Source organism: Scyliorhinus canicula, chromosome 17 (assembly GCF_902713615.1).
Source record: "Scyliorhinus canicula chromosome 17, sScyCan1.1, whole genome shotgun sequence".
In the NCBI taxonomy this organism is placed as follows: domain Eukaryota; kingdom Metazoa; phylum Chordata; class Chondrichthyes; order Carcharhiniformes; family Scyliorhinidae; genus Scyliorhinus; species Scyliorhinus canicula.
In genome coordinates, this window is record NC_052162.1 from 63,451,747 (window position 1) to 63,565,307 (window position 113,561).

Genomic DNA, 113,561 nt, shown 5'->3' on the forward strand with positions numbered 1-113,561 from the left:
ACCTAACAGCACGTCTTTTAGGATTTGTGGGAGGAAACCAGAACACCCGGAGGAAACCCATGCAGACATAGGGAGAACGTGTAGACTCCACACAGACAGTGGCCCAAGCCAGGAATCGAACCTGGGACCCTGCCTCTGTGAAGCAACAGTGCTAGCTACTGCTGGTGCTGTATAGCCAGAGCAAATTACATGCTTGTAAAAAGTGGCCAACACTGAGGAGTTGAGGGGCTCTAGCCAAATATGGGCATAACAAGCTACAGGCTCAACAGGCAATATGTCACTGCAGGTGATTGCAACTGCATCAGAAGATAACCTAATAACTGAAGTAACGAGATGTTGTCTGTACAGCAAACACCAGGAGATAACCTGATTAACTGGAACAATGAGATTGTGGCTGCTGAAATTATAATATTTGGTGGCTTGTGACATGAAGGAATGCAGGTACCGAGTCACACATCAGCTTGAGAAATAAGGTAAGAGATATACTGACGAACAGAACATTGGCAGCAACAACCCTGGAATAACCATTGCGGGAAGAAGAAAGAAGAACCCTGAGCTTGTAGCCCCGGAGACCGTGAGCTGGAGCCCACAGACCGCAGTAATGGTAGTCGACTCTGTTAGCACCTGGCCAGCGTGACTCAGATTTGACTCACTGATCTTATTTGGGAAAATAAATATCGCTTATTTGGGTAATAGATCATTTGTGCTGTAAGATCAGGTAATAGTTTTGGGCTTGTTAAATAAAGATTGCATGGGACAACAAAATCAATAAGAAGAAATGTTATAGTTATATAAAGAGAAAACAGGTGGTCAAGAGCAATTTAGGCCCACGATAAGCTGAGAATGGAGATATTGTCACTGATATTGGGTAAATGGCAGACATGTTGAACAATTACTTTGCCTCAATATTTACAGGTGAAAAGGAGGATAACTTGCCTGACGTCCCGAAAAAAATTAATAGTCGATAGAAAACAGGGTCTCAATACAATTAACTTAAGTATAGCATCAGTATCTAGGAAATTAATGGAACCAAAGAGTGACAGATCCCCAGGATCTGACAGTTTCCATCTGAGGGTGTTAAAGGAAGCACAGGAGCATGTTGTTAATGCCCTAACTATAATCTTTCAGAGTTCCCTAGATTCAGGAATAGTCCCTCAGGATTGGAAAATTGCACATGTCACTCCAGATTTTAAGAAGGATAAACCAGGGAATTATAGATTGGTTATCCTAACATCTGTGGTTGGGAAATTGGTGGAGTCCAGAATCAAAGATGGGGGTAACTGAACACCTTGAAAGATTTTGGTTGATCAGGGAGAACCAGCATGGATTTGTGAAGGGAGTGTCATGCCTGACTAATCTTATAGAATTTTTTGAAAAGGTGACTAAGGTAGTGGACATGGGAATGTCTATAGATATTATTTATATGGACTTCCAGGTGGCATTTTATAAAGTCCCACAAAAGAGTGTTAACTAAGGTGGAAGCCCATGGAGTTGAGGGAAAATTATTGACATGGTTAGGAAATGGGTTGAGTGGCAGGTGACAGAGTGGGGATAATGGGTGCTTTATCAAATTGGCAAGAGGTGATGAGTGGTGTACCACAGGGATGTGTGTTGGGGCCTCAATTATTCACATTATTCATTAATAACTTGGATGATGATGCACACATGAGTGCGGCCTCAACCTGGGATTCATGTTGCATTACATTCACCCCCCCACCATCTGGCCTGGGCTTGCAAAATCCTACCAACTGTCCTGGCTTGAGACAATTCACACCTCTTTAACCTGGGGTTAGCCCTATCTCTGGATCTGTAAAGACCTGATTACCTGCAAATGCTCACATTCTAAGCATTGTCTGTCATCTTTGAATTTGTCCATATATATGTTTCTGGAACATACCTCTTCATTCACCTGAGGAAGGAGCAGTGCTCCAAAAGCTAGTGTTTGTAACAAACCTGTTGGACTTTAACCTGGTGTTGTAAGACTTACAGTGCTCACCCCAGTCCAACGCCGGCATCTCCATATCATGACTTGGATGATGACATAGAAAGTCATATATCCAAATTTGCTGATGATACAAAATTAGGTGGCATTGTAGACAGTCCAGATGACAACATAAAATTGCAGGGAGATATTGACAGACTAGGTGAATGTGTAAAATTATGGCAGATGGAATTCAACATAAGCAAGTGTGAGGTTATCCATTCTGGACCAAAAGAGGACAGAGCAGAGTGCTTTCTAAATGGAGAGAGGTTAGGTACAGTGGATGTCCAAAGAGGCTTGGGGGTTCCAGAGGTGCATAGATCCTTAAAATGCCATGAGCAAATGCAGAAAATAATTTAAAAGGGTAATGGAATGATAGCTCTGCAGCGGGATTCTCCGCAATCGACGCGATAACACGACACCGGCATCAAAAACGGCACGAGGCCGAAGGGACTGCGTGATCCCATGCATGTACGGAACCACCGACGTATTCTGGCGCATGCGCAGGGGGGTGTCTTCTCCGCGCCGGCCATGGCAGAGCCCTACAGGGGTCGGCGCAGAAGGAAGATTTCCCCCCATGGCACAGGCCCGCCCGCAGATCGGTGAGCCCTGATCGCGGACCAGGCTAGCATCGGATCCCCCCCCGCACCCCCCGAGGACCGCCCCAGCTGACTTTCCTGCCAGGTCCCACCATGTGGGACCATGTCTAATCCACGCCAGCGGGACTGGGCAGAAACCGACGGCCGCTCGGCCCATTGGGGCCCGGAGAATTGCCGGGGGTGGGGGGGGGCGCTGCCAACAGCCCCCGACCGGCGTGGTGTGAACCCCGCACCCACCCGAAAACCAGCACCGGATAATACGGCGCAGGGGCAGCGGGGCGGGATTCACGCCAACCCCCCTCCGGGATTCTCCGACCCCCCCAATCCAGCCCATTATATCTAGAGAATTGGAATATAAAGTCTCAGACGTTATGCTGCACTATGCAAAACCCTTATTAGACCCCTCTTGGAGTACTGTGAGCAGAACCTTAGGAAGTATATTTTGGTCTTGAGGGGGAGTGTAATATAGCTTTGCAAAAATTATACCTGGATTGAGCAGCACGGTGGTGCAGTGGTTAGCACTGCTGACTCACGGTGCAGAGGTCCCAGGTTCGATCCCAGCTCTGGGTCACTGTCTGTGTGGAGTTTGCACATTCTCCCCGTGTTTGTGTGGGTTTCACCCCCACAATCCAAAGATGTGCAGGATGGGTGGATTGGTCATGCTAAATTGCCCCTTAATGGGAAAAGTGGATTGGTACGCTAAATTTATTTTAAAAATGGAAATAAATTATATCTGGACTACAGGGGTTAAGTTACAAGAAGTGATTGCATAGATTAGGCCTGTTTTCGCTAGAATTTAGAAGGTTAAAGGGTGATCTGATTGAAGTATTCAAGATTTTAACAGGGAAAGACAGGGTACATAAAGATAAACTATTTCCACTCATTAGAGATTCAAAATCTAGGGGGCACAGTCTAAACGTAGGGCTAAACCGTTCAGGAGAGATGTTAGGAAACACTTCTTCATTCAACCAGTGGTGGAGGTTTGGAACTCTCTCCCCTAAACAGCAGTTGAAGCTAGAACAGTTGTTAATTTTAAATCTGAGATAGATTTTTCTTAAGCAAAGATATTAAGGGATATGAGCCAAAGACCGGTATATGGAGTTAGGCCACAGATTAGCCATTATCTTATTGGATGGCAGGACAGGCTGGAGGGGCTGAATGGCCTACTCCTGTACCTATGCCCCTATTGATTGAACAAATTCCAGAAATCTTGTGAGTTTGTGTTCATCAAATAGATAGAGCAGCAGAGCTTCGGTGAAGAGTTGCAATGAAAGTTGCAACATTGACCATCAGACGTTGCATCATGGATGCCTTACTAAGTCTGCGAACAGAGTTAGCCATATGTGGTCCAAATTCTGCGCTAAGCCCTGTATCAAGGTCGTGTTGGACTCCTCCATGCTTCTTGACATTTGACTGCAGGCTCTCTGGCAGGCTTTCGTTGTATAGATCCATAAGCCATATTTCATTAGCTGTTCCATCAGAGTGCTCATCTGAGTCCTCTGCAATGAAATATCTGTGGGACCTTGCCCTTTGGTGAGCTGGTACCGTCAGTATCCTTGTCCCATGCCACGGCTGTAGCCCATTTGCAGATACCACCTTTATACTTTCCTCTGAGATATCTCAATTGGTGACTGTGTGTGTGTCAAATAAAGTGATGGTGCAGCTACATCATCACTCCCCTCTTGGTGTTCCTCCATTGCCTGACCAGGCTTGCACCTGGATAGAAGGCACAAGGGTAAGGTTGTGATGTGGAAATGAAGAATATATGCTTACACCATTTGCAGCTGGTAAATCAGAAGAATGTATGAGACAAGAGAGAAGAGGGAAATAGGATGTGAAAAGGAGGAACAAGGGGATACCATCGTATTAAATGGTTTAAGCCCTGTTACTGCCCACAACCTCAGTAATGACCATTCCTCGTCTCCATGGGAGTTAGGACACACAGGGATACATGTCTCCCTTTGCTTACCTCCTGCCTCTAGTTATGTGCTACATTGTCCTGCAAGAAAGAGGGAGTGTGTCCTTGAATATGGCACAATGTGATTTGGTAATGTGGCTGTCATGGTTAATTAGTGTCAGTGTGTGCAAGTTTAAGATGTGGAAAGGACACTTTCAATAGCATTAAGTGTGTGGTGGTGAGGGGAAGCATATGAATGTTAGGTACAAGTCCTGACTGATGGAGATTATTGGTAGGTGACTGGTGGAGGTATGGTGATCTGAGTGGGCGATGCAGTTGGTGGGACATGGCATTTGAAAATGCATTCACTGACATTGACTACTCATGTGATGTCATCGAACATCTTGAGGTTCTTTCTCCAGCTCCTTAGGGCTCCACCCCTGGCATTAACTTCCGCAGCTCCCACTGCCTTTTAACCATGTGCCTAGATGGCCTCAAGTCCTCCTGCAGATTCAGGACAACTCTCTTCCTTTCCACCTCCTCCACGAGGACCTCCAGGGCAGCCTCCAAAAACTTGGAGTTTCTCCCTTCCACTATTCTGACATCTCTCACTTTCCCAAGTTAGATTTTCTTCAAACACAAATTCTAGCCCCTGTTTCGCCACAATGTACCTGGGCTAACGTTAAGTTAACTTTGGTGCTAGCCACTCATGATCTTGGTCCCCTTCTGATTTGTCTAACCAATGAACAGCATAATTAGCACTGGCTGTACATTGGAATCTCTCAAGTTAGCAGGCAGCACAAAGTTCTCCATTACTTTCAGCAATTTGGACTTCCTAGAATTACAATTGAACAGTTATAATAGACTGGAAACTCATAAAATAGAAAAATTCTTCTTTCCTTGCGATTTTGTAATTTGTTACTGATGACAAGTTGCATCCTGATTGTAAACTAGAAATGCAATCATTCTCCCTTTTGCATCACGATAAGAGTTCAGTCGGAGTTTTATGATGTGTAAGCAGTAGTGCATTTGCCACTTCCTGGTGGCTTCAGTCAATTTCTGGATACTTCTTGTTAGTTGCAAATTGTAATACATTTTGAGCTGATGCCAAAATGCTGACCCAATGTTCCTTAAGAGTTCCTGCCATTAGATTGCTTTCCTGGGGATGTTTTCCTTTCTTCAAAAAAATCAGTGTTATTTTCCGTAATCCATCCCTAATTGATTGTACTGTGACAGTCATACTTAGCGACCAGCTAGGAAACCATGGCATAGACGCGACCATTTTCCAAGTGTTAACGGCCAAACACAGAATGAGAGCCCTGGCTTTCTGTGTGTTTTTGGTCCTTCTCCTTATCAAAGATTCTTCACCGAGAGTGAGGAAGCATTACATTGCAGCAGTAGAGTTTAACTGGGACTACAGGAACAGCAATCTTCTATCAGGAGCTGGAAATCTGAGGTGAGAATTTAAGTTTGTTCTCAGCTGGTATCAAAATGAAATACCTGTTACACTACTCATGGACCTACTGATTTAAATGTTTGTTGTTGTATTTCCACATTTTTCCCTTGGGAATAGTGCCAATCTGCACACAGATTTGCCGTCCGATGGACTGTGAAACTAATCTGCTAATTCCTGTTTTACTTGTCCAAGGCAAAGCCTGGCAGCAGTGCAAAAACTGAAGTGTGTAATTCCCCAACTCTGGAATTCTCCTTCTGGCATATAAGAATTTGCTTTGAATTTTGCAACCGTATTTATCTAAATATTATTCATGTGTAGGGCAGTTTAATAGTGCTGCAGCACTACCTTGAGCTCTGATCTCAGTCATGCCACCCTGATGAGATACAGAACAGGAGGGGGAAAGTCTGTACGGAGCCAATATCCTTGCAGCCTTACAGGTTAGAACAGCGCTCCTGGGGTCACTAGCTAATCAGAGTGGATGAAGAATTCAGAAAACCCAACAAAATGATAAACTAAATAAATGTTTACAGATTGCGATATTCTCCCAAGACATTTCCGCAGTACAGGAAGGCGGTTTTTGTGGAATTCAAAGACTCTTCATTCCTCACTCCAGAACCAAAGCCCGAGTGGATGGGTAAGAATTCATCTGTTGCGAGCATCAATGTGACATTACTAAATTGACTCTGTCAGTGTTCCTCTTTCGCTACTCTGCTAACTTCTAGCTATTCACGGGTCTGTTGAATTTAGCTGTAACACTGGGCTCTCTTCCTTTGCTAACAATGAGAAATTGCTGTTTAACTGGCACTGGAGTGGAACACTTCATACCGATTGCTTAGCTGTGGAAATCCCAGACTCATTTTTATCTACCTTCTGGTTCAGATAGATTGCATCATGTATTTTAAAATAATCTAGGGAATAGATGGAAGATGCAATGCTGCAGGGTTTGTTGGAAAAAGGTGTGGTTCAAGAAGACTGGTATACAGCTACCCTTATACCTATATTTAAGAAGGGAAATAAAACATATCCAAGGAAGTATAGACCAGTCAGTTTGACATCGACACTAGGAAAGTAAAGGAGTAAAGGGAAAAACCTTTTGTGTGTGTGTGGGGGGGGGGGGGGGGGGGGGGACTTCTCAGACCTTGAGCTGCCTAATCAGTTAAATGATTACGTACAGCCCAGCACAAAACACGCTGTTCAGTGACTGCATGGAAGATCAGCTTGTTCTCACCGAAGCTCCACTCGCTGTCGCACAACCTCAAACTGCTGCCATCAGAGCTGAATATACTAAGGTGCATAGCAGGATGCCCCAGCAGTGCAACAACCTGTCCTGTAACACATTACGATGACACCCCATGGGATCGGCAATGGCACCATGCAGCACAAGCCAGCTGTCCTCTTTTACATGACAGCGTTCTACTTCATCTCCTGCCACACTGTTACCCATCAGCCAGCCAGCGCAGATCTCTGCTGCCCATGCTGATTTGCTACGGCTAGAAACCAGCCCCTTAAGGGCCAGAGCTTCTCAATATCATGCTGCAAGGCCATCAACAGTATATACACACACAGTCAGCAGCCACCCACCAGCCATGCTACAGCCACTGAATAGCACTCCTTGCAGCACAAGCACAGGCAAAGACACATGCAAGACAAACACTAAGGAAATGTGTAAAGTGATTCTTTGACCCTTTTATGGATTATTGAATGGTTTGATTTAAAGATTAGGTTTGAAATGCTTGCTTCACAGTAGCTTTTGTTTTTAAACTGTAGCAAAGAGGAGCATATGACGTTCAATACACAGGGAAGGTCTGGTGAATGCGGAACCTGGGTTGCGTTCACTGGTACCGCAGTCAGTCACAGACAGCTTGATCAGAAATGAGGTGTGTTGTTTGCCTCATGTCTTCCTTCTCCTTTTCCGCTTCAGTTATTCATTATGTATCTGGTGACAAGGGCCATGCCCTCATTATGAGAAGGTTGCACAGCGTGCAGCAGACCATGACAAATCTCGATCTGTGCTCTCGCAAGCACCGTGGCACTCCTCCAGAGCAGCAGAAGCTTGGTTTCAGCACCCCAATGGTGTGCTCGATTACTTTTCATGTGGCAGCATTACTTTCACCATATGCATGCTCACCACTTACATCTGAGTGGGTTGCAAACAGGAGTTCTAAGCAATATGTTCGTCAGATAATTCCTGTTGGCCACCCTCTGGTTTTCTCTAATGTCACCACAGGGTGACAGTAAAAAGTGTATCAATAAACAGAATGCAGAAATTGGGAATTTAGTGCAAGCCTGAATTAGCTGTAGGGGGGAGGAGATGTTGATTTTACCTTCAATATTTCCAGTGGTTTGTGTGATGGAACTATCAATTCACTACACACGTGCTTTAAGATATGAACAGTGGTTTTAATCTACTTACAACAGAGCCAGCCTGTTCTGCGTTGAACTCTCGATGAACTGAACGACTGGCTCTGAGCATTGGTATTTATACAGCAGTCCAGGGGGAGGAGTCATGGGTGGAGCCAAGGGTGGAGCCCTGTACAAACTCCTAAGCATTCCCAGCGCTACTCCCCCTAGTGGTCGGGCAACGCAACTGCGCCTACAAATGCATGGTCTCATGTATATACAATACAGTGTGAATTACGGAGTTACATTCACCACATTCACCCCCTACAAAAAAATCAAGTCCGGCGAGTGTGGTGGTTCATAAATTGAGTCTGTCCGGTGGTCGGACTGTCCGCTGCGATCTGCGGAGCACCGGGGTTGCAGCCTCTTGTGGTGGCTGGACGGGTGTTGTGGGTTGGGGTACAATGGCGGACTCCAGGGAAGATCTCGTCTGAGCTCCATACCCGTCTGGTTCGACTGGGGACTGAGGGCGCTGCGGGTTAGCCGATGCGGGCGCGCGGAACAGGTGGAGCGAGCTAGTGGGCTCGGGAGCCCGAGGGGGCGGCTGGGTTGCCCGGAACCAATGCAGCGAGCTAGTGGGCCCCGGGAGCCCGAGGGGGCGGCAGGATGAGGTGTAGGGTGAGGGGTGCATCTGTAGTGATAGAGGGGGTGCAAGGTCCCGGAGGGATACGGTGTCCTGACGGCCGTCAGGGAACTCGACAAAGGCGTACTGGGGGTTGGAGTGAAGCAGACGCATCTTCTCAACAAGGGGGTCGGTTTTGTGCGCCCTGATGTGCTTCCTGAGGAGTACAGGGCCCGGTGTCTTCAGCCATGCCGGGAGTGAGATCCCCGTGGTAGTGCCCCTGGAAAAACTGAAGAGCGTCTCGTGAGGGGTCTGATTGGTCGTTGTGCATAAGAGGGACCTAATAGCGTGGAGCGCGTCTGGGAGGACTTCCTGCCAATGGGAGACTTGGAGATTCCTGGACCGGAGGGTCAGTAGGATGGTTTTCCAGACCGTCGCATTCTCCCTCTCCAGTTGCCCGGTCCCCCTGGGGTTGTAGCTGGTAGTCCTGCTCGAGGCGATGCCCTTGTCGAGCAGGTACTGACGCAGCTCGTCGCTCATGAAGACGAACCTTGGTCGCTGTGCACGTAGCTGGGGAAACCAAACAGGGTGAAGATACTATGCAGGGCCCTAATGACTGTGTGGGAGGTCATATCGGGGCACGGGAGAGCAAATGGGAAGCGGGGGAACTCATCTATGACGTTTAAGAAGTAAACGTTCCTGTTAGTTGAGGGGAGTGGCCCTTCGAAATCGATCGCGAGGCGTTCAAAGGGCCTAGAAGCCTTGACCAGGTGGACCCTGTCTGGTCTATAGAAGTGCGGTTTGCACTCCGCACAGATGGGGCAGTCTCTGGTGCCGGCTTTTACCTCCTCAGTGGACAAAGGCAGATTTCGGGCTTTGATGTAGTGGGCGAGCCAGGTGGCAGAGGTCGTTGTGGATGACTTTCAGGCGGTCGATCTTCGCGCTGGCGCATGTCCCGCGGGATAGGGCATCTGGGGGCTCGTTGAGCTTCCCCGGTCGATACGTAATATCGTAGCTATAGGTGGAGAGTTCGATCCTCCACCGCAGGATTTTATCGTTTTTAATTTTGCCCTTTTGCGAGTTGTCAAACATAAAGGCAACCGATCGTTGGTCGGTGATGAGGGTGAACCTCCTACCTGCGAGGTAGTGCCTCCAGTGACGAATAGCCTCCACAATGGCTTGTGCTTCTTTTTCGACTGCCGAGTGTCAGAGTTCCGAAGCGGAGAGGGTACGGGAGAAAAATGCAACTGGCTTTCCTGCCTGATTTAAGGTGGCTGCTAGAGCTACCTCTGAGGCGTCGCTCTCAACCTGAAATGGTTTGGATTCATCCACTGCCCGCATGGCCGCCTTGGCGATGTCCTCCTTGATGCAGTTGAAGGCCTGGCGCGCCTCAGCTGACAGGGGAAATAGTGTGGCCTTAAAGAGTGGACGGGCTTTGTCCGCATATTGAGGGACCCACTGGGCGTAGTAGGAAAAGAAACCCAAGCACAGTTTGAGGGCCTTGGGACAATGAGGGAGGGGGAGTTCTAAGAGGGGGTCTGGGCCCAGGACACCGTTTTCCATGACAAAGCCGAGGATGGCAAGTCTGGTTGTACGGAAAATGCATTTCTCCTTGTTATAAGTGAGGTTTAATTTCTGAGCCATCTGGAGAAAACGGTAGAGGTTGGTGTCGTAGTCCTGCTGGTCATAGCCGCAGATGGTGACATTGTCCAAGTACGGAAACGTGGCCCGCAGCCCGTACTGGTCCACCATTCGGTCCATTGCTCGTTGGAACACCAAAACCCTGTTAGTGACGCCGAAGGGGACCCGGAGGAAATGGAAGAGGCGGCCATCGGCCTCGAATGCCGTGTAGTGGCGGTCCTCTGGGCAGATTGGGAGCTGGTGGTATGCAGACTTCAGATCCACCGTGGAAAAGAGCCGATACTGGGCGATCTGGTTTACCATGTCTGCAATCCTGGGGAGGGGATACGTGTCAAGGAGCGTAAATCTATTTATGGTCTGACTATAGTCGACAACCATACGGAATTTTTTCCCGGTCTTCACGACCACCACCTGAGCTCTCCATGAACTGTTGCTGGCCTCTATGATCCCCTCACTGAGAAGTCTTCGGACCTCCGATCTGATGAACACCCTATCCTGCAGGCTATACCGCCTGCTGCGAGTGGCTACGGGTCTACAGGCCTGTGTGAGAGTAGCAAAGAGGGGAGGGGGGGAGATTCGCAGCGTGGCTAGGCTGCAGATAGTGAGTGGGGGCAGGGGCCCGCCGAAGCTGAGGGTGAGGCTCTTAAGGTTACATTGAAAATCTAGGCCTAATAAGAGTGGCGCGCAGAGTTCGAGCAAGACATAGAGTTGAAATTTTGCATAGCTAGCGCCTCAGATTGTGATTGTCGTGGCGGTGCATCCCTGGATCTGGACAGAGTGGGAGCCTGAAGCGAGAGAGATAGTTTGCCGCACGGGGAAAACGAGGAGCGAACAGCATCTTACCAGGTCTGGGTGTATGAAGCTCTCAGTACTCCCGGAGTCGAAAAGGCATGGCGTGCTGTACCCGTTGATTTGGACCTCTGTCATCGAGTTTCGCAGATGCTTCGGGCGCGATTGGTCCAGAGTGACTGCGCTGAGTTGCGGGTAGTCGGCGGCTCGATCAGCTGTGCTGGAGTGGCCACGTGATGACTGCCCTCTGAGTTCGTAGTCGTCGAGGTGAGTTTCAGAGTTTGAAGGGGATGGATCCCAAGATGGCCGCCCCCATGAGTCGCACATGGCCGGCCGCATGGAGGAGGATTGCCAAGATGGCTGCCCCCATGAGTCGCACATGGCCGGCCGCATGGAAGAGGATTGCCAAGATGGCGACCCCCATGAGTCGACATGTGCGACTCATGGGGGTCGCCATCTTGGCAATCCTCCTCCATGCGGCCGGCCATGTGCGACTCATGGGGGCGGCCATCTTGGGATCGCGTACAGCAAGTTCTCTATGTTCTGCCGCGGTAACCGCCTGGTAATTACAGTCACTAGATAAAGTTTTAAGATCTCTCAGGAATTCTGCGAGCGATTCCGTAGGCCGCTGGCGGCGAGTAGTAAACACGTGTCGCGCGTAGACCTCATTTACAGGCCTTACATACATTTTGTCGAGTAGCGCTAGGGCTTCAGTATACGAACTGCCGCAGTTTTGTTGAGTAGAGATTCTGTGGCTCACCCTCACATGCAGTAGGCTCAGTTTCTGCTCCTCCATTGTTTCGGCTGTGCTTGCTTCCACCAAGAAGGTTTTAAAACACCGCAGCCAATGAGAAAAAATTTATTTTGCCTCTGCATCCTGCGGGTCGAGTTCCAGTCGCTCAAGCTTGAGGGCTGATTCCATGATTGATCCTGACTGTTTCTTAAGTAGATTAAATTGATGGAACCATCAATTCACTAGACACGTGCTTTAAGATATGAACAGTGGTTTTAATCTACTTACAACAGAGCTAGCCTTCTCCGCGTTGAACTCTCGATGAACTGAACAACTGGCTCTGAGCATTGGTATATATACAGCAGTCCAGGGGGAGGAGTCGTGGGCGGAGCCAAGGGTGGAGCCCTGTACAAACTCTTAAGCATTCCCAGTACTACTCCCCCTAGTGGTCGGACAACGCACCTGTGCTTACAAATACATGGTCTCATGTATATACAATACAGTGTGAATTACAGAGTTACATTCACCACATTGTGTAATCCTGAGACAGAAAATATTTTAAAACGTTATCCTGTGATTTAGTGTTCATGTAAAAATTAGTGTGAAAAATGGAAAGAAATCTACAACAAACTAAAATGTAGAATAAATAATCTATACTGAGATATGCTGGAGCAAGCCGTATGTCTGGGCTGCTTTATGCGTGAGTTCGTGGACAGAGACACTCCAAATTGAACGCATCTCCAGTAGATATCTCCAATTCAAATCTCTCAGGCTTAGAGCCATTGGCCAGAATTGTCTGCAGCCCCCCCCCCCCCCCCCTCCCAGCGGATTCGGGCAGCATGAAATTGCAGAAATGGGATTCCCTCTGGGATCCGGCTCACCCCGAACTGATTGCGATTTTACCCTGGGGCAGACAGGACCTCGGACGGGAAGCCCGTCCTTGCCCCCACTTAAGGCCCTTAAGTTGTTACTTAATAGTCGCTTAAGGGTCTTTCGCACATGGCCCCAAGTTTTAGGATGGCAAATCAGGGAGTCAAACGCACAAGGCAAATGAGTTTGATCTCAGGTGAGAAAAGCATGGGGGGGGGGGGCAACTTCTTCAAAATCCCCCTTCTGACTCAGGGCACCCTCTCCTTATGGCCCGGTGACCTCTGAACTGCCTCCTCTGGCCTATCCTTTCGGGTCCCCGATCGCCCCACTCACAACCCCCCAGGCAGTCCTCCAGTTCCCGGGACTTCGCTCCAGACAGCTTCCTGCAGTGCCTCTTCCAGCCATTTCAGCACCGTTCCTGGAGGGACAGATTGGCCAGCAGCTCTCCAACTCGGGACCTCTTACTGGTGACAGGCGCAAGTCCCGCTTTATGCCAATCAACACTCGTTTGAGCATGAAATGGCATCGGGCCTGCTGAAGCCGACAGGAGTGTGTTCTGAAAAGTCAGACCATTGAGCTAGAGTGGAAATTGGAGAGACCCCCACATCCAAGGGAGGGGAACAGAATCCGGCCAGCTTGGTTCCGACCTCGGTCACATCTGTTGGAGAGGTGCAGGTTCAGTACAGGGTGACGTAACTTATAATGTGCAACGTAAATGAAAAGTAAACGTAAAGTACTTGTTACTCATGAAAATGAAAAATGAAAAATCGCTTATTGTCACGAGTAGGCTTCAAATGAAGTTACTGTGAAAAGCCCCTAGTTGCCACATTCCGGCGCCTGTTCGGGGAGGCTGTTACGGGAATCGAACCGTGCTGCTGGCCTGCTTGGTCTGCTTTCAAAGCCAGCAATTTAGTGTTGTGCTAAACAGCCCCTGAGGTTAATGATCAACCAAAAAAACAGCCAGAATGTGGGCCATGGCACCTTGGAGCAGGAGGTTGTCCACAGCAGGGAGAAGGAGGAGGGGAAGCAAAATGTGTTAGTGGTAAGGGATTTAATAATTGGGACGATGGATCATTCACAAACAGGATTGAAAGTCGCATATGTATGTTGCCTCCGAAGTGCCAATGTGAGAACTACTCAACAGAAAGAACACTGGAGAGCGAGGGGGAAGGATCCAGTCATTGTAACACATGTTGGGACCCAGAAAACAGGGATGAATGGGCAAGAGGTTTGGAGAGTACTGTGAACAAGGAGTTAAATTAAAGCACAGATCCTCAAGGGTGATAATCTTTGAATTATTACCTCAGCAACATGAGGGGTGAACATGTGGCTAAAGGTGTGATGTGGGAAAGCAAAGTGGCTCTGGTTTTGAGAAAAGAAGGAAATCAGCCCCCAACCAGCTGGGACCAAGGTCCTAACGGAGGATAAATAAAGCAGTCACAAGGACTTTTAATGAGTAAATGGAGGGTGGGGTGAAAAGTCGCAATTCTCGTACTGAGCCCTGGGGAGTACCAAGCCACACCTTACTATAAGACTCCCCTGGGAAAAACAATAGCTGACCACAACTTTTTCTGCCACTCAGCCAACTTTGTATCCACTGTTCCTTTTATTCGTTGGCGCCGGTGATCATCTGCAGTCCCTCGAAACAAGGATGACCACCTGCCAGGTTTCATGATCTCTGTGTCCTCAGGTGACTCAGCAGACCATTCCTAGAGCCACAGATCATTGTGCAGAGAGGTGAAGAAGTGTGGGGGATTCTCGAGGCAGGATTCTACTCTCTTTCCTTCCACTTTTGTCTTTTCTCCACAGCTGAGTTTATGTCAGTTTCGGACTGTGTTGTAGCTTGTTAGTTGAGGCGCCTTTGCATGGAATGGTTTACGGCAAGTTCCTCCCAAGTACAAATGTCACATTTCAGTGAGACCTTAAGAGTGTTCATAAAATACTTCCTCTGTCCTCCTTGAGCCTCGTTGCCAGCCTTGAGTTGTGGGGATAGAATCTACTTTGGAAGTCAATTATTTGGCTTTTGGATGCAATGTCCCGACCAGCAGTGCTGATTGAGTGAGAGACCAACCATTTTGAAGAAACTGAGGGTGGCCCGAATGTCTCTTGAATCATGGGACACAACTGCAGTTATCAGCAAATTGTAAGTTGTGGATATGTTGGAGGTTTACTTTCGTCTTGACTATCAGCCTGTTGAGGATGAAAACTTCCCATTGAGTCGAAACTCAACCCTGTGGACGTTGGTCATGAATGAGTTCCATGAATTAGTGAATGTGTTCCATGAGCTGGCTGAGCAGGTAGTGAAGTGATGTGGTACAATCACACAGCCTTTCTGGATGTCTGTCTTTATACAAAAGGGTTTGGTCTCCAATCGATTGCAAAGGATGGTTGCTCTCATACCATTGAGCAGGAATTGTAAAATAGTAACAAATTCTGCTGGACACCCAAGTCTCTGGAGGACATTCCTAAGTGCTTTGCCAGACAGATCAATAAAGACCATGTAGAGCTCCTTACTTTGTTCTAGACAATGTTCTTGGGCTTGTTAGGTGACAAAGATCTGTTTGTGCTTCCACTGGATCGCCAGAAACCACACTGGGTCTCTGGAAGTATGTCTTTGTTGATGGGTAGGAGGATTCATGTGAGAATTTCCCTCAGAATAGACAGATGGGGGCCTCCATCTTTCCCACAAATTCATTGATTACAATTCTTGAAAAGTGAAACAATGGTGACATTGCAGAAGTCTATAAAACCTCTTCTTCTCCAATTTTTGTTAAAAGGTCTGAAAGTTTCAATGAGATTTCTGCAGGAATGGTGTCTGGACCACATGCTTTTTTATTTTCATCTGTTGGGGAGCCTTTTGTATCTCAGCAAGTGTTGGCAGTATATCCAAATTTAATCTCTCAAACTGTTGAGGGATTGTTTTGATGATTTTATGCCATACTGTTGACTCCTGACTGAAAAGGTTCCGATAATGCTTCATTCAATTGTCTAGGATAGCTGTGTCATCTAGTCCTTCAGCATGTGGCACACCACTCCCGATAGACTTGAGCAATTTTCCAAAACAAAAGTACTAAACACTTCATAAAGTGCAGAAGGAAATGAGAAGAATACTTACTTCTCAAACTCAGCATGAGCCAGCAGAAATCTGGCAGTAACTGAATTTGAAAGTAATTGATAATCCTTTTAAATAGTGCTGCTGTGAGGTGGTGGGTGGGGTTCCTTCCTGACTGCATGTTCAAATGTGCAAGGTTGAGAGAGAGCATTATTAGCTGGAGTATTGAGCCCTAATTTTAAAAAATGTATTTATTAATGTATTGGATGTGGGCATCGCTGGCTAGGCCAACATTTATTGCCCATCCCTAATTGCCCTTGAGAAGGTGGTGGTGAGCCAAATTCTTGAACTGCTGCAATCCATATAGGGTACACAGTGCTATTAAGGAAGGAGTTGCCAGGATTTTGACCAAGCTACAGTGAAGCAGTAGTGTCATCAAACCAGTGGTACACACTGTTTGAAATCGCAATCTACCCACTCTGTATTATAGAACATAGAACATAGAACGATACAGCGCAGTACAGGCCCTTCGGCCCTCGATGTTGCACCGACATGGGAAAAAAAAACTAAAGGCCATCTAACCTACACTATGCCCTTATCATCCATATGCTTATCCAATAAATTTTTAAATGCCCTCAATGTTGGCGAGTTCACTACTGTTGCAGGTAGGGCATTCCACGGCCTCACCACTCTTTGCGTAAAAAACCCACCTCTGACCTCTGTCCTATATCTATCACCCCTCAATTTAAGGCTATGTCCCCTCATGCTAGCCACCTCCATCCGCGGGAGAAGGCTCTCGCTGTCCACCCTATCTAACCCTCTGATCATTTTGTATGCCTCTATTAAGTCACCTCTTAACCTTCTTCTCTCTAACGAAAACAACCTCAAGTCCATCAGCCTTTCCTCATAAGATTTTCCCTCCATACCAGGCAACATCCTGGTAAATCTCCTCTGCACCCGTTCCAAAGCTTCCACGTCCTTCCTATAATGAGGCGACCAGAACTGTACGCAATACTCCAAATGCGGCCGTACCAGAGTTTGGTACAGCTGCATCATGACCCCATGGCTCCGGAACTCAATCCCTCTACCAATAAAGGCCAACACACCATAGGCCTTCTTCACAACCCTATCAACCTGGGTGGCAACTTTCAGGTATCTATGTACATGGACACCGAGATCCCTCTGCTCATCCACACTACCAAGAATTTTACCATTAGCCAAATATTCCGCATTCCTGTTATTCTTTCCAAAGTGAATCACCTCACACTTCTCCACATTAAACTCCATTTGCCACCTCTCAGCCCAGCTCTGCAGCTTATCTATGTCCCTCTGTAACCTGCAACATCCTTCCGCACTGTCTACAACTCCACCGACTTTAGTGTCGTCTGCAAATTTACTCACCCATCCTTCTGCGCCCTCCTCTAGGTCATTTATAAAAATGACAAACAGCAACGGCCCCAGAACAGATCCTTGTGGTACGCCACTCGTAACTGAACTCCATTCTGAACATTTCCCATCAACTACCACTCTCTGTCTTCTTTCAACTAGCCAATTTCTGATCCACATCTCTAAATCACCCTCAATCCCCAGCCTCCGTATTTTCTGCAATAGCCGACCGTGGGGAACCTTATCAAACGCTTTACTGAAATCCATATACACCACATCAACTGCTCTACCCTCGTCTACCTGTTCAGTCACCTTCTCAAAGAACTCGATAAGGTTTGTGAGGCATGACCTACCCTTCACAAAACCATGCTGACTATCCCTAATCATATTATTCCTATCTAGATGATTAGAAATCGTATCTTTTATAATCCTCTCCAAGACTTTACCCACCACAGACGTTAGGCTCACTGGCCTATAGTTACCGGGGTTATCTCTACTCCCCTTCTTGAACAAAGGGACCACATTTGCTATCCTCCAGTCCTCTGGCACTATTCCTGTAGCCAATGATGACCTAAAAATCAAAGCCAAAGGCTCAGCAATCTCTTCCCTGGCTTCCCAGAGAATCCTAGGATAAATCCCATCCGGCCCCGGGGACTTATCTATTTTCACCTTGTCCAGAATTGCCAACACTTCTTCCCTACTCACCTCAATGCCATCTATTCTGGGGCAGGCTTCCTGCACCCATACTAGTGCCCTACCCACAATGGCATCCAACACAACTCACACCAGAAGTGTGCTGCAGACACCATTTTAGAACAATAACGGCACGGCAAGTAGAAGCAATCTAATGTTGTGGCACTAGAAAGCAATAATCTAATAACGAACAATTAACATTGATTTAAAAAGGTAAAGTCTTGCTTGACCAACCTCATTGAATTATTTGAAGAGGTAACGGAAAAAGTAGAGAAGAGTAATCTAGCTGCTGTAATATGTCTAGAATTCCAAAAGATCTTTGAAAAGATATCAGGCTGGTTTCTCCCACCCCGCCCACTGCAAGAATACCACGGGCGAGCAGCTTGGAATAGAAAAATCCATTGCCCCCAGGCGGGATCCTCCGGTCGCCTGCCGAATGCGGCCGGAGAATCCCGTCCATCATTTAATATGGCGCAATAAACTTGCAGAATAGGCATATGATTGGCAAATTAATTTCAGCGCAGCTAAAAGTGGGGCTTTTTATTTAGGTCAGAAAAATCAGAAGGTCAAATCTTACGTGAATAAGGTCAGGGCATGCAGAGTTGTGGCAAGTAACAGAATGAATAATTAACTGGCTGCAAGACAGAGAGCAGATAGTTGAATTAAAGAGTAGCTTTCAGAGTGGTGCAGATATAATGCTGTGCTGGGATCACTGTTGATCATTATTTGTATTAACGATTTACACTTTGGAATCAGAAATTGAGGGAGGGATTTTCCAACCCCCCCCCCTCCGCCGCTGATGGGATCTTCCAGTCCCACCAATGTCTATGGAATTTTGTGTGGCTCATCTGTCCCACCGCCTGGAAACCCGCTTCTCGTGCCACCGGACGATCCCGCTGGTTGGAAGGGCTGTAAAATCCTGCCCTGAATTTCTAAATTTGCAGGTGACACCAAATTCGGAAGGATAGTCAGTGCTGAGGAGGACTACCGCAAATAGCAGCACAATATTAATAAATTTGCTGAATAAATAAAATAAAATAAATAAATAATCTTTATTGTCACAAGTAAGCTTACATTAACACTGCAATGAAGTTATATAATTGACATTTCATTTTGGTAAGAAAAATAAGAGTGTCATGGCTTGCTTAAAAAATAGAATCTAAATACTATAGCAAAAGAATCAGAGAATACAAATACACAAATCAATTAATATTGTGATATAGATCCAAAAAGACCATAATGAAAGTAAACCAAATACTGGAGCTTATTTCTAAAGGGATAGAATTGAAAAGTAGAGAAGTTCGGCTGAATTTGATTAAAACCTTGGTTAGAACACACGAGATGTATTGTGTATAATCCTGATCACCATATTAGAAAAAGAATAGAGTACATCAAAACGAACTCAGAGGCACAGGAGAGGGGTGCAAAAACGGTTGACAAGGATGACTAAGTTATGTTAGGAAACAATGGACCGTTTGGGTTGGTTTTCTCTTGAAAGAAGACTGACAGGTGACCTGATAGAAGCCTTTATTTTTGCTCTTACATAATTTATTTACATTTTTCTCTTTTTGGTCAGAGGTAAACTCCAATTCTTATTTTCCTCTAATTATTTCAGGCTGCACACTAACTGAAATAGAGTAACCTGCACTCAGGTTGCACAAAGGCAGCTCTTAACTATCCAGTAGAAGGTATGGACAGTAGGCAGAGTACAGCTTTCCCACTAGTATTTCTTACCCTCTCTTGTCAAAGGAAAAATGACTCCCCTGGAATTCTTTCAGTGATTTAACTGAGACCAGTAACTGAGCGGCAAAAGTCAGACTTCCAAATCTACATGGCAGCGTGTCGTCATCCCAATGTATTTGTCCGATGGCACTGCCCAGATTTTTCACTCATTGATTGTTTGGGTTCTCAATTCAATGTGAGGTTTCTTCAACAGAGGGTTTGTTTTCAGTTGTATTCCAGAGTTTGCTGTATATCTCGGTGTGAAAATGTGTAAGTTTGTGAAAAATCACTCCGAGCGAAGGGAAGCGTGAAATACTCTGATCATAGTATCATAGAATTTACAGTGCAGAAGGAGGCCATTGAGTCTGCACCAGCCCTTGGAAAGAGCACCACACACAATCCCACACCTCCACCAATCTCTGTAACCCAGTAACCCCACCTAACCTTTTTGGATACTAAGGGCAATTTAGCATGACCAATCCACCTAACCTACACATCTTTGGACTGTGGGAGGAAACCGAAGCACCCGGAGGAAACCCACGCAGACACGGGGATAACGTGCAGACTCTGCACAGACAGTGACCCAAGCCGAGAATCGAACCTGGGACCCTGGAGCTGTGAAGCAACTGTGCTAACAATTGTGCTGCCGTGATCCATCATACGCACTCGGAAATCGTCAAAGCACGTGGCCTGAGTGTAACCTTCTCCCTGCTCTCACACATTCTATTTTGAGTGACTCATCTCTTTATGGAAGCTTTTGCCAAGTAAAACAGCTTGGGTCCCATGCTACTCACAGTCAATTATCAGGCATATCCATCAACTGATAGCGTTTCCCCTCAGACCAGCCAGAAGAAACAAACAAAACAAATTAACTATGTACACAGTTTTTGCTGGAAGATGTCATCAAGGGTCATATTATGACCTTCCTTTCAGTGAATTTGATTTCTGTCTAAACAGTTTCTTCGATTTGATTTCAAGACTCTTTCTTTTCCCTTCAATTTTTGACCCTCATCTCCCAGGCTGTCCTGAATGTGCGGACCTTTACAGGGATCATGGGTTGGATTCTCCGCCCCCCCCCCCCCCCCCCCCCCCCCCGGCCGGGTCAGAGAATCGCCGGAGAGTGGCGTGAATCCCACCCCGTCGCTCCGACACAGGCTGCCGAATTCTCCGGCGCCGGTTTTTGAGCGGGGGTGGGGATCGCACCGCGCCGGTCAGGGGCCATTGGAAGTGCCCCCCCCCCCGGTGATTCTCGGGGTCCTGATGAGCCGAGCAGCCGCTCGTTTTCAGCCAGTCCCGCCGGCGTGGATTAGAGAAGGTCCGTACTGGCGGGACCTGGCTTTGAGGGCAGCTTGCGGAGTCCTCGGGGTGGCGCGGGGGGTATTCGGCTCTGGGGGGGGGGCCTGGCCCGCGATCGAGGCTCACCGATCTGCGGGCGGGTCTGTGTCATGAGGGCACTCTTTCCCTCCGCACCGGTCTGTGTAAGGCTCCGCAATGGTCGGCGCAGAGAAGAAACCCCCTGCGCATGCGCAGGAATCACGGCATGCTCTCCTGCGCATGCGCCAACACATGCCAGCCGGCGGAGGCCCTTCGGTGCCGGTTGGTATGGTGCCAACCGTTCGAGCGCTGGCCTAGCCCTCGGAAGTGCAGAGGATTCCGCACCTTCCGGGCGGCCCGACGCCAGAGTGGTTCACGCCACTCTTTGGCGCCAGTACTGCCCACTCCGCCGATTGCGGGAGAAACCCGCCGATGGTTCAAAATGCAAAGTGGGCCCTCCAACACCGTACCCAAGTGCTCATTTTTTAAACCTAGAAAATAACAGTCATTTTTTAAATCAGACATGAAGGGCATTATCGGTGAGCCCAAATCTGTTGAGACATATGCATTTCTAGCAGGTCCACTGGCTATTAATCAGGAGAGAGGGAGGCCGAAGCACATTTTAGGCTCCCTCACCCATGGGTGCTGAGATCAATTACAATATTCTTGCTATCCTGCTACCCTTAACTCAGCTAATTGTGTATCCAACCCTTGGAGAAAATGCCAAGTAATTCAACTTGAAAACAGCAGTACAATCAAATGTCAGACTCAAGCAGCCTTACAGGAATGTGACTGGATCGGGGCGGCACGTGGCACAATGGTTAGCATTGCTGCCTACGGCGCTGAGTACCCGAGGTTGAATCCCAGCCCTGGGTCGCTGTCCGTGTGGAGTTTGCACAGTCTCCTCGCGTCTGCGTGGGTTTCACCCCCACAACCCAAAGATGTGCTGGTTAGGTGGATTGGCCACGCTAAATTGCCCCTTAATTGGAAAAAAATAATTGGGTAATCTAAATTACAAAAAAAGAATGTGACTGGATCAACTAACAGTTTCATTGTAACGCTCACAGAAATATGGAGGTCTACTCTATGATGCAGAATCCTCTAAAGTTCATCTTGAATCTTAACCTGGAGTTCCTGACGTGATTGGTACCCGACAAGTTTAAGACAGATGGTTGTTATCCTTCTGAGGTTGTTTCCTCTTTGTTTTGGACATGGATAATGATTCCATGAATTCCTCTGGATTTATGACTCAGATTGGGAGGACAGCGCTGTCTCTTCCTGCAAGAGATGAGTGATCTGTTAGGTAGTTACTGGTTATTTTCAGAAGAGTTCAGGGAAAGTGACATGTCTGCAAGAATGACTGGAAAATTCTACTGCACAATGAGCAATAAGCTGTAAAACAAAGTCATTGATCCCCAATAATTGCTCTGTGTCTCACTCAACTTCTGATCTTTCATTGCTAATTCTTCTGGTTGTCTGCTACCCTCAACCTTTGTAATCTGTATCAGCACCTTTCTTACAGGTGCATCACGATATCAAGAATATATTTTATTTAACTGGAGTTCATAGGACAACCTTTGTATATTAAAAGCTTTATTCAGATAAAGGGACTGGGTGATGTGATGGAATAGTACCCGAGTCCTTTCTGCTTACTCTTTTGACCTAAGTGCAAGGGGAATATTGGACCTTATCCTGAGAATGAAAAGGAACTGTAAAATATATGGAAATTCTACTCTACCTTCTGTGATTGAGTAGGGCTTAATAACATATAACAATTTAAATATACATTTTGTCGTTCTACTTTACTAGAAGTAAGTGGCTCACAGATTATTGTATCTCCTAGGAATTCTTGGTCCCACAATTAGAGCAGAAGTCAATGACAAAGTAATAATCCACTTCAAGAACTTAGCCTCACGACCTTACAGCATTCACCCATTTGGGATCTCCTACTGGAAGATGTCTGAAGGTGAGTCCAACACTACTATTTATATGATAGGTTTTGTCATAACCTGCAGTATAATTTTTCCATTAAAAGGCATCAGCCATAATTGTATATTACTATATTGAACATCCATAGTATGAATATTTGTTATAAGTCTAACATAAGTCTAACATACTTAAATGTGAAAATCAACAAGAGACAATCCTGCAAAACCCATTTTGCACTTCCTTCAGTCTATGTAGCATTTGTAATGCATAGCGAATGATCTGAAATGTCAGTCCTGTAACAAGTTGGACTCACTACATTATCAAATAGCGCTGCTAAAAACATTCGCGCCTTCACCATCATGTACTGAAGTGCTAGTGCTCAAGTTCTGTAGTTGGGCTTGAACCCCTGATTCTCAACAAAACTGTGACTGAGAAGGAGTGCCAATGTGACTTTGTCCAGCTTGGTATATATGTTAACAGAACCAAGCACCGAGAAACTCTCTGCAATTACATATTAAGCCATTGTACATTAATCTCAAAACAGAGTGATTACTCAGGAATCACTCAGAACTTAACAGAGGAAGGACATGTGAGAAGTAGAGAATGCACAAGGCCAATGTTGTAGAATCTGTGGAGCCTGAAGCCAACATCATTACATTGATTGGAACAGAACACCCTTGAAATTGAGCACCTACTTCTGGAAAATCAGAAACACGGACACAGATCTTCATCACTGCATTGCTAAGAAAGATCTACCTGCTTTCAGGTTAAATGAATGGACAATACATGCAGAACCACAGCCCTTCTAAGTGTAGTATGAACTAATGCAGATGAATCCTCACCATGCAGTTAAGAAGTATAAATGCATTAACTCTACTGGACCACCAGCAAGCAAAATCATCACCTCACCCCCATATGACACAAAAATTCTAGTGCTACTTTCTTTTGGCTTCGCTCCAGGACCTTTTGGCTCAATTATGATGAAATTCAGTGACAAACAAGTGGCTGCAAACATATCTCTTCACAGTAAGATTGAAACAAAAGATAGATCACATGCTTATAATGGCTTAACATGTAATTAGCTTTTGTTTCAAGAAGATTAATTCATAAAGGTCAATTCAGATCATTACAATCAGATGGTTTAAACTAGTGCACAATTCTGAATATTTGTAAATATATCATTAACCATTGTGCATAGCAATTAATCAAATATTTTAAACATAATCTGATATGCGACAGTTGAATATATTTTGCTTAACATTATGAAGGGATCATTACAATTCCTTTGCTCTACACTTCTCTTACACCTTTTTGTGAGTTGTTACTAATTATGAACATTCTGTACTAAGGAGCTTCATATAATGACCACACATCCATGTCCGAAAAGAAAGATGACATTGTGGCACCCAAAGGTGAATACGTATATGTCTGGGAAATAACGGAGAATCTTGGCCCAATGAATGGTGATCCCAATTGTCTTACCTATGCCTATTCTTCGCAAGTGGATCCTGTGAGGGATTTTAACTCAGGGTTAATTGGAGCAATGCTCGTATGTAAAAAAGGTGAGTGTGAATTAAATGCAGGAATAAAGCTGGAATTGTTTAGATCACATGCAGTGGTGAAGGCAGTGGCACTGCTCCCTGGCTGAAGATTTGGGGTTGAACCCACCTTCTCCAGACTGGGAAGCAAGGACCAGATTTTACAGTTGCCTATCTGCTAACTGCCTGAGGTTGTACCTTCCAGCCCCATCTGGGAGATGTACCGCTTCTCCGAGCTCCCAGCCAAACAGATATCTGTCAGCTCGTCTGTCCAAGCAGCACCTTTAGAGTAGTCACCACTGCTAGGTCTGTAGTTAGTCCTTGATGAGGAGACATGGAAATGGCTGGACTGAATGATAAGTGTGTCAGCTTCATTGAGGCCAGTCTGGCAGAACCAGGCAAGGGAGATGGAGGTCGGTAATAGGGAAGGCAGGGAGAGCAGACAAGCAGGGATAGCGATTACCATCGGGGGGGGGGGGGGGTTCCCCCTTTCAGCAAAGGCACCAGAAGAAGAGGGTGCCATGCCCTCCAATGCCGCAGCCAGCTGGCCCAAGGGTGGGCAGATGGGCAGCCCACCCACCACCTACCAAGCCATTGGTAAAATTCCAGCCGAGGTGGGTCAGTGATGAGCATGGCCCCCAGTTATGGTACTCAATTTAACAGCAACCGACCCCAAAAAGTAAAATTCCTACCAATGTTTGCTTTCTAAATGGTTTTACCATTAAATGTTGTTGTGTCTTTGAGAGCTATATTGCAGTACTCTCCTTTCTCTTATACTACTGTGTGAAATTGTTACAACAAAGTTTAATTACAATAACAAGTTTCCAAATACATTTATAGCTTGTTTAATATTTTTCTGCAAGCATATGAATTCTGCATTTTTGATTGAAACATTTTTTATTTGAAAGAAAAAATAATTTCCAATTGTAAATATTTTCACTTCAGGGACTCTAACTGAATTTGGAAAGCAAGTGGATCGACAAGAGTTTGTTCTTTTGTTCTCAATCATTGATGAAAATAAAAGCATGTACCTTGAAACAGACAGGATCAGATACAAGATTCCTGGCCCTCAGAAAATCAATGGGCAGATGTACTCAATAAATGGCTATATCAATGTCTCCTTACCAGGTGGGTTCAAACACATTCCTGAAAGTTGTGTGCTTAGTTGCTCATGGTGTCAGTTTTTTATTAATGTGAGAAGTTACAATTAAATGGGAAGAAGTAATCAAAAAGGCATTTACCACAAGAGTGTTGGAATGCAAAGTAAAAGTAAAGTCGTCATATTCTCAGATGACCATAGGCTGCTTTCCCTTTGAGGGGGAGAGCTGACTGGTGGTGATTTAACCTGAGGATCACCACACCTCAGGCGAGGAGCAAGGTTGAGAAGAGGGGCCATCATGAATAACCTCAGAAGCAAAAGTGAATGTGGGCCAGGATTCTCCCCTACCCGGCGGGGCGGGGGGTCCCGGCGTGATGGAGTGGGGTGAACCACTCCGGTGTCGGGCCGCCCCAAAGGTGCGGAGGTCTCCGCACCTTTAGGGACCAAGCCCTTACATTGAGGGGCTAGGCCCGTGCCGGAGTGGTTGGCGCTCCGCCAGCTGGCGTGGAAGGCCTTTGGCACCACGCCAGCCGGGGCCTAAGGGACTTCGCCGGCCGGCGGAAGTCCGCGCATGCGCCGGAGTGTCAGCGGCTGCTGACGTCATCCCCACGCATGCGCAGGGGAGGGGGTCACTTCCGCCTCCGCCATGGTGAAGACTATGGGGAAGGCGGAAGGAAAGGAGTGCCCCCATGGCACAGGCCCGCCCGCCGATCGGTGGGCCCCGATCACGGGCCAGGCCACCGTGGGGGCACCCCGCGGGGCCAGATCGCCCGTGCCCCCCCAGGACCCCGGAGACCAGCCGCTCCGCCTGCTCCCGCTGGTAAGGTAGGTGGTTTGATCCATGACGGCGGGAGAAGCATGACAGCGGCAGGACTTCGGCCCATCGCGGGCCGGAGAATTGCCCGGGGGGGGGGGACACGCCGACCGGCGCGGAGCGATTCCCGCCCCCGCCGAATCTCCGATGGCAGAGAATACGGGACACGGCGGGGACAGGATTGACGCCGGCCCCCGGTGATTCTCCGACCCGGCGGGGGGTCGGAGAATCCCGCCCGTGATATCAGTTGTACAGAGCTTTGGTCAGGCCCCTTTTTGGATTCCTGCATTCGGTTTTGGACACTGTTTCTTATGGAACGTTATATTGAGCTTGGGGAAGTCTAGTGCTCATTCATCAGAGCGATGCTGGTGTTTAGTGGGTTAAATTAAGATAACAGGTTGTGCAAATCTGGCTTGAATTTGTTTATTATGGCTTTATTGTGATCTGATTGAGGTGCTGAGAAGAGTAATATATTTGATAGAATAGATAAGTTATGTCTCACAAGGGAATCGTCAAAAAGGAGTCCCAATCTTAAAATTAGGTCTAGACTACTCAGGAGCAAATTCAGCACTTTTCCACACACTTGGATATCTGTGGAAATCCGAAATTCCTCTCCCAAAGGCTACAGATACTGGAACAATTTAAATTTTCAACAGCAAGGTTGAAGGATTTTTGTTAAATACGGGCACCAAGGGATATGGATCTAAGATGGGCACATGGAACTGAGATACTGATCAGCTCTGATTGGACTGTCATGAATCTGCCTAGCAACAGCATTAATCTAATTTAACAAAACATTATAGGATGTGAGATGTCCAGCAATAAGTAGAAATATGCCTAGAGACCACAGTAGGCAGTATTCAAAAGGTTCCATTGATTATGCGTCTCTCCCAATAACAAGATTACAAGGTCATTGAGATAATAATCAGGTGAGAAGAAATAGCTTATAGACAATTTGGAAGGAAAATGAGGTATACATATGCTACTGACAGTTGGGGAAATTGATGGGAGCAGACAGCCAAATATGAGGAAGGCATAATCAGAGAGGAACAAAGGTTTAATTGGCCCGACGATCATCTGGCAGTCTCAGAAGGCAGTCAAGCCAGTTTCCAGCCACCAAGTTAGAAGGCCAAAGTTTTTCAGCTAGTAGATTAGAGGTCAAGTATACATGAAACAAACCTCTAAGTCTCAGAGTCAAGCAGTGCAGAAAACCTTTGTTACGGCAGTTTTAAATAGCTTCACTGGACCAGGAGAGGATGTTTTCCAGACTCGAGTCTCATCCCTGTATTTGTGCGGTAACTATAAGCTGATTGTTTCATTTGGATGTTGTTTGGGAAACCGATATGTCATACAAAGTTCAAGTATCTGAGATATATTTTGGAATAAGGGGTACATTCTAAATAGACTGTGTTGTGTGCTTAGTAATTAATACATCTTAAATGCATGAGAGTAGATTAGCCCCATTCATGTGTATTTGTGTTTTCTTTACTTTAATAAATAGTCTTTAATAATTGTCACATGACAACTGGACTGTTGATTCTCACTGGGAGTTCACCTGTCTCCTCACACCAAAACAAAACAAGACTATTCACCCCCACAAACTGGTGTTCCAAGTTGGCGTGCTTCATGACGGGAGTGAATGGTGGAACAGGCTCATTGGACTACATTGACTCCTGATTCGATGTTCTAATTGTGTTAACATTTCTTATTCACCGATTTTCTCTGCCTGAATTCCATATATCTGCAGCTGTGTTCTTATCACTGATACTTCATTCTAAATGTGAACATCAAGATCTATTAGTTTTGTAAACTGGACATAGCATGTAAATTACTGGGAACATGGGGCTGGATTCTCCCCACCCCGACGCCGAAATCGCATTCGGCGACGGGGCGGAGAATCCGTTTACGTGCACGAGATTGGGACCGGCAGCAATTTCACAATTCTCCACCCCCCCCCGAAAATCTGTGTATTCATGGAGTACACCGTGCCGAGTATCCACCGCCTCAGGCCATTGCCTGAAGCCTGCCCGCGACGCTCCGTTGCCGATCTGCCGAATTCCCGATGGCGTGGTTTTAACGTGGTCACACCGTCCGTGATTCTCGCGTGGTGGCTGCTGACTCAGTCCGGGGCTGCCACAGTCGAGGGAGGGCCCATCGGCGGGCAGGCGGGGCTACATTCGGGGCTGGGGGCAATGTGTTCGGGCAGTCCAGGGCACACGAGCGGCCGATGCGGGCATATTTTGCCCATCAGTTCCGCAGGCTGTGTCCGCCATGAGCACGGTGCAGCCGCTGCCATGCGTGACCTCTGACCCGGACGTGCGGGGGGGGGCGTATCGGCAGCTGGAGTTGCGAGCTCTATGATGGCCGCCTGCTACCCCCAGCAAAACGGGGAATCTGTGGCCTTTTGACTCCAGTTTTCCTGGCGTAAAAGACCACAGTTTCCCATAAAGGCGTGGGGACATGTCCCAAAAGCGGAGAATCCAGCCCATGGATTAATCCTGTTTATTCTTGGTTCATGCTGCTCCGAAGCAGCCCATAAACACATAAAACTTTGGCATACCTAATCAATATAGTCCTGAAAAGGAGGTGGAGGATAGTGAAAGTTACAGGGGGAAAGTGCCAGCTTGGCATTCAAAACTATTTAGACTTTGATAGTTTACTAATTAGTTTATGCCATGACGTAATAATTCTTAGTTTCTTGGAGTAACGTTGTCAGGATTGGTCACTTTCTGAAAAAATAATTAAGCTGATTTTTACCCCGAGATTACATCAGTGATTTAGTGAGCTCACTAAAATAATTCTACCTGAAAAAAGAGCGGGTCTGTCGTGAAATAGGAGCACTGTTAAGTAGCATCATCTCAGGAAGGAAAGAGAGGAGAGAAAATCTATTATTAGCCAGTATTTCACAAACAATTTAAAATTAAATAGGGATCATCAATTAATGAAGATGTAATGGATTGTGTTTGGCCTTTTGGCTGGAAATAGATGATTGAAAAATTTGAACTTCAGTCTCATTTTCGGTGTGTTTTGGTTTATTCGATATGGACCGAACTCAGCGCCTTTGGTGTGGAGTTCCTCTCTTCTTCAGCAACTATGATGCATAAGACTTGGCTCCATTAATGCCTTTCAAAAGATATTTATTACTTCTTGTCAGATCTGAATATTTGCAAAACCGAAGTCGTCAGCTGGCATTTAATAGCCATGGGCTCCACCCCAGAGCTGTACTCCATTTACTTCAATGGATATGGGCTCCTACTACGTAACCACAGAGTTGTCTCAGTTGAATTGGCTCCAACAGCATTCGTGACTGCAGAAATGATCCCAAATCATGAGGGCAAATGGTTACTGAGCTGTCAGAACCCTAACCACCAACAAGGTAAGATGAGAGCAAGATTTTACTGTGATGACAATGTCAGGATGTGAAACCAGTATGTAAAACACACACTATTATGACTTCTTGTAAAGGAATTATAAAGTTGAATATTACTGGGTGAGATTCTCCGTCGGCATACACCAGAATCAGGAAATGCAATTGGGTGGAGAATTGTAGGTTAGGGGAAAGTCTAGGCTGGCGCCGGGCGCCCGACAGAGTGCCATGCTCTGGTGCCTCGACAGCAACGTCATGAGCTCTACTCGCATGTACAGTAAACGCCATTGGCATATCATTAGAGGGCCTGATCTGGTATTGTCCGGGTCTTCTGCGATGCTCCACCTCCGCAAGGAGAAATTACTGATGCCAAGTTTCACTTGTGGTTTTAAAAGTCGGAAAACAAGCACCACGGCTTCTGAGGGAGAGAGAGCGGGTACGAAAAGTGTCCAACATCGCTATAGTATGCTGACAGTTGTGCTGCAGGCCGGGGGGCTGCTGCCAGGGCCGCAGGGAGCAGTAAAGGGCGGCCAGGAGGTGGGCCATGTGGTCGAGGTGGATGGGCAGGGAACACCATTGCCGCAGCCTGCAATGCAGCCATACAGCTGCACACGTCGCTGACTGTCCACTGTGAACTTAGTGCCATGGGTTATATAGGTGTTCTCCTAGGCCACCCCCCAAGGTATCCTCTGGCCACAGCCAACCCATCAATGGGATGGGCATGCTCCGGTGCAACCAATACCATCTTGTTGGCTGGAATGAGTGTGAGTGGGGAGTGGAGTCCTAATATGTGGTTGCAACTTGGCAGCCTCTTGAGTGCAATCCCGGCCCCGGTGCAGCGTGCACCGTTTTTCATTGGAAACGCCCATGTTCCACGTGGCACCAGTGCTAGCCCATTAACCGTTCTGGAATTGCTCCGGGACTGGCACCAATTTTGCTGTCATAGAAGTCCACCAATTCTGTGGACTTAGTATCGGAAATGGAGAATCCAGTCCCTTGTCTTTAAGAAAACAGGACTTAATTTTTCAATCATGCACTATTCCTTCAACCTTGATACATGAATCTAATTGCCACTCAAAAGAATTAAATGAATGTCTATACTCATTCACTTACAGGATGTGGGTGCCTCCCAGAGTGATGTTAGGGAGGGAATTTTGACCCAGCGACATTGTGTTTAGTGTTCAATGTCCAGCAAGGAATCTACCAAATGACTTGTGACTTGTCCAAACCAGGATCTTTATTACATCAGCATTTATTGGCCATCCCTAGTTGCCCTTCAGAAAGTGGTAGTGAATTGCCTTCTTGAACCACTGCAGTCCCTGGGCAGCGTGGTAGCATAGTAGTTAGCACAGCTGCTTCACAGCTACAGGGTCCCAGGTTCGATTCCCGGCTTGGGTCACTTTCTGTGCGGAGTCTGCACGTTCTACCCGCGTGTGCGTGGGTTTCCACTGGGTGCTCTGGTTCCTTCCCACAGTCCAAAGATGTACAGGTTAGGTGGATTGGCCATGATAACATTGCCCTTAGTGTCCAAAAAAAAGGTTAAGTGGGTTTACTGGGTTATGGGGATCGGGTGGAGGCGTGGGTTTAAGTAGGGTGCTCTTTCCAAGAGCTGGTGTAGACTCGATGGGCCGAATGGCCTCCTTCTGCACTGTAATTTCTATGATAATCTATGAAGGTGTAGGTACACCCAGAGTGATGTTAGGGAGGGTATTGTGTTTGCGACCCAGCGACATTGTGTTTAGTGTTCAATGTCCAGCAAGGAATCTACCAAATGACTTGTGACTTGTCCAAACCAGGATCTTTATTACATCACACATGGTAGGGCCGCATTGTGGTGCAGTGGTTAACACTACTGCTTCAAGGCGCTGAGGTTCTAGGTTCAACCCCGGCCCTGGGTCACTGTCCGTGTGGAGTTTGCACATTCTCCCCGTGTTTGCGTGGGTTTCGCCCCCACAACCCAAAATTGTGCAGGTGGATTGTTCACACTAAAATATTGCCCTTTAATTGAAAAAAATGAATTGGGTACTCTAATTTTTTATTTAAATCACACGTGGTAAGATAATGATCTGTTACAGAGCACATTATCCTGGAGTTTCTTTGTACTCCTTTGGAACTACCCCTAGTGCACGTCTGTCCTCCTGTACGTCTTACAACCATCTGGGGATCAGCGGATGCACCCCCACTTATATCTAAGTTCTTGTCACATGACCACTTTCTTGCGACCGCATGGTGGGTCTGTACTGCCACCTGCTGGTTGGAGGTCGCACCACCAGCCATTCTGTGATAATGCTTACAGGCATATCACCGCATCCCCCATCTTCTGAAAACATTAATGTTTGTTTACAACCATCATTGCTATTTTAGCTTTATATATTTGTGCTATGATCAACAATGTGAATTAATTTAACAAGGGTGTCCATAAACAAGATATGCCTGGTCAGTGTCCATCTCTTTCGCAAGTGTCATTGTGCCTCCCTCATGGTATCATCTCTGTGATGATTTGGGCTTTTGTCAGCCTGTTCGAAGATTGGTTTTTGGGGCCGGCCTCTTATTTCTTCTCCGATTTACTCTGTGCCTTTGGAAGACATGCATTCGTGATTTCCAGGCATGCATCTTCAGCTCCTTTTTTTTTCCTCTTCTTGCCATGCCGCTGTTTGCTGCTTCTCGCTGTTTCTTTTGTCTCTGGTGTGTCAGTGATACCCTCATCTTCTCCTTTTTTACTTTTATAAGTGGGATGAGCTACGTCTAATAGTCTTCTCTTCTTCTTGTTCTGCAATGGGTTTACAAGGTCTTTGGTGTTTGCATTGAGGCTTGGCAGCCTCTAGTTTGGTATTAGTCTGCACCCTATGCTCGGAGGTTTGCTGAGTTTCAGGTGGACCTCCAGGCGTCGATGCATCATCACTGGGTTGTGTGACTGAACTGGCTAGTCCAGTTCAGTTTCTGATCAATGGTAATCTCCAAGATGTTGATTGTAGGGAATTCAGTGATGTGATGCCATTGAATATCAAGGGGCGATGGTTAGATCCTCTCTTGTAGGAGATGGCAAGCAGCTCTCTCCCTCTCTTGGTGATTAGACTGTGACGAGAGCAGGAGCATAGATCTAGCTCAGGGCGACTAGTGTGGTCAGACATAGCTACTGCATATAAACTTTGTAACATTTCTACTGGTATTGATCTTAAAGAAAGAACTCACGCAGTTGTTAATTCTGTTACTCAATAAATACCTCTGGACGACTTTGAGCCTTCTTCATCAAGGTACAAAAAGCCTCTTCAACAACTGGATTGAGTAACGCATGTTATCCACAGTAGTGCTACCAAACACACTACAGTAAGGTAACAAAAGACTTAGTAGGCTAATTCATATCGTCGCATTTTCTCATATGAGCTCACTGATAGAAATGGGCAAATGACTTTAGTTTTTTGGGCATTTACAAGTCACAGGGCCATTGGTCCATTCATGTGCAGTGAATGGGGTTTGCTTAATAGGGGTATTTGGTTAAAGAGGATGTTTTGCTAGCCATATCAAGATACATGAAGAATTCTCAAGTTTGCTTTCTGTTGCTGTCTGTTACAACAGCTGGAATGAAGGCTCATTTCAATATTGAGGGCATCTGTGAAGAGGACACTGACGTTTGGAAAACAGGAAAAGTGGAGGACGAGGAGGAAGAAGATGATTATAATAATTTTGAAGATGGGGAAAAGGATGAGGATGAATTTCAGTTAAAAATTAGCTACTTACCACGGACAACTGTTACCAAAAGTAGGTCAATGGAATGGATTTATTATATTGCTGCTGTGGAGTGTAAATGGGATTATGCTCCAACCCTTCCAGACAATATGAGCAGGTACAGTCCTTTTGTCTTCATTCCCTTATTGATGTATCTTGATGTACCTTCTGAGCTGATGTTTTCTGCAGGAATATCACTAGTAGCGCTGAATTCAATAGATGCATCTTCTACAACAGCAGGAGATGCTGGTAAAAGCTTCTTCTGAAAGAGGTCTCCAGTTGGGCATCTTCGAGAGCTCTGTGGGTGTCTTTCATGGGGAAACGCTGAGCAGACACACTCACAGAGCGGAAATGAGAATGGTGACATATTCATTAGTTATCAGTGTACTGTGCCACCGGTGGCACAATAATAACCCAGGATAATAATAATTCTATTAATTAATTATAACAGTGCATATCAGCACCCACCATGGAAAGGGAATTATATTGGAAAAAAGGAAAAACATTGCTCCATGTGGAGGTCACTTTTGTCTATGTCCCAGCAGTTTAGCATTAAGCAGCTTTGGCAGAGTATAGGAACAGTGCACTCTCACCTGATCTCAGCCATGGGACAAGGGATAGCACAGAAAAACAACTTTAAAAATTAATTTAAAATAATAACTAGGCCAGCTAACAGAGTCGTGATGGGAGAAACAACTTGCTGATGATATTTACTTCCGAATCTTTGTTTTTCGTGTTCTTTCTCCCTTCAGTGAGCTAAGAAGCAAGTTTCTGGAAAGGGGCCCAGACAGAATTGGGAAGGAGTATAAAAAGGCTGTTTACGTGGAGTATACGGACAACACCTTCACGGTTGTAAAACACAAACCAGGCCCGGAGTCGTCAAAAGGAATACTGGGCCCAGTTTTACGTGGAGAGGTCGGAGATCGCTTTAAGGTAAATTGTTCTAATATACTCATTGGGCAGAATTTTCCCAAAATTGCACAGAGTCAGCAGAGAAAAGCTGTGTGAAACTTGCTGACTATTCTCACCTGATTCAACAGCACTTTGTGCAATTTCAAAGTGCTGGCGATGATTGCACAGCCAACATGGGTGGGGTTGGGGTGGGGGGGGCAAACACACCAGCAAAGTTGAGATTCTGAGTTTGAGGCGCCTTTTTTAAAAGGCCCCTTCCCCACCACCCAAAGATCGAGCTCAACAACCCGGATCATGCAAGCACCAGGGTGACCTGACCTCTGCCTCTATTGCCACCATCGGGGCACCTCCCCCCACTCCCCGACAGGCACAGACCCCCCATCACTGAAACCACGCCCCTTCCACACTCTCCAACCCCCACCCAAATCAATGCACAACTGCTCCTCCAAACAACCATCGCCCCACCCTCACACGCAGATGGGGCAACCCCCAATGGGGATCTCCTGAAGACCAACCCCTGGCAGTGCCAACCCGACAATGCCTGTCAGCCTGGCAGTGCCAACCTGGCAGAACCAGCAGTAGTGATGTGTGCAGGTGTGATGTCAGGCTGACTGGATGGGAGGATAAGACATGAACAGCCATTTTGGTGACAAGCCTGATCAGTATATGTAACTAAATTAAAAATTATGTAAATCAGGTTCACGCCCTGATGGGGGCAGGTGGGAGAACTCAAACTGAGACCTTGCCAGCACAAATCCCGTTATGGTCCTCCTGTGAGATTTAGCGGCCCTAACGGGATTTGCATCCATGGTGAATGGTCCCGCTATATGCTGCCCATGGTTTGTAACAGTAATGGAATGGTAATGCCATGGAACATTCTGCTGGGGAACATATCAACTGAGACGGTAACACCAGTGTTTTTCTCACTAAATTCATTTTAAATTTGTGTTTTATTTAGCTAGAGGCAACCTTTAGGGAATTACATAAAGTCACATAGAAGCTACAACATAGAAACAAATTATATAGAACCAAACTCTATCGAAACAAACTATACAGTCAACAGCTGCAAGCTGGGCTATCTCCCAAAGCCAAACTAACGGAAAACCTTCAGTTTGAGTCAGGTTATTTGCCAGGTTTTCTTTAAGGTGTAAGTTTGTTTTGGCAATAATTGTCTAAAATGTCAATTGATTTATCGGATTTGACGCCCTTTGTACACAATCCAAAAAATCTTATGTTATTGTCCAAGGTAACATCTCATTATTCCTGAGAAGTAGACAGTACTCCACAGCAGCAGCTCATTAAAGAATTGATCAGTTCCTGGTCCCTATTCTTGTCAACATCTGTCCTAGCACTTCCATCCTTGAATAAATTGCATCTGTCCAAAGATCAGCAGCATGTCAGTTAACATTGCAAAGTTCGGACACTTCCGGTGGCAACATGTAGGTAGAGGTTGCACGTAAGGTAGCTCCTGCTAGAGTCTCTGGTTTTTGGACTTTTGTGCATGGTTTCAGTGGTAGTTTGTGCAAAGGTATAAGGAAGACGAGAAATGTCGAAGACCCAGAAGAAGTGTGCTGGAAAGAAGAGGACGACCAAAAGTCCGCAGCCAAGTGAGGCTGTGAGTCCTGCAGGAAGACAGATGATGGGGGCTGTATCGTTCATTGATATATGGGAGGTGGGTTTTTCGAGGTATGTGGGGCCGGGTTACTGAGGAGGGGGAGTGGGGGCTCTGGCATGGGTTACCGCACTAGCAAACAAAGGTTGGCAAATGAACAGGACTGTGATAGGGGAGGGACTGAGATCATTGGTGTAGTGATATTCAGATATCAATATACATGATCAATGTATGTAAATGTAGTACAGTCATTTCAACACTAGATGGCTCACAGTCAGATACTATAAGAACTGAGTTCCCGCCTTTTCTAAGTCAGATGACGATATTAGAAAAGTGAACAAGCAAGAGATAGAATAACTAGAGTGAGAGAAGTTAGAACTAGTTTATTATAATTGTGTATGGTTATATAGTTATCTGTATTGTACTTTAATGCTTTGTTGTTAGTTTAGTATTGAGTAAAATAACTCAGTTTATTATTTTATTACTCATTAAATAGTTCATCTTTTAACAAGAAGAGTATTGGTAATTTTATCATCCTGGTGGATTCAAGAGTAATATATATATTTTAGATAAGTCATTATGTAAATGTAACAGTTGGAGCCCGCTCCGGCAGGTTTCAATGAACCTGGGAGGTGAGAATTGAGGGGGGAGAGGATCGATACTAGGTGAGGTGTTTTCAAGAGGAAGTGTATGTGAGATTCTGTGAGTGGGGGGGGAGGGGTTCGACAGTAACAGAAGGATGGGGCACGCCTGGCCGGGTGGGCAGGGCTAGGGGTTATGGTGATTGCGGATATGAGGAGCGGGAGGGTGGGGGTGGGGGAGGTGAGAGACCCCCATTCAGAATAGTGACGTGCAACGTGAGGGGGTTAGGGGGACCAGTGAAGAGATTGAGCGTTTTTGTGCACTTGAAGAGTTTAAAAGCTGATGTGGTAATGCTGCAGGAGACCCATTTGAGGGTGAAGGATCAGTTGAGTCCTAGGAAGGGTTGGGTGAGTCAGGTGTTTCATTCAGGGTTTGATAGTAGGACTCGGGGGTGGGGGGGGGTGGCAATATTGGTGCGAAAGAGAATGAGGTTTCAGATGGAAACGGTGGTGGCTGATCAAGGGGGCAGGTACCTGATGAAAAATGAAATGAAAATCGCTTATTGTCACAAGTAGGCTTCAATGAAGTTACTGTGAAAAGCCCCTAGTCGCCACATTCCGGCGCCTGTCCGGGGAGACTGGTACAGGAATCGAACCATGCTGCTGGCCTGCTTGGTCTGCTTTAAAAGCCAGCGATTTAGCTGAGTGAGCTAAACCATAGCTAAACCATAAATGATAGTGACAGGTGTGTTGGAGGGGAGGGTGGTGGCACTGGCAAGTGTATATCGCCCCAATTGGGACAATCTGGGGCTCGTGAAGAGAGCATTGGGTGCCATCCCGGATCTGGATACCCATGAACAGATAGTGGGGGAGAATTGGAACATGGTGTTGGAGTGGAAGGGGAACAGCTACACTCGCTGACCCAGTCATGAGGGAGGGAGGAGGGAGTCATTGGCTGAGCTCATGAGGGAGATGGAAGGAGTGAACCGGTGGAGGATTTTACACCCAAGGGATTGGGTATTAATTTTTCTCTGCGGTGCACAAGATGTATTCGAGGATGTATTTTTGTGGTCGGAACGGCGTTGTTGCCGGGGTTAAAATGTTAAAATTTTAAAATATTCGGCAATTGTGATCTCGGATCATGCTCATCGCGGGATGGATGTGGTATTGGAGAAGGGGTCAACCCAGAGGTCAGGATGGAGAATGGATGTGGGGTTACTGGCGAATGGAGCTTCTGTGACAAGATAAGGAAGGTGATTGAGGAGTATGTGGGGTTTAATTGCACGTGGGAGGTCTCATGGTTGGTGATCGAAGAGGCTCTGAAGACAATGGTGAGGGTTGAAGTGATCTTGTTTAAGGCTAAGATAGACAGGGAGGAGGGGGAGGAATGTCAATGAGTGACAGAAGAGATTTTGGAGGTGCACGGGAGGTACATGGGGGACCCAGACCCGAATCTCTTGGCAAAGAGGAAAGAGTTGCAGACGAGGTTTGACCACCGGAAAAGCGGTGTGTCAGTCGAGAAGGGCAAGGGGAGCCATCTATGAGTGCGGGCATGAAGGCAGGTCAGCTCTGGAGGGAGATCATGGCGAGGGAGATAGTTCAGGTGCGGGATAAGAAGGAGGAACTGGTGGTGGCTCCAGAACAGGTTAATAAAGTGTTTGAGGAGTTCTATAGGGACCTGTATAGGTCGGAGCCACCGGAGGAGGGGCGGGAGATGAGGGAGTTTCTGAATGGGCTGGAGTGCCCGAGGTTGGGGGAGGCGAAGAGGGCAGGGTTGGAGGAGTCAGCGGGGGAGTAGGAGGTGGAAGTGGTGATGGGGAGGATGCAGGCAGGGAAGGTGGTGGGGCCCAGTGGCTTTTATGAAAGATTTAAGGATCGGCTGGTGCCGCTGACGGTGGGAATGTTTGAATATGCGATGGTCAGGGGTGTCTTGCCACATACAATGGGGCAGGCTTCCCTCTCGCTTTTGCTAAAGAAGCACAACGATCCACTGGAGTGCGGGTCGTATAGGACCATATCTCTGCTGAATGTAGATGTCAAGATACTGGCAAAGGTGTTGGCGTTAAGGTTAGAAGAGTGCCTCCCAAAGGTGATTGGGGAGGACCAGACTAGGTTAGTAAAGGGAAGACAGCTGTCCTCGAATGTGAGGAGCTTGTTGAACGTGGTGCTTTCTCTGACAGAGGGGAGGGATACGGAGGTGGTGGTGGCGTTGGATGCGGAGAAGGCATTTGATCGGGTGGAGTGAGTTATTTGATGGCGGTATTGGAGACATTTGGGATTGGTCCGAAATTTGTGACATGGGTGCACACAAACGATATGAGCTCAGGGTATTTTTCATTACTTTGGGGTACGATGCAGGGATGCCCCATGTCCCTCCCTTCTGTTTGCATTGGCTATAGAGCCCTTGAGGAGCTGAGGAGCTCTGGGTTGTGGAAAGGGATAATGGGGGGATCATATACGCAGATGATTTGTTGCTGTATATTTCGGAGCCGAGCTCTTCGATGGAGCGTAGAATGGGGTTGCTCCAGGGATTTGGGACATTTTTAGGGAATACATTTTGTGGTCTCCCCTCCGGAAGGGGGAGCAGGAGGGGGGGGTGCTGGTTTAGCTCACAAGGCTAAATCGCTGGCTTTTAAAGCAGACCAAGCAGACCAGCAGCACGGTTCAATTCCCGCACCAGCCTCCCCGGACAGGCGCCGGAATGTAGCGACTAGGGGCTTTTCACAGTAACTTCATTGAAGCCGACTCATGATAATAAGCGATTTTCATTTCATTTTATTTCATTTTTCATTCATTTCACCTGGCGGCGTCTCATTTTAGTTACTTGGGGTGCAGGTGCAGGTGGCCCAGGATTGGGCAGGACTTCAGAAGTTTAACTTCACTAGCTTGGTGGGGAGGGTGAAGGCCGACTTGTTCAGATGGGACAATCTCCCTCTGTCATTGGCGGACCGGGTGCAGGCAGTAAAGAATGAATGCTTTGGCGCCATTCCTATTTTTGTTTCGATGCCTGCCAATCTTTTTGCTCAAGGTGGCTTTTAAGGGGGTGGATAGGCTGATCTCATTTGTTTGGGCGGGGAAGGTGGCCAGGATTAGGAAGGTGATACTGCAGAGCGAACGGTAGGCGGGGGGGGGGGGGGGGGGGGGGGGGGGTTGAGCCTCCAAACTGTTGTATTATTATTATTATTATTTTATTTTGGGCGGCAAATGCAGAGAAGGGCTGGAGCAGGGAGGAGGGGTTGATTTTTGGGTGAGGATGCAAGGGGTTGGTGTTGTGGGCGCTGGCAACAGCGCCGCTGCCGATGGCCCCAAGGAAGTATATGGTGAGTCCAGTGGTGGTGGCCATGTTGAAGATCTGGAAGCAGTTTTGGCAGCAATTTAGATTGGGAGCTGGGTCAGAGGGGATGGCGATCAGGGGGAATCATGGGTTCGAGCCGGGTAGGGTGGATGCAAGGTTTGGGGGATGGGAATTGAGGGGGATTAAAGAAATGAAGGATTTGTTTCTGGGAGGGCGATTTGCGAGTTTGGAGGAGTTGGGTGAGATGATTAGGCTGGCACAGGGCGAGAGCTTTAGGCATATGCAAGTACGGGACTTTGCAAGGAAGGTCTTTCTGACCTTCCCGATAGCACCTACCTCATTGTTGGAGGCGGTGCTGTCAGTAGGGTTTTGGAGAGAGGGGTTGTCTCTGTAATCTATGGGAGGATCTTGGAGGAGGACGGGGTGTCCATGGAGCAGGTTAAGGTGAAATGGGAGGAGATGCTTGGGGTGGTGCTGGAGGACGGTCTGTGGTATGAGGTGCTGCGGAGGGTAAATCCCTCGACTTTGTGTGCGAGGCTGGGGTTGGTACAACTGAAGGTAGTGTACAGGGCACACCTCACAAAGTCTCGGATGAGTCGGCTGTTCGAGGGGGTGGAGGATGTCTGTGAGCAATTTGGGAGGAGCCCTGTGAACCATGTACATACGTTTTAGTTCTGCCCAAAGCTGGAAAGGTTTTGAAGGAAGGTGTTCAGTACCACTTTGGGGGTTTGACATGTAGACAGGGAGCTTGGTCCCCTAGAAGCCATATTTGGGGTGTCGAATCGTCCGGAGCTGCAGGTGGGTGCGCGGTCAGATGTTTAGCTTTCACCTCGCTGATTGCTTGCAGGCGGGTCTTATTGGGATGGAGGTCAGTTTCTTCACCCTGTACCTCGGCAACTTGCATTTATATATTGCGTTTAATGTGGTTCAAAAATCCCAAGGCACTTGGCAGAAGTATTATAAAACACAATTTGACATCAAGCCTTATAAGGAGATATTAGGTCAGATGACCAAAAGCTTGGAATAAACAGAGGTAGAGAGATTTAAGAAGGGAATTCTAGGACATTGGGACAAACAGCTGAAGGAATGGCCACCAATAGTGGGGGGATTAACATTGAGTAAGAGAGATACAATCTTGGCAAGAGCAATGTGGCTGGCATTGACCTGGTCAGCCACTTCTGTCCTTTAGTTATGGATGAGTTCATGAGCCACCTCCTACAGGGGAAGAGGACATCTTCCTGATTCTCATGCTCCACAAACGCAAAGAATCTTGCAACCCTGGGCAGTGTATTGTCATCTCAATAACACCTGTTCTCTCTAGCTCAGCTTTAATAGCGTGCTTTTCTCTAAAAAGCTACAGGCTGACTTTAAGTGGGAGCTCCTGACTGGCCAGATTCTCCAACCTCTCTTTGGCAAACTGGTTCGAAGGAACACAGTTAGCACTAGTTAAGCAGATGCCTGCCCAATATACATATATCATGCATCTCTTTGTAACTCGCTCTAATGTATCCCACACTCCATTTTCTTCCTCATTACAGAACTCTAGAACTCTTTCCTTTTTTAAAAAATAATTTTTATTGAAAAATTTTGTATTTATACAACAACATCAAACCATAATAAAATACCAACAATAACAATAATAATAGCAATCATAAACATTCGCCCCTCCTCAATGAACAACACAACATATTAACAACAACTTAAATTAACACAATGCTAAGTTACATAACCCCCCCCCGGGTTGCTGCTGCTATTGACCAAGATACCTATCTTTGAGCCAGGACGTCCAGAAAAGGCTGCCACCGTTTATAGAACCCTTGTATTGATCCTCTCAGGGCAAAATTGACCCTCTCCAATTTTATAAATCCCGCCATGTCACTGATCCAGGTCTCCACACTTGGGGGCCTCGCATCTTTCCACTGCATCAAGATCCTCCGCCGGGCTACTAGGGACGCAAAGGCCAGGACACCGGCCTCTTTCGCCTCCTGCACTCCCGGCTCCACCGCAACTCCAAAAATCGCGAGTCCCCACCCTGGTTTGACCCTGGATCCAACCACCCTCGACACCGTCCCCGCCACCCCCTTCCAGAATTCTTCCAGTGCCGGGCATGCCCAGAACATATGGGCATGATTCGCTGGACTCCCCGAACACCTGGTGCACCTGCCCTCACCCCCAAAGAACCTACTCATCCTAGTCCCGGACATGTGGGCCCGGTGCAGCACCTTGAATTGGATGAGACTAAGCCTCGCACATGAAGAGGAAGAGTTGACTCTCTCCAAGGCATCCGCCCAAGTCCCATCCTCTATCTGCTCCCCAAGTTCCCCCTCCCATTTAGCCTTTAGCTCCTCCACTGATGACTCCTCCACCTCCTGTATTACCTTATAAATGTCAGACACCTTCCCCTCTCCGACCCAAACCCCCGAAAGCACTCTGTCCATCGCCCCCCGCGAGGGCAGCAAAGGGAACTCCTCTACCTGTCGCCTAGCAAACGCCTTTACCTGCAAGTATCTGAACATGTTCCCTTGGGGGAGCCCAAATTTAGCGTCCAGTTCCCCCAGGCCGGCAAACCTTCCACCAATAAACAGGTCCCTCAATTTACTGATGCCCACCCGTTACCACCCCCTAAATCCCCCATCAGTGTTCCTCGGGATGAACCGATGATTTCCACCTAATGGAGCCTCCATCGAGCCCCCTGTTACCCCCCTATGCCGTCTCCACTGTACCCAGATTCTTAGGGTCGCCGCCACCACCGGGCTCGTGGTATACCTCTTAGGAGAGAGCGACAATGGCGCCGTTGCCAAGGCACCCAGGCTCGTACCTCTACATGACTCCATCTCCATTCTTTTCCACGCCCCCCCCCCCTCCCTCCCCCTCCATCACCCATTTACGCACCTTTGACACATAGCACCATTTTCCACGCCGCCCAATAGTACCCCAAAAGGTTGGGCAGCGCAGCCCGCCTCTATCCCTCCCTCGCTCCAGGAAAACCCTCTTCACTCTCGGAGTCCCATGTGCCCATACAAAGCTCAAAATACTGCTAGTCACCCTCCTAAAGAAGGCCCTGGGGATAAAGATGGGTAGGCACTGAAAGAGGAACAGGAACCTCGGAAGCACCGTCATTTTGACGGACTGCACCCTCCCCGCACCCCTCCAGGGTGCACCACAAACACCTCACTCTTGCCTAGATTTAGTTTATAGCCTGAAAAGGTCCCAAACTCAGCTAGCAGCTCCATCACCCCGGCATCCCTCCCACCGGGTCCGCCACATACAGTAACAGATCATCGGCATACAACGACACCCTATGTTCCTCCCCACCTCGCATCAAACCTCTCCACCTCCCTGAATTAGAACTCTTTCCTCATTACAGAACTCTAGAACATATTCCTAACTGTTAATGACATTCTCAGATATCTTGCTTCCTTTGCAATATCACTCACTGATGCAACTTGTCTTCCCCATAGATTAACAAGACACTTCAGACATGTCACCTCCAAACTGGAGAGTCAATCAATATTGAGGCTGTCCATCATTGCCTGATCTCTGCATTTTCCTCACAAAGGCCGCAGATTGACAAGAATTGAACACATGTCCCAACCAAAGCATTCATTGGGATGAGTCCTCAGTACTGTCAGTTATTCCCAACTCCATCAGCCTCCAACCTCTAACTCCATGCTGTGGCCAGTTAGTGCCAGAGTCCATCTCACATTTCCCATTGACATCCATTTTATGGAGACATTATGAACAGTAATTGCACTCTGCATCTAAAAATGTTGGTCCTTTCTGTATGATACAGATCATCTTTAAGAATCTCGCTAACAGACCATACAATATTCATCCACATGGACTGACAGAAATAAGGGTGGATAAAGCTGAAGGTAAGAAGGAATATTATTAGAATGACAAGGTCAAAGTAACCCACAATGGGGACGGACTGTCCTGAGTTTATACTTAGGACCTCTTTGGGCTGAAATGAAAAATACCTGTATTCTTATGTGTTACAGAAAAAGTCTGTTGAAATGTGATTAAATACGTAAACATGCTAGTTTACAGATTATCTGAAATTTACAAATCCAACACAAAAAGACACCAGAAGTGTGTCACAGGTGGGATGTGGGAATTATGAGGGTTTGAAACAAATACTTGTTCTGTTTTCTGGGCACTGGTAGACAATTGGAGCCATGGGTAGAGAAGGAAACTAGAGAATCGTGCCCTGGAAGCCAAGAACTTCTGTCTGCCTTATTACTGTAATTTAATCTTCACTGTCAATGTTATTTAGCTGTTACATTAAACGCCATATATTATTATATACAGTTGAGATGGAGTTATTCATTGTGTCATGCACTTCATTTACCAAAGTTTTCTGCAGGGTAGAGTGCCTGGAAGGGTAATCACTTTTGTCTTTCCCTCTTTGGCCAGTGGCACACTGACACTTAAGAACATTATAAACTAAGAAAAATTATTTAAGGCCAGAGAAGAACGCACCAACATACATCAGAGAGTTATCATTCTCTCTAATATTGCTCACATACACTGGAACAGTTCCCAACGATAGATGTAAAATGTAGATCAATCCAGTTAGTATTTACAAGTCACAGCTCATACAGAAAGGATCATGCTACCAAAATAGTAGACAGGTTATACATATATAAATAGTGCTCTTTGCAAGTATACAAACAATGGGGCGGGATTCTCCAGCTGTCAATGCCAAAATCGTGTTCGGCGATCGGCTGCAGAATACCCGTTTCCGTCCCCTCCAAAGCGGCGCATTCGCAGAGTATGCCGCGCACTGTATCAGGATGTTGCCTGAGGCCCACCCCCCGATGCCCCGCCCCCGACCCTCAGAGATCCAGACTGTGTCGATCGCGTGTGCTATCATCCATCGGGAACTCTGCGTGGCGGCTGCGGACTCAGTCCAGCGCCGCCACAATAAGGGGAGGGCCGATCCGCAGGCAGGAGAGACTTTGTCAGCGACTGTGGGCTCTGTTGGGGGGTAGAGCAGTAGTTGCGAGCCAGCCAAAGGGAGGGGTTTTGCAGGCCGGGTCCACGAGCGGCCGGCGCCATGTTGTATGGCAATTCTCCGGCCCGTATCAGCAGCTAGAGCCAGGTGCTCTACGCTGTTCGGCTGCTAGCTCTCAGCCAAACAGAGATCGGTGGCCGTTTTGCGCCGAAGTTTAGGTTCTAAAACGCCACCTCTCCCTCCGGCATGAGGACATAGCTTCAGAATCGCAGAATCCAGCCCAATGTGTTTTTCACAATTATGTTGGATCTACTCTCTCCATTAATTAGACCTTTATTTGTAAAGAAGCTTGTTTCCTTGGCCTGCACCACAAGCAGCCAAAATTGTTATGATCTGTTCCTAAGCCTCAACCGATGTTATTATTTTCTCTTTTCACATCTCATTGCCAAAAAATGTATTCAGCCTTCATTTCATTGTTGCTGATGGAATCTTGGTGCACAATATAGGTGCTACATTTACCTACATAACAGCAGTCATTTTACTTCAAAGTAATTCATTGTAGATGAAAGCTTTGCGATGTTTGAGGCACATGTAACTTACAATATCAATGTAGGTCTTTTTCAGTTAAAGGCTAGGATTTACATGTGAAGAAAATTGGATGAGTCTCCTTGGAGTTAACCTATTTGTTTTATTAATTACGCAGTTCTGGTGAATATCAGGATTTTACATTTTTTGTCGTAGATTAAATTGCCATGTTGATTTCGAACACAATTTTCGGTGAGTTCTCCTCATCTTTATTTTTTTACATGTCATAACCCAGATTGAAACTACATTAGGTAATAAAAATGCTACTCCGAAAGAGATATAGATTTCAACTACTACAATATGTAATGGTGACCAGAACTGCTCCATCCTACACAGCAGCCACACTTCATCAATGCTTGAAGATGTTCTGCTGGACAATATCCTCATTGGAATGTTTTCACAATAGATGATTTTGACAGTTAGATTCACACATGGCACGAACGATGAAAGCTATTTTTAGGTGTCCTCCAATTATTGGGCCAATTCTGCATGCTGTATAAAGTCTGTTTGGATTCTCTCTACAGATCACAATATAAGAAACCTCATTGTTCAGCCCAATAAAACAGTCACTTACTTCTGGAGTGTGACTGAAAGCGACGGACCTACTGACTCTGACTTGGGCTGCCTGACTCGATTTTACTACAGCAATGTGGATAAGGATCGTGACATTGCCTCGGGACTCATCGGGCCTCTGCTGATATGTGCAAAAGATATGCTGGATACCAATGCACGAATGGTGAGTAGAAGAGTTGTGTTAATGATTCAAGATTATTCAGCATGCCATCTGGAGTTCTGTTTGGTATTTGATGGTGTTTTCCAACTCATAGTTTTGATAACTATGGGAAAATGGCAGAGTAGCTGGACACTGACACTATGAAATAAGCTTTTTTTTTAAATATAATTTTTATTGGAATTTTTTACAGAAAATATAAAACATAACGACAAACAATGAAATGCACCAAAATAACTGTAACACCCCCCAGACCGTATCAACGCATGTATCACATCCCCCCCCCCAACCCCAATGAACAACAAAAGAACTTAAAAATAAATTTAAATTAAATTAAATAAACAAACATAGTCATCGTCTCCCCCCCGCCCCCCCTTTTCCCTCCCCCTTCCCCCCCCCTCCCCCCGGGTTGCTATTGCTACTGTCCCCGTACCCTATCGTTGAGCCAGAAAGTCAAGGAAAGGTTGCCACCGCCTAAAGAACCCTTGCACCGACCCTCTCAGGGCGAATTTGACCTTCTCTAGCTTATTGAAACCCGCCATGTCATTGATCCAGGTCTCCACGCTTGGGGGCCTCGCATCCTTCCATGGTAGCAAAATCCTTCGCCGGGCTACTAGGGACACAAAGGCCAGCACACCGGCCTCTTTCGCCTCCTGCACTCCCGGCTCCACCCCAACCCCAAAAATCGCGAGTCCCCATCCTGGCTTGACCCTGGATCCCACCACCCTCAACACCGTCCTCGCCACCCCCTTCCAGAACTCCTCCAGTGCCAGGCATGCCCAGAACATATGGGCATGGTTCGCTGGACTCCCCGAGCACCTGACACACCTGTCTTCACCCCCAAAGAACCTACTCATCCTCGTCCCAGTCATGTGGGCCCGGTGCAGCACCTTGAATTGGATGAGGCTAAGCCGCGCACATGAGGAGGAAGAATTAACCCTCTCCAGGGCATCAGCCCATGTCCCGTCTTCGATCTGTTCCCCCAGTTCCCCCTCCCACTTAGCTTTCAGCTCCTCTACTGACGCCTCCTCCGCCTCCTGCATCACCTTGTAGATATCAGATATCTTCCCCTCTCCGACCCAGACCCCCGAAAGCACCCTGCCACTCACCCCCCTCGCGGGAAGCGAAGGGAATCCCTCCACCTGCCGTCTAGCAAATGCCTTTACCTGCAGATACCTGAACATGTTTCCCGGGGGAGCCCAAATTTCTCCTCCAACTCCCCCAGGCTCGCAAACCTCCCATCAATAAACAGGTCCCTCAGCTGTCTGATGCCCGCTCTGTGCCAACCCTGAAATCCCCCATCAATGTTCCCCGGGACGAACCTATGGTTCCCCCTTAACGGAGCCTCCATCGAGCCCCCCACTTCTTCCCTATGTCGCCTCCACTGCCCCAAATCTTGAGGGTAGCCGCCCCCACCGGACTCGTGGTATACCTCGTAGGAGGGAGCGGCCACGGCGCCGTTACCAGGGCCCCCAGGCTTGTATCTACACAGGACGCCCTCTCCATCCGTTTCCATGCTGCCCCCTCCCCTTCCATTACCCACTTGCGCACCATCGACACATTGGCCGCCCAATAATACCCCGAGAGATTGGGTAACGCCAGCCCCCCCCCCATCTCTACCCCGCTCTAAGAAGACCCTCTTCACCCTCGGGGTCCCATGCGCCCAAACAAATCTCATGATGCTGCTAGTCACCCTTCTAAAAAAGGCCCTAGGGATAAAGATGGGCAAACACTGTAAAAGGAACAAGAACCTCGGGAGAACTGTCATTTTGACGGAACTATGAAATAAGCTTGTTGGACTGTGGTGAATCACATTCCTAGTAATTCACACTGTGTTATATTGTATGTGTCGTGTTCTTGTAAGCTCGGTATACGAGCAGTTGCGCGGCTCTGCCCATAGGGGGAGATGAGGAGTTTGTACTGGGCTCCACCCTTGGCTCCGACCATGGTTCCGCCCATTGCTCCTCCCACTAACCGGAGTTTAAAGATCTGCGGTTGTGAGCCTGCTGCCAGTTCATCTCGTCGCAGGCAGGATCAGTTGTAAGACTATTAAAACCACTGTTCACTTCCAATCTCGTGTCTTGTGAATTGATGGTCACATCAATTTAATAGTCTTAGGAAACTTGAAGAAAACGACTATGGAATCAGCCCTCAAACCTGATCGACTAGAACTCGACTCGCAGGCTGCAGAGGCGAGAGAAATGTTTCAACACTGGCTCCGATGTTTCAAGACCTAAATCAAGCACTCCAGAAACTACAGAGGAGCAGAAACTCAGTCTACTGCACGCAAGGGTGAGCCACCGTATATCTACTCAACTGAACAGTACTAACTCGTATACGGGGGCCCTAGCCATGCTAGATCGAATGTACGTGAGGCCCATCAATGAGGTCTACGCGCACCACATTTTTACGACCCACCACCAGCACCCCACGGAGTCGTTGGAAGAATTCCTGCGGGACTTAAAGACTTTAGCTCGGGACTGTAATTACCAAGCTGTATCAGCCGAACAGCATATGGAGCTCGCTGTCAGAGATGTGTACGTGGCAGGGCTCAGGTCAAACTATATGCGCCAGAGGTTGCTTGAAAAAGGGGCCCAGAATTTGGAGGACACTGTAGAATTGGCTACTACCATGGAGGTCTCGTTCCGCAGCCTCACCTCGTTCCCCGCGGACCAAGCGACCCCATTCTGGGCCCCCGACCAGCGACTGCCCCAGGCCTGCGCCGTGCAGCCACCCACCCACTACGCAGCTCCAGTGTGCCATTTTTGTGGACAGCCCCAGCACCCACGGCAGTACTGCCCGACCCGTAGCGCGACCTGCAGCAGCTGCGGTCGCATAGGACACTATTCCCGGGTCTGCCTGGCAAATAAATCCCCCTCCCCAAACTCTCCCGCAGCCCAGAGGACTTGTTTTCAAAATTCACAGGCCCGCAGGCCCCGAAATGCTGCGGCCTGTACTCTGACTCCGCCCCCAACCGACACATGGGGGCCGCCATCTTGGAAAACCCCCTCCACGCGGCCGGCCACATGTGACTCATGGGGGCCGCCGTCTTGGGCGCCATCTTCCTCGCCGCCCGCCATGTCCGATCCACGGGGGCGGTCAGCTTGGGTTCCATCCTCTTCAAACTCAGAGACTCATCTCGAAGATTACAAACTCAGAGGGCAATCATCATGTAGCCACTCCAGCACAGCTGATCGAGCCGCCGACTACCCACAACTCAGCGCGGTTACGTTGGACCAGTCGTGTCCAAAACACCTCCACAACTGAATGATGACCGTTCAAATCAACGGGTACAGGACACCGTGCCTCTTTGACTCCGGGAGCACCGAGAGCTTTGTACACCCAGATCTGGTCAGACGCTGTTCGCTCCCTATTTTCCCTCCACAGCAAACTATCTCCCTCGCTTCGGTCTCTCACTCTGTTCACCTCCAAGGGCGCACCGTCGTGACCCTAACGATCCAGGGCACTACCTACTCAAACTTCCAGCTATACGTACTCCCCGAACTCTGCGCCCCACTCTTACCGGGACTCGATTTCCAGTGCAACCTGAAAAGCCTCACGCTCAGCTTCGGCGGGCCCTTGCCCCCACTCACTATTTGCAGCCTCGCTACGCTAAAAATCGACCCCCCTCCGCATTTTGCCAATCTCATGCCGGACTGCAGACCCGTAGCCACTCGCAGCAGGCGGTACAGCCTGCAGGACAGGGTGTTTATCAGAACCGAGGTCCATAGGCTTCTACGTGAGGGGGTCATAGAGGCCAGTAATAGCCCCTGGAGAGCTCAGGTGGTGGTCGTCAAGACCGGGGAAAAATTCTGAATGGTAGTGGACTATAGCCAAACCATTAATCAGTTCACGCTCCTCGATGCGTACCCCCTCCCCAGGATTGCAGACATGGTGAATCAGATCATCCACTATCGCGTCTTCTCCACAGTGGATCTGAAGTCTGCATACCACCAGCTCCCAATCCGCCCGGAGGACCGCCACTACACGGCGTTTGAGGCCGACGGCCGCCTCTTCCACTTCCTCCGGGTTCCCTTTGGCGTCACGAATGGGGTCTCGTTGTTCCAACGAGCAATGGACCAAATGGTGGACCAGTACGGGCTGCGGGCCACGTTTCCGTACTTGGATAACGTCACCATCTGCGGCCATGACCAGCAGGACCACGACGCTAACTTCCATCGATTTCTCCAGACTGCCCAGAAACTCAACCTCACGTATAACACGGAGAAATGCGTTTTCCGCACGACCAGACTAGCCATCCTTAGCTATGTCATGGAATACGGAGTCCTGGGTCCCGGCCCGGACCGTATGCGCCCCCTCTTACAACTCCCTTTTCCTCATTGTCCCAGGGCCCTCAAGAGGTGCCTGGGGTTTTTCTCATATTATGCCCAGTGGGTCCCTCAGTATGCGGACAAAGCCCACCCACTATTTAAGGCCACACTCTTTCCTCTATCAGATGAGGCTCGTCAGGCCTTCACATGCATCAAGGAGGACATCGCCCAAGCAGCCATGCGGGCGGTGGATGAACCCGTCCCTTTCCAGGTAGAGAGCAATGCCTCAGAGGTAGCTCTCGCAGCCACTTTAAATCAGGCAGGGAGACCAGTCGCCTTTTTCTCCCGAACCCTCTCTGCTTCGGAACTTCGACACTCCTCAGTCGAAAAGGAAGCACGAGCCATCGTGGAAGCTATACGTCACTGGAGGCACTACCTCGCAGGTAGGAGGTTCACCCTTATCACCGACCAAAGATCGGTTGCTTTTATGTTTGACAACTCACAAAGGGGCAAAATTTAAAACGATAAGAACCTACGGTGGAGGATTGAACTCTCCACCTACAAGTACGATATTATGGACTGACCGGGGAAGCTCAATGAGCCCCGAGATGCCCTGTCCCACGGCACGTGCGCCAGCGCGCAAGACAACCGCCTGAAAGCTATCCACAATGACCTCTGCCACCCGGGGGTCACCCGGCTCGCCCACTACATCAAAGCCCGAAATCTGCCTTTCTCCACCGAGGAGGTAAAAGCCATCACCAGGGATTGCCCGATCTGTGCGGAGTGCAAACCGCACTTCTATAGACCAGACAGGGCCCACCTGGTAAAGGCCTCCCAGCCCTTTGAATGCCTGAGCATCGATTTCAAAGGGCCACTCCCCTCGACCAATCGGAATGTGTACTTCCTAAACGTAATAGATGAGTTCTCCCAGCTTCCCCTTTGCTATCCCATGCCCTGATATGACCTCCCACACAGTCATTAGGGCCCTGCACAGCATCTTCACCCCGTTTGGTTTCCCCAGCTATGTACACAGCGACAGGGGTTTGTCCTTTATGAGTGACGAGCTGCGTCAGTACCTGCTCGACAAGGGCATCGCCTCGAGCAGGAATACCAGCTACAACCCCAGGGGAAACGGGCAGGTGGAGAGGGAGAACACGAGGGTCAGGAAGACCGTCCTACTGACCCTCCGGTCCAGGAAGCTCCCGACCTCCCATTGGCAGGAGGTCCTCCCTGACGCGCTCCATGCTATTAGGTCCCTTCTATGTACGGCCACCAACCAGACCCCTCACGAGCGGCTATTTGTTTTTTCCAGGGGCACGCCCACGGGGGTTGCGCTCCCAGCTTGGTTGAAGACACCGGGCCCGGTTCTCCTCCGGAAGCACGTCCGATCCCACAAAACTGACCCACTCGTGGAGAGAGTGCTCCTACTCCACTCGAACCCCCAATACGCATTCATAGAATACCCTGACGCCCGTCAGGATACTGTTTCCCTCCAGGACCTGGCGCCTGCAGGATCCAACTCCGACACTACTACCGCCGAGGCGCTCCTCACACTATACCCCACCCAACACCCGGCGCCCCCACGCCTGCAGGTTCGCTGCCCGTGCTCCGTGCCCCCGCGCCTTTGGGTTTCCGGCGCTCCCAGTCACCAGTCGAACAAGTCGGATACGAAGCTCTGACTGAATCACCCCCGGAGTCCGCCATGGTACCCTCGCCAACTGCCACCACCCAGCCGCCAGAAGAGGCTGCAACCCCGGTGCTTCGTAGATCTCAGAGGACGACTCGACCGCCGGACCGACTCAATTTGTAATTTGTAGACCCATCACTCCCGCTGGACTTGATTTTTTTTACAGGGGGTGAATGTGGTGAATCACATTCCTAGTAATTCATACTGTGTTATATTGTATGTGTTGTGTTCTTGTAAGCTCGGTATATGAGCAGTTGCGCAGCTCTGCCCATAGGGGGAGATGAGGAGTTTGTACTGGGCTCCACCCTTGGCTCCGCCCATGGCTCCTCCCACTAACTGGAAGTATAAAGATCTGCGGTTGTGAGCCTGCTGCCAGTTCATCTCGTCGCAGGCAGGCTCAGTTGTAAGACTATTAAAACCACTGTTCACTTCCAATCTCGCGTCTTGTGAATTGATGGTCACATCATGGACTAATTTCATTCATTGTTATTCAACCTATATCAAATACGTGTGACATATACTAACCTATAGTTTACTAAATGGTAGAATAGTAAGAAAGTGTTGGCCCGTTGGCACGGCACCTGAACTGAATACTGGTTGAATGGCGGCATGGTAGCACAGTGATTAGCACTGTTGCTTCACAGCGCCAGCGTCCCAGGTTCGATTCCCATTTGGGTCACTGTCTGTGTCTGTGCCGAGTCTGCACGTTCTCCCCGTGTCTGCGTGAGTTTCCTCCGGGTGCTCCGGTTTCCTCCCACAAGTCCCGAAAGACATGCTATTAGGTGAATTGGACATTCTGAATTCTCCCTCTGTGTACCCAAACTGGCGCCGGAATGTGGCGACTAGGCGATTTTCACAATAACTTCATTGTGGTGTTAATGTAAACCTACTTGTGACACTAATAAAGATTATTAAGTTAGAGTGTGAGGTATACTCAGGATACTCCTGCATAACCTGCCTGTTTCTTTTTGACTGTCTGGTGTTCAACCATTTGGATTGGATTGGATTGGATTTGTTTATTGTCACTTGTACCGAGGTACAGTGAAAAGTATTTTTCTGCAAGCAGCTCAACAGATCATTCAGTACATGGAAGAAAAGGGAATTAAACAAAATTCAAGAAAAGACAAGAAAATACATGAGAATACATAATAGGGCAACACAAGATATACAATGTAACTACATAAGCATTGACATCGGTCGAAGCATACAGGGTGTAGTGTTAATGAGGTCAGTCAATAAGAGGGTCATTTAGGAGTCTGGTGACAGTGGGGAAGAAGCTGTTTTTGAGTATGTTCGTGCGTGTTCTCAGACTTCTGAATCTCCTGCCCGATGGAAGAAGTTGGAAAAGTGAGTAAGCCGGGTGGGAGGGATCCTTGATTATGCTGCCCGCTTTCCCCCGGCAGCGGGAGGTGTAGATGGAGTCCATGGATGGGAGGCAGGTTCGTGTGATGGACTGGGCAGTATTCACGACTCTCTGAAGTTCCTTGAATTTCCCCTCTCCCTTCATACTCTTAAGCTGCAGAATGACCACATCTATTACATGCTATTCACAAATCTTTCAACCTCATGGATGCACCCCAGTGACACCAGCTGCTGCTGAAGCTTTGCAACATGGAGCTCAAGCTGCTGCAACTGATGACACTTCCTGACCATGTGGTTATCTCGGACACATGAAGCGTCCTGGAGTAACCACGGGGCACAGGAGTTTCACCCGAGAGATTGTTGCTGCCCTGCATTCCTCTTTCTAGGTGATCACAAATGTTGCCACTACTAATATATCTTACTACTTAAAAAGCTACTCACTTCTCTTCTGTTGCTATCACTTAGATACAGGGTTGGATTCTCCCGGCCAGCCCGCCGCAAGAACACCACGGGCGAGGCGCCGACAATGGAAACATCAGTTATCCTCGGGCGGGATTCTCCGGTTGCCAGACAAACGGAGCCGGAGAATCCCGCTCATAGGGAAGCTAACTAAATGCTTTATTTAAAGCTTATTTTTTAAATTAAAAGTTTTAATTTCCCAGCTGCTTAAATTAACCCTCCAACTTTGGAGAAAGGCAAACTTCGAGGCAAGAGAGGAAAAATGAAAGCACCAGCAGAAATTTCATTCCCACACATGAATTTGACTTCGAAACCCAAACAAAATGCAGAAATAGAACCCTATAGTTTCATACTAATATATTTCTTGCAGGCCTAGAAGTGGACCAACAAGCTGCAACACGGAGCTCTACAATAAATGCCAAGAAATGCTAGTTTTTTAATGTCTAGTTAGCAATGTCATCATGGGATGTGACATTGCTAACGAGACCCAGCAACAGTGAAGGAACAACAATATATTTCCAAGTGAAGAGTATTCCCTCACGCTCCTGACTTGTGCGTGGTGGATGGTGGACAGAATTTGGAGAATCAGGGGGTGCGTTACTCACCACAGGATTCCCAGCCTCTAATCTGCTCTTGTAGCCATAGTATTAATATGGCTACAAGATTGTGATTGTGGGGAATTCAGCGATGGTAATGCCATTGAATTTCAAGGGGTGATGGTTAGTGCTGTGTCCACAGAGTCTGAGGAGGAGAGGGAGGCCCTAAATGAATATTTTGCTTCAGTATTCACTGGAGAGCGGGACCTTGTTTCTTGTGAGAACAGCGTTCAGCAGAAGGAGGACGTGCTAGAAATTTTGAAAAGCATCAGGATGGATAAGTCTCCTGGGCCAGATGGGAAGCGAGGGAGGAGATTGTTGCACCTTTGGCGATGATCTTTGCGTCCTCACTCTCCACTGGAGTAGTACCGGCTGATTGGAGGGAAGCGAATGTTGCTCCCTGCTCAAGAAAGGGAATAGGGAAATCCCTGGGAATTACAGACCAGTCAGTCTTATGTCTGTGGCGAGCAAAATACTGGAAAGGATTCTGAGAGTAGGATTTATGTATATTTAGAAAAACATAGTTTGATTAAAGATAGTCAACGTGGCTTTGTGAGAGACAGATCATGCCCTACAGGCCTCTTTGAATTCTTTGAGCGTCTGACGAGACACATTGATGAAGATCAGGCAGTGAATGTGGTGTATATGGATTTCAGTAAGGCATTTGTTAAGGTTCCCCATGGTAGGCTCATTCAGAAAGTCAGGGGTATGCAATACAGGGACATTTGGCTGTCTGGATACAGAATTGGCTGACCAAAAGAAGACAGCAAGTGGTAGTGAATGGAAAGTATTCTGCCTGGAGGTCGGTGACCAGTGGTGACCCACAGGGATCTGTTCAGGAACCTCTGCTCTTTGTGGTTTTTGTAAATGACTTGGATGAGGAAGTGGAAGGGTGGGTTCATAAGTTTGCCGATGACACGAAGGTTGGTGGATTTGTAGATAGTGTTGAGGGCTGTTGCAAGTTACAACAGGACATTGACAGAATGTAGAGCTGGGCTGAGAAGCGGCAGATGGGGTTCAACCTAGATAAATGTGAAGTGATTAATTTTGGAAGGTTGAAGTTGAATCCTGAATCAAGGGTTAAAGGCAGGATTCTTGGAAGTGTGGAGGAACAGAGGGATCTTGGGGTCCATGTACATAGATCCCTAAAAGTTGCCACCCAGGTTGATAGCGTTGTTAAGAAGGTGTATGATGTGTTGGCTTTCATTAACAGAGGATTTGAGTTTAAGAGCCACAAGGTTTTGCTGCAGCTTTATAAAACCCTGGTTAGACCACACTTGGAATATTGTGTCCAGATCAGGTCGCCTCATTATAGGAAGGATGTGGATGCTTTGGAGAGGGTGCAGAGGAGATTTACCAGGATGCTGCCTGGACTGGAGGGCATGTCTTATGAAGAAAAGTTGAGGGAGCTAGGGCTTTTCTCACTGGAGCGAAGAAGGAAGAGAGGTAACTTGATAGAGGTGTACAAGGGGATGAGAGGCATGGATAGAGTGGATAGCCAGAGACTTTTCCCCAGGGCGTAAATGGCTGTCACGAGGGGAAATAATTTTTAAGTGATTGGAGGACATTTAAGCGACTCTTGGACAGGCACATGGACAGCAGTAAATTGAAGGGGTGTAGGTTAGGGTGATCTTAGATTAGGATAAATGATCGACACAACATCGTGGCCGAAGAGCCTGTACTGTGCTGTACATATATGTTCCATGTTCTATTCTCACCTCACCTTGAAGTTCAGCTCTTTTGTCCATGTTTGGACCAAAGCTGTAATGAGGTCAGGAGCTGAGTAATTCTGGTGGAACCAAAGCTGAGTGACAATGAGCTGGTTACTGCTAAGCAATTGATAACACCGTTGATGACCCCTTGAGAGTACTCTGATGGGGTGGTAATTGGCTGGGATGGATTTATCTGCTTTTTGTGTACAGGATATACTTGGGCCAATTTCCACATTGTCGGGTAGATGACAGTGTTGAGGCCTTACTGGAACGGTTTGGCTAGGGGCAAGTTCTGGAGTACAAGTCTTCAGTACTATTGCCAGAATACTATTGCACAATGGCACAGTGGTTAGCACTGCTGCCTCACAGTGACCCAGGTTCAATTTTGACCTTGGGTGACTGTATGGAGTTTGCACGTTCTCCCCATGTCTGCGTGGGTTTCCTCCAAGTGCTCCGGTGATTTGCAGGTTAGGTGGATTGACTGTGCTAAATTGTCCATTAGTGTCCAAAGATGTGCATGTTATGTGGGGTTACAGGGTTATGGGGATAGGGTGGGGGAGTGGGCCTAGGTGCTCATTCATAGGGTCAGTTCAGACTTGATGGGCCAAATGGCATTTGTCATTACTGTTGGGATTCTATGGATTCTATAAATATTGTCAGGGCCTATAGATTTATAAGATAGAACATTGGAATATTAGGTTGGAATCTTCTGGAATTTTATTTCAGTTACTTTTAGCAGCAGGGAGAAACTTAGGATTATGCAAAATATTAAATTAGTTGCATATAAAACCATGAAAAAAGTAGATTGTACTGGTCTCTGGGAGGTTGGAATAGATGTTTTTATCATTTTGTCTAATTTCAGTCACTGAAATTGAGACATTTTAATATTTTGAAGGGAACACAATCCCATAGTTCTTGAACTTTCTACTGTTTTTATTCTGCTGATTTCATTTCTTAACGCATTCAATTCAGAAGGTGCAATTTTAAAAAACATTTCCCTTTGTTCTTCCTGAGTTCCAAATACATCAATGACATTCTCCTGCATGATGTTGAAATCAAGACTTATTACGCCAAACCTATTCGAATTCATTCTTGGATCTCAAGCGTCCACTTGTCCTAAACAGCCTTCCCTTCTTCCTGCCATTTACAACCTTATTAAAAAGCCAGACACTATATTGTATTCTTTCCAAATCTTTAAAACTTTGGTGGTATCTACCTGTCAAGGGCCTTAGTCCTTCACCCAAGTTAACTCAATGTAAGGCATTTTATCACAAGTTGCCTAACGAGACTAAAGTTTTATAAACACTTGAGGAAATAGAAGTGTGAATAGGTTACACAGTGCAAGATAGACTTTAAAATGAATGCAAAATTGAGCCTACTTTTTTTACTTTTTTCTTATTTTCTCCTCAGGTAAAGATAGACAAAGTCAAGTACCTTTTCTTCTCCATATTTGATGAGAATAAAAGCTGGTACATAAATGATAATATTGAAAAATACTGTGAAGATCCATCACGGGTGAATCCAATTGATCCTGAATTTTATGATTCCAACCTAATGCACAGTAAGTGATTAGTGAGGTTTCAGTAACATTAACTATCTAACCCTAAATGATCCTTTGATATTGGCAGCATTTGGATGATCTGAGGGTAACATTACTGACTCTTCAACTCCCAGCTTAGACTGCTCCTAATAACATGAGACCAGTCCTAGGCCCTGTTTCTATATGGGGTTATTGGGTCAAACACTTGGAACTGATACCAGCAGAATTACTTCCCCATAAGAGGCAGAAAGGAACAAGCAATACAGACCAGGTGGAATACTGGCCAGTTATAGTTCCCAATTAACTTTTCAGCTTGTTACAGGTCTGTTTAGTATTTTCTTTATAAGGCACAGGGTCTATGTAAGATGCCAACCACAACAGGGAGAAGAAGGCAGTGACACAGTGAGGAATGAGTCAGAATGGCCAGTGAGCAGCCCGAGGCACCATTGTAAAGGAAAGGTTCAGAGAAGATCCTCATTCATAGGCAACCATTGTACAGGGTCAAGAACATTATCTGTACACTTCAACAATGCTAAGTGCTACAAAAGAGGAAATGAAACAAATTAGCTGCTTTGAAGTGGGCAGTCATAACTAGAGTGTTTCTAAACAAAGGCAGTAACTCTAACCTCACCTTTGGCATTCAGCTCTTTTGTCCATGTTTCAACCAAGACTGTAATGAGGTCAGGAGATGAGTGACCCTGGAGGAATCCAAACTGAGTGTCTGTGAGCTAAGCCAACATCTATAACCCATCCCTCATTGAGAGAAGAGTCAATCTCAGCTGTGTCTGAACCATTAAGCTGTCAACCACAGGCTAGTGCAAGGTACTGCTCTGTGAAATTGAATGGATGCTCAGCATTTCAAAGGATCACAGGGGATTTGAAGCCTTTTCAAGTGCAGGAAGGCCCTGACACTTTAACAAGCTGCAGTTTCAAAGGCATAGGGCTGAAGGAGCAGATGTTAGGACAGGGAACGTGTTCCTCCATTGATTCTTCACTAAACTGCCTGGACTTTTAATTAACTGTTGGGCAGAGCAGTTCAGGGTGAGGAGGCCACTTCAGAGTTTAAAAAGTCTGACCAGGATGATGCTGTTGAACAGAGAGCTGCCTGAGATCAAAGTGCCAAGGCTGATCTTCAGGTTACCCAGGGCTGGAAGGGGCAGTCCAGACACAGGGTGGGGAGGGTCATTCACTCACAGCCCTCACCCAACCAACCCCCCCCCCCCCCCCCCCCCTCCGGACCCTTGTGGAACCTCCCTCTGCAGCCTGGCAACAGCAGAAGGCACATTAGCAATGAGATGACTCTCTTGACCTCTCTCTCGGTGTCCACCGTGCCAGGGCTGCACTTGGCCATACTTACACCAAAGCCCGCCCAGTGGATTTCCCGCTCTGAGTATGTGAGCAACATACTGGGGAGGGGCGGGGGGAAAAATTGGCCATGCAACTCAACACTTTGCATGTTCCCGCTGGCCCGGGGCGGGTAGCCTGCTATGGGCAGCGGCCCGGGAGCGGAGACTGGGGATGGGTCTGCCTCCTTGTGCCAATCCCATTTTTCAGTCAATGCTCCATTCTTTGACCAATCAAAGCAGCAGAGAATGGAGAATCCCGACCGAGAGAAAGTAATCATTAGAAATCAGCACAATGAACTGATGCTTCTGCTGCTTAAAATAATGAGATGGCAGCTTAAGCGGTTCGTTGCACTAAGAGAATTTCCATGCATCCTCTGAACCTGGTGGTGTTCACCCTGTCGCTGTTGGGTACTGTTTCCTCAATCTCCAGTGCTCCAGTGGTGTCACACTCTGGATAGATCAAGGGTCAGCCTCTCAAAATGGATCAGTGATATGAGCTTGAGCAGTCCACCATCCAAACATGCAGATTCTTTCTCCCTGGCAGTGTCATCCTATTTAGCCTGAGATGTGAAGAAAGCTGCCATTAGAACAATCCTTCTCTCCTTCACCATTTTTAGATTTTCATTTGTGTAAGATGTTGCAGACTTCCCCATATCTGACTGTGCACTCGGGTTATGAGCTATGCTTATGGATCACCAATACTGTTATGCACACCCTTCTCCTGTTATCATGAGAACTCAGTGCACCTTCAGGAACCCCATCTTTTTTGCATTCTGGTGACTGCTGACCGGGGGGCACACCATGTAGGTCTTTCTTTGGACTCATTTTGCCAAACATGAGAAAGTCACTGAAACATTTCCTGCACTGGACCTAGTTCCTCCTCATCACTCCTCTGCTATTTGAGCCACCTCCAACAATGTTTTGATTCTCTGACAAGCAAGCTTTCTCATGCCACTGACAGGGGGCACGTTGCTTCGCCATGCAGTCACTGCATCCAGCAATATCTTAAGTAAGGCATCAGAAAAATGGAGATGGTCAGGGTGCTACCCTAGCGTAGGGGTCCTCCCATATCCACCACCCTTTATGCAACTCCTCCTTCCATTATTGAGACAAATGGCAGCCATAGCAATGACTTCAGCTTGCCTTTTAAATCAGACCTGCCCCCTGTCATTAATTGGATAGCAAATAGAACCCTGGGTCAATCAAGTAGATTGTCAATTAAAATTTCAATGAGTACACATTGACAATGCAGTGCAGAGTTGGAATCCAGAAATGAATGTCATTGCAGGTTCCTGACCCAGGAATTGAAATCTCACCTTGGATGTTTTTACGTTTGTGTGCTTTTTTGCACTATTAACATGTATGTATTTGTTATCCTTCAGGTACTGATTTGTTTTTATGCATGCTACTTTGCAGGTATTAATGGGTTTGTCTATGAAAATGTCCCCAAGTTGAAGTTCTGCATGGAAGAAGTGATTTATTGGCATGTAATAGTTGGCGCTCAAGACAACTTTCTTTCAATCTACTTCCATGGACAAACTTTTAAGTACGATGGGGTATATGAAGATGTATTAACCCTCTTCCCATTTTCCAGCGAAACAATCCACATGGAAATGGATAATATTGGTCAGTAATGCAGAATTTTGCACTTGTTTAACAGGGACATATGGGCTCTACATATCTTCAAAACGTGATCCTGGCAGTTAGGCTGGGATCATGTCCCCTGGTACATTTCACTAATGTAAGAGGTTCACACTCCTGTTTCCCCTTATGGATGGTTCTCAACTTTCAGATTTTGTAAAGGATAAAATCACACAGACACAGGTTTGACTCGACCACAAAGATGTTTATTTTTAAAATCTCCAGCGCCATAAAGCCAAATACTCTGACACTACACAACACTACATTGGTTGGTCCAATTTAAATCCTTCCACAATTTAACCTTGTCCACTTAAACACACAAAACCACTGCAAGCTATTAGAAGGTCTCTACATAAAAAGCATAGACAAAACCCTACGTTTCTGCTCAAATCTTCCTCAATTTAAACCCAAATCTCTCAGGATTTGGTTGTTATCCTTAAGTTGCCTAAAAAAACCCTCATCCCCAATACCCTTCAGATCTGGCAGATAACTTACAACCCCCTACACAGTTGGTCTTTCCAGTGTGAATTGCAGGTCCGCATGCTAGCTTGACCGTTCCTGACGCTCTTTCTTGTCTGCACTGCCATATTCTTCAGTCTTGTCCATTTTAAGGTGATTCTTATCAGAATAAACATTCCCTGGAGCCATCCTGCTGTGTTTTCAGTGCTTAGCATCTTTCAATCTTTTAGTCTATTACATGCCCTGGTGCAGACTCAGTGCTGACGTTATTTTCATAACCCAAACCAATGAACTCCAATAACATGAGGTATCTATGGCTCCAAAGCTGTATGCATGTGAAAGTCTCTCTCTTCCTTGACTGCGATGAACACTTGTGTGTTGACTGTTGTCTGAGGCAGTTTGGTGGCAACAATGAACGGTCTCCTCAGCTTCTTGATTGGGTTATCAGATGGCAGTTACCTTGTGTCATTGTTGTGATATTGTCGTGATTTCTGTTCCTTTAATAGTATCAGTTCTGCTGCCATGTTGGAATGTTTGGAATTAACTCCTTACAGTATAGCCTGCCTCTGTGTGTTTTGATCAAAGAACAATACAGCACAGGTTCAGGCCCTTCGGCCCTCTAAGACTGTACAGGTCATGATACCACCCTTGGCCAAAACCCTCAGCACTTATTAGTGCCGTATCCCTCTATACCCATCCTATCCATGTATTTGTCGAGATGCCTTTTGACCTCCGTTAATGTATCTGCTTCCACAACCTCCCCTGGCAACACCTTCCAGGCACTCACCACCCTCTGTGTAAAAAACCTGCTTTGCACATCTCCTCTAAACTTTGCCTCTCGGACCTTAAACCTGTGCCCCCTAGTGACTGACCCCTCCACACTTGGGTAAGAGTGCCTGCCAATTCACTCTATCCATGCCCCTAATAATCCTGCAGACCTCTATCAGGTCGCCCCTCAACTTCCGTCGTTCTAATGAAAACAGTCCGAGTGTATTCAGTCTGTCCATATAGCTAACACCCCCCCAGACCAGGCAACATCCTGGTAAACCTCATCAGCACTCTCTCCAAAGCTTTGAGGTTTGACTTTGTTGTCTGTTAGTTTTGGGGTTTTTCATAGGGTCTAGTCGGAGGGGATTCTAATCCTACACCAGGGTATGTGGAGGGGGCAGTGGGACAATATAGAATTTGCAAGCAGACACTGGGGGTGCATTTCTAGCACCCATTTGGCCCCTACGGCCAGCTATGACATCTTAAGGGAACAAATCAAGAAAATATAATGCCCCCCCTTTCTTTGGTGTAAGGCCCAAACCACTTTACCTTAAGCTGATATGCTGAATCCAAGTAAGTGGTGGCATCTTGCATAGGGAGACCTTGCTCTGGCTTGGTCCTCACCCCTTGGCCCCCTAACAAGAGGTTTTGCCCTTTTGCACGTCACAAAACCCAGCAAGTGGCAGAGTGCTGGCACAACCAGGTCTTACACCACTTTCCGAAGGGGTACTGTCTGATTCCAACTAGAGTTACAACAGTCCATGGCCCATCTGTAGTCCATATTTTTATTAGCTTTTTTTTAATTTTGAGAGTACCCAATTCTTTTTTTCTCTAATTAAGGGGCAATTTAGCGTAGCCAATCCACCAACCAGCACATCTTTTTGGGTTGTGGGGGTGAGACCCACACCGACACAGGGAGAATGTGCAAACTCCATACAGACAGTGACCTGGGATCAGGATTGAACCCTGGTCCTCGGCACCATGAGGCAGCAGTGCTAGCCATTGCACCACCATGCTGTCCATATTTTTATTAGTAAGTCTGTTTGCAAACAAGCATTCGCATGAACTCTTTCTTCATCATTACTGATCTACGTTCTGTACAAAAATGAAATGAGTCAGTTTTTGAATTTTGTGTCAACACTATTCTTTGTTGAATTAAGGAATTTTATAACACCCAGACAAAACTGCAACCATTCATATGCTGAATTTAGTTTTGATAGTTTCCGGAAGTAAGTGATTTTACTAAATTGCACTGGACTAACAATATGAAAATTAGCTTTCCCACAGCCTAATGAAAGTTCCAAGAACCTTGCTTGAGCAAGTAATAGCTGTCATAATATACATCTATGTATATAATGGAGTGGGATTATATACATCTATGTATATAATCGCCACCTGACCGAAATACCCCGCCACCCACAATGCTTCCTCCGGACGTGCCCTACCAAGAGGCCACCGATCTACCAGCAATCCTGCCGGCCCCTGCGACCACCCCATTGGCAGCAGTCCTGCCTATCCAAGTGCAGGCGGCCCCTGATCCACCCTTGCAGCGATCAACCAGAATTCGTCGCCCGCTTCAAAGACTAAATTTATAGACTGAACATTTGTACATCTTGTTACCTCATCGTTTTGACCTCTGTAAATATCGTTTTACCGTTTCATCTGCCCTATATCTGCACTAGCGACACCATCCTATGTATATAAGTTCATTTTAACACATTCTGTATATAGTGAGGCACATATACACATCCACACGCACACGCACCTTAATATTTATTATCTAAAAAAAAACGGGGTGGAGATGTCATAATATACATCTATGTACATAATGGAGTGCAGACAGGCAGTGATTGACACACAGGATGACCAGTAAGCACACAGAACACAGCAGCCAATCACCAGACAGGACACTACCACTATAAAGCCAGAGGGCACCAGTTTTCCCACCCTCTCTGGACCCAGCCACTGAAACAGTCAGAGTTCGTGAGCTAGCCAGTGCAAACACCATGCGGTAGCTAGTAAGTCTGGTCAAGCTAGTACTGGGTCTCCAGTCAAGTCAGTATAGTGTCAACCCACAGTTGAACATGTATAGTAGTTAAGACGTTAAATAAAATTGTGTTGCATCTTATCAAGTGTTGGAGGTCTGTCTCTCGCTACACTGCATCAAGTGCAGTCCACATCGACCCAGCTTGCCTAACACACCAATAGCTTACTCAACATTTGCATAGACTTTAGGCAACAGCAGTGTCTTGGGGGGTTCCAGACAGGAGAAGTAGTGTGTGAACATGCTTTCTGCTTAAGTCCCACACTCTGATACTCACTGACCTAATCCTTTACACCTCATCTCTTGTTGACCAAGCTTTTCATGGCCCTTACTGGCACCTTTGGCTTAGCTTTGTCTGATTAAACCTCTGTGATGAGTTTCTACATTAAAGATGCTACGTAAATGTGAGTAGCTGTTATTGAGGATATACCACTGTCAGTGTTTAGGGGGCTTTTAGATTAATACAAAATTGTTGGCATGTAGCTGCAACAGTTTGTGTTTCTGGTGCAAATGTGCATCTCTGACTTAACTCCCGTTCTGTTGGTCGGGGTGCGATTTTTATCCCGTGGTATTGAAGGAACAGCCAAAATATGTCCAAAACAGGATGGTGTGTGAATTGGAGAGGACTTTAAGACAATGGTTTTCCTCTATGCTGGCTGCTCTTGTCCTTCTAAATCGTATAAGTTGTGGCTTTGGGAAGCTGTCAAAGAAGTCCTAATAGTTCTTGCTCTGTCCTTTTCCCAGTGAGAAAGTTCTGTATATACTCACAATTCCATGCAGAATGCACAGAGATGACAGTAATGTGAATAGACAGGAGAATCTGAGGACATTCTCCTAAGAGCAGATTTGATGGAGGTGTTTAAAATCAGAGGTGTTTTACTAGAAGAAGTAAATAGAGTAAATAAAAAACAATGACTGAATGTTCGATAACCAGACGATAAGGCCATAAGACATAGGAGCAGAATTAGGCCACTTGTCCCATCGAGTCTGCTCCGCCATTCAATCATGGCTGATATTTTCTCATCCCCATTCTCCTGCCTTCACCCCATAACCCCTGATCCCCTTATTAATCAAGAACCTATCTATCTCTGTCTTAAAGACACTCAGTGATTTGGCCTGCACAGCCTTCTGCGGCAAAGAGTTCCACAGATTCACCACCCTCTGGCTGAAGAAATTCCTCCTCATCTCTGTTTTAAAGGATTGTCCCTTTAGTCGGAGATTGTGCCCACTGCTTCTAGTTTCTCCTACAAGTGGAAACATCCTCTCCATGTCCACTCTATCCAGGCCTCGCAGTATCCTGTAAGTTTCAATAAGATCCCGCTCATCCTTCAAAACTCCAATGAGTACAGACCCAGAGTCCTCAACCGAGTCACAACAGGTGAATCACAAAAGAAGATTGACAAAAGAACCAGAGGTGACATGAGGAAAAACATTTTATGCAGCAAGTAGTTAGGATTTGGAACTCGATCCCTGAAAGGGTTTTGCATACAGATTCAACAGTAACCTTCAAAGGGGAATAGGATAAACACTTGAAGGAGAAGAAAATTCAGGGAAATGGGGAAAGAACAGCAGAGTGGAACTAGCTGGATTGCTCTTTGAAACAACAGCACAGAATTGATGGGCCCAATGGTCTCCTTCTGTGTTGTACTATTCAACGATTGACATCCCAACCATGTCACTTTCAAAACTGAGAAATTATGAAATGAAACCTGATATGCTTGGTTGCACTTAATTTAGGTAAAAATGTATTCTTTCCAACTCAATAGTTTTATTTTATTACTCCCTTTACCTCTCAACCTTCAGGTTTGTGGCTCGTGGAGCCCCTCAATTATCAATATCAAATTCAGGGCATGAGGGCAAAGTTCAGAGTTCGTAACTGTGATTATGATGAGGAAATGGTGGAAGACTTCCTTCAGGAAATTGACCCTGACGAGGCTAATGGAAACGTACTTGAAGAAGAAATGATGCAACTTCTTTTCAGACCACGAGCATTCAAGACGCACAACAATAATATAACAGAAGAAATTGAACTGGAGGAACTCATGAACATCACCAATGATGTGGAAAATATGATTGAGCAAGACCCTATCTGGTCACATTGCCGGCAAAAGCAACATCACACCTTAGGTAAGGGATATGCTCAGGAAAAGAAAGAAAATCGCTTTTCGAATCATGGTAACCGTTTGTCCAAAGACCCCAATGAACTGAATCAAACTATTAGAAAGGATCTCGATGATCCATCTGAAACCAACAAGAAGCAAACTACAAAAGAATCTGATAAAATGCACTCTGCCTTCACCAAGGACAGTAGAGTTAATAAACACAGTAAGAATGGAGAAATTGATGAGTTAATTAAAACAAACTACAGCTCGGATGATCTTGTGCAGACGAACCGCATGAGAGAGATACCTTTTCATGATAGCCCAGAAGCTAACCTGACCTTTACTCAAACAGATGGAAAACAGGTCTTCCTCTATGAAAAACAGGTCCTTAAAAAAAACCGGATCACATTGACCGACAAATTGCAATCAAATCAAAACCAAAAGCTGGATGATGGGGCGATCGCAAAGACCCAGCTTCACAAAGCATTTACATTTGAACGGGAAATTAGCAATGGAACAGAGGGAATGAACTTATGGGATAATGATACAGCTGGAACCTTCAGGGAATCTGAAGGTATAACATCCAATCAGACATCATTTAATGAAGCATCAACCACAAAAACTGTAATCAATTCCACACAAGTCAGGGAAGAAACTCTTGAATATGATGACTATTCAGAAGAAAGTGGAGCTGGTGACGAGTCCAGCTACACAGGCATACATGATACTAACTTTGGAGCTTTCTCCAGCAGTGAGTGGTGCCCAGAGGAGGATCCAAGCTACATCCTACGAACTTCCAATTCACAGTCCAAATACTATTACATTGCAGCTGTGGAACTGTTATGGGATTATGAAGAGAAAGAAACAGCTGGAGCTTTCAAGCACAGGTAAGTGAGTATCAATTTTGCTTCAGAAAGGTGGACATATTAAATAAGATGTAACCAGTTAACAATAGACTGCACATGTAGAATTCCTATTCAATCCAACTGCTTGTTTAATCTCAAGAGTTTTGGGGGAGGGTTTAAACTAAAAATGCAGGGGATGGGAACCTATGCAGTCAGAGGAGGAGGAATCAAGGACAAAATGAAAAGTCAGAAAGGAGAATAAGAAAAGTAAAAGGCAGATAAACCAAGGGCCAGATTCAAACAGGACCACAGTGAAAAATATTGGGAGTGGGACAATTAATGTTAAAAAGACAAGCTTAAAGGCTTTGTGCCTTAATCCGCGGAGTATTCGCAATAAAGCGGATGAACTAATTGTGCAAATAGATGAAAATGGGTGTGATATAATCGGGATTACGGAGACATGGCTGCAGTGTGACTAAGGCTGCGAACTGAACATACAGGGATATTCAGTATTTAGGAAGGACAGACAAAAAAAAGGGTTTGCATTGCTGGTTAAAGAGGAAATTAACACAATAGTGGGGAAGGATATTAGCTTCAACAATGTGGAATCTGTATGGGTCAAGCTGCGAAGCACCAAGGGGCAAAAAATGTTCGTGAGTGTTGTGTATAGACCCCCAAACTCTAGTGATGATCTTGGGAATGGCATTAAACAAGAAATTAGAGACTCATGCGATAAAGGAACATCTGTAATTATGGGTCATTTTAACCTGCATATAGATTGGGCAAATCAAGTTAATTACAATACCATAGAGTGGGAATTCCTGGAATGTATACGGGATGGTTTTCTGGACCAATATGCTGAGGAACCGACTAGAGGACAGGCCACCCTGGACTGGGTATTGTGTAATGAGAATGAAATCATTGGCAATCTAGTTGTGCGAGACCCTTTGGGGATGAGTGACCGTAATATGATAGAAATTTTCCTGAAGGTGAGAGTGATGTAGTTGATTCTGAGACTAGGATCCTGAATGACTCATCTGGTCAGTTGGGGAGCTTCAGCACCCCTACATGAGCACCCTTCACAGGATGAATGAGAGGTGATCTCATTGAAAGCTATGGGATTCTTAAGGGGCTTGATAGGGTAAATGCTGAGAGGATATTTCTCCTCATGGGAGAGTTTTGGACCAGAGGGCATTGTCTCAGAATAAAGGGGTGCAAGTTAGGACCGAGATTAGGAGGAATTTCTTCTGTAAAGGGTTGTGAGTCTTTGGAACTCCTTACCACAGAGAGGTATGGGGGCAGAATCCATGTGTATATTTAAGGCTGAGAACTTGATCAGTAAGGGAATCAAGGGTTCTGGGGATAGGGCAGGAAAGTGGATGGGTGGATATGGGTGGCATGGTGGCACAGTGGTTAGCACTGCTGCCTCACAGCGCCAGGGACCCAGGTTCAATTCAGGCCTTGTGTAACTGTGTGGAGTTTGCACTTTCTCCCCCTGTCTGGGTGGGTTTCCTCCAGGTGCTCCTGTTTCCTCCCACAGTCCAAAGAAGTATAGATTAAGTGGAATGACCATTCTAAATTGCCCCTTAGTGTCCAAGGATATGTAGGTTGGGTGGAGTTACGTGCATAAGGTGAGGGTGTGGGTCTGGATGGGGTGCAGATTCGATGGGCCGAATGGCCTCCTTCTGCACTGATTCAACGAATCTCGGATCAGCCATGATCCTATTGAATGGCAGAGCAGGCTTGAGGGGCTGAACTCCTGTTCCTATGTCTTATGGTCTTATGATAATAATAATCTTTATTGCCACAAGTCGGCTTACAATAACACTGCAATGAAGTTACTGTATGAAATGAAAAGCCACATTCCGGCGCCTGTTTGGATACACAGAGAGCGAATTCGGAATGTCCAAACTACCTGTGGGCCACTGCACAATTTGCAGCCTCACAAGAGGGCCTCCAAATTCGTGATTGAACCAAATTTCACGCCCCATCTTTTATACATTCAAGGCTATTTTGATGTGCCTACCAGTGAATGATTGGTAAAGATTGAATTGTCTCACAACTGCAGCCTCAGTTTTGTGTGGCAGACAGACCAACCACTGGACAAAATCTTAATATGCTCAAATTTTAAACGCTCGTTATTTTTAAACATTACTGATCCAATATTCTTTTTATTTGGTCCAGCATTATCAGAGGAATGGAAATGTAATCCTCAACTTGTGAGGAAAAAGTACCTCACTCATATCAAATTATGACAGCTTCAAATTCCAGCTATTCATGTTTTTGTGACTGTGACCCATGAATAGCTTGATAAGCAGAAAGGAATTTCCATTTGTATTTACGGTGGTCAATGCATAGTGTTCAGCTCTACTCTACAGTAATATTCAAGTGTCTCTGTCACATGCCCACCGTCTTGACTGGGGAATACTGTGTGACTAGAATTGCAGCAAAAGAGATTAAGCATGGGGCGGGATTTTCAGTGTGTTGCCCACCACTGGCCGGTAACGGTATCTTCTGGGCCTGCTGCTGTCAATGGGATCCACCCCACGCTGCCGAGATTCCGTGGCAGTGGTTCGCCATCAGTAGAACGGAAATCCTGCTGGTGAGAAGAGCTGGAAAATCCCCTTCACGAATTCAAAAACATATAGGGCTGGATTCTCCGTTTTTGGGACTATGTCCCCATGCTGTCGTGAAAACTGTGTACTTTTACACCAGGAAAACTGATGTCAAAAGTCCACAGATTCACGTCTTGCAGGGGGCTATCAGGCAGCTGTCATGGAGCTCGCAGCTACAGCTGCCGGTACGGCCCCCAGCACTTCCGGGTCAGAGGCCAGACATGCACACGGTGGTGGTCTCCAGCGACCATGCTACGCTCCATGGTGGACTGAGCCCGCGGACCTGGACCACCGATATAGTGCCCCGCATCGGCCGCTCGCCCGACCCTGACCGCCCGCACACATCGCCCCCAGCCACGAATTAAGCACCTCATGCCGTCCGATTGGCCCTCCCCCGACTGTGGCGGCCCCGGACTGAGTCAGCAGCTGCCGCGTGGGGTTCCCGAACAGCAGGACCACATTAGAGCCATGCCGTCGGGAATTCAGCCGGTCGGGGACGGAGAATAGCGAGGCGGGCCTCAGGCCATTACCTCAGGCCATGGATACTCGGCACGGCGTACTCCCTGAGTACGAGTATGGGGCGGAGAATAACGGAAGTGCAGTCGGTCCGATTTCATGCGAGAAAACGGATTTCAGCGTCAGGGTGCAGAGAATCCAGCCCCTAATATTAAAAGATAGTCAAGGTTTTTAATTGAGGGTTTATGAGATATCTTACTGATCTTTTGTCAGAGGAGTATTGTTTCACTGTTATTTAATACATGTCTAAGTTAGGCATTCATTAAGTATTGCAGGATTTACTGACTAAATATTAAGGAGTAGAGCACTTTACTGGGTATTTTGAGTTTCAAATAGATATTTGTGCTATTTCCTGGATTACTGCCCAGTAAATTACTGGGCATGATACTGAAGATATTGTACAGAATGTAAATATGTATGATATATTTAAGAGATAATATATAAATATACATATATATTTAAATAATATTTACACTCACTAATGGCTGTCACTGGAGCAAATTTAATCAGCTCAACGTCAGATTAAACTGATGCCAATGTCACATAGGCAGAGGAAGCAATCTCCAAGACAGAGTCTTGGCAGCAAATTCAAGAAGGCAGTGTTTCTGCAATACAAGGACAGCATGTTCAAACATCCCATAGTCCGTGGAGAAGGTGAACAACATTTGGGCATTCTTGGGCCTGTCATCAGTGCTGAAGTCGATGATGTTATTGTGGTGAGTCACCAACCTTAAAATAAATATATAGATTTTAAATGATATTTTACAAATTGATCTCAGGGCTAACATGCATACTCAAAATTCAGTTTCACCTTAAACTGGATTTCAGGAGGTCATCAATCCAATCTGTGGCAATCCAAATATTTCTGTGACTACCTTGGAACTCTAGGGGCTTTTCACAGTAACTTCATTGAAGCCTACTTGTGACAAGCGATTATTATTATTAACTCAGTGTTCTCTTCATTTTAATTTGCTGAACATCTTCCATCACATTCTGACTCTCCTTTTGTCATCATTCTTAGTTCACGTTACCAATCGCCTGCCTACTCCACATTCTATTACTCTTCTGCTAACTTCTTCTCCCACAGCCAAACCCACTAATGATTCCTCCCTGCACAGCACGAGGTCTATACAATTGTCTCGATTCTAGTCCATTACAACTCTTGAGTTCACTCGGTCAACATGGTAATGCATGTTAGCTCATTGTTCTCTTTGTAAATCCCTCCATAGCCTCATCTATCCTTACCTCTTGAACTTTCTCTACTCTATGTGCCTGAAAGTCAGCTCGCCGCAGTACAGCATGGCCAATAAAAGTTAGGAGACTCTGCTTCCAGGATCTACCTGGCTCTCAATGCCTCGCGAGATCGCGTTAGATCTCACGAGGCGTTGCGATATAAATCCTGTCCATTGTGGGTGGGATCACACTTTGGCAAATCTGCATATTAAAGCAAGACAGCTAGTCTCACTTTAATGTGCAGATTCCCGAGGTTCCTGAGGCTTTGGATCTATCCCCTTCGACTTAGAGAGATTAGATGAGCGCCGTTTGGTATTGGTCTCCACAATCAGGGACCAAATGGGATGACACTGTGGGGGTCTTCCTGGGGATTGGAGGCCCCCAGCTGCATGCCCTTTGAGCAGGGTGGTGCCCTGGCACTACTGGTGCCACCTGGACAACCTGGCAGTGTCACCTGGGTGCCAGCTTGTCACTGTCAAGATGGCATTTTCTGTGCACCCGTGATTGGGCTGAGGGTTGCCTCTGTGGGTGTTGGGAGAGGGCGGGGTGTGGGGGGGCGGGGGTTGTGGGGGACAGGGACCCTCCCAGACTGCGTTCAGGCTGAGAGTTGTAGGGGGTCATTTTGGGGCTGGGGATATCGTGACGCCATTTAAAAATGGTGTCTTGATCTCTCGCTATACTGGGGCGTTCCGGCGAACGGAACTCCTCAGTGTACAAAATGGGACCATGTGTGGCCTCGGTCGCGTATTCCCTGCTGAGGCCCCTTATACAATGCAAATTGCGTTGTGTAGTCATGTGTTTCCCGGTGCTACGAGCACCTGGAAACACGCGGCTAAAAGCGCTCACCTTGGGACTTTGTGCACTATCCAACTAGTTGGAAACAATGTTCCTGAATACATTCTCCCCTCTTCGGCTTTTGTTGCATCTCCCTCTCCCACAAAACTGTCAGTTGCCATGAGTTATTTTATTTATTTATTCTTTTATAGGATGTGGGTAGCGCTGGCAAAGCCAGCATTTGTTGCCCATATCTAACTACCCTTCAACTGAGTGGTTTGGTCGGCCACTTCAGAGGCCAGATAAGAGTCAATCTAATTGCTGTGGGTTTGCCGAGTCACATGTAGGCCAGACCAGATAAGGACGGTCCATTTCCTTCCCAAAAAAACATTTGTGAGCCAGAAGGGTTTTTATGACAATCAATTATAGTTTCACGCCCATTATTTTTGATATGAGTTTTATGTTCCAGAATTTATTAATTGAATTTAAATTCCACCAGCTGCCATGGTGGGATTTGAATCCACGTCCCCTCTGCATTACTAGTACAGTGACATTACCACCACACCACCATGGGCAGAATTCTCCATTTTCCCAGCTGGATGTTTCTCGGCAACAGGAGGCTTGCACAATACGCTGAGAACGGGATTTTCTTCTCCCGCTGCTGTCAATGGGAATTCCGGCCCCTTAACCTCAGCCATATTGGCTCCATGTTCTGAAAGCTCTCGTTCAACTTGCTATAACAACAATAACTTTTATAACTTTAACATAAAGACACTTTTGGGTGGCACTGTGGCGCAGTGGTTCGCACAAAAGAACTGGGTACTTTATATTTATTTTTAAAAGATAAAGAAACTTTTTACCCTTAACATAAACTTACCACATTGTTCCTTATAAAACAAAGTATGATACCAAGACACACAGATATATTGGTTCAGATGATGAAATGGTTGGTCAGAGAGGTAGCTTTTAAGATGTGTCTTAAAGAGAAGCCGAGAGATTTAGGGAGGGTATTCCAGAACTTGGAGCATGGGCGACTGAATGCTTGCTCACCAAGTTGAGCAATTATTTCTTTTTTTTAAAAATATTTTTATTCTCCTCCTTTTTTACGTTTTCTCCCAAATTTACACCCAACAATAAGCATTGATCGGCAACGAATGCAATGTCAATCCTCATATCAATAACAACGATCCCATCTCCCACCAAACCCCCAAACATTAGCCCTCATGTTAACATAAACAAATGACAAAAATCCCCCAATGTTCGATGTAATCCAATTCTCGAAAGTGCATCATGAATGACGCCCGTGAATTGTAGAACCCCTCCGTCCTTCCCCTCAGTTCAAATTTGACCTTCTTAAGAGTCAGGAATTCCAGCAGGTTCCCCCGCCACGCCAGGGCACAGGGTGGAGAGGTTGATCTCCACCATAACAGGATCCCCCTTCGGGCGATCAACGAGGCGAAGGCTACAACATCTTGGTGGAGCAATTATACCTGGGAATAAACATGAGGCCAGAATTAGAGAAGCCTGCATAGAACCTACTTCTTTGGCCATGTCCACATTGTCCAATTTCATAAATCATCCAACCACAAATATTTTCACCTCATGAAGCACATCAAGACCCTTACTTACTTTCAGGATGTTTTATGAAGATGCACTAGCATAATGAGGAGGCTGTGGCATAGTGCTATTGACACTAGACTTGTAATCCAGCAATCCAGCATAATGCTTGGGGGACCAGGTTTGAATCCCACAGTGATGGATGGTGAAATCTGAATTCAGTAAAGTTCTGGAATTGAAAGTTTAATGATAACTATTACATGATTGTTGTAAAATCCCATCTGGTTCACTAATGCTCCTTTAGGGATGGAAATCTGCCGTCCTTGTCTGGCCTACTTTTGACTGCCTTCTGAAATGGCCTCGCAAGCCACTCAGTCAATGCATACTGCCAATAATGCTCAAACCCATGAATGAATTAAAAAAACATTGTTAATTCAATCCATATTGTTTTTTAATTATTTGTCTCACTGCGCTGGAAGGGCTTCTGAAAGGCAAAAATAAGGGGCGGGATTCTCCAAACCCCGCCGGGTTGGAGAATCGCCGGGGAGGGTGGCGGTGGCGTGAAACCCGCCCCCACCAGCCGCCAAATTCTCCGGTTCCGGAGGTTCGGTGGGGGTGTGAATTGCGCCGTGTCAGTCGGTGGCCGCTTGCAGCGGCTCCCACGGCGATTCTCCGGCCCGCGATGGGCCGAAGTCCTGCTGGTTCATTGCCAGTCCCGCCGGCGTAGATTAGACTAGGTCCCTTACCGGCGGGACCTGGCAGCGCGGGCGGGCTCCGGGGTCCTGAGGGGGGGCGCGGGGCGATCTGGCCCCAGGGGGTGCCCCCACGGTGGCCTGGCCCGTGATCAGGGCCCACCGATCTGCGGGTGGGCCTGTGCCATGGGGCACTCTTCTCCCACGCATTGGCCATGTCAGCCTCCACGATGGCCGACGCGTAGGCGAACCCCCCCTCCCCTGCGCATGCGCGGGGATGACGTCAGAAGCCGCTGACGCTCCCGCGCCTGCGCGGACCCGTGCCGGCCGGCGGAGTCCCTTCTGCCCCAGCTGGCGTGGCGCCATTCCGCACCTTTGTGGCGGGCCGACCCGGAGTGGTTCACGCCACTCCGTCCCACCAGGACCCCCTGCCCCGCCGGGTACGGGAGAATCCCGCCCAAGTACTATGTTACTACCAAATCTGAAACTAAAGAATTCACATATTTTGTTATGAGTCAATGTTGAACATTGAGCTGTAATTTTCTTATAAACGAAGCACTTTGATCAAAATCCATTACTTCACAGTTCTACAAAATTATTTTGTAACAGTGTCAGAAAGTTAAGTGTCAAATTGTGACATCACATTAGGAGCTAACTTCAATGAATTTGTAATGGACTTCCTTAACTTGCATTTATTCGGCCTTTGCATGATTCTGTTCTCCAGTAAATTGCCTCCCTCCCCCCCACATTCTTTATTCATTTGGCCTAGGCTGCCGTTTGTCACCAAAAGGCATGATTCTTTCTTCTCAAGTTTTCATTCCACCCCACACTATTGGAAATGACCGCCATCTTCCCAGTCGGCACACGTTAAATCAAGACTTGAACAAAATGTTTCTCAAATTCATTTGTTTGCTCAGTTCATCTAATTTGAGTTAAATTTGGTGTTGTGACATGCACAACAACACTGGATGCTATCTTCAGCTCCGAAATTTCACAGTAACCAGTCATGGACTGCAACCATCTACAGTACTACACTTTCACATTCCAAAGTGACACAGTTAATTCCAAAGTTCAGATTTGCTGCTATTTCAGGGCTTGGTGAGAAATGAAGCAGCAGACACACAAGGTAGTTTAATGCAATAGGAATGTAACGTAATTGGGGTAAGTCAAAATGAGGGCAGAAATCGTGGGCACAAAAAACACGACAACATTAATACCCTGAAGCTAACATCAATTGCATTGTGATCAATCACAATATATAAGGCCAACGGGGCTCCAATTAGATGGTTCAGAGAAGAGAATCATAGAAACGTACAGCACAGTGGGAGGCCATTCACCCCATCAAGTCTATGCTGTCTCTTTCAAAGAAAAAATCCAGTTAGTCTGACTCCTGGCTTTTTCCCCATATCCTTGTAAGATTTTTCTCCTTCAAATATTTATCAATTCCATTTTGAAGGCTACTGTTGGATCTGTAGTCACCAACTTATCAAGCAATGCATTCAAATCCTAACTACTTGTTATGTAAAAATTTCATATCATTTCTGGTTTGTGTGCCAATCACCTTAAACCTGTTCCCACTGGTTATTGACCTTCAATAATTGGAAACAGGTTTCTCTTTATTGACTCTATCTAAACATTTCTTTCAAATTTCCTCTCATCCTTCTCTGCCCTCAGGGGAATAACCTCAGTTTCTCCAATCTATACATATAATTGCATATAATTGGTTCATTACTTTTTTTGTGCAGTCATTAGCTGTGTACCTATATACATAGATACGTACATAGAAGATAGGAGCAGGAGGAGGCCTTTTGGCCCTTCGAGCCTGCTCCGCCATTTAGTACGATCATGGCTGATCACCCAGCTCAATAGTCTAATCCTGCTTTATCCCCATAGCCTTTGATCCCACTCTCCCCAAGTGCTATATCTAGCCACCTCTTGAATATATTCAATGTTTTAGCATCAACTACTTCCTGTAGTAATGAATTCCACACAATGCCCCCCGCCCCCTCACAGTGGGCTTTTCTGCAGCAGAGGCAGCCTGCTATTGGCTGCTGGCGAGCTCTTCCACTCCTGCCAAAGGTCAATAGAGTTTTGCATGGTTCACCCGTCCCACTGCCTGGGAACCCGCAGCACAGGTCGACTTCAGGGGTCAACTTTGGCAGGACCGGAAGATCCCACCAATGGCAAGAGCTGGTAAACCCCTCTCATTGTTTTTGGCAACTATAACCTAATTAGAATAATCATGCTGCCATTATTGCTGGGCATCACAAGAGTTTACAATTTGGGTGCTCATTCAGTGGAAACTACAGAATCCAAACTACAGAGTAGACTGGTAATTTTAGATTGAAAAGACCATTTAGTCTGACAGAGACAAAACAACTGGGTAAGTAAGACGTAGATTTGAAAGCTATTGAATTATGTGGGTGTAAAACTATTCCATATATATGTACATAGGTGAAGTTCAAGAATATGGCCTCCAGACCTTTCTCCATTCATGCCCATGGTGTGGCACGTGAGATACCACTTGAATACAAATATGAACAAGAGAAGCTGCAAGACTGGCCTAGAAAGGCTGATGATATTGTTCATCCAAATAACACAAAGGTTTACATCTGGAATGTAATAAAGGGATCAGCACCCACTGAGAAAGACTTTGACTGCAGAGCCTGGACATATTACTCAGATGTCAACCCGGTAAGTCAAGGTTTGCAAAGATTTTTGGTGAGTTGAAGCTGTAGGCAATATCACTTGGCCTTCTGGCTTATTTCTATCTTGGCTTATTGATACAAAACCTTTACAGAAGTTTGAACTCAAGTCTTTCAAGCTAAGTTGAGCTTTTCTGCTGTTCAGCTTCCCATTGAAACAATCTCTTGCTTCATCCTGCTGAATGAGAAGAAGGTTCTGTTGCTGTAAGCACAAAGGGTCACATGGTGCAGGCTGCATTGTTAGAGTCACATTTTTGTGCTATTTTTCTAATCAGGAACGAGACATCCATACGGGTTTGATTGGTCCTCTAATCATCTGTAGAAGAGGGACGCTGCACAAAATCTCTAATGGGAAGCTCAAGATTCAGGAATTCTCCCTGCTTTTCATGACGTTTGATGAAAACAAAAGCTGGTACTTAGAAGACAACATCAAAATGTTCTGCAATTCCCCTTGTCATGTCAGGCCAGAGGACCCTGCATTTCAAAACAACAATAAATTTCACGGTAAGGGTTCATCAATTAATTTCAGCTTTTGAATGAATACAAAAATGTTTGGCATGGGCAGAACTTAATAATTGAGCATGAGGGCACATGATCACAATTTCCCCCATAATGTGTATCATTTCTGGTAGATGGCTCAATAGACGTTGAGGCGCAAAACTCAAGTTGCAAACTATCTTTGGTTATAATCATCTGCTTTGATTCAATTGGGTAATTGCATAAATTGGCCAAAACGCACTATCTATTTTTATTATATTCAATTACAAAGTTGCTGCTCAAACGCCGGCTGGTCCGGCTGAAGTCGATACTGCTATGGGTTCCCTGGCAGTGGGCCCCCTGGCAGTGGGACCTTGGCAGTGGGCACCCTGGCAGTGGGCACCCTGGCAGTGGGACCCTGGCAGCAGGACCCAGTCAGTGAGCCATACAAATTGCCATTGACTTCAGCGGAACGAGAAGATCCCACTGGCAGCCAATGGGGGGCCGTCTCCACTGTGGCAAAACTCACCAAAACAGGGACGAAAACTCAAAGTAGTAAGAGGTGGCTGGTCTCCAAATACCTGTGCTGGGCTGTTAACTGGTCTTTATATTTACTGATGACCAATTTAACACAATAGAGAGTCAAATAAAGTTTACTGATGATTTGAAAATTGGTGGCATAGTAAGTAGATTAGATGTTGGTATAAAGTTATAATGAGACAAGCGTCAGCCAAACTGCGGCAGATGTGTTTCAACAAAGGTAAATGTGAAGTTGTCCATTTGGGGCTGAATGGCCTACTCCTGCTCCTTGTTTGTATGCAGATTAGGTGGATTGGCCATTTTAAATTGCCCCTCAGTGTCCAAAGATGCGCAGGTTAGGTGGATTGGCCATGATCAATGCATGGGGTTGCGGGTATGGGCGGGAGAGTGGGCCTGGGTCAGTGCAGACCTCATAGACCGAATGACCTCCTTCTGCACTGTAGGGATTCTATGGACAGATCTTGGGCTTCAACTCCATTTTCCAACCCATATCTCTTAATTCTTTGAGAGACCAATGATCTGTCTATCCCAGTCTTAAATATATTCAAACCACAACCTCTGGTGTAGAGAATCCCAAAGATTCACAATCCTTTGAGTGTAATAACATTTCCTCATCTCAGTCCTAAATGATCAGCCCTTTATCCTGAGACTCTGCCTCCATGTTTTAGACTCCACAACCAGCAGAAACAATGTCTACACTATCAAACCCCTTCAGAACCTTTTCGATTTCAATTAGATCAGCACTCATTCTTCTAAACTTCAGAGAATATAAATTCAATTTACTTGGCCTCTCATCAATGGATAATCCCCTCATCCCAGGGACGAATTGAGTGAACCTTCACTGATTATGAGGAGAGGTTGAGTAGACTGGGACTGTACTCATTGGAATTTAGAAGGATGAGGGGGGATCTTATAGAAACATTTAAAATTATGAAGGGAATAGATAGGATAGATGCGGGCAGGTTGTTTCCACTGGCGGGTGACAGCAGAACTAGGGGACATAGCCTCAAAATAAGGGGAAGTAGATTTAGGACTGAGTTTAGGAGGAACTTCTTCACCCAAAGGGTTGTGAATCTATGGAATTCCTTGCCCAGTGAAGCAGTTGAGGCTCCTTCATTACATGTTTTTAAGGTAAAGATAGATAGTTTTTTGAAAAATAAAGGGATTAAGGGATATGGTGTTCGGGCCGGAAAGTGGAGCTGAGTCCACAAAAGATCAGCCATGATCTAATTGAATGGCGGAGCAGGCTCGAGGGGCCAGATGGCCTACTCCTGCTCCTAGTTCTTATGTTCTTATGTTCTTATGTACTACCTCCAATGCAAGTACATGCTTTCTTAAGTGTGGAGATTAAACTGCTCACAGTATCCCAGATGTGGTCCCACCAAAACCCTATATAATTGTAGCAAGACTTCCTTATTCTTGTACTCCAATTTCCTTGCAATAAAAGCCAACGTATCATTTGCTTTCCTCATTGCTTGTTGCAGCAGCATGCTGATTTTCTACGTTGCTCGTACCAGCATACAATGTCTCCCAGAAGTTTCACATCTTTTCAAACATATTCTGCTTTTTTTATTCTTATAACCAAAGTAATAACGTCACACTTCCCTAAGTTATGCTCTGTCTGCCTTATTGTTGCCCGTTCACCTACCTGTTTATATCTCATTTCCGCCTCTCTGTTTCCTCCCCATAGCTTACCTTCCTACTTAGCCTGATATCATCAATAAACTTTAATCATCAATTACTTTCTGTCTCTTCATTTAGGTTATTAATATAGGGCAATATCTTCCGCTGTTCATGCATAAGATCCCGCCACCGGCCTATGGCAGCTCCCCTACCTCCGCCGAGAGACGTGCCATGTGGAGGCCAGAGAATCTTACCCGTAGATTGTAAATATCTAAGGACCAGCACGTACCCTTGTGGCACTTCACTATTCACTGCCTAACAACTTGAAAAAGACTCTTTTTTGCCCACCCTCTGATTTCTGTCTGTTAACCAATCTTATAGCCATGCGAAAATATACCCCAAGTCCATGAGCCCTCATCTTGACGATTAACCTTGGATGGATTCTCCGTTCCTGAGCCTAAGTGCCAACACCAATAGAGGATCTGTGGTGTTTGACGACGGGAAGATCGGTGCAAAACCCTCACCGATTCCAGTATCGGTGAGAGGCTAGCTCCAGAGCCACATGAAACACCCACAGAACATGCAGATAACGGTCGGAGAATCACCGGGACCCGTGCTGCACATGCGTAGGGCTGACAAGCTGCAGCCGTGCATGCCTAGACCCCCCCACACACGCACCAGTCGCACCAGAAGAAATGGCGCAGGCCATGCTGGACCGTGTACCCGCCGACCCCGACCCCACAGCCCACCTCCTAGCCACCGCCCACCACTCTCCCAGCCCTGGCAGAAGCCCCCTGGCCAGCAGCATAGATCTCGGTCGAGTGTGCCAGTCCTGGACACTGACCACATGCCCTCTCTCCCCCCAGCTAGCACAGCAGGCTCCCAACCGTTGGGACTACGCGTGGTCCGCACCGTCGGGAACTTGGCCCATCCGAGGCAGATCATCGTGGGTGGGCCAGCTGAAGATGTACAAACTGCATTGCGACTGTGCGCGGCCCGATGACACTGATTTGGAGGGGCGGAGCATCGCGACCCATCATCAAATCGGCACTTCCCTGATTCCGGCATCGGGAGCCATCTCTGCCCGATTGCCGTTCCTGATTTTGGCGTCGGGCTACAGAGAATCCCACACCTTGTGTGTGCCATCTTATTAATGCCTTTTGGAAATCTAGATGTACTACACCCACCCCTTTATCCACCCTATTAGTTATATTCTCAAAAAATTCTAATAAATTTGTCAAACAGGATTTCCCTTTAGTAAAACTTTGTTGACTTGTTCTAATCATGCAATGTTCTAAGTGCATTGTTAAGATTTGCTTAATAATGAATTCAAACATTTTCCCAACAACTGATGTTGGGCTAACTGGTCTGTAGTTCACTGTTTTCTCTCTCCCTCTTTCTTGAAAAGTGGTGTAACATTTGCCGACTTCCAATCTAATGGGACTGTTCCCAAATCTTGCAATTTTGGAAAATCATTCCTGCCACACCAACTATCTCTGCAGATATCCCTTTTAGAGTCCGAGGGTATAGGCCATCAGGTCCTGGGGATTTGCCGGATTTAGTTCCTGAAATTTTGCCAATAATTGTTCTCTGCTGATATTAATGTCCTTAATTCCCTCAGTTTTTAGCCCTTCGTTTGTTCTCTATATCTGGTTTGGAACTTGTGTCTTCTACTGTGAAGACAGACACAAAATATTTGTTTGATGCTTCTGTCATTTCCTCATTCCCCCATGATAATTTCCCCTTCCTCTGCTTCTAAGAGACCAACATTTACTTTAGCTACACTCTTCCCTTTACATAGTTACAAAAGCTCTGACAATCTGTCTTTATATATCTCTATACTCTCATTCTATTTTTCCCCTTTTGGCAACCTTTCGGCGGCCCTCCACTGGTTGTCAGTGGGATGCAAATTGGAGCCTCATTTCCAGATATTGAGTGGGCTGCTGGCTAATGTTTCAAATTTTGATCACAAATTTAATATTTTAGGCCCATTTGCCTGATTTTCAAGTAAACAAGTTGGGAACAGGCATTCGACCTGAAGAGAAGAAAATTAGTTGGTTCAAGTTTTCTGTCAGAAGCCAGCATGTTGGGGAGGCCACATTGGGTAGATGCTGGTGTGATTGTAATGTCGCTACACTGGTAATCCAGAGGCCCACGATAATGCCCTGGTGTCATGGGTTCAAATCCCAACATGACAGTTGGTGGAATTTAAATGCAATTTATAAGTCTGGAATCTAAAACTAGTCTCAGTGATGTTGACTGTGAAATTATCATCAATTATCATAAAAGCCCATCGGATTCACTCATGTCCTTTAGGAAAGGAAATCTGCCATCCTTAACTGGTTTGACCTACATGCAACTCCAGACCAACAGCAATGTGGTTGGCTTTTAACTGCCCTCTGAAATGGCCTAGCAAGCCACTCAGTTCAAGGGTAACTAAGGGTGGGCAACAAATGCTAGTCCCAGCCAGTGAAGCTCACATCCAATGAATGAATGAAAAAAGGTTTTCTGCTGATCCAAGATGGAGTTATAATGGTGGTTGAATATCCAACTTGTTTAACTGTTGAACTCTAGACTGTACTTTAGAGATGTCCAGTTACATTCCTTTAGTCTTTGATTTTTCTTGCAGCTATCAATGGGCATGTGGCAGAAACCCTGCCGGGGCTGGTAATGGCACAGAACCGATTAGTCCGCTGGTATCTTATAAACATGGTTGGATCTGCTGGTATCTACAGTGTGCATTTTCACGGCCAACCTTTTACAGTGAGAAGATCCAAAGAGCATAGGATGGGTATTTACACATTATTTCCTGGTGAGTATTTCAAAATATAACTGCTAAGCATCATATCTTCATAATATTACAATCTCCGATACACACTACATCTGTTACCATAGTACACTCTGATATATTCAATGCCCCTCACGAGAGTGTACGTGGATGTACCACACATTAGGTACCATTTTGTAAGAGGCTATACAACAAATTTTAATGCCATAATTATCTAATGTCTGAATTCCTGAATGACCTGTTCCTTTAAACTGCAATGTCAATCCCTCTATGTCCTTGCTGAAAAATGTAGGATTAGATAACAAGCAGTTTCCTTTTCTCTGTCTTAACATAGGCAGCATGGTACTGCCACCTCTCAATCCGTCAGACCACATTGTATGGCATTGTATTTTGGCAGGGCAGCGATGAAATTTGATAGCACACTGTTTATTATCCACACGTTCCATCTGCTTTCCTAAATCGGTGATATTAAATCTTCCATTTCTTAAAAGTACAATGACTCTTCAATCACTCAGCAGGTTTATATAATTAGTAACAGTGAAGGTGACATGTTTGATCCCCAGTCAGGTTAAATCAGCTGATCTCAACCACAATGGTAGGTGTCCTACAATTGATCTTCCAGTACCTATGGACTGAGTTTAGAGGGGGAACTAAATTAGCCAAAGTTCCTGCACATTATATTGTTATTATAAGCAGGACCTTTAAATGTGGTTTTATTTGGTAGTGTTCTGCTTTTATAATTTTTAAATTATGTTAATTATTTTACTATGTTCATTGTCATAGGTTCATTTGGAACCATCGAAATGTACCCGGCCAAAGTGGGTTATTGGCTTGTGGACTGTGAGACTGCTGAACACCAACAGGCAGGGATGCGTGCTATTTTCCTCGTCTACAATGCCCGTGGGTATTATTCTCCTGTGCGTTTTGCGGTGTTCTTTGCGTTGCTAATTTTAGGATGGCTGGCGTAGTGTTCACAAAGACCACAAATAGCTTTAAATTGAACAAAGCTATAAATTTATTAACACTACTTATTTGGATTCAACACTTATTTTATTTGGATTCACAGTTGATAATAATCATATTATCTACACTCATCCACTACTAATCTCTACACTATCACATTAACAATGATCTGCTCTCACTCACACTATCTTTCCTTCAGCCTGTTCTCTAGCTTTCTCTTCAACCTCTCACTTAGCATCAATGTCTTAGCTTTGACAAAGAGTCAGCGGACTCGAAACGTTAGCTCTGCTGCCAGACCTGCTGAGATTTTCCAGCATTTTCTCTTTCGTTTCAGATTCCAGCATCTGCAGTAATTTGCTTTTATCAATGTCATTTATAATTGTATATCTAGCTCCCTCTAGGGGTTGATTTAGACTTTACATTAACCCTTGCAGTTCTTATATTTATGAATTTCACACGTTAATCATGAATATGTGTAGATGAAGATAAATAGATAAACGTAAAGTCACCATAGTCCCAGATGACCATAGGCTGCTTTCCCCTCTGAGGGAGAGAGCTGACTGGTGGTGATTTAACCTGAAATCACCACACCTCAGGTGAGGAGCAAGGTTGAGGAGGCATGAATAACCTCAGCCGGTACGGGAATTGAACCCCCGCTGTCGACCTTGCTCTTCATCACAAACCAGCTGTCCCGCCAACTGAGCTACATCAATTAACTGCAAAGATCAGAATAATTATGTGACAGGGACAGGAATTTGATTGAGGAATCAAGAAGTAGGGTTCTGGATCCTAACAGCAGTAAATTAGGCGAAGCTGAGATTCAGTTTTACAAGACTAAAGATTGTAGGAGATAGGAAAGCTGAGGAAGGATTTGGGCCAAATTTCCGTGGAACCAGGATGACTGCAGAGCCATTTACAAATGGCGGGCGGATCATGGAGAAGCAGACTTGATTCCACTGATTCTGGGATTCCGGGCCCCCATTCCTGGCACTGGCAATATCTGCCATTGCAGGATAAGGTGTGGGTAGGGAGCACACATCTTGCATTCCTGAACTGGCTGGTTCCATTGCAGGCATTTCCCTGCGCTCTGCAATTCCCATGGCGTTGGGTCAGCTTCCCTATGATCCCATGGTTCATTGCCCCTGGCTTGTTCTTTTAGACTGCAATGTCTATCCCTCTTGTCTTTGATGTAAACTATAGAGTCAGATAGCAAGCTGTTTACTTCTCTCTGTCTTAACCGAGGCAGTATGGTGTTGTCACCTCTCAATCTGTCAAACCACATTGTATGGCATTGACTATTTTAACATTATGTCAGGGCAGTGATGAAATCTGACAGCACACTGCTTACTATCCACACAGTCCATCTGCTTTCCTAAATTGGTGATATTAAATATTCCATTTCCTTTGTGCATCTTAAAAGGACAATGACTCAGTGGGTTTATATCATTAGTAACAGTGAGAAGGAAGATCACATGGTTGATGCCCAGTATTGCTGAGTTAGCTCATCTCAACTACAATACTAGGTGTCCTACAATTGATCTTCCAGTGTCCATGTAATGTGTTTAGAAGGACAACTAAATTAGTCAAAGTTGCTCTCCTGATCACTGTTTATCCTTCATGAAAATCCGCATATGTGGACAGAGGAATTGTGAACCACAGTTTGGATTTGGGAAACTTCTGAAATGTAAGTTCATCCTTCCCCATCTCTCCCCCCCCCCCCCCCCCCCCCCTCACCCCCCCACTCCCCCCCCCCTCATATCGATAGCCCCACATAGCGACTGTGCCAATTCAATGCCAACTCATGCCCCTCAGCCACAACTCATGGCCTCTCATACTCTCCATACCAATTGAATGCCAATTCATGCCTCTTCCATGCCCATTCACCCAGTATGCACCGTGTACTTAACCAATGAGCCATAAATTAACAATGGCAAGTGTGATAAAATGTTGTTTGTAAAAAAAACTGCTCTTTCTACAACCCTATAAAATTATCGATCAGACAAACTATTACTTAACAATAACTGAGGCTTCAAAAACTTCACACCTCTTAACCTTGTCCAAACATTGAGACATTGACAAAAAGACCACAGAAAGAACAACATAATATAACCACTTAAAAATGTCAATCAAGAAAAGTCAACAATTCACTTCACTTATCAAACCAGATTCCATGCTGAGCTAATGGTTTTATTGCTCTGGGCTGTCAGCCAATCCTTTATAATGTGGATGCTCTTAAGGACAAAGTTATTATTAAGGATAACTGCTGAGATATGATGTTCTGGATCATTCAAACTCAACCAAGCATTTCTCACAGGCTCAGCTGGGTATGTTAACAATGAAGTATATTGAAACACCAGGAACAGGTAACTAATGATTTTCTGAGCTACACCAGATGGCCTGTCAATTGGAGCACTCTATAGCAAGAGGGTGTCTGTTTTCTTACTCCAATTGAAAGCTGCGACCATGCTTTTTCAATTTTAAAGGATGGTGATTTAAATAACTTCAGATCACAACACTTAAATGAACATTATCTACCCTGCGTAAGCACTTATACCTGTTCCCGAAATTTGTGACTGTCACACTGTGGATTGAAACCTTAGGGAAAGCAAAAGTGTCTGTTTGAACTCAGCACCAATTTCAAATGGCCCTCCTGAGCTTGCGTTTTCCGTCTGTCTCTCTCCTCCTTCCTCCAACCAACAAAAATGGGGTCAGCCAGAAATGGGGGCGGGGCATCCACATCCAGATCTTTTCAGGAAAAATAAATGATTGAAGCAGAAGAGAATACAGAGTTATGCTGCGAGATGGGAGCAGTAGGATTAGTTTCAGAGCTCTCTAGCGAAGACCCACCTCAGACATAAATTGGCCAAAAGTGGGATTGGAACACTACCTGAGGTTCTGCCACCGACATTTTAATCTAAAATATTTATTTTTAATTAAATGCTTTGGATTGTTAACAGATTCTTCACATCAAAAAGTGGCATGTTTATAATAGCCTTTAAGGTAACTTTTTTTCCAAATGTTTTAGTTCCCTCACTGAGAAGGGAGTGGCCCCTAACCTTCCTAAACATGAGTCATTTTCCAGGTATAAGAAACTATGAGAAATTAATTTAAAGCAGTCTGTGAGTTTAATACTGCATCTCATCAACAAGTAAGATATGAATTGGACCAAAACATCATAGTATGTTGGTAACTTAGACTGTAATGATATCTTTCATATTTCAGACTGCAGAGTACCCCTGGGTCTAGCAAGTGGAAGAATAGTAGATTCACAACTCACAGCATCTGGACACATAGGTAAGTAAAACGTCTATTTTTAAAAAGATTGAATCCTGTAGCACTTAGGGAAGTGCTGGAGGGGAGGGTTTAACCTTACCTGCTTGACGGAAATTGGGCAGGTGCACAATTGCAATGAATGGCCTGAGTTAATTATTTGCCAGAAAACCATAAAATCATAGAATAGAATCATAGAATCCCGACAGTGCAGAAGGAGGCCATTCGGCTTATTGAGGCTGTAATGATCCTCTGGTGGAGCACCCTACCCAGGCAAGCCCGTGCCCTATCCCCATTACCCCACTTCACCTTTGGACACTAAGGGACAATTTAGCATGGCCAATCCACCGAACCTGCACATCTTTGGACTGTGGGAGGAAACTGAAGCACTCGGAGGAAACCCGTTTAGACACAGGGAGAATGTACAAACTCCACACAGACAATCACCCAATCAGACAGTCTGGAACAGTGCTAACCATTATGCCGCCGTGCCGCTATCTGGTCCCTCCACCTATCTGATTTTAACTTTTCCTTCCGAGCAGGTGGTAAAGGCACGTACCAGAAACCTGTAGGATCTTTATAAACATGCTAATTGGTGTCCGGTGCGATCAATCAAACCCCCATGGCATCTTAAATCGGTCAGAGCAGGGAAGCCATTCCAGATGTAAGGTGTGCCAGCAAAATGGCAATAATGTTTGGTGGTTAAATTAACCTAGCCTCATGCTGCCGCCACCAGGCTGAAAAGCTGACTGCCACAATTTCACAGAGATAATCCACTGGAACTTGTTATCTATACCACTGTTTTTCAAACTTTTTTCCCGGGATCCACTTTTGCCAACTGACCAAACTTTGGGACTCATGCCGGCCAACCTTCCCAGCCCACACCGGCCAACCTTTGCGATTCATGCCAGTTGGACATAGCAACCCTCTTTGGCAACCTTCTTGGTCCTCATGATCTCACTTAAATCAGGTTCAAAGGAGGAGAGGGCAATGTGTATATAAGGTGCAGACTTCAGCCAGTTCCTTTGTGCCATCTTCACCTTTATGAAAATGGAAAATCTAACCTTGCACATGTAGCTTAATAGCAACAAAATGCTTGTTTCACTTAGCACTGGCTACTCCAGAATGCTAACAGCCTCATGGGCTTTTGGAATGCTTTTAATGTGGTATCTCAAGTCATATATAGCAGCGTAGTCTTTTAATTTGGAGTCAGCTAAAAGTTAATAACTGACTCTGGGGTCTCAACCTCAAAAGGAATTTTTCATCCACCCCTTCTCTTTCAAAAACTGAAATCCTAGCAGTGCCAACTTGGCACTCTGGCACCTAGGTGCCAGCCTGGCACTGCCAAGGTACTATGGTGGCACTGCAGGGTGCCAGGTTGGCATTGCCAATGTGCCAAGCTGCCATTTTTTACCCACATGCAAACGGGCCAGGATTGCCCGCTGTGAATGTTGGTTAGGGGGTGTGTGGGGGGGTGGGGGTGGGGGGGGGGGGGGGGTGGGGGGCGGTAAGGGGGCTGGTTGGGGTCCACTCCCATCTTGCATTTGGACTGGGTGCGAATTTTTTTGTTGGCCTAGGAGATCGGGACACCATTTAAAAATGGCGTACTGATCTCTTGTTCCAGCAAGTAAATTGTAAAAAATGGGACTATTCCCATTTAGGCCCCTTATTTAAAGCAAGTCGCCTTGAATAGCACTGTGAGTGCCTGGAAACACATGACTAATCACGTTTGCTCGGGGACTTTGTTCCCTTTTGGGAAGATCACATCCTCTGTGCCTATTCTACCTGGTTAAAGAGGTAGCTTGTTATCTAGCTCTGTTTATCCAACTGGCAAGTTGACAATAAAGCTGTCACGAGTATCTGAGCTTCTCTCTTGCTGGATTTTGTAGGGAACTGGGGGCCGCAATTGGCAAGGTTACACAACTCTGGATTCACCAACGCATGGCGGGGCAAAGGAATTCGACCATGGATTCAGGTACAATTGTCCCCAGGAGACTTTACTGAATTTATTTCATTATTACATATATTGATACACATACGATAAACCTGCACCTAACAATTTGTTGTCAAGGGAAAACAATGCCAGATTGCTAATACAAGTAGGAGCAACATCTAAATTAAAGGGAACAATAAGTTCAAATAGAAACATTATTACTTCCATTAATATACCAATTCAAAATTAGCAAATGAAAAGAAACAAGCCCTGCCAGATAAAGGTGTCAGCTTTGAGCTGCTGGTTTTATCACTAATTTTGTGACTATTCACTCACATAGCCAGTGAACATTAAGCACAAGCCCAACTAATCACTTTCCGCAGTTTGAACTGTTTTTGAGGTATGTTTGGACACCCTTGACAGCTCCTTGCCTATACCTATACTTACATCCTTCCATTTCTAATGTGGGATAAGCACTCTGCTATTTTATACAAAGTAGTATCTCAAGATTTCAAATTTTTTATCAATATATAGCTTTTCAATCAATTTTTGAATTCTAACCTTGGGCTTGGTGATATGCTTCCAGGTTGATTTAAAGACACCAATGTTAGTCCATGGAATAATTACACAGGGAGTCCGCCACTATTTTAAGCATCTCTATGTGGATCACTTTTATGTTACCTACAGCCAAGACACCTATGCCTGGAAAAAGTACAAAAGCAATACCACCTTAGACATTAAAGTAAGTAATTTTTCTTGCTACAAAAGCAAAATTAATTGGTGTGCCTCAGACAAGATCAGAATTTTGCTTTTTCCAAATACATATGCAGCCGAAAGAATCCTTGTCACCTTATTACTAGAAAATCAATTCTCAGATGGTAATGTGGATGATATTTATAAAATTGGCGAGATCAATTCAGCCCCTTGTTATCCCAATTTCTATGCCAATTTACTGCAATGGAAATGAAAATCTATGAAGTGGTAGACTGTTTGTCAGACTTTTCCATGTGAGTACGAAGAGGCTGACGTATGTATGGGGGCTGCATAGAGGCAGATGGGCACATGTGCCAGTTCCCCAGCTACATCCCACCTCTGGTTCAATTTCCAGCAGATGGGATTGGGGGTGCAGTAGCGCTATCTGCCACAAGCAGCACATAGCCAATTCAGTTGGTCATTGGCCCATTATAAGGTCTGTTAACAGATGATATTCATAAAGCAAGTTTGTACATAATGTTATGCATGACCTCTGACCACTAGGTGGCAGTGTAAACCCACAAGTTGACCCTGTAGTCATTGGGAGTATGTCGTGCTGGAGGATAGATATATTTTGCAGTAGCTCTACAATAGTTAATTAGTGTTGGTAGTTTATTAATTTATTTATCCTAGTTATCTTATCATGCAGTTGATCCATAATAAATTATTTAAACCAGATGTTCTGTAGTTCTTCATTCACTTCAGCCAGTCTACAGAACATGACAAGAGGCCATCTGGGAATTTCCAATGGGTCACCAGGTCTCCAGAAGCATTGAGGAGCAGTTCAGCTGTTTTCAGAGGGACTTTCTGGGGCTGGCTTGACAGGCTGTGAGATCCTCCCCACCTATCTACAGGCCACCTGGTGTTCCCGTCAACAATGGAAGCATGGCTCCAAATTAAGGACTTTATTTTAAAACTATAAAAAGTTGGAGAGGCTGCACCTCCAACTTGGGGCACCATGGGCGGAATTCTCCGCTCCCGCGAAAAATCGGGAAGGCCGTCGTGAATTCGGCCAAGTTTCACGACGGCCTCGGAGGCCGCTCCTCTCACCTTATTCACCCCCACCCGGGGGCCTAGGAGCGGCCCTCCGTAACTCTCATCCGCTGGGCCTTGACGCTTGCGTCAAGGCGGCGCGCCGAGAATGACACGGCCAGTGGCGCCTAAGTGACGTCAGGCGCGCATGCGCAGGTTGGCCGGCTCCAACCCGCATATGCACGGCTGACGTCACGACGGCTGACGGCTCAAATTCGCGCATGCGCGGTTGCCGTCTTCCCCTCCGCTACCCCGCAAGATGTGGCGGCTTGATCTTGCGGGGTGGCGGAGGGGAAAGAGTTCGTCCCTTTGAGACGCCGGCCCGACGATCGGTGGGCACCGATCGCGGGCCAGTCCCCTCCCGAGCACGGCCGTGGTGCTCACTCCCCTCACCGCCCCACACAAGCTTCAAACCAGCTTTTGGCGCCATGTTCACGACGGCAGCGACCAGGTGTCGTTGCCGCCGTCGTGAACCGGTCGCGAATGGCAGGCCACTCAGCCCATCCAGGCCGGAGAATCGCCGGTCGCCGTGAAAAACGGCGAGTGGCGATTCTTCCAAACGGGAGGGTGGGAGAATCGCGGGGGGCACCAGGGGGGGGCGTGTCGTGAGTCGCTCGGCCCTCCCGTGATTCTCCCACCCGGCGTGGGGAGCGGAGAATCGCGCCCCATCTCTCTCACTTACCTGAGAAGGAAATCTCTTGGTCCTCACCTTGAGGAGCTCGCTGCTGTCCCCAATTGGATGACAAGCGTGCCCTCTAGCTATCAGTTGGCCACGTTGGAGAAGTTTACTGCTGGGTGATTGTTCCCCACACGCCTGACCCCGACTTGAGTCTAATAGTTGGGTCTTAAAGCCTGTGGGGGAAATCCTCAGGATAAACTCCAATTAAACATTAAGGAAGAGGAGACTAAAGGTCAGTAATTTAACTTTCTCACGGTCCTCTTGGTAAAAAATATACAAATAGTTCAAAGCGCTGATGGTATTAAATGACCATTTAAAGAACACTGACCATGAGATTTTCTCACTTCAAACATAACTGCCAATAAAACACCTAAACTCAGAGCCTGAAATAAAAAAAACGTAAAGGTAAATGGAAATCAATTCCTCCTTTACAATAAATATTATTTTAAGTGGCGTTGTAAGCAGTATATCCATTCCAGATCATTTTGAAACAGTATGGTTTGAATATTAATGAAAAATCATGGTGAGCGTGATCTAACAGCATTTTTAATCGTAATAAACAGGTGTCCTTAATCTTTGTTAAGAACTCTGCATGCATTTATACTTGTAAGCCCTCACATTTGCACTTCAAAATTCCAGATATTTAAAGGAAACACCGATGGAATAGGACAGATGAGGAACGATTTCAATCCACCAATCATTGCCCGGTATATCAGAGTGTACCCAAAGCCAAGCGTAGGAAATTTTGCGCTGCGAATGGAGTTGCTGGTTTGCGATCTGCAGAGTAAGTTCAGAGATATCTCAATGATTATGAAAGCTCATCCCAGAATGGTCAGAACTGAAAATAAAAAAGAGAAATCTATCCCAGAAGCAAAAAACAGTGGACGCAGTAAAGCCAAAATAAAAACAGAAAATGCTGGAAATATTCAGTAGGTCAGACAGCATCTGTAGAGAGAGTCTTAGCGTTCTACGTCCACGACCTTTCATCGGAAATGGGAAGAGTTAGAAATGGAATAGGTTTTAAAGCAAGTTGAATGTTGGGGAGGGGAAGAACGAAAAGGAGTGTATAATATGGTGGGAGGCAAGCGGAATTAAATGGGTTAGGTGGCACAGAACCAAAAGGGAGTGGTAATCAGACAAGTAAATAAATACATTTTGTGTTTACAGAGTGTGTGAATGGCAGAATCATGAGCAGCTGTTGCCTGTGAGCAAACAAAGGAGAGGAAAAAAAAGAATAAAACTAAAACTAACCAGGGAAAATGAAACAGAATGGGGCAGAGGTTACATAGCTGACATGTTTTACATGTGTAGCGAGAGGACAAACTGGTCAAAACTGGTGATTACGTTTCCCTGGACTGCACTCACGTCCTTCATTTCACCACATTATAAACAGCATTTAGCAGATACTTGCGGTAATTCCTCTACCTTTGGGGTAAAGTATGGTATATTGGGAGAAATACAGATACACTTTTAAAATTGGGTAATAATTAGAACTCCAAATAACTTTTGGCCGAGTTGTGTAAGGTAGGTCCAATGCGAACTTTCAGAGAGAGGTGACATAAGATCGGAAGATCATCCTGTAAATAGGACAATGTTGACTTGGCATAGCTACTCCCCTGAACCATTTATTCAATAGATACAGAATAGTACTGGATATGTGGTTCAGTGCTCTCGCTTTTTGTGCAGCAATGTGATGATTTCCCATGCAGTGAGTTCTCAGTATTTGCTAAGGCACCAATCCAGAGAGAGAGAAGAGACTAAAAGGAAAATATCTCGTTCCACTCTACTACTAAACAACTGGTCCATATTTTTGCCATGATGGAAAGCCAAATATGGACACGTCACGTTCCATATTTGTGAAGATGGGAGTTTGTGCCTCTGTGGTTCACATGGACGGCTGCACATTTAAATCTCAGGCTGCCTCCCCTGCAGTGGAGTTTTGGTAGGCCCAGGGTTATGAAATCCAAAGTGTGCAGATTAGACCAGGAAAGAGTAGGTCCACACAGGACTTACACCACACCATCAACCCCCTGAGGACAACCCCACCCTACCAACTAACCGACCCCACCACCTGGACCCCATGGCATCCCCCTCACCCGCAGTCCTGACTGTCAGCTCTGATCCAATCAAGCAGACTCGACCCCCCCCCCCCCCCCACATAACTGGACTCCACCCCATGACTTGGCCCCCACTCCCCCGAGTTGACTCGCACCACTGAGGCGGCTGGACCACTCCTCGGTCCGCCACCCACACCCTGAATCCCTCCAACCAACACAATCCCCGGCTGGGCTGGACCACCGCGCCCCCCCCCCCCCCCACTTGACCCAACTCCCCAGCCTGGATGGATACCCCTTCCCCCCAAGACCTGACCTCACCCCTGACCCAGCTGGACCAACCCAACTCCCCTGCAGACCTCTTGTACCATCAGGACCACCACCCTGGGACCCAACCTGATCCAGTTCGACGACCTCCCCAGTCCCAACATGCCCCAACCCACACCTCCCACCTGACACTCTAACCTGGCTGGACAACTCCACATGACCCAGCTGGATCCCCTCTCCTGATCCAACCCCTGCCCCTCCCAATCCATGGATCCCCCTCAACGACGCAAACCCCACCCCCACCGTGGACAACATCCCCACTGTCCAACCAGTTCCACCCTATCTGATGTCTGAACCTCCCGGAACCCCCGACCCCTGATTTTCATCCATCCCCCGCACTCCCTCCGAAGTCCAACATTTCTAATGTCCAAACCTCCCCCACTTCTCCCCTTACCATCATCAGCCCCCCCGCCCCCCCCCCCCCCCCCCCCCCCCCCCCCGAATCCTATCCACTTACCTGAGACACATACCCCCTTCTTCATGCCGGCTCTTTTACACTTTGAGGCAGGGCCTAGTGGAAACGCTGCGTTGCGTGGATCTCATCCAGCCTGAGTCAGGAGATTGGATGGGACCAGCATGGAAGAAATTTGGCACAAGTCAGTGGGTACAGAGTCTCAATCCGACACTAATTGCCACTCCGTGGAAGTTGCGGCCCAATATATCCTAAGTGTGAAGGGAAGCAAGAGAAGAAATAGCTGAGGCACTGACCATAATTTTCCAATCTTCTGTGGCTACAGGAAGTATCAGAGGACAATTAATGTTTAAAAATTGATAAAGGGGTACACCGAGGAATTACGGGCCAGTCAGCCTAAACTCAGTGAGAGAAAAATATCAGACAAAATCCTGAGGGATAGGATAAACCTTCATTTAAAAATGACACGGATTAATCAAAGGCTGGCAGCTTAGATTTGTGAAGGAAGGTTATGTCTGACTAAAATAATCAAATTTTAGGAGGGGGTAACGAGGCGAGTCGACGAAGGTAGCGAAATAAGATAATTCATATTGATTTTGATGTGTTGGGCTGGCTGGGTCTATGTGGACTGCACTTGATGCAGTGTAGTGAGAGACAGACTTCCAACACTTGATGAGATGCAACACGATTTTATTTAACATCTAAACTATTATACATGTTCAACTGTGGGTTGACACTATGCTGACTTGAATGGAGACCTGACACTAGCCTGACCAGACTTACTCACTACCACATGGTGTTTGCACTGGCTATGCTCACGAGCTCTGACTGTCTCAGAGGCTGGATCCCGAGAGAGCGGGAAAACTAGTGCTTTCTGGCTTTATAGTGGTCGTGTCCTGTCTGGTGATTGGCTGCTGTGTTCTGTGTGCTTACTGGTCATCCTGTGTGTCAATCACTGCCTGTCTGCACTCCATTATATACATAGATGTATATTATGACAGATTTTATCAAGGATTTTGACAAGATTCCACATGGCAGACTGGTCATGAAAGGAAAAGCCCAAAGCAAAGGAAAAGCCCAAGACAAAGTGGGAAATTAGATCCAAGATTGTCTCAGAGACAGGAAGCAAAGGGTAATGGTCAATGGATGTTTTTGTGATTGGAAGGCTGTTTCCATGATTACTATATTATCCTTGTTACATTAACTTCTAATTTCCTGACTATACTGTGTCCAATATCATAACTGCTGTTGTTAAGCCTATAAAGCACTCCCACTAATATTTTCTGCTCCTACTTGGTTTAAAAAAAAAACAATCTTATATGAACAACTGAGTAAAAATCCTTTTAAATGTCTAAATGCTTCCCTGCTCTCTACACAATTATTTGGTTCACAACTAATGCCTAGACTTCTAAAGCTGGAAGAACGATGCAAAAGAAGCAGATTGGTCGAATAAATCTTGCACCACAATCTAGAGGAAGAAAAACATATGCTATTTTGCACCCGCCTGTGATTCCGATAAGGGGAACAAACTCTTCCTTTGCTTAAAAAGTTGTAATGGGTTTAACAAGCTTTCTCAGCAGCACCGCCAAACTGTGCCTCAGGCTGCCCTCTCCTTGTGTTTCCCAGGTTGTTCTTTGCCATTAGGGATGGAGAGCAAAGTTATCGCAGACCATCAACTCAGTGCCTCCTCATTTTGGGTTAGCATGAGTGCTTGGACACCAGCACTGGCGCGCCTCAACAAAGAAGGATTCACAAATGCGTGGGTGCCAAAGGTAACAAAGAAAACAAATAAACTAAAGAATGTTGGATACTGGATACTGGAATTACAAGCTGGTACCTTATGAAATTATTCCAGTGATTTATAATGCAGAGAGAACTGTCTGCAATTTTTTAAATCTTTCTGTATTATTTGAATTGCTACTCTATTATTTCTGTTGCAGTAGGTAATCAAAAAAGGACAATTTTGTGAAATTAAAGTACCACAAATTGTTTTCTACCCGCAGAGGAACAATCCACATGAATGGTTTCAGATCAACTTTGGGCGCCGAAAAAAGATTACAGGAATTATAACTCAAGGTGCCAGCCACCTGGGGCGGGCCATGTTTGTGAAGGAGTATATTATCTCGTACAGTGATAATCGGAGCAGCTGGGCAGTAATCAAAGATAGGCAACGCTTGAAGGAAAAGGTAGGTTCTGAAGGGAAATTGTAATATAAGAGGCTTCAAATCCAACTGTTAACAATTTCTGGAATGTGTGTATAATTGTGGACAGAGGGGTGGGATGCTCTGTTCCAGACTCTAAGTGCTTTCTCCAGCGGAGAATCAACACTGTGTCCCGCTGGTGCTCAGAGCATCGCTGGGGTAATATTCTCATACATTGATGTTGAAAAATATGCATATTGGTGACCACGCCGGTTTCTCTGCACTTACTGGTGTTGAGCTACCATTTTGAATGGGTGCCCCGATCCCAGCATCCAGAGACAAGCCCTCCTTCTCCCCACAACGCAAGTATTAACCCCCCCTGTGCTGACAATGGAGCACCCTCAAACCCTCATGAAGGAGGGGCATCCACAACGGAAATAACGGATCACTCCTCCCCCACACCACACATGCAACACCCCCCTCCCGATTCCCCCTTACAGCCACCACTCTTCAGCCAACCCCCTCAGCTGTGCTCCACCCCCCCCCCCCCCCCTTCAGGCCCTTTCCTCTAGCATTGCCAACAGTGCACTTCCCCCTGACACTATGGCACTGACACTCTGGCAGTGACATCCTAGCCTGGTGTGCTGGGCCCCGAGGGGGAATCAAGGTGGTTAACCCATTGCTCCTATTCCCCTCTGCCACTTCCAGGCTGCAGCGGGAGGGTCCGCAAAGGGTCCTGAGGGTTGGGTGGGCTCAGGCTGTGGGTAAGGTGTTGATCCCAGGATGGGGTCCCGTGTCTGGACTGCCCCTTCCAGCCCTGGGCAACCTGAAGGTCAATTTTGGCATGGTGATCTCAGGCAGCTATCTATTCTAAATCATCATCCCTGTCTGATCTCTTTAAACTTTAAAGTGGCCTTCTCATTCTGAATTGCTGTGCCTGACAGCTGCAGAGCAGATCACAGAGTTCATTGAAGATTCAAACCAGGAAGACTTTCCTTTTCCTCACATCTGCTTGCTCAGCCCTATGCTTTTAAAATTGCTGCTTTTTGAAGTGCCAGATCGTTCCTGGAAAGCCGACAGCACTTGAAATCCCGAGATCCTTTGAAATGCTGAGCATTCATCCAATTTCACAGTGCAGACCTTTAACTAGCCTTTGATTGATACCTTAATGGTATAAACACAGCTGCCAGGAAGTTTGTTTATTTATCTTTCCCATCGCCCTTGAATGCATCTAAAGTTTTTTTAAAAATAAATTTAGAGTACCCAATTCATTTTTTCCAATTAAGGGGCAATTTAGCATGGCCAATCCACCTACCCTGCACATTTTTGGCTTGTGGGGTCGAAACCCACGCAGACACAGGAAGAATGTACAAACTCCACACGGACAGTGACCCAGAGCCAGGATCGAACCTGGGACCTCGGTGCCGTGAAAATGCATCTAAAGTTGTGTGGCTCTACCACCGCGCTAAATGAGATAGACTTCGAACAGATATAGCAACTCGAGTGGAAATCCATGAGGCGCTGTGGGCCATAGCAGCAGCAGAATTGTATTCAACCACAATTTGCAACCCCATGGTCAGACATACCCCACTCTACCATTACCACCAAGCCAGGGGATCAACCCTGGTTCAATGAAGAGTGCAGGAGAGCTACATAGCTACATCAGGCACATCGAAAAATGATGTGTCATCTGATGAAGCTACAGCACAGGACTACTTGTGTTCCAAACAGCAAAAGCAGCAAGTGACAGATAGTGCTAAGCTTTTGCACAACAAACGCACCAGATCTAAGCGCTGTATCCTGCCTCATCCAGCCGTGAATGGTGGTGCTCAATTGATGAACTCACTGGAGGAGCAGGCTCCACAAATATCCCCATCCTCAATGATGGAGGAGCCCGGAAAATCAGGGGAAAAGACAAGGCTGAGGCACTCGCAACAACCTTCAGCCAGAAGTGCCGAGTGGATGATCCATCTCGGTGTCCTCCGGAGGTTCCCAGCATCATAGATGTCGATCTTCAGCCAATACAATTCACTTCACGTGATATCAAGAAACAGCTGAAGGCAATGGATACTGCAAAGGCTATAAGCCCTGACAATATCCCGGCAATGGTACTGAAGACTTGTGTTCCAGAACTTTCCGTACCCCTAGCCAAGCTGTTCCAGTACAGCTACAACACTGACATCTACCCGGCAATGTGGCAAATTGCCCAGGTGTGCCCTGTACAAAAGAAACAGGACAAATCCAACCCAGCCAATTACCGCCCTATCAGTCTATTCTCCATCATCAGCAAAGTGATGGAAAAAGTCATCAACAGTGCCATCGAGTGGCACTTACTCAGCAATAACCTGCTCACGGACGCTCAGTTTGGGCTCCGCCAGGGTCTTTCCGCTCCTGACCTCATTACAGCTTTGGTTCAAACATGGACAAAAGAGCTGACTGACTGGCAGCATTTGAACAAATATGGCATCAAGGAGCCCTAGCTAAACTGGAGTCAATGGGAATCAGGGGCCAAACTCTCCAGTGGTTGGAGTCATACCTGGCACAAAGGAAGATGGTTGTGGTGGTTGTAGGTCAATCATCTGAACTCCAGGACATCACTGCAGGAGTTCCTCAGGGTAGTGTCCTAGGTCTAACCATCTTCAGCTGCTTCATCAATGACCTCCCTTCCATGACAAGGTCAGATGAGGGATGTCCGTAGATGACTGCACAATGTTCAGCACCATTCGTGACTCCTCTGATAATGAAGCAGTCAGTGTCCAAATGCAGCAAGACCTGGACAATATCCAGGCTTGGGCTGACAAGTGGCAAGTTATATTCACGCCACACAAATGCCAGGCAATGTCCATTTCCTACAAGAGAGGATCTAACCACCGCCCCTTGACATTCAATGGCACTACCATCACTGAAACCCCCACAATCAACATCCTGGGGGTTATCATTGATCAGAAAATGAACTGGACTAGCCATATTAATACTGTGGCTACCAGGGCAGGTCAAAGGCTAGGAATCCTATGGAGAGTAACTAATCTCCTGATGCCCCAAAGCCTGTCCACCATCTACAAGGCACAAGTCAGGAGTGTAATGGAATACTCTCCACTTGCCTGGATGAGTGCAGCTCCAACAACACTCAAGAAGCTCGACACCATCCAGGACAAAGCAGCCCACTTGATTGCTACCCCTTCCACAAACATTTAAACCCTCCACTACCGACGACCTGTGGCAGCTGTGTGGACCATCTAAAAGTTGCACTGTAGTAACTCACCAAGGTTCCTTAGAAGCACCTTCCAAACCCACAACCACTATCATCTAGAAGGATAAGAGCAGCAGATACCTGGGAACCCCACCACCTGGAGGTTCCCCTCCAAGTCATTCACCACTCTAATATGGAAATATATTGCCTTTCCTTCACTATCGCTGGGGCAACATCCTAGAATTCCCTCCCTAACAGCACAGTGGGTGTACTTACACCTCAAGGACTGCAGCGGTTCAAGAAGGCAACTCACCACCATCTACTGAAGGGCAACTAGGGATGGGCGATAAATCCTGGCATAACCAGCGATGCCCATATCCTGTAAACGAATAAAAAATAAATAAATACCCTCCATTGATCCTAACCGCAAGTTCATAAACATTCTTGTGATTTACAGATGCTGGCCACTTCAATAATGCTAAGTGAAAGCAAATTAGACACCAGTTAGACCTCAGCTGGAATATCATGTACTGTTCTGGGTGCCACACTTTACGAAGGACGTGAATGCATTGGAGAGAGTGCGGTTTACAAAAAATGGTTCCAGGGATGTATAACCTCAATTGTGAGGATAGATTGGAGGGGGCAGCAGGGTAGCATGGTGGTTAGCATAAATGCTTCACAGCTCCAGGGTCCCAGGTTCGATTCCCGGCTGGGTCACTGTCTGTGTGGAGTCTGCACGTCCTCCCCCTGTGTGCGTGGGTTTCCTCCGGGTGCTCCGGTTTCCTCCCACAGTCCAAAGATGTGCGGGTTAGGTGGATTGGCCATTCTAAATTGCCCATAGTGTCCTAATAAAAGTAAGGTTAAGGGGGGGGTTGTTGGGTTACGGGTATAGGGTGGATACGTGGGTTTGAGTAGGGTGATCATGGCTCGGCACAACATTGAGGGCCGAAGGGCCTGTTCTGTGCTGTACTGTTCTATGTTCTATGTTCTAGGTGGGACTGTTCTCCTTGGAGAGAAGAAGGCTAAGAGGAGATTAGATATAGAAGTTCAAAATCATCAGGGGGCTTGACAGATAGCGAGAAACTGTTCCCGCTCTTAAACGAACCAAAGACGAGAATGCACAGATTTAAAGTGATTTCCAAAAGAAGCAAATGTGATTTTAGAAAAAAAAGCATTTTCCGCACAGCAAGTGGTTCTGGAATGTACCGTCTGGAAGTGTGGTGGAGGCAGGTTCAATCGAGACATTCAAGAGGGCATTAGATGATTATTATTTCAGTAGAAAGAATGTGCAGGGATATGAGGAAAAGACAGAGGAATGGCACAAAGTCATGATGCTCAGTTGGAGAACCAGTGGAGACACTATGGGCCAAATGGCTTCCTTCAGCACAGTAACAATTCTGTGATCCTGTGCCAATACATGAGGCCTTCAACCAAAACAAATCCCTCCAATCTGAACAACAATATTCTTCAAATGTTTTATAACCTGATGTCCTTCATCATTGAATCACTGCCAATGAGCTCTTTTGCTGCCATATGTCTCTTGAGTCTATTTATGCTAGAGGTCAGATGTGGGGATGTTTGCTGATAACTGCACAATGTTCAGCACCATTTGCGACTCCTCAGGTACGGAAGTAACTGTCCAAACACAGCAAGACCTGGACAAGGTGCAGGTTTGGGCTGATAACATTCATGCCAAACAATCGTCAGGCAATGAACATCTCCAACAAGTGGGAATCTATCTCCTCTTAACATTACCATCATTGAATTCACTGCCATCAACTTCCTGGAGGGTCACCATTGTTCAGAAAGTGAACTGGACCAACCATATAATTACTGTGGCTATAAGAGCAGGTTAGAGGCAAGGAATCCGGCAGTGAGTAACTTACCTGACTCTACAAAGCCGATCCACGATCTACAAGGCACAAGTGAGGAGTGTGATGGCATGCACCACTTGTCTGGATGAGTGCAGCTCCAAAGCTTGACACCATTGAGGACAAAGCAGCCACTTGATTGGCAGCCCATCACCACCGTAAAAAAACATTCAATTCCTCCACCACTGACACACAATGGCGGCAGTGTGTGCCATCTACAAGAAGCGCTAGAGCCACTCACCAAACCTCCTCTGACAGCACCTTCCAAACCCATGACCTCTACCTCCTAGGAGGACAAGGACAGAAGATACCTTGGGAAAATCACCATCTCCAAGTAACACACCATCCTGGAACTATATCACCATTCCTTCACTGTTGCTGGGTCAACCTCCTGAAACTCCCTCCCTAACAGCACAGTGGGTGTGCCTACACCTCAGGAACGGCGGCGATTCAAGAAGGCAGCTCACCATCTCTCCTCAAGGACAATTAGCGATGGACAATAAATGCTGGGCATGCAAGCGAAGCCCACATCCCGTAAATAAATAAAAACACCATTCCAGACAAAGAAGGATCTATATGATGACCATTAAAAACTAAAACTGGTCCGGTGGCGGCTATGAAGGAATAGGTCACACATTTGGTGCTTCACGCTCGGGTAGGACCTTTGGACCTTTTCCCTGATTTTTTTGTTTAATTTGATTCGGAAAATTAATGGTGGATGCAATTGTGAAGAGGAATCTTCTTTTTTATTTTCTTTGTGTTTCTTTCGGGCAATTGGGTTGGGATTGCTTTGTTTATTTTGCATACGTGTGTCCGAGTGGGGAGGAAGGGGGGGGAGTGAGGAAGTTCTCTACTGTCAACAGTGCCGGTACTCTGTCAGGCTGAGGTAAGTGACCAAGGCATTTTTAAGAGCAGGGGAATTATTCCCATTGTCCTGACCAATATTTATTCCTTAACCAATATCATGAAAAACAATTACTTGGTTATTATCGCATTGCCGTTTGTGGGAGTGTATAAATTGTCTGCCAGGTTTTCCACATTACAACAGTGACTACACTTCAAAAGTTCTTTTTGGCTATTAAGTGCTTAGGGATGTCCTGATGTTGTGAGCGGCGCTATATAAATTCTTTATTTTTCACAATCTGGCTGTAATAAACAATTCTTCCGAGCTCCACCACAAGGTTCATCTTTTAGTCTAATGACAATTTGTCTTTTGTTCCTTGACTCTTGAATTGTTTATTCCACAGGTATTTAAAGGGAATGTGGACAGTAACAGCCAAGTTCAGAACACCTTTGATCCTCCCATATTTGCTCAGTATTTGAGAATTCTTCCACAAACCTGGCAACGAAATATTGCCTTACGTGTCGAAGTATTGGGATGCGAAACAGAACAGAGACTTTAAAGAGAAAATAAACATATTAAAAATGAGCAAAACTAAATATAGTTTAAAAAAATGAAAGTAAATGTAATAATAAATAGCCAGACTTCCAAGTTCTGCTTCTCTTCCATTGTATCATGTCAATGTATATATGTAAATGTGGCAGTTACCTAGAGTCTATTGAGATTATGATCACTTGTTCATCCATCCTTTTCATGTTGGTCACAAGGTTATATTATACATTATATTTACTATTTGTCTCCTGCTAGAATGAGAGGAGCCAGAGTATTGATTCATTAAACCATAAGTAACAATTATGTAAAAACAATATTTCTAGGCGATCTCACAAGTATCCAGACTTGATAAAACCTCTCCTTCATACATCTGTGATCTTTAAGGATTTTAGTAATGCTTATGAAGCAAAGACTGATTACTTGCTATTTACAAGAAAAATGCCATCATTTTTGAAGCTTCAATCCATATCTATCCAACACGCTCCTCTATTTAGATAAAAACAAAATACTGTGGATGCTGGAAATTGAAACAGAAACAGAAAATGCTAGATCGATCAAAGGCTCATTTAGATCCGAACTATGAACTCTGTTTCTCTCCGCAGGCTGCCAGACCTGCTGACTTTATCCAGCATTTTCTGTTTTTACCTCCAGCTTTAGATGAATGTATTCCATCAAGTTAATTCAGAAGCAAACAAAATTTACTTTCTTGTACCAATTCTGTTACCTAGATTACTGCTGGCAGGGGGCTGGTTTAGCACCGTGGGCTAAACAGCTGGCTTGTAATGCAGAACAAGACCAGCAGCACGGGTTCAATTCCCGTACTGGCCTCCCCAAACAGGCGCTGGAATGTGGCAACTACGGGCTTTTCACAATAACTTCATTGAAGCCTACACGTGACAATAAGCGATGATGATTATTATTATTATTATTACTGGTACCATCCAATAGTTGAAGTTCATCATGAAGATAAAACAAGTAGTCTGGTTTGTGTATTTCAAGATGTACTGGAAAGTTTGACTTTCCTTCATCTCTTTGTATAGAGTATGTCTACTTGTGTTTATCTGCCCAAATGGCCCTAACTATATGTTTATGGCAGTTACCTAGAATCTATTGAGATTATGATCACTTATTCAGTATCACAGATGTATTAGACATAGGGAGGGTTGATACTTGTATCATCTGGATGGATGTGACCTGACCATGGGTTAAAATATTCCAATCTTTTAGTAAATACCCTAAAACATTCTAATTGACAGTTTATTCTGGATTTTTTTTTTAAAGTGCACTTCTAATCCACCTATCCCTGATTTCCTCTGTGCCAGCTAGGGTGATAGATAGAACAGCAATCTTAAGTTATTTATCAATGAAAACATGCTTCAGCTTGCTGGACTGAGGAATGACAACCCTAACACGATAACAGGAACATACAGCCTTTTTTAAACCAAAAAGAATCACTTCCTTAAACATGGAATAAAAAACATTGGTCAATTGACCCAACTTATTCTTGGTGACCTTAAACATCTTCAAGAATTCTCCGCAATATGTTTAATCTCACAAGGGAGGTTAATAACAACATTGAACAGATATCCTGAAATTTCTGCTCAAGCCTTGAAATATATTCGTAAAAAGCCCAAAATAGCATTTTGCCCATAACCTTAACTATCATTTGTTTAGATAAGGACAACCTCAGTCTCAATGTTGCGATTTTGAAATTTGCCGACTATTTGTGTTGCGTTGTGCAAAAGTGAAAGTTGTCATAGTCTGCTCTCCCCTTTCGGAAAGAGAGGGGATTTAACCTGAGAGTCACCCCACGGTAGCATGGTGGTTAGCATCAATGCTTCACAGCTCCAGGGTCCCAGGTTCGATTCCCGGCTGGGTCACTGTCTGTGCAGAGTCTGCACGTCCTCCCTGTGTGTGCGTGGGTTTCCTCCGGGTGCTCCGGTTTCCTCCCACAGTCCAAAGATGTGCGGGTTAGGTAGATTGGCCAGGCTAAATTGCCCTTAGTGTCCTAAAAAATAATGTTAATGGGGGTTGTTGGGTTACTGGTATAGGGTGGATACGTGGGCTTGAGTAGGGTGATCATTGCTCAGCACAACATTGAGGGCCGAAGGGCCTGTTCTGTGCTGTACTGTTCTAATTCTTTAAAAAAAAATCAGGTAAGGGACTAGGTTCATGGTAACAAAGTCCATGATAACTTCAGCCGGTGCAGGAATTGAGCTCACGCTGTTGGCATCGACTCTGCTTCACAAACCAGCCATCCAGCCAAATAAACTAACCAACCTCCCCTGTGGTACAGTATACAGTTTCGCAGTGAGGTCATGAAAATCCTGCGAGTTGCTATATTGTTGTTCATATATAGGACCTGTTATTGGAATCTCCTGCATGAAAATAAAGGATGTAGTGAATGAGGGAAATCTGGTGGACACATGTATTTGGTTTTGAGAAACCCTTTGATAAAAATAGAGCTTAGTGCAATTAGGGGAAAGGACAGGGATCAAGCAAGTGTGAAAAAAAATAAATGAGGGGAGGGCTAATTTCAGTGAGCTGTAAAGGAATCTGGCACAGGTGAATAGGAATCAACAACTGGGAGGTAAATCTGTATATGAGCAAGATTTAGATGAGTTAAGGCTTGAGATATTCTCACAAGGAGGAAAGAAGGGGTATCCAAATCTAGCGCTCTCAAAATGACTGCGGGTGTACAGATTGAAATGAAATAGGTAAAGAACTCTTAGGATATTTACAGTGGGAAACCAAGGTGATATAGAAAGTACTGAAAAAGAATGGAAAAAGGAAATTAAAGGGACATTGACAATTTATGAAAATAAACTTTTAGGTTACAGAAAAGGGAACTCAAAAGTATTTTAGAAACATATTAATAGTTAAAAAAAAAGTGGTCAAAGGTTGGGTAGGGATGACGTATCCTAAATTGCTGAGGGAAATAAGAGTGGAGATAACATCGGCTCTGGTCATAATCTTCCAATCCTGCTCAGAAATGGTTGTGGTGCAAGGGTACTGGAGATTGTTCAAAAAGGGGAGGGAATTAAACCTGGCAACTGTAGGTAAGTCAGCCTAATGTCAATGGCAGGGGCAATTTTTACAGACATAACCTGGGATGAAATGGATTGTCACGTTGAAACATGTGGGTTAATAAATTACAGATTCGTTCACAGGCAAATTGTGTTTTATTAACTTATCACAGAATATAAATGGTAAAATGATACAACAGAGAAAGGTCTTCATTTGACATTTCGGGTGGGATTCTCCCGTACCCGGCGGGGAATCCTCCACACCTTCAGGTGCTAGGCTGGCGCCGGAGTGGTTCCGCTGCTGACGTCATCCATGCGCAGGCGGGGGGTTCACGGAGGGTTCACGCGTCGGCCATCATGGAGGCTGACACGGCTGACGCGTAGGAAAAGAGTGCCCCCACGGCACAGGCCCGCCCGCGGATCGGTGGGCCCCCATCGCGGGCCAGGCCACCGTGGGGGCACCCCCCGGAGCCAGATCGCCCCGCGCCCCTCCCCCCAGGACCCCGGAGCCTGCCGTCACCGGCAGGTCCCGCCGGTAAGGGACCTAGTCCAATTTACGCCGGCGGGACTGGCAAAGAACCAACGGGACTTCGGCCCATCGCGTGTCGGAGAATCACCGGGGGGGGGGGCCACTGCGAGCGGCTGCCGACTGACGCGGCGGGATTCCCGTCCCTGCCGAATCTGCGGTGCCGGAGAATACGGCGGGGCGGGATTCACGGAGGGTCGGAGAATCCCGCCCACAGTGCCTTTGTCAACAATTCGGTACAGCTATCAGCTATCGAATAAGTCCCACTCCCTATTATTTCCTCATAGCCCAGCATTTTTGTTCATTTAAGTATTTATCCAATTCTCTTTTGAACAATACCATTGAATATGCTTCCTCCACTCTTTTGGGTAGAGCACTCCAGATCACCACAACTCGCTATGTTCTATGTGTCGGTAGTGGAAGGAGCGAATGTTTGCGGATGGGGTGCCAATTAAGCGGGCTGATTGGTCCTGGATGGTTTTCAGTTTCTTGAGCTGTGCTGGGCAACCTGCGGCCGAGAGGCCATTGTGATTTACCAGGGTTCTGAGTGCAGCCCACAAGACATTTCATTGACTGTTGCCCATGCGCAGAGTTGCCACATTCTGCAGATTTCCATCCGCATAGCATTTTTCCACCCAGTGTAACTGAAATGAAATGCACGTAAAGCAATAGCACGTGAGACGAGGTGGGTGTTTATTGAATAAATTGACTTTGAAAGGCATGCATTCCATCTGCATCCAATTGAGCATAAATGTTTGTTCGTTTTTACCACTTAAAGTTGATAACATTCTATTAATTCATAAATGAGTAAGTATTTTCCATAATTTATGAAATATTCAGCATAAATTACATGTATTCAATCTTATTCAAGGGTCATAATTAGTGAACAAGCCGGATTTCAATCCTGCAGCCCAATGAGATGAAGAAGGGCCATTCATAACGTCCCTCTCACTAGCCTAGGTTGTCCATCATTGTTCTGGAGTGTTTTTGGGAGATCCACTCAGGCAAGTAGTGAGTATTCCATCACATTCCCAACTGGTGCTTTGTAAATGTTGGAGAGGCTTTGGGGAGTCAGGAGGTGAGTTACTTGCCACAGGATTTTTAGTCTCTGACCTGCTCTTGTAGCCACAGTATTTATATGGCTAGTCCAGTTCAGTTTCTGGCCATGATAATCCCTAGGATGTTGATAGTAAGGGGAATTCAGTGATGGTAATGTCATTGAATGTCAAGGGGCGATGGTTAGATTCTCTCTTGTTGGAGATGGTCATTATCTGGCACTTGTGTAGCATGAATGTTACTTATCACTTTGCCCCTTGATAGCACTGTTGATGACTCCTTCCATCACTTTGCTGATGAACAAAGTAGACTGATGGAACGGTAATTGGCTGGGTTGGATCTATCTTGATTTTTATGTACAGGACATACCTAGTTAAATTTACATGTTGACAGCAAAAAATTTACTTGTTATTATGCACCAATCTCCGAAGGTTGACCAATGCAAACAAAGAATGGCTAAATCTAACAAGCTATTGGTTGTATGAGTATAAACAGTGGTCTGAATAATGTCCTCTGAAAATGAGAGTGAAATGTGCATTTTTTATCTAGCACAAAGACATTGCGTCGTGTTCCCAGTTTCATCACGACCTCTAGAATCTATGATTCTATGAATATGGTTAGCAGGCAGGTCTGGGCATCAGCAGCCTGACCGTCCTATGCAAATTGAAGTAACAGGTTCATTGTGTTCATTAAAAAGGCAATCAACGGCCATAAATGTGCAGAATGGAATAAAACACTTGAGACTGAGATTTATGTCAGCCATATTTCCCATTTCTTCCAGCAGGAGGTGGTTATGTTAGGTTATCTGAGGGCAGAATTAAGTCTTGGCTTTTCAGTGTACTTTGGTTGTTGGAGGTGCGTCATGGATGAAGTAGATGTATACTGACATATGTTAATGATTTATGAATCTGAGATTTCATTCTGAGAGGTACATTTTTACATTGTGCTGCTAAAGGGACCAGAGTGCATTGCCTTTTAAATTACAGGCCACGGCCTCAATCCGGGTCATAAGAACTAGGAGCAGGAGTAGGCCATCTGGCCCCTCGAGCCTGCTCCGACATTCAATGAGATCATGGCTGATCTTTCGTGGACTTAGCTCCACTTTCCGGCCCGAACACCATAACCCTTAATCCCTTTATTCTTCAAAAACTATCTATCTTTATCTTTAAAACATTTCATGAAGGAGCCTCAACTGCTTCACTGGACAAGGAATTCCATAGATTCACAACCCTTTGGGTGAAGAAGTTCCTCCGAAACTCAGTCCTAAATCTACTTCCCCTTATTTTGAGGCTCTGCCCCCTAGTTCTGCTTTCACCTGCCAGTGGAAACAACCCGCCCGCATCTATCCTATCTATTCCCTTCATAATTTAATATGTTTCTATTAGATCCCCCCCGCATCCTTCTAAATTCCAACGAGTACAGTGGGTGCTGAGAATCTGAAATAAAAACAGAAAGTGCTGAAATTAGGTCTGGTAGAATCTGCGGAGAGAGAAACAGCGTTAACGTCTCAAAAATCATCACCTTTCTTCAGAGTTGCATGCGACAATATTTTAAGAATCTACAGATCAAGAGTCATATTGTAGGCGCGATTCTCTGATCGCGGGACAAAGTGTACGCACCGTCGTGAACGCCGTCGTGTTTCACAACGGTGCGAAATGGGCGCTGGCACTAGCGATTCTGGCCCCCACAGGGGGCCAGCACAGCACTGGAATGGTTCACGCCGCTCCAGCCTCACTTCCTGGCGCACACTGTGGGCGGCGCCAACCCGCGCTTGCACAGTGGTTTTACCGAACGCGCCGGCCCCGACGCAGCAGGGCGCGGGGTTTCTGGGGCCGGACGCGCAACAAAGTGGGCCCCGATCACGGGCCGACCCCATCAGAGGCCCCCCCGGGGACAGAGGCCCCCTCCCCATCCCCACAGGGCACCCCCCAACTCTACACGCAGAGTTTCCGCCAGCAGAGACCAGGTATGGACAGCGCCGGCGGGACTCTGCTTTTTCCGCACGGCCGCTCAGCCCATTCAGGCCGGAGAATCGGCGGTTCGGCCTCGTACAGCGGCCCGTGGCCAGCACCGCACCAAACGCGCCGGCGCAAATGGCGGCGATTCTCCGCACCTCGGAGAATCATGGGCCAGCGTCAGAGCGGCGCGGTTGCGCAGATTCTCCAGCGCGAGGCTGGGAGAATTGCGCCCGGAGTCTTTAAGTACTGTGCCTAGTTTTGCTCGCGATCTATATAATAATTAAAAGAGATAGGTGGCCTCCTTATTAACAGATTATTCCAGTCAAACATGTTGGAAAGGATCAGAGAACACGTTGAAGCCATGTAAGAGTAGGAATAGGCTGAATATTAGGCCTCTTTTCATAGAGGGTAGTGTGTCACTGGAATACACTGTCCGCTGGTGTGGTGATGCTGATTCTTGATATTCTTCCAAGAAAGGGTTGGGCCAGTTCTTGACTGGGTATCATACAGAACATACATTCCCTTATGAATAACATTAGTCGATGTGCCCTTGCAGATTGAAAGGGCCTGTTGCAATTTTCCATAGGATTATACATGGGAGGGAAAGGAAGTTTCATTCGGGGAGGCAGTGGTATATTGTTACTGGACTCATAATCAAGAGACCCAGGTTAATAGCTCTGGGAACCTGCGTCCAAATTGAAAGGGGTGAATTCTCTGCTGGCTGAATTTTCCATTCTGCTGGCAGCGCACCACCACCCACGCGTTTCCCGGTGGCCACATTGGGAAATCCCATTGGCCAGCGACAGGAATGGAGAATCCCACTGTTGGCAACGGGCGCTGCGAGGAAGATGTGACGGGGAGGTGGAGAATTAACCCCAAAGTCTAATGGGCATGAAACCAATGTCAATTGTCATAAAATTGTCAATAAGCGATTTTCATTTCATTTCATTATATGCAAACATGCACATAATGAGATATAGTCAGGCAGTTAATGAACACAGAGAACAGGACATAACCAATCAGCAGGCAGAACACTTTAGGGTGGTTTCCCACTATAAAAGGCACGAGACACTCACACTCTGGCTCTTTCCACTAGGGACATCTACAGAGTGAGTCCGGTGTATATATCACATAACACCTCCAGCACGTGGCTAAGGGCTAGTCTGGTTCAGTCAGACAGAGAGATCACATTTAGGTTAGCAGAGAGTTGAACTCACAGAGAACTGAGCTAACTGTGACAGGTTCAATAAATCAAATTGAACTAACTTCAAGGTCTGGACTCTGTTTCAGTTATAGCTGCATCCAGTTGAAGCCCGTGTTATCTCATTATGCTTAACACGACATGGTACCAGTAGACTGCTATCCTTAGGTGGTTTACCTCAATCTGTTCCGTGACGACCAGCAAAGGCATCCCGGCACCATGGAGAAGATCCAGCCTCCTCAACTGCTGCGGACCTCCGGCAATCTCAGTACCAACTGGCGGACTTTCTAGCAAAGGTTTCTGCTGTACATCGAAGCCTCAGACCTCGAGGGTGCGTCTGATACAAGAAAGATTAGCTTCTCCCCTCAACTGCGGGAGATCAAGCCATCCAAATCTTTAACTCGTTTAACTTCACCAAAGGCCAGGACAAGACAAAGTTTCGGACCATCCTGGGCACGTTTGATAGTCATTGTGAAGTGGACACCAATGAAACCTTCGAGCGCTATATATTTAAACAAAGCCTACAAGGTAAAGACTCTTTCAACTCCTTCCTAACTAATCTCCATCTACTAGCGCTATCCTGCATCTTTGGTGATATTGCTGACTCCATGATCAGGGATCAAATCGTTTTTGGCGTTCACTCTGATCCTCTGAGAGAGCAGCTTTTAAAAATCAAGCATATGACCCTGTCAGTCACGACTGAAATGTGTACAGTGCATGAACACGCCAAAAATCGGTATTCCCAATACAAATCGGCTGAAACTAAAAGACTTGGCTCCCACAAGGCAGAGAGTGTGCAGTCGATCACCCGGATGCAGCGCCTCAGCCTTGATGAAAGCGGCCATTGCGCGCACTCTTCCCGGAGCCCCACGCAAGGGAGATGCGAATGGGATAACGAAGCGGCCGATCAACACACTGCGCAGGTGCGAACGTCTGCCGACCGCACTGCGCATGTGCGACGACGCACGGAGCGTAACAACGTCATGACGTGCCCGAACTGTGGCACAGTGCGGTGAACGTATTACTGCTACCATTCACAATTGTATTGCATTACATTGTATTGTATTATGTTGATGCCCTTGTGGGCTCTGCCCCCTCGGGGGAGGTATATAGATCTGCAGCCTGTAGGCGGCACTCACTATCGAGCAGTCGCAGGCAGGCACAGATCTAGCTGATTAAAACCATTGTTCACTTCTACTCATTGTCTCGTGTGGATTGATGGCTGCATCAATTTAATCAGCTAAGATATCGCTATGGAAGCCACCCTCAAACCTGATCGACTGGAACTCGACCCACAGGCAGCTGAAGCCAAAGGAATCTTTTCGCACTGGCTCCACTGTTTTAGACATAGACATAGACATAGAACAGTACAGCACAGAACAGGCCCTTCGGCCCTCGATGTTGTGCCGAGCAATGATCACCTCCTCCTCGCCCGCCGTCACCGAGGCACAGAAGCTGAGTCTCCTCTACGCCCGGGTGAGCCACTATATCTCCGTATTAATCGAGGAAGGGACCACGTACGCAGACGCCGTTACGATCCTGAAAAGGCAATACGTGAGGCCGGTGAACGAAGTGTTCGTGCGGCATCTCCACACCACTCATCGTCAACGGCCCGGGGCATCGCTGGAGGAATATCTACGTGACCTGAGGTTACTCGCTCAAAACTGCAATTACAAGGACATCACAGCCTCACTAACCTTCAGAAGTTTCTCCAAACCGTCCAAGCTATCAATCTCACCTACAAATGTGTTTTCCGCACAACCTGACTAGCCATCCTCAGCTATGTCGTGGAAAACGGGGTCCTAGGGCCCGACCCTGACCGCATGCACCCCCTCCTGCAACTCCCCCTTCCCCGCTGCCCCAAGGCCCTGAGGAGATGCCTCGGGTTCTTTTCATATTATGCCCAGTGGGTCCCCAACTATGCGGACAAAGCCCACCCACTTATCAAAGCCATCATCTTCCCCCTGACAACTGAGGCCCGCCTCGCCTTCAGCCGCATCAAGACAGACATCACCAAAGCAGCGATGCACGTGGTGGACGAGTCCATCCCCTTCCAGGTGTAGAGCGATGCATCAGATGTCACCCTGGCCTTTACCCTAAACCAGGCAAGCAGGCCCGTGGCCTTTTTTTCCCATTCTCTCAATGCCTCCGAGATTCGACACTCCTCAGTCGAAAAAGAAGCTCAAGCCATTGTGGAAGCTGTGTGGCATTGGAGGCACTACCTGGCTGGTAGGAGGTTCAACCTCGTCACCGACCAACGGTCGGTAGCCTTTATGTTCAATAACACACAGCGGGGCAAGATCAAGAATGATAAAATCTTGAGGTGGAGAATCGAACTCTGCACCTATAATTACGATATTGTGTATCGTCCGGGGAAGCTCAACGAGCCCCCAGATTCCCTGTCCCGCGGCACATGCGCCAACGCGCAAGATAACCGACTCTGGGCCATCCACAATGACCTCTGTCACCCGGGGGTCACCCGGCTTCTCCACTTCATCAAGGCCCGCAACCTGCCCTACTCCACCGAGGAGGTCAGGGCAATGACCAGGGACTGCCAAGTCTGCGCGGAGTGCAAGCCGCACTTCTATCGACCAGACAAGGCCCACCTTGTGAAGGCATCCTGACCCTTCGAGCACCTCAGCGTCGATATCAAAGGACCCCTCCCCTCCACTGACCATAACGTGTATTTTCTTAACGTCGTTGACGAGTACTCCCGTTTCCCCTTTGCCATCCCATGCCCCGACATGACCGTGGCCACTGTCATTAAGATCCTGTATAGCATCTTCACCTGTTCGGTTTCCCCACTTACGTCCACAGTGACCGGGGCTCCTCATTTATGAGCAACGAACTGCGTCAGTACCTGCTTGGTAAGGGCATTGCCTCGAGCAGGACTACCAGTTACAACCCCCGGGTAAACCCCCGGTGGAGAGGGAGAACGCGACGGTATGGAAGGGTGTCCTTCTGGCCCTATGGTCTAGAAGTCTCCCAGTTTTCCACTGGCAGGAAGTCCTCCCCAACGCGCTCCACTCCATTCGGTCGCTCCTCTGCACAGCCATGAACGAGACCCCTCATGACCGCCTATTTGTCTTCCCCAGAAAATCCATCTCCGGGGTCTCGCTTCCGTCCTGGCTGACAACACCGGGGCATGTCCTCCTCCGAAAGCACATGAGGAGCCATAAGTCCG

The 113,561-nt window shown here is 46.4% G+C and overlaps 1 protein-coding gene across 1 annotated transcript; it reads left to right on the top strand.

Annotated features, from left to right (window-relative positions):
* The first annotated feature begins 5,731 nt into the window (after nucleotides 1-5,731).
* Nucleotides 5,732-103,855, top strand: f8 (coagulation factor VIII, procoagulant component). The gene is made up of 25 exons (XM_038775925.1): nucleotides 5,732-5,933; nucleotides 6,464-6,567; nucleotides 22,939-23,061; nucleotides 24,374-24,586; nucleotides 25,508-25,690; nucleotides 29,630-29,851; nucleotides 33,419-33,686; nucleotides 34,321-34,501; nucleotides 43,762-43,843; nucleotides 46,035-46,246; nucleotides 57,738-57,888; nucleotides 60,630-60,839; nucleotides 65,929-67,114; nucleotides 70,751-70,919; nucleotides 76,914-77,153; nucleotides 77,440-77,668; nucleotides 82,434-82,616; nucleotides 83,376-83,492; nucleotides 86,778-86,849; nucleotides 88,715-88,800; nucleotides 89,345-89,500; nucleotides 91,862-92,006; nucleotides 95,642-95,787; nucleotides 96,019-96,201; nucleotides 102,465-103,855. The coding sequence occupies exons 1-25, from the start codon at nucleotides 5,788-5,790 to the stop codon at nucleotides 102,618-102,620; spliced, it is 5,163 nt and encodes a 1,720-aa protein (XP_038631853.1). The 5' UTR covers nucleotides 5,732-5,787; the 3' UTR covers nucleotides 102,621-103,855.
* Nucleotides 103,856-113,561: the final 9,706 nt, after the last annotated feature.

Bases quoted from the DNA above. Each gene is read 5' to 3' on its own strand.
- f8 (XM_038775925.1), top strand. From the start codon at position 5,788: ATGAGAGCCCTGGCTTTCTGTGTGTTTTTGGTCCTTCTCCTTATCAAA. The intron at 77,154-77,439 runs GTAAGTCAAGGT...TTTTCTAATCAG, and splicing joins ATTACTCAGATGTCAACCCG to GAACGAGACATCCATACGGG. The intron at 96,202-102,464 runs GTAGGTTCTGAA...TTTATTCCACAG, and splicing joins GGCAACGCTTGAAGGAAAAG to GTATTTAAAGGGAATGTGGA.